Raw genomic sequence first — 130,598 nt, forward strand, 5'->3', positions numbered from 1 at the left:
TTTTAAAAAAAAAATATGAAAGAGCAATCTTTAAAAGAACAGATCTTTTTCATGCGTTGGGATACATGAGAAAGCCGTTGCTGGTCTGAGAACTTTATGTCCTCATTGGATCCATGTTCACAAAGGTATGTTCATTATTTGATGACATAGGAAGTGTGCTCAATAAGCATTTCATATGCCATCCATTATTGCGTATTTGTGTCAATAGATCTTCCCCTACTCTGCTAACTGATCCTTCTAAATGGAGATTGTAGAGCTGGAAAAGGTTCAAAAAAAGGGCAACAGAAATGACCACAGGTTCAAGCAATTTGCCTATGAGGAAAGGTTATAGTATTTGGAGCTTTTTAGTTTAGAAAAAAGGTGTGTAAGGGGGGATGTGATAGGTGTATAAAATTGTGCATGGTGTGGAGAAAGTGGATAGGGAGATATTTTCTCCCTTTTTCATATTGCTAGAAGTTGAGACCATTCAATGAGGTTGAATGTTGGAAAATTCAAGACAAACAAATGAAAGTACTTCTTCACAGTGCACATAGGTAAACTTATGGAATATGCTCCCACAAGAGGCAGTGATAACCACCAACGTGGATGGTTTTAAAACAGGATTACACAATTTCATGGGGAACGATAAGGCTACCAAAGGCTACTAGATACAGTGGCTACATTCTCCCTCCACTGTCAGAGGCAGATGCCTCTGAATACCTGCTGCCGGGAATCAGAAGTAGGGAGAATGCTCTTGCATTCTGGTTGGCCACTGTGAGAGCCAGGAGACAAGAGAACAGCCAGTAGACCCAACCAAAGAGTAAGTCAGAACAGCAAGGCCAAACCAGATGACAGGTGGGTTAAGCAGCATGCCAGACATTGGGATCAGGAATCAGTCAGGAGTGGACCAAAGAATAAACAAGAATTCATGAACACACTTAGAGCAGTGTTCTTCAACCTTGAATCCCCAGATGTTGTTTGGACTAATATTCCCATCATCCATGATTGGCTACGGATGATGGTAGTTGTAGTCCAACGACATTTGGGGATCCAAAGTTGAGGAACACTGCACTAGGAATTTGAAAACATTCCTGTTTACCCAAGCATTTGATGGCTGAAGATGCAAAAGAGAAATGTGAAAACTTTGCAAAGAGGCTTAGGCATGTCTCCTGCTTTGCAGGAAATAAAGACCAGAGATCTAGACATGTTCCCACAAATGGCCAATGTCAACACTTCCGAGTTCCTTTTAAAGCTAACCTATTTTTTCCCCATTCTCCTTCTTAAGGTTTTGTGGATGAGACATTAGCACAAACTAATTATTTTGACATTGCCTGTGTTTTCAGTGTCATGTGATCTTAATTTTTTTCTTTTCCTTTCTCATAAATTTCTCATTCTTTGTTTCTCATGTAATGAAATAAACAAAAAAACAAAAACACCACTGAAATGGCCTATGAGGAAATCAACTATGAAATTTTGTATCTTTATGATGTGAAACTGATTCTGGCAGCATAGCTAATGATTCTTTCATGTCATCAGCCTTGCTGGGGGCAGGGGGGGAATAACTATAGTTTGATATAGCCCTCTGATATGTCAAATTAAATCCCATTATTATTATTATTATTATTATATTACCTGTGATCTCCCAACTGAGCCTTGTTTTGCAAATCTGAGTCCCCTTTAGAGAAGGGGGAGAAATTTGATTCAGTTTGCATTTAAAGGCAAGCCAACCTAATTCACACTTTCTGAGACAATACACAGACTGAAGCACAGCCATCCTTCGAAATTCATACTTCTCCAACTTTTGCAAATTCCCAGGCAAATACTGCACAGAAGAATGCGTACACTAGGATAAAGCATGCATAAAAACAGATATATTTGTGAACATAACCCACAACACTGTGTTATATTAGGGGGAATTGCTTTGCAAAAATATGCATATTAGGGAAAATCGCATACAAAAATGTGCCTATGAGGAGAAATTCACACTAAAATACCGATGAATCTTCATGTGGACTTTTTTTTTTAATGCAAACTGATGTTGAAATGGGAAGAACTGAACATAAGAACGGAAAAATGAGAAACAGAGAGGAACCAAAATTGACAGATTCGTCCATTCTCAGCCTCCCTGAACCTTCATCTCTTCTCTTGCCATCCTGGGATGTTTCACCCTCAGCCTCCTCTCTCAATTTCCTCCTTCTCTTTTGCTTTCCCATAGAAAATAAAAGAGGGGGAGGGGAACCCAGGGATGGTTATCCAGACTGACCGCAATTTACAGTCTCCAGTAAGAGTCATATAAATTCCAGTGGCTCAAGAAAGCCTCTCGTACATTTTATTCAGAAGCAGATCATAGATCTGGGATAAATGCCATTTCTTGTTCCTCTAGAATGACTGCTTACATCTGTAGGAACTGTTTATGTCTATGGGAGTGCTTCATAGTTGAAACAAGTTTCTTCAAAGTCACTCAAGGAGACACACACACACCAGTTATAGAATCTGGATCAGCAACACCATCTAGGGTGGGCAAACAGAGCTAGGGACCTACCCATTCGTCCCTGGTGTTTCTGACTCAGGAACACCTATATTTTTGTCTGGTCCTATGCAATAATTACTGTTTCAGACTGAGTCAAAATGGCGAAAAGGACAATAAATCCCCCAAGAAATGCCCACCAGTTTTGGAAATTTGGCAAAGTGCAAATGGGCAAAAATGGCTGCATTATAGAGGGAATCAGAGGAAGAACAATGCTTTCTGCCCTCATTCTGAATTGGCTTTGTGACAATGTGATTCATACCATTAGATTTGGGTATGTAACTATGTAATAGTCACATAGCCAAACATAATTAGCTATATGGCATCATAACATTATCAGGTTTATTACATGATCCCTGATTCGTTACGGTTTCTCCAGGAAGGAGGGCAGCTATGGGGAGGAGGGAACCATTGCTATGAATTACTGGGATGGACCACCAAAAAAGCACAGTGAACCATTTTGGAGGAAATATTTTTACACAGACACACCTCAACCCCCTCTCTTTTGCCCTCAGAACTTAATGACCAAATATTCAGCACCATTCTGGTATTGGTATGAAGAATTAAAGGCACCTATGTTCTCAATATGCCTACCAAAGGTGCAAATCACTCCACTTTAAAATAAAAAGTGTCCTGTGTAGATAGCATTACCATGGTTATTACAAGGTATAAAAAAATTAATCAGAACAAATCTCCATGAAATGCACTACTTCTTTTCCAATTCAATTTTGAATATATTGTATCCTATCTTGAATATATCAGCAGGTCTAGCAAAAATATTTGCCTCTTCTCTAAATCCCTTTGCTTCCGCTGTTACTGAAACGGTACCTCTAGCAGCTACTTGCTTCAACCACCATGGAACTATAACATGATCCCTGATAGGCTAGGATCACTCAGGGGGGAAAGGAGAGTAACTCTTTTCTCATTAGGAGGCTGTCCTTACAAATCACTGCTGTGCCCAAAAATAAAATGTAACAAGAGAATGAGGATATCATGCCTGTAGTGCAAGGGGAACTCACATCTGTATTCCTCTATGTTGGTTCATTGTATTTGGTTCTCCTCCAAGACCATGTAAATGTGATGGCCTGCTACTAGAACTGCATCCTGTGCTTTCATGCAGTTCAGTTACCAAGCTGCCCAGCTCATACCCATCCACAACTTTTTTGTCCTCCTAGATCTTTTCTTTAAAAAAAAATCTAGCACAAACTGGATTCATTTGCCCAGATCAAGAGAAGGCAAACACATTAGAATCACCTAGAAAACTGTGGTGTATGCCTGTCTCTTGGATGTTTTACTTTTTATGGTTTTTGTGAGCGGTGGGGATGGTTACGGTGGCTGAATTTGGGTGACTGCAAAAATACTCACATAATACTAGAACCGAGAATCCTCCAATGAAGCTAAATGGTAGGAGTTCTGGGACAGACAAAAAGAAGTCCTTCACACAGCAATAAACAAAATATGGCATTTGCTGCCAGAGGATGTGGAGATGGCCACCGACTTGGATGGGTTTAAAAGGAGATTAGACAGATTCATGGAGGAGAAGGTTCTCAATGGCTGCTAATAGGATTGATGACAAGCGCTACCTTCAGGATCGCAGGGCTTCCCATAGTCATCTGGTTGGCCGCTGTGGGAAACAGGATGTTGGACTGATCCAGCAGGGATCTTCTGAAGTTCTTATTCTAATGTGGGGCAGGAAAAAAAAAAACCCAACATATATTCAAAGCAAAATGGGAAGGATTGAAGGAGGCAGTCAGCATGACTGATGTGTTATTAGTTTTGTTGTTATATGCCTTCAAGTCGATTACAACTTATGGCAACCCTATGAATCAGTGAGACATCTGGTATAGCACAGTGGGGAGGAGAGCCTGGCTGGGAGTCCAGAGACTGTGAGTTCAAATCCCCACTCGTGTCTCCTGGGTGTCAAGGGCCAGCTAAAAGATCACCCCCACAGGGAGTGGCTCAGGCATTACATGCCCTGCCACCTGTGCAACTATGGGCAAGCTGCATAGTCCCAAGGAGCCCAGTTGCCCCCCAGCTGGCAGTTGCGGACAAGGAAGGGGCTGGCTTCTAAACTGTGGCAAGCTGAGCAGGCCCTAGCCAGCTGGGGAGGACTAGCCTCAGAGGGAGGCAATGGTAAACCCCCTCTGGATACCGCTTACCATGAAATCCCTATTCATGGGGTCACCATAAGTCGGGATTGACTTGAAGGCAGTCCGTTTTTCATGTATCGGCAAAAGATTTGAGGCTTTAAACTTAGTTGACAGAGAACCAGAAGAACTATGGATTGAAGTCAGAGACATTATCGGGGAAGAATGCAAAAAGACAATACCTCTAGTTAAAAAGAGAGACAGACCTCAATGGATGACTGAAGAAACTTAAAATGCTTAAAGAAAGAAGGAAAGCAAAAGCAAAAGGAGATAAAAACCAGAGCTTGGAAAAGTTACTTTTTTGAACTACAACTCCCGTCAGCCCCAGCCAGCATGCGCTGGCTGGGGCTGATGGGAGTTGTAGTTCAAAAAAGTAACTTTTCCGAGCTCTGATAAAAACACGGTTAGAACCCTAAATGCATGCAACAATACAGCAACTAGTACATGGGGACAAAGTGAACTATTATTACTATGAATAGTAAAAGAGAGAGGGCTCCTTGTATATCACAAGGTCGTAATAAGGGACAGGGGTGGTGTGCAGTGCATTTTGATATGCTCTTCCCTCAGAGATCCACCACAACTTCCATGAAGGATTTCTGTGAGAACAGAGTCACCCTATACCAGGGCAGTGGACAGATTTCTTCTTACAACAATAGTCTTTAGTCATGAACATAAAAAGCTCACCTTGTACTGGGCCATATGAACATAGGAAGCTGCTTCCCTACTGAGTCAGGCCATTGATCCACCTGGCTCAGTACTGTCTACACCAGGAATAGCCAAATGTTCTTGCTCCACAGACCACCTGGAAATTGCTGAGGGTCTTGGCAGACCACTTAAGGATTTTTCTGCCTCTTAAGGACATAACGTAAGAGGCCTACTGGATCAGGCCGATGGCCCATCTAGTCCAGCATCCTCTTCTCACAGTGGCCAACCAGAGGCCTATGGGAAGGCCGCGAGCAGGATCTGAGGGCAAGAACAGTCTTCCCTCCTGCAGTTCCCAGCAACGGGAATTCAGAAACATACTGCCACCAATTGTGGAGGCAGAGCATAGCTGTTGTATCACTTGCGCTGCACTGTGCTAGGTGCTGTATAATTTTTAAACTGTATTTTTACAGATACTCTGTGGACCATCTGAATGAAACTCATGGACCACTGGTGCTCCACAGACCACAGTTAGGGAACGCAGGTCTGCTCACTGATTAGCAGGTTTCAGACAGGGCTCTCCAGCCCTACGCAGAGATACCAGGGATTGAACCTGGGACTTTTTGCACGCAACCCATGTTCATACCACCAAGCTACAGCCTTTCCCCATACCTCCATGTTGTAGATGGAAGGCTAAGAGAGAGTAGGTTGCCTATGGCCACACAACGCCACTGTCTTAGGATCAAGCAGCTGATAAATATACAAAATAAATAAAAAAATGGCAGAGGCAGCTCTTGATCAAGGACTGCCATATTCATCAGTGTCATAACCACTACAGTATGCCCATAGAAGAAATGTGTGATTTGGGGGGAGGTGTATGCATTGTCATGGTCACATATGTCAAACACTGAAGCCACCAGCCGGACTAAGCCAACATAGGCTGAGCTTTCAGGTCATGGGGAGCAGGGGAGTGGATATGAGCGCATCCCCAGGAGTTAGGTGGGGGACCATAGCGCAATGGTCACCTTGTGATGAGTCACAGAAATATAGAAAACTGCTTTATTTCAAATCAGACCATTGGTCTGTTTAGCTCAAGATTGACCTACAGCAGGTGTGGGGAACCTTTGGCTCTCCAGATGTTGCTGAATGGCGCCTCTCATTAGCCCCAGCAAGCGTGGCCGATGGCCAAGGTGATGGGAGTCGTCGTTCCACAACATCCGGAGGGCCACAGGTTCCCCAAACCTGCTTTGCACTGACCAGCAGTGGCTCTCCAGGCTTTCACACATGGGACATTCCCAGCACTACTTGGAGATGTCGGGGATTGAAACTGGGACTTTCTGCATGCAAGGCATTGACCCTGCCACAGACCTACAGCTCTTCCCATTACCCGTGAGCCCCCAAAATGCAGGGCTTTGCTGTTCCCCAATGCAGAAAGCATAAGAGTTCTGCAGGGATGCCATTTGGATCTGGACTAATCTTGCCCCTGGGGACACCCTGGCCCAGCACTCTCCAACCTGATGCACTCTGGGTGTTGTTGGACTACTCCTCCCATCAGTCCTGGCCAGCATGGCCAATGATAAAGCCTTATACAGCTCGGGACCACGATACCTGATGGAACGCCTCTCCCAATATGAACCTACCCGTACGCTACGCTCAGCATCGAAGGCCCTCCTCCGGGTGCCTACTCAGAGGGAGGCTCAGAGGGTGGCGACAAGAAAGAGGGCCTTCTCAGTGGTGGCCCCCAAATTATGGAATAGTCTTCCTGACGAGGTACTCCTGGCGCCGACATTACTATCTTTTCGGCGCCAGGTTAAAACTTTCCTCTTTTCCCAGGCATTTTAGTATGTGTAAAAATGTTTATGTTTTAAATTTAAATTTTAAGCTTTTAAAAAACTGTTTTAAATATGTGTTTCATTGTATTTTATGCTGATCGTTGTGAACCGCCCAGGGAGCTTCGGCTATGGGCGGTATATAAATTTAATAAAATGAAATGAAATGAAATGAAATGAAATGATCAGGCAATATGGCCAACAACGTCTGGGGGGGCATCAGGTTGGGGAAGGCTGCCCTAGCCATTGTTAACAGTGAATGAAGTGGCAGGGAATGCAAAGAATCCATAACCAGGGCAGAAGAGAGGAGAGATCTGTGAACAGCAAGTCTGTGCGGTCCTGAGGTCTTCTAACAGAACCTCTTGTCGTTTGTGCATTGTATGCCTTTAAGAGACGGGAGGGAGTTGCAAGAGCGTAACTGCATTTTTATAACAGAATGCAAGAAGCTGCATCCCCAACCATCCCCCATCCCTGGGACATTCTGCTCTTTGAAAAATGCAAAGCTTACAAAACCCCTGTGTTTCAGGGAGTAATTTGGCTGTGGCACAATTAAGCCTGACAAGGTCAATACATGTTCTTTTTGAAAGCTTACAAAGCACTTTTTGTGTTTGTTTTCTGTTTGGGGTTTTTTTTGGCCAAATAAACACAAGGGCTTGCCCCTCAATAAAGGATCAGCAATAGGGTGACCACGAAACTGAAGATCTTAAGAATGTAGGAAGGCACCTTTATACTGAGTCAAAACCACTGGTCCATCTAGCTGAGTGTGGCCTACGTTGACTGGCAGCGGCTCTCCAGAGTTTCAGGCAGGAGTTTCTCCCAACTCTGTCTGGAGATGCCGGAGATTGAACCTGGGACCTTCGGCATGCAAGGCAGATGTCCTCCCGCTGCGCTACAGCCCTTCCCCCCACAGCAAGTGGCTATCCAGATGTTGCTGAACTACAACCCCCGCCATCCCTGGCCCTTGGTGACATCTGGAGGGCCAAAGGTTCCTCACTCCTGCCCTACATCTTCCAGGGAAGGGACTCCTCCTTATTCCTCCTTTTTTTAAAAAATGCAAGGGCTATTGATGTGACGTGATTGATGTCACATCGGATTTGGCCCCAAACTGCCTTAATTGCACTTCCCATTCCAGCAGAGGAAAGGATCTTTGCTGAATGGGGTAACTTGCAAGCCAGGGTTTTTGTGAGAATAAAAGAGGCTCCTGCAACCTGTCCCTATGGGATCTACCCTGCCTGAGCTCCTTGGAAGAAAGATGTGGTATTTTCCATAAATGGCCCTTTGAACAATACTGTTGTGCGCACCCCAATCACTGAGTGGTGAGAGACTTACAGGGGTTCCAGCACTGAACCCAAGGTTCAGTTTCCTTGGAATGAAGGTCGGAAACTCATAATCAGCATCCCATTCCTGTGCAGCTTCTGGTTTACATATCCTTTCAAAAGAGCCTATGGATTATATTCGTACTACATTTGAACCACCCTGTCTTCGAAAATGGAAATGGAAATGGGCTGCCATCAAGTCGACCCCAACTTATGGCAACCCTATGAATAGGGTGTTCGTGGTATTCAGAGGGGGTTTACCATTGCCTCCCTCTGAGGCTAGTCCTCCCCAGCTGGCTAGGGCCTGCTCAGCTTGCCACAGTGGCACAAGCCAGCCCCTTCCTTGTCTGCAACTGCCAGCTGGAGGGCAACGGGCTCCTTGGGACTATGCAACTTGCCCACAGCTGCACAGGTGGCAGGGCACATAACCCCTGAGCCACTCCCTGTGGGGGTGATCTTTAGCTGGCTCTTGACACCCAGGAGACATGAAGGGGATTTGAACTCACAGACTGTGGACTCCCAGCCAGGCTCTCCTCCCCACTGTGCTATACCAGCTGTCCCTGTCTTTGAACCACCCTCTTATTTGATTTATCACCTGATCATGCTTCTGGGTATCACATTGTGATTGTTGTTGTTATGTACCTTCAAGTAGACTACAACTTATGACAACCCTATGAATCAGCTATCTCCAACAGCATCTGTCGTGAACCACCCTGTTCAGATCTTGTAATCTGTGATTGCTATGTCACTATAATTGTGATTGGCTATTTGATATTCCCAAAAACCAAACCTCTCTCTCTACGAATCTCTTCCTGCTTGCACTTGTCACAGCCACATCGTCAAAACATTAGGAAAGTGCTGATTGTTATCGTATTGTTATTGAAAGATGTTGCTGTTGCTTTTTTTAACAATGTTAATGTTTTGTTATTTAATTTTTTGTAAACGATATTATTCTTTTCTGATCTGTATTTTGTATTTGGGTTTATTTTTTGCAGAGCTTAGAAAAGTTACTTTTTTGAACTACAACTCCCATCAGCCCCATCCAGCATGGCCACTGGATTGAGCTGATGGCAGTTGTAGTTCAAAAAAAGTAACTTTTCCAAGCTCTGATTTTTTGTGAGCCGCCTGAGGGTCTTTTTGGCCAAAAGGCAGCATAGAAATAAACCGTAACATAACATAAAATAACAAAATACGTCTTTAGCCTTGCAAGCAATGGGCCCAGTCTGTAAATAATCTGGACCAACCAGGTTACGTTTCTTGATGTCTAGAAGCAATGGTAACCGTTTGCACAAGTAGGAAGGGCCGGTCCTAAAGGGCGTCCAGGTTGGGCACTGGCCCGACAGCTCCTGGAGCTACAGGGGGGCCCTCAGCCATCCCTCCACTCCCTTTCCGTGATCCATGCCCCCCCACATCTCCCCACTTACCTGTCTGCTGTCTTTTACCATTGCCCTTAACAAAGATGGCAGCCGTGGTTTCCCTAAGGTACTGAAGCCCCTGCCACCATCTTAGTTGATGGCAGAGATGCGCAAGTGTAGCACGCACACATACCATCAACAAAGATGGTGGCGGAGGCGTCATCCCCTTATGGAAACCGCGGCCGCCATCTTCATTAAGGGTAATGGTAAAAGACAGCAGATAGGTAGGGGGGGCGTGGGAGGGCCACGTGCGTGTGCACTCGCACACACACACACCACACACACCGGGGGCAGGGCAAGCTGATGCCCAAGGGCCCCAGCATTCCTGGAGCTGGCCCTGCAAGTAGGGCAGAAAGCAGGGAGCCCAACCATAGGTGAAGCCTGAGCCAATGACAGCCAGAGTCAAGTAGTTCTAATTTCATCCCCCATCTGCCTCCCTGCTGAGTTCTACAAGAGCAAGAGCAAGACTAAGGAAGAGGAAGCTGGTGCCCGGGGCCAGGCCATTGACTGGTTGTACTTAAGAAGATTGGCAGGCAGGGGTTGACTCAGTGAGGTTGATGGAGCAATGTCCTCCTGTTCACCCTAATGGGCTACCCTCCACTGGTAGATGCCTTTATACTTTGAATGCTACATCTAGTGGTCAAACGTGCTGCTCCCTCACATGACCATCTTCCTGCAATCGACAATGGCTGATACTAGGGATGAATGAGAATTTCGATTCAGTTCGCATTTCAAGCAGAATTTATCAAATTCTCACTTTCCGAAACAATATGAGAACCGAAACACAGCCATCCTTCGAAATTTGCACTTATTAGAACTTTGGGATGCAGTTTGCCAACTAAACAATATTTACAAAAATGCATATATTAGGGGAAAGTGTGCATAAAAATGAATATACGAGTGAAAACAACATGCAAAAAGGCATGATGTGATGAGAAGTGGCTTGCAAAAATGTGTACCTTTGTCAAAACTACCTACAAAAATGTGTTTATTTGGTGAAATTCGCACTAAAACGGTGGAGAATTTTCATGAGGATTTTAAAAAATAAATAAATTGCAGATTGCTGTAGAAATATAGAGGACTGAATGTAACATTAGAAAACTGAGAGAACTGAAATTGACAGATCAACCATATCTGCCTTCCTGCTGAGTTCTACAAGAGCAACAATAAGACTACGGAGGAGGGAGCTGGCACCCAGGGACACCCCCTGGGCTGGTTATAAGTAAGAAGCCAGGCAGATGGCAGGTGGGGGCTGACTGAGGGCAGACAGGTTGGTGGGTCAGCACCCCACTTGCCCTAATGGACCAGCCTCCACTGTAAAGAAATAATCGGTCTAGGTCAGGGGTAGTCAACATGATGCTCTAAAGATACCCAGCCAAATGGTGGACACTTTCCAGACCACTCTCAGATTCCACTGAGCCTCCCCAGATGTCCTCCCTCAGTTCAGTACCAAGTGATTTCCTACTGGTTCATGGCTTGCTTAGATTTGATCTCTAATCATTCAGCACTCCAAGCTTTGGCACAGGATGATCTATACATTTTTTTTTAAAATGGCAGTAAAATGTTTTATTTATTTATTTATTGGGCTTCTTAACCAGCTTTCATCGTAATGTCCCAGGGCAGATTACAACACAACAATGATATAATTTGGTTTTAATGCTTCTTGTGATTTCTATTTTTGTCCTGTATGTCACTTTGAGATACTTTGGTGTAAAAAGCAGCAGCAGCAGCAGCAGCAGCAGAAGTTGTTATGTGCCTTCAAGGCGATTACAACTTATGGCGACCCTATAAATCAGCAACCCCCAATAGCATCTGTCATGAACCACCCTGTTCAGATCTTGTAAGTTCAGGTCTGTGGCTTCCTTTATGGAATCAATCCATCTCTTGTTTGGCCTTCCTCTTTTTCTATTCACTTCTGTTTTTCCCAGCATTATTGTCTTTTCGAGTGAGTAGGAGGAGTAATTATTATTATTACTAATAATAATAATATAACACCAAAACTTAAGACAACACCAAAAACACAATTTAAAAAGAGTGTTTTAGAAATAACTTGTGTTCACCAATTAATCATCTCTTGTATTAATATACATCAGCAAGATCTGAACAGGGTGGTTTACAACAGATGCTATTGGAGGTTGTTGATTCATAGGGTTGCCATAAGTTGTAATCAACTTGAAGGCACATGACACACACACACAGATTCTGCATTGGTGCTGCCAGTATGTGACGCTTAAATCAAGACAACATTTTTGAGGACCCTTCTAATTATACATGGTTATCTCCTTCACATTCCCCTTGGCTTTCACTGAGGAAGTTAAAAGGTCAAGGTAACACACTGTAGCAAATCCCAATGACCTTACTGAGGCAGAATTATAGTAATGTGCTATATCATTCACTCAACGAGACATGGCTGTTTACTTTTTCACTCTACTCAGAGGTTCCTCCATAAATCTGGGCGCCTGGCAATTGCTGGTGGATCCCATGTAGGAGATGGTAGACATGGCTCCAGTGTCAGCTCGTCAATAAAGGGCCACTGGAATGTGATCATGTGGATAACTTACGCAGTTCTGGACTCTGGAACCGCCCAGTTTTAATTTCTTGGACACAGGGAGGATTTCTTTAGTTGTTGCTGTTAATGTCTTTAAACCATATTTTATATTTGGGAGTCAAAGGGATGATGTGCTTGTGTATGCTTAGAAGTCTCCATGGAACCAAAACAGAAACTCCTCAAATACCATGTAAATCCAAGAACCTGTCAACGAGGAAAGTGAGATGCTGGAAAGTGGAGTGAGGAATCTGGATCAGATGACAGGCAGCTTCCTATGGCTGTATCCACTAAAAGCCTTTGGTGCTACAGATCTGAGGTTTAGTATTTTATTTATTTATTTATTTATTTATTTTATTTTATTTCTATACCGCCCATAGCGAGGCTCTCTGGGCGGTGTACATCAAATATAAGTATATAAACAGTCAATTTTAAAATCACCTAATCATCAAGACAACAGTTTATACATACAACAAAGACAGAATTAACATAAAAACCCATTCAGAAAAGATAAAACATATAACTTTCTTTACAACATTAATACAAATACTAAAATACTAAAAGATAGAAATATTAAAATATTAAAATACCTGGGCAAAGAGGAAGGTTTTCATCTGGCGCCGAAAAGATAATAAAGTAGGTGCCAGGCCTACCTCGTCAGGAAGGGTGTTCCATAGTTCGGGGGCCACTATTGAGAAGGCCCTCTTTCTTGTAGTCGCCTTCCGGGCGTCTTTCTGAGTATGCACACGAAGGAGGGCCTTCGATGTTGAGCGTAGTGTACGGGTAGGTTCATATCGGGAGAGACGCTCCATCAGGTATTGTGGGCCCGTGCCGTGTATGCATGGAAAGGCTGTATTATCAGCTTGCTAAGCTGTATTTATAACCACCAAGACCCATAAGGACTTGTGTATAAGAATGTGCTGTATCAAGACATATCTGTGTGCAATTATGCTCCAAAGCAATGTTCACACGATCAGTGAACCTGCATGTCAGTGGATGTGTAGTGTATAGTGAATGTGCCCTGCTCCCAAGCTACATGCAATCAGCTGGTCACATGAACATACTCTATGCAAGTACAAACTATACAGCATAGGTTTGGGAATCCTGCAAAATGGCGGGTCCCCATCCACACAGAAGCATGATTTGCTTCCCTCACATGTGTGCATTCACTGTACACTAGTTGCATGAAGAGGGCTGCCAATTTAAAATCCCAGCACTAATACAGAAGCATGCACCAAGAATGCTGGGCTGCCATAATATTGCAACTGCATGCTGCCACCAAAGTCAATGCAACTGTGCTGCAATGGTCACTTTCTTCACTTATAATATACCAACAATGCAAACCATTATATGACACAGAACTGGGTGGTAAAAGGTATTTATATGGCCAAAATGGGAAGCAGCAACCTTCTAAAGTGGACATATCTTATTCCCATTTTACAGATGGAGAACTGAGGTTGAATGAGAGTGACTTGACAAAAGGGTACATATTGGCTGTGTTTGGACATTTGTTCCTGGCTTCACAAAATATTGTTAAAAGAGATGCTGTCCACATGGAATGCAATATGGGTAACACGAGCTAGAGAAATGCTTATGGAAGGAGGTGCTTCTAAAGATGGAAACAGGACAGGTCTAATTCAGCCCTACTGAATGGAGAGGCAGGATTTGATTTGTTAATGAGAAACTACCTAATTTACATTTCTCAGATCAATATGCAAACTGAGACATAATTATCCTTCAAAATTCACACTTCTCCCAATTTTGCATACAAAAATGTATATATTAGGGAAATTTGCATTAAAATGCCGGGAAATTTTCCTGAGGATTTAAAAAAAACTTTGCAAATTGCTGGGGAAATGTAGAGAAATGAAGTAAGATTAGATAAATTAGAAATTGACAGATTTGTCCATCCCTATCCAGTGCAATGATTCCTTGATGCTTGATGGAAGAAGAGAACTTGATCTCAACTGTAAGTTTAGCGCATGTTGCTGGCAGATCATAACAAATGTTTAACAAGATGGTTTTCTAGCAAGCTGTCAGTCGGAATGGCATCTGCTGTGGTAAGTCTGCTCTCTCTTACCATATTGACTGGGAAATAAATGGAACCGGCTACAGGCGAATGAATTCAGATTTTAACTTCTCGATTTTGCTATAAATCTCAGCTCAGTAAATTGATTTTCATAGCCATAAAAGCTGAACACTCATAACCCCCAAAGCGATAGACATTTTATTGCTGTTTAGAATTTATATTTTATTACAGATCTCTCTATTTTTTCTCCTCTCTTTTTCTCTTAGGTATACCCTGGGGGGGGTGAAGAAGGGTCTTTTTAATGTGCAGTTGTAGAAATGGACTTAGTGCAAATATTTTTATTATTTGCCACTTGGTATCAACATTTCCATGCATTCCCCCAGGACTAAGCATATTCTCTAAATTATTCAGCATGATCTTATGGTACTTAGGAGACTTCCTAGGCATCTGATCTGTAAGCTTCCATACAGACAGAAAAGCAGTGTGCATATCTACACGCAAACACAGATACAGAAATCTGGTCTTGTTCCAGTAAGGCTACTTTTTCTGCCATTCTCTTGCCCCACTGACCCCTTATGCATTTACAACATTTTAGAATGTTCAACGCTTTTTGCATTTGTAACCTCAGTAATCCTTACAACACCCCTATAAGGTTGGCCAGTATTATTAGGCCCATATTTCAGAATGGGAGCTGAAGCTGATTAAGATAAACACAGAGATGGAAGGAAGGGTCCTCAAAGGTCATTTGGTCCAATCTTTGACAAATGCAGGCAATCCCACCTAAAAGCAAAATATATTTGATGCTGAAATTCATGGAACACATTGGTTTTATTAAATGCCCACTGATCCCACAGCACTGGGGTTGGCTGTGAATACTTGGTGGAAAGGCTAATGCACTCAGCTCTGCAACTCTTCATTGCTTCTTTCTCTGTTCTAGGGATCAGCCCTGGCATGCCTTGGTTCAAATTAAGACTTATGCATGGTTTCCTGAGGGCCGGCATAGTCATTCCGCGTGGGAGCTGCGAACTGTTCAGATTTCCCAATCTCACTTTTAAGAGGAGCCTAACTGCATGATCAGGCCAAAGGCCCATCTAGTCCAGAATCGTCTTCTCCTAGTGGCCAACTAGATGCCCATGGGAAGCCTGCAAGCACAACCTGAGCACAGCAGGCCTCTCCTCACCTGTGATTCCCAGCAACTGGTACCCAGAGGCAAGTGAAAATCGACAGCAATGGAGCCATTAAACAGAGCCAAATGAGATGTAAAGTGAAAGATCTGGGAAACAGAGAACACTGGGACTATATAGGCCTTTAGTAGGAACATGGGAAGCTGTCTTATTCTGAGTCCGACCTTTGGTCCATCTAGCTCAGTATTGTCTACACTGACCAGCAGCAGCTCTCCAGGACTCCAGACTGGGTACAGTCCCAGCTCTACCTGGAGATGCCAAGGATTGAACCTGGGACCTTCTGCATGCACAGCAGATGCTCTACCGTTGAGGCAGGGCCCTTCCCCAGATTTGGTCTGATCCAGCAGGGCTCATTGTATGTTCTTTAGTTAAGTTTGTATGTGCTGAGTTGCTGCTGAAGTCACAGGTGCAGGGCTGGTAACAATTCCCAGAGCTGCGGAGAGGGGGGCTGGGATTGCTTTTCAAGATTTTGTACAGATGTTGTTGTTGTTGTTATTGTTATTTGATTTATATCCCGCCCTTCCTCCCAGCAGCAGCCCAGGGCGGCAAACAAAAGTGCTAAAAACACATCAGAACATCATAAAAACAGACCTTAAAATACATTAAAACAAAACAACTTTAAAAACATTTAAAAAAAAAAAAAAAAGCTTTAAAAACATATTTTAAAAGGGTTAAAAACATATTGTTTTATTTATTATTTTATTATTTTTATATGATTTTTTTTTAAAAAAATGTTTTTTAAGATGTTTTTATGTTTTGTTTTTTAGATGTTTTCAGATGTTTTTAGTGTTTTGTCCCTGGGCTCCTTCTGGGAGGAAGGCAGGACAGAAAAGTAATAATAATAATATGTCTCTAACAGTGGAGACTGGTGGCTCCGGTGTCAGTGGGAGAGTGAAGCCGCTCCGGGTTTTAGTCCAAACTTTCAAGGAGCGCCGTCAGCACATTGGACAGTTCTTTGAAAATTTGGTCTTAAAACCTTGAGCGTATTCCACTGCCCCACTGGCACTGGAGCCGCCGGTCTCCACTGCTGTCTATCCCTCCATGCCCCAGACGTGCAGATCATTTCCTGTACAGGAATTCTGCATGTTTAATTTGGATCAACAGAACTGTGGGCAAGAAACAGCCTGATCCCTGTGGAGCTACAAAGCACAAAGGGTGGGAAATGTTGGCTCCGAAACAGTGAATTCTAACCACATTCAGAAACCCATTAATAAGTAAACCATTCATCTGATACCAGCAACAAATACTGTTTGCAAGTATTCGGCTGCGCAGCAATTCAATAACACCACTCCACGTTATCTATGAATCAGGTAACACAAACATTTATGAAACTACATTTTTGAAGGCTTTTCAAGGTGTATTTAAAATGTGTTTGGCTTTGAAGCCTTATCTTTGCAAGTTCACATACGCTGATAAGGGCCACAGTTGAGCTGCCTCTCAGGGAGCCAGCTCAAATCCTGTCTGTGCCAAAGATGTTTCATTCTCTGAGGTCGAAATGACAGCAGCTCCAACGCAATGGAAAGAGGATTTTAAAAAGACTCTCCTGGAAGGGGCACGTGGTTCACCAATCCATGTATTATTCATGCGATGGATTCCTCTTACTACTTTGGAGTGAAGTCACTAGACTTATAATAACGGATGAAACCTTGATGGACTAGGCTAGCTTTTCCTAAAGCCTCGCTTATGGCATCTGTCTCCATTGGACCTGTTTATTGAGCATTCATCCTGATTTGCTTGCCCAAAGCTTACACAGAGATTAGATTAAAGCCTCTCTATATTGATCATTCTTTCTGATTTGTTTATGGGACAGTTGTATAACAATGATTTGCTTGTGGGGTTGTTACACATCTGCCTGTTTATCATTCATTCATCCCACACTTTTATTTATTTATTTATTACATTTATACCATGCCTTCCTTTTTATCATAGAAACCCAAGGCGGCTTGCATATGGTTCCCAGGCAGTCTCCCATCCAGGCACTGACCAGACCTGATCCTGCTTAGCTTCAGCAGGGTGCTGGCCTCATGTGCCTTCAGGCCATAGCCTGGGACCCACTTTTCAAAGCATTTCCTCATCACTTTCCAAACTGCAAAAAGTCCAGGGTTGTTGGTAGTTCTTTTTTAAAAGTAGATTTGTTGCACTACAGCAACAGAGCACTTTTATCCAAGTAATGGGCGGTTTTTAACTAATGCATCCTGCATGTTAACTAATGCATTTCCACTTGCATGATGGGACGCCCCCTCCTCCTTTGCGTGCCCTGCACCCTCCGCAAATCTGCATCAAAAGGTTGGGGGAGCCCCTAGAACAGATTTAGAGGGCACGCAGGAAGAGAAAAGGGTGAAGAAGTTCCATCGCACAAGCAGAAATCCTTGCACTGACAGAACGTTCATGTTGCAGTAAGTTGGATGCAACCCTAGGAGCACAAATCTAAAATCCCAGTATTTGCTTGCAAAGTATTTACAGTCTTGCAAAATACTGACCTCCTTGAAAATACCGTCTGGAGACACCCTCTTATTTATATTTATTCTCCTGCCAGATGGCTCTCAAAGAGACTTACAACAAAACAAAAGAAAAACAAAAGTCTCAAAAGCATGCAACTTAAAGACACTTACTGGGTAATTTTGCACATTCTCTTCAGACGCATGTCCTATTGAGTCCAATGGGGCTTACTCACAGGTAAATGTTCATAGGCTTACAACCTCAAGAACATTTTAAAACAGCAGCATTTTGTTACCAATAACATCTAGGTTCAGTGAAAAAAGCGGATAAGAGAAAAATCAACTCATTTGAAATGTGGTGCTGGAGGAGAGCTTTGCGCATACCATGGACTGCGAAAAAGACAAATAGTTGGGTGCTAGAACAAATTAAACCAGAACTATCACTAGAAGCTAGAATATGAAACTGAGGTTATCATACTTTGGACACATCAGGAGAAGACCTGATTCACTAGAAAAGACAATAATGCTGGGAAAAACAGCAGGGAGTAGAAAAAGAGGAAGGCCAAACAAGAGATGGATTGATTCCATAAAGGAAGCCACAGACCTGAGCTTACAAGATCTGAACAGGGTGGTTCATGACAGATGTTATTGGAGGTCGCTGATTCATAGGGTCGCCATAAGTCGTAACCGACTTGAAGGCACATAACAACAACATCTAGGTTCAGTTGACAATAGAACAGATCTCAGAGTTCAAAAAGTCTAGCGGACTGATACCATGGACAAGACAGACTAATGGTCTGACTCAATTAAGTCTCTTGACATAAGTCTCTCATTTTAACTGCTGTGTTGTTTTAATAGGATTGTTCTATTGTGTATTTTGCTGACGGCCATGCTACCCTGAACATGCCCGATCTAGTCTGATCTTGGAAGGTAAGCAGAGTCAAGCCTGGTTGGCACTTGGATGGGAGACTGTCTGGGAATACCGGGTGCTGTAGGCTTAGAGGAAGGCAATGGTAAACCACCTCTGAATACCTCTTACCATGAATACCCTATGAATACATACAAAAGATTCATAGGGTCGCCATAATAATCGACTTGAAGGCATATAACAACAACAATTGTGTATTTTATTTATGTTTATTTTTTAATGTTTATGTAACTGGTTCTTATACTGTGTAAATCTCTGAGAAGCCTATTTTGGTGTTAAGCAGTATTTGATATATTAAATTATTTCCTATGTCCTTCTACTATAGTAGTTTCCTATGTCCTTCTAATATTCTGAATTCAGAAAGCCTGGCAGAACAAATCACTATTTACTACCAAAAGGGATGAGTCTGTTGTGTTTCAGCAAAAAAGTCTTGTGGTACCTTCAAGAATATAGTCACATCAACACCAAGGGTTGTATTCAACTAAGTCCCTACTCAGAGTACACCCATTTAAATTAATGAACCAAAGTTAATCATGTCTATTAACTTCAGTGGGGTCAACTCTGAGTAGGACTAGCATGGAATACCACCCCATAAATTCAAAGTATTCTTATAGCACTTTAACAGTTATGGCTTCCCCCAAAGAATCTTGGGAACTGTAGTTTGTTAAGAGTACTGAGAGTGGTTAGGAGACTCCCCACCGAGCTACAGTTTCCAGCACATTAACAAACACATTTCCCAGGATTCTTTGGGGGAAGCCATGACTCTTAAAGTGGTTCTGAAACTGTTAAAATGAAGGATGTATGAGCAGGGAGGCTGGGCCACCTACTGACACACAGTTGGTCTGAGTGTCTGCATGCATTCATTTCTCCTCAAATCGTTGGACACAATTTGTCAGAACATATGCTCTTCCTGATAAGCCTTTGACAGGCCTCAGAATAAATTGGTTCATTCACAATGAAAGCTTTCTCTGTTAGTGTTTAAGAGGAGGAGAGGCTGGAAGAATCGATAGGCAAATAATAAAATAATGCATAGGCAATAGATCATGTGACCCTCCGGCAAAGTGCCTGTTAGACCCACCTAAGCAATCAAAATTGGTACCGGCCAAGCAGGCAGCAGTTTCAAAAGTTCACCTTGAGTTTCTGTTTACATATTCATTGATTTGCAGAATTACAGGCATCAGCTACATTTGCTGACAGATAAGAAAGGCTAAAACACGAACAGAAGGGGAAAATGAGGAGACCCCCACAAGGTTATCCTTTAGCTCATTCACGGCTGGGGGGGTAGACCCCAGCCTCCTGGGATAGAAGGAAGTGATTAGGCTCCGTTTACACAATCAATTTCCCCTTATTACACCTGGATTAACAACCACCAAGCAAGGTCAAGAGGAGGCCACCAGTTAACCTAAGACCTCTGTAGTAATGTGCCTTTATTTTTTTTTCCGGGAGTTTCCCAGGGTGGAAACTATGGGCTGATCCTGCTGCCAGCACCAGACTTTTTAAAAGAAATCTGCTGCTCCATGTGGAAAGCAGCAGTCCCCGTAGGATAGTGGGGAGAGGTCTTAATCAGCCCAAGGACCACACCTAGGGTTGCCAGGTTCAGGGCCTGAGACAGATCCTGTATCTTTAGGAGAAGAGAAAGTCAGCCAAGTGCAAGTGTTCTTGCAACACTGTAATGGGAAAAACCACAAGGTGGAATTCTCCCTTCCCCCTGCACAACTTTTAAAGATACAGAAGACCTCTTAGAGGCCGGGCCTGGCAACCAAGAGGTCTTCTGTATCTTTAAAAGTTGTGCAGGGGGAAGGGAGAATTCCACCTTGTGGTTCTTCCCATTACAGTGTTGCAAGAACACCTGCACTTGGCTGACTTTCTCTTCTCCTAAAGATACAGGATCAGTCTCAGGCCATGAACCTGGCAACCCTAGCCACACCACCTTCTAGGTAAAGTTCCAAGAACCACCTGCCGGTGGCGAGTGGGACCAGAGGCCAAAGTGGGCATAGCAACAAGTGTACAAATTTTGCCTCTCTTCAGTTGGCTAGTTTCTACCCACACTCACTCACACACTCCTTCCCTATCCTCCTTTCTGGCAAGCAAGAATTCAAGGACACAAGCGATGCAGTGCCAGTCAGGGGTGTGGCCTGTGGAGAGGGGGTGTGGCCTGAAGAGACTTCCGAGGGCCAGAGAAAGAGGCCTGAAGGGCCACATTCAGCCCGCCTCTACTGTAGGATCTTCTCCCGGCCCCAGGGTGGCACATGAAGGTCTAGAATGCAGTGATTCCTATGACTGTAGCAGCATTTTTTCACAGCACAGGGATTTCTGCAGGTGGTCGCCATCTCTGCCCAGTCAGCGCATTACACTAGCTTATGCAAGTGAGTGCACAGGGGTGTTATGAGTACCTCTGGCTTAAGGCCATGGTTTTGCATTTCTTCTCCTTCGTGCAAGGGTAAAACAAAAAGGCTGCATTTAAATCACTCCTATGCGTCCCATCCTTGCCTTTAAAATCCTCTTCCTTCATCCTCCCTTTCTGTCTTCCCTTATTTCGTGATTTATACTGGTTTTTGTTCCTATTGCTTCTAGATCTCTACCAGCCTCAGTCACCCAAAGGCTTCCTGTGCCCTTTAGCATCCCTGCCCAGTCTTCCTTGCTGCTTCCTTTGCCTAGAATTCCCTGGCACCTCTCTTAAAGTCCCTCTACAATATCCACACCTTCCGTGATCCCTTTTGGATTAACAGCTTGCTTAATTTCAGCTTCCTTGCTGGATTGGGCTGATGATGAACAGATAAGAACGTAAGAAGAGCCCTGCTGGATCAGGCCAATGGCCCATCTAGTCCAGCATCCTGTTCTCTTGGTGGCCAACCAGATGCTCACGGGAAGCCCACAAGCAGCACCTGAGCGCAAGAGCTGTCTCCCCTCCTGCAGTTTCCAGCAACTGGTATTCAGAAGTATGCTGCCTCTGACCATGGATGGTACAATAATATCAGAAGCAACTTGAGTGTTAGGGTAAACCGGCTATGACAGCTTCCCGGCAGGTGTTGCTTAGGAGAAGAGAAGGGGGAAGGTCTAGGCAGCAGGAAGGTGAGCATGGTACAAACACACCACGAATGCTGGATTGGCTCCACCAGTGCCTTTGCATTCCACAGACCTCCCCACCACCTTATCTATCTATCTATCTATCTATCTATCTATCTATCTATCTATCTATCTATCTATCTATCTATCTATCTATCTATCTATCTATCTATCTATCTATCTATCTATAGATATAGATAATTGGGTGTTAGAACAAATTAAACCAGAACTATTACTAGAAGCTACAATGATGAAACTGAGGTTATCATACACATAATGAGAAGACATGATTCACTAGCAAAGACAATAATGTTGGGAAAAACAGAAGGGAGCAGAAAAAGAGGAAGGTCAAACAAGAGATGGATTGATTGCATAAAGGAAGCCACAAACCTGAACTTACAAGATCTGAACTGGGTGGTTCACAACAGATGCTCTTGAAGATTGCTGATTCATAGGGTCACCATAAGTCATGATTGACTTGAAGGAACATACAACAAATAGATATATAGATTCACTAATAGGCAAAACCCCTTGCGGTTTAAGAATGTACCTATAGCAAACATATTTCTATCAAACTATAAAAAGCAGGGAAATTGGGCAGCTATAGTGAATGCACTAGGGGAGCAGGAGACCTCACCTCCTCGCTGAGATATTGGACTGCCCTATTAATTTGTCAAAATGCAAACACAATTTGGGTTGGTCTTTCACAGTCCAATCCACTTCCTGTGCAGCTTGGAAGAATTTGCTAACATGTGTCCCTGATCATATGGTGAGTGATGGCAACACCTGCCATCTCCAAAGATGGAGAATTACATTTTTGTATGTTTGTTGGTTTTCTTCTTAATTTGCTTCTTTTCTGTGTTACTACTGTTTCTACAGAGAATCTAACCTAGAAAATTATATTTCTCTCATTATTCATTCTAGAAATCTGTGTCAAATTTATTTTTATGAATTTCAAAGGCTTTTTATTGGTCAATGTCATATGATGGTGAAGACAGCCTTTTGTGTTTCAAACTGGACCTTATGCTCTATTTCTATTTTGGGTTGAATCTGAAACTGCAGTTTGATGTAAAATTAGACTGATTACAATATGTTACTACTTAAGCGATGACTGTAGCTATTGAAAAAAACATATTTGGCCTGCCCAAGATGCATGTTTCCAGCCTGCTATGCTTAAACTACTCCATTTAAGGGAAGGTGGGCATGGTCAATTAAAACCATAGAGCACACCTAGGATTTTGATAGAATATATTTCACCTCCCTCTGTTTTATCTTGTGCAAACTGAGACACTCCTCATGTCCATTGGAAATTATTCTGCAGAACAGTCAGTGCCATTATTCCACAATTGTTTTTGGAGCTTTTTTTTAGTGTTGCAACGTGTTGCTGTACTTCACATATTCACAGAAATACAAGCAAAAGAGAATGGTTTACTATAGGAAACTTCACTAAAATTGCAAAGTAAATCAAACATATTTAAAGTGACGATCATCTGAACTATATCAACTGTTTTAATATTTTTGCTTCTTCCCTGCTAAAACAAGATCAGCACAGCACATGTCTTGTTTCTGTTATTTGGATTGATTGCAGATGTTGCCACCACTCACCTTATGCTCAGAGGCAAATGTTACCAAATTCTTCCAAGTATTCAGAGGGGGTTTACCATTGCCTTCCTCTGAGGCTGAGAGGCAGTGACTGTCCCAAGGTCACCCAGTGAGCTTCATGGCTGTGTGGGGATTCAAACCCTGGTCTCCAAGGTCATAGCCCTAGAATAGGTAAAACTGACCATAGGGGAGGGGGAGGAGGGGGAAGGGGCAGGAGGGAAGGGGTAGGAAGGAGGAGGAGGGGAGGGCAGGTTTGATCATTTGCATGCTTTTTGAGTTCAGTGGGATTTACTCCTGTGCAAGCATGCTTAGCATAGGTGAAACTGACCTGGGGAGGGGTGGGGGAGAAGAGGAGGGCAGGAAGGGCAAGGGGAGGGGGGAGGGGAGGGGAGGGGAAAAGATTGGGTGGCCCTGGACAGAGGGAAAGCCCCTTTCCTTTCCAAAAGGAAAACATTGTTACCAGTGTTATTCTTTTTCAGGGTTTCCCCCACGTTTTTATTCTACAGCCGGCACATGTAGCCTCCCACCCAAATTGAAACCAGAGCTGTCCCTGGCCACATCCACACCAGACCTTGATTACACTTTAGACACTCATGGCTTCTCCCAAAGAATCCTGGGAAGTGTAGTTAGTGGTGCTGCGAGTTGCTAGGAGAGGCCCTGTTCCTCTCACAGAGCTTCAATCAAAGTGGCTGACTGTTCAACCACTCTGGCCACTGGAGCTGTGTCAGGGGAACCGGAGTCTCCTCTCAGCACCCTTCACAAACTACACTTTCCAGGATTCTTTTGAGGAAGCCATGAGTGTCTCAAGTGAAATCAAAGTCTGGTGTGGGTGTGGCCCCCTGATTAGGCAAGCCAAGCAGCTGTAAGTCTGGCTTTTAGAACACTGGCAGTTGGTTCTTACTGAGCATGCCCAACATTATAATTGAGTCCAATGCAAGATTTTTAAAATTAATTAAAAATCAGCCAGGCATTTTTTAAACTTTTAAATTGCAGAGATGAGGGTCAGAGTATGGGGCAAGGTCAGTAATAGGATTACAGGTACTCTGTGAACATGGCTGATTTTTAATTAATTTCAACTGCTTATGAAAACTCTGACAGAAAAAAATCCAAAAGGGGTCTGGTTGTTCTGTCTCTCTTTTAATTTATTTATTATTTATTTATTTATCTATTTATTTATGATATTTATTAGTCGCTTTTCCCCCAAAATGAAACTCAAAGCGACTTACAAAAAAATCTCAAAAACATATACAGAATAAAGATAACAGTACACTTTTTACACTTTGAACTGTTGATGCTCTCTGATTGTTTTGTGTATCACCATGAACATTTAGGGGGTTGTTAAGCAAGCGTTCTGAGTTCAGGACTATAAGTTTTGTAAGGTTTTGTTTTGAAATGAGCTTATGGGAAGCATCAGAATGGCATGGGGGGTATTTTCAATTTAACATTGCAAAATGTGGAAAATCCATGCTGGCTATAGTATACACTCTCATGGCTGTATATTATAGATATAGATATAGATATGCAGAATACAAGAGATCCCTGCCCTGAGGAGCTTCCAGTCTAAACCTCAGCACAGAGAAAATAACAGAGGAAGGAGAGGGATCCAGGGTCAGGGGTAAGCAGGGAAGGAATATGTGGTTCTTTCACTGGCATGGGCTTAGGTTTAGTTGCAAGTTGACAGACAAGTCGTGGGAACTGGGGGGATGTTCCCAAAGCATCATCAAAGAGGCACAAATATCCATGTAAAATGTTGCAGGAAAGCTCTCCAAGCAAGTTTGCTTTTGCCTTGCAGATCATCATTGGCTTTACAATTCACTTGTGCACCTTAGTGGAGAAAGGCAGAAAGGCTGGTCTTCCAAGGTCAGCCACACACACACACACACACACACACACACACACACACACACACACACACACACACACACACACACACACACACACACACACACACACACACACACACACACACACACACACACACACACACACACACACACACACACACACACACACACACACACACACACACACACACACACACACACACACACACACACACACACACACACACACACACAGAGCTTTTTTGGTTTTAAAAAAAAAGAGGTGCCAGTACTCATATCTTGATGGAAGTGTCATGGGTGTCAGCACAAAATGGCTGCCATGGGCAGCAAAAAAAAAGAAATGCTGGTACTCTGTACTGGTGAGTCCTGTCACCAAAAAAGGTAGAAGGGTGTGTGTGTGTGTGTGTGTGTGTGAGAGAGAGAGAGAGAGAGAGAGAGAGAGAGAGAGAGAGAGAGATTTCAAGTCATTTTATGGCAAGGACATGTCATTAAACTTCACAGGTCATCAAGGCACACATGCTGCCTCTCTTGGGAGTCTTGTCACTCTGAGCCTTGCCCGGGAGCTTTGTACATGGAGTTTGTGTTGAAGTGCACTGAACTAGTTTGTGCTTCCAGCATTATGTTTCTGTACTTGATAGCCTCTCGCTAATAAAATAGTTAATATTTTAACCAGCAGTGGATTTCCACATGAGGGCGCCAGGTTCATGGTACTGCAAGCTATAGCTTGGCTCTTCTGCCTTCCAAGATGCATCCCCAAAATTGTTCCATTCTACTGCTTCTACAGTCATCAGTGGATTACAGGTGTTCCGCTCCAGGACAGTCTGTTAAGCCAGTTTACATCTAAGAAAGCAAAACTTACAATCAGTAAGTGCCCAATAGCTGTGGGGAAGGCATGGATCAAATAACCTTTGATCAAGAGGTTCCATCTATGGCAGGAGTGAGAAACCTCTGGCCCATTGGCCAATTTTGGTCTGCCAGGCCTCCCCATTTGGCCTGGGAGAATGCTCCAAAAACCACACTCATCTGTCCCACAGCTGGCATCATTTGTGATGTAAGGTGTGAGGCAGGTAGAGATATGGCTAGATCAGCTGTTTGCACAGCCAAGCCCTACAGAAAGCAGGATTGAACTCACCAAGCATCAGCTAATATGCAATGAGTTCAATCATGCTTGTTTTGGGTGCATGAGAGAGCTCCCCACAGGGAACTCTCTCGTGCACTCAAACCCATCAGAAAGCAAGACTGAACTCCCTGCGGATCAGCTGCCACACCCTCTCCGCAGGGGTGATGGACCTATTAGAATGGTCCGCCCCAGGCGCCTGATGGATCCTGATGGATTCCTGACTGCGCTAGGGGAACTGGAACCTGCTGAAGGTTGCCCGGTTGAAACCCTGGTGATGGAGTGGAACGGAAAGATCACCGGGGCGTTAGACCGGGTGGCTCCGAAACGTCCTCTCCCCCTGAATAGAACTCAGTTAGCACCGTGGTATACACCACGGCTGCGTATTCTGAGACAGGAGGTGAGACGACTAGAACGCCGGTGGCGGAAATCCCGCTCCGAAGGTGTCCGGACACAAGTTAGAGCAGCAGTAACTGCCTACCAAGTTGCAATAAGGACAGAGAAGAAGGCTTTCTTTACTGCCTCTATTGCGTCTGCAGAGTGCTGTCCCAGGAGGTTGTTCCAAGTGGTCCGAAGCCTGGTCGGTCCAGTTGCTCAGGAACCCTTGGAACAGTCAAAAGCCTCCTGTGACACTTTGGCTAAGCACTTTGCTGATAAAATCGAACACATACGGAGCTCGATCCCGTGCGCCATGGATACAGTGAATGAATCGGAGTTGACCGGTTGCATGCCAGTATGCTGGGATCATTTTCAGCCTCTCTCTTCTGAGGATGTGGATGAGGTGCTCTCGACTGTAAGGCCTACCACCTGTCTAACTGACCCTTGCCCATCATGGCTCATCATGAGATGCAGAGAGAAGTTGGGTGAGGGGATCAAGGTGGTGGTAAACGCATCCTTGAAAGAGGGTGTGATGCCATCAGCCCTCAAGGAGGCAATTGTAAAGCCCATCTTAAAGAAGCCCTCCTTGGATCCCCAAGTTTTTAATAACTTTCGCCCAATTTCGAATTTACCATTCTTGGGCAAGGTCATTGAGCGAGTGGTGGCCAATCAGTTGTCGACACACTTGGATGAAACGGATTACTTAGATCCATACCAATCGGGCTTCAGGACTGGTCACGGAACTGAAACAGCCTTGGTCGCTCTGGTAGATGATATGAGGAGGGCATTAGATAGGGGAGAATTTACCTTCCTTGTCCTCCTCGATCTCTCAGCGGCTTTTGATACTGTCGACCACAGTATCCTTTTATATCGCCTAGAGGGATTGGGAATAGGAGGCACTGTATTACGGTGGTTCCGCTCCTTTCTCTCTGATAGGTACCAACAGGTGGCATTGGGGGAGGAGGTTTCAGACCCTTGGCCTCTCAATTGTGGTGTGCCACAGGGTTCTATCCTCTCTCCCATGCTATTTAACATCTATATGAAGCCGCTGGGGGCAATCATCAGGAGATTTGGGCTGCAGTGTCACCAATATGCGGATGACACTCAGCTCTATCTCTCATTTAAATCTTCACCAGAGTTGGCTGTGGAGACCATGTCCAAGTGCCTGGAGTCCGTGAGTGGATGGATGGGAAGGAATAGGCTGAAACTGAACCCCGACAAGACCGAGGTACTGCTCGTGGGGGACAAGAGAAGGTTGGGAACCGTTGACCTGAAGTTCAATGGGGTGAGTTTACCCCTAAAGGACCAGGTCCGCAGCCTCGGGGTTGTACTTGATTCCAAGCTGTCCATGGAGGCTCAGATTTCAGCTGTGAGCCGGGCAGCAACTACACCTTATACGTAGGCTGCAACCCTACCTTCCTGTTCATCAGCTCCCACTGGTAGTACATGCCCTGGTCACCTCTCGACTAGATTACTGTAATGCGCTCTACGTGGGGTTACCCTTGAAAACGGTCCGGAAACTACAACTTATTCAAAATGCGGCGGCTCGATTACTCACAAACAGTCGTCACCGGGACCACATCACGCCAGTGTTGTTCGATCTACACTGGCTTCCAGTTGTTTTCCGGGCCCAATTCAAGGTGTTGGTTTTAACCTTTAAATCCCTACACGGTCTCGGCCCAGTTTATCTAAAGGAGCGCCTACAACGCCACCAATCATGCCGCCTGACAAGATCGGCCACACAAGGCCTTCTCTCAGTCCCGCCAACCAAAGCAGCTAGGTTGGCGGGCACTAGAGAGAAGGCCTTTTCAGTGGCGGCCCCCACCCTCTGGAACTCCCTCCCACAAGATCTTCGGCACATCTCTTCCCTGAATATGTTCCGCAAGGCCTTAAAGACCTGGCTTTTTCAGCAGGCTTTCGGGACTTCTGAGGAGGCTTAATATTCTTCTGTTTTAAATGCCTCCTATTATGTATTGTTTGCTCTTATAATTTATATATTTCACTGTATTTTTATATTGTATTCTGCCATATTTATTGTATGTACGTCGCCTAGAGTGGCCATTGGCCAGATAGGCGACACATAAATTAAATTTATTATTATTATTTATTATCAAGTTCAGTTCTGCTCTCTATAGGGATCACCTGTGGGAGCAACTGATCCAGCCACATCCTTACCTTAGCATGGCCAGTGGTCAGGAATGATAGTCTGATCAGCTTCTGTTTACATTGGAGATTGGGGAAACACCATCTATCCTTCACCCCAGCAGGGCCAGCCCTATTAATCGTCATAGTGAGGCAATCACCTCAGATGGCAAATACTGTGAGGCAGCACCAGCGGCACCCTTGGCCACTCACCCTGAGGGCAGGGACAGGGAGGGAAATTCAATTCAGTTTTAATTTAAAGAAGAACTTCCGTAATTCACACTTTCCAAAAGAATTTTGCAGTTTCCCACCCACGTAATATGTACAAAAATGTATATACAACAGCAAAGTGTAAATAAAAATGCATATATTCGTGAAAATGACCTACAAACTGCATTATATTAGGGCATGCCATGCACCACCTAACCTAGCCTGCGATGGAGGATCCTGTCCTGAACCTCGAGCAGCAAAATGTCTTGGCCAGGCTCTGCCTTCTGTTGCATCAGTACAGATGTATAAAGGCCAAAATACGCATATTGTTGGGTACAGCACTGTTGCAAACTTTATACATTTGTGCTGACCCAACAGAAGGATATGACTTAGCTCTTTTTTTGCAGCGAATTCCTGGACTGTTTCTACAAATCAATAGTGTTTTGCATCAGAATCTGAAGCTCTATAATGATTGCTGGAGTTTGCAAGCTGGTGCTTCACCTTATTCTCCTGTGTGCCACTGTCGATCTGTCAAAACGGCAAAACTGGGAATAGGCTAACAGTAGCACTGCCATTTGAGAAGGGGCCGTAGCTCAGTAGCAGAGCATCTGCTTTGCATGCAGAAGGTCCCAGGTTCAATCCACAGCATTTCCAGATAGGGCTGGGAGAGATTGCTGCCTGAAACCTTGGAGAGCTGTTGCCAGTCAGTGTAGACAATACTGAGCTGTATGGACCAATGGTCTGAAGGCTTCCTATGTTCCTGAATTGATCGTTAAAATACTCTCTCTCTCTCCATAGCACTTAATAAGAATAATTTATCTGAACGCTGGACACAGCAAATGTTAAATTGGACGATATTCAAATGGGGGGTGGTGGTGGTAAAATTATTTGTTAATCTCAGTTTCATTTTCCCTCTTCCTGTAAAACTTCTTTCACTTTTTGCAGTGCTGGCAAAACAACCTGAACCTTTTAAAATAACAATTGCATGCAAATTCTGTGCTTCCATTTAGTGCACAAACTAACTTAAGAATCACCATGCTGGATCACTGCCTAATCCAGCATTTTCTTTCTGAAAGTGGTCGGCAAAATGTGTGTGAAAGCTTATAAGCAGGACAGGACATCAAAAAGAGAGAGCCTGTGTGGTGCAGTGGTTAGAGTGTTGGACTGGAACCTGGGAGACCAGGGTTCAAATTGCTGCTCAGCCATGAAGCTCACTGAGTGACCTTGGGCCAGTCACTGTCTCTCAGCTTAACCTACCTCACAGGATTATTGTGAGGATAAAATCAGGAGGGGGAGATGCCACCTTGAGTTCCTTGAAGGAAAGATGAGATATAAATGTAATGATAAGTAAATAAATGAATTGCATCCTCCCCTCCCCCCCAAAAAAAATGGAATCTGAAATTTGTTATACAGTAGGGCCCCACTCATACAGCAGGTTATGTTCTGGACCCCTGCTGAAAAGCGAAAACCGCTGAAAAGCAGAACTCACTGAACAGAATGGCGTGCAATGCACGAAAACTGCTATAAAAGCAGAACAAGCACCGTATGAGTGGGGCTTTAGTCTAATTGCATCTAATTGAGACTGCCGCATTAGCAAAGCACCGTAAAGCAGGGCCCTACTGTATTAATTGATTTAGAGGACTACAATGTAGGAAAGTGCATCAGATTCAGATGAAACCTGACCTGAAGCAGGCCATTTTGGACAAATTGGGGGATTGTCCAAGACAAATAAAGTTCTCTCCAAAGTGCCCCAAACTGAAGTCGAGACCTCCAAAGTGCTTCAGGACATTTTGGTGATTTGTATGTTTTCTAAACATGCTGCAAACAATGTGCCTGCTAAAAGTGAAAACTCGTCTCCAAACTTACCGTATAAGAAAAATACTGGGAGAGGGTAAGTGAGAGAATTCTTTTGTGACTGATACATGTAATTCTTATCAGAGGGAATCTTTTTACCAGGGCTCTCCAATTACGGTTATCACCTTGTTCTTGCCTGTTCTATGCTCTTCGGGCTCTTTTCCAAAGTGCCCAAACTGGGTCAAACCGAATCTTGTGGCCGACGCACACCCGTAAAACAAAGTTAAATCCAAGAGTCTTGTTGCGACAAACATATGAACAAATAGATGATAGAAATAGGTGAAGAAGTCATATGTATTAGCTGGAACTGTTAAAGAAATCTTAATCTATGAATTGTTTTAAGCCCTCTTTGGCATTACTAAATTGTAAACACATAGGGTGATGTGGCTGGGCAGGCACCCATCACCTCCATTCCTGACTGTAGTTCAGTGGGAGAGCACCTCCTTTGCATTCAGAAGACCCCAGGTTCAACCCCCGTCAACTCCAGTTAGTTGCGGAAGGGATCCCTGTCTGAAACCCTGGAGAGCCTCTGTCAGTTAATCTCCCTTCACCCTGCACAACTTTTAAAGATACAGAAGACCTCTTGGTTGCCAGGCCCAGCCTCCAAGAGGTCTTCTGTATCATTAAAGGTTGTGCAGGGGGAAGGGAGAATTCCACCTTGTGGTTTTTCCCATTACAGTGTTGCAAGAACACCTGCACTTGGCTGACTTTCTCTTCTCCTAAAGATACAGGATCAGTCTCAGGCCAGGAACCTGGCAACCCTAGTCAGCGTAGACAATACTGAGCTAAAGGAACAAATTGTTTGACTCGGTATAAGGCAGCTTCCTATGTTCGTATGAGATCGGAGTTTGAGCCTCATCAGGAGAAGGGGCAAATATGACTCCACTCACTATTTGCATGACTGCCCCCCCCAAACAAGAAATCATGCGGGGGGGAAAGAAGAAGCACTCAGGACTTGAACCTACACTGCAAGCTCCACTGAGCAGTTTTCTAGCCACTGAACTACAGCAATCGTTTTAATACTATAAAACATTACAATCTGTTCAAATACAATGTCCAAAAAGGGAGTTTTAAAAGGCATCTGCCTTAAAACCAACTTCTGACATGGACTCCTCATTTTACAGCAGCAATAACAGCCCACAAAAGCCCAGGCAAAAAAGTAGGTCTTCACCTGATTCTGGATTGACAAAAGCTTATGCGCCAGGCATACTTCCAGAGGGAGGGTATTCCACAGGTGGGGTGCCACCAAGAAGAAGGCCCTGCCCCCGAGTGATAGGGAAACTTTTTTTCAGCCCGAGGGCCATATTCCTTCATGGGCAACGTTTTGGGGGCCACATACCAGTGGTGGGCAGGGCCAAACGCAAAAGTTGGCAGAGCAATGGATGTAACCTTTGTACAGGGCATGACATTCCAGCCAGAGTCAGAAGCTGCTATACACCACACATCTCTCCATCATCTGGGCAAGTAGGAGGCATCATCAGAACTTGGCTCTATGGAGGACAAACATCAGGAGTGACTCTGTTCTAAAACAGACAATTTAAAATGTCAAATACGAATGTCTATAGGGTGGGTGGGGGTTGTCTATAAGGGCAGATCCATGCCATACATTTAAAGCTCATCCAATCCATGTTGTAAGCACATAGCTTTCTCCAAAGAATCCTGGGAATTGTGGTTTTCCCCTTGCAGACCTACAGCTTCCCAGCACTCCTGCTGTTCCCAGGAGCTTTTAATGTATGGTGCGGATCTGCCCTAATTGAAGAATGGCTCCCTTTCTTTTCCTTTCCCCTATCTCCATAACTGCAAAGCCTTGACTTCTCTTTTGTGAAATACTAACAGTCTCAGCCCTCCTCCCTTTGAAATGTGCAGCGACAGCCAAATATTTGCAATTCCAACCAGCTTTGAGGCTAACGAGCAACCTCTGGTGGACAGTAACGTATAGGCCACTGACAATGTTATCACTAGTCATTAATCTTTGCGTTCATTCCAGTAATATTCTCACGCTCAACGCAGGTCTACCAATGAGGGGAGTCGATGGGATCTGTATATATTCATACTCTCCCAAGCCAAATTTTATCAGGGAGTGGAGGAGGAGGGGCAAAGAGGAGGGAGCCTTAAGCAGTGCTGGGAAACAGCTTGTTGAAATATACCCCAGGTGCTAGGAGGCAGCACAAGAATGCACCATTTTATGCAAAAACCATAGAAAGAGGTCAGCCCCTAAAGAATTTTGCACCTGCAATACTGGTGCCAGCCCTTCTCCAAGTCTCTAGAAGTTAAGTCCCAAGCCCCTTAAATATTAGACAGGCACCACCTCTGTTATCTTTTCGGCGCCTACTGGACACCTTCCTCTTTCAACAAGCCTTTTAAGTAGAGACCTTATCCCAGTCTGCTTCTGTGTTGGAATTCCTTTTAATATGTTTTTTAAACTTTTTTTTAAAAAAAACCAATGTTTTTAACCTTTTTTAAAAAAAACTCTTGAAAGCTTTTTTAATAAACTTTCTTAAAGATGTTTTGTTTTAATGTATTTTAAAGTCTTTTATGTTTTAAAGTGTTTTTAGTGCTTTTGTTTGCCACCCTGGGCTCCTGCTGGGAGGAAAGGCAGGATATAAATCAAATAGTAAATAAATACGCACAGGGGAGGCTGGTCCTTTATGGCAAATGGGGCTCCCGCCCCACCAGGTTCATTGCCCTCAGCCAACCCCCACCTGCCCACCTCCTTGCTTGCAACCAACCTTGCATACTAGGTGGTGGCACTCCTTGCCATCTTCCCCCTGCTCCTTAGTCTCAGTGTTGCCCTGTAGAACTCAGCCAGAGAATTAGCTGGCTCTGCCTGTCATTGGCTCTGGCTCCACCTACTGGTGGGCTCCTTACCTTCCGCCCCACCAGTCCCAATGAGCACCAGACACTACTGTCCACGTGTAGATGTATGTGTTGCGGGGAGGAAGATGCATAGGAGCATAAGAAACTGACTTACACTGAGTCAGACCATTGGTCCATCTAGCTCAGTATTGTCGACCCTGCCTGGCAATGGCTCTCCAGAGTTTCATACTGGGGCCTCTCCCAGCCCTAGCTGGAGATGCGAGAGATTGAATCTGGGACCTTCTGCTTGCAAGTCAGATGCTCTACCACTGAGCTACGGCATCTGTGACTCTAATGCATATGGCATGTACATGACTGTGACCACTGAGGCAATCACTAAGGCTATAGATACTGGCTGTTGGCTTTGCCCTTTTCCACCCTTATATTTTCAGACACTGGTTGAACTTTTATTTCAGAGGTTGTTTCACTGGGATCAACCGAGTTTGTGAATATGAGTTCAACTGCTGGCTGGTTCTCTTGGACTTCTCCGTTTTGAGTGTTTTTCACTTGTTTCATTGTTGTGTTTTTATTTTTGGAAATCTTCTTTGTGGAAGTGTAATAAATAGGGATGATGATATGATGATGATGATGATGATGATGATAGCAACAATAATAAAAATGCTTACAGTGTATAGCCTATGGTTTTATTATTATTACTATTATTTATTTAATAATAATAATAATAATAATAATAATAATAATAATAATGGTTTTAGTGATGTAGATGGCAAAATATATTTTGTACTGTTGCTGACATATTGTAGGGCAGAGGTAGCCAACATGATACTCAAAAATGAGAAATTTGGTAGGATTCTTATTGATTTTACTAAACAGAAATCCAAAGCACAGCCAATAGTCAGGGATGATGGGAAATGTAGTCTAAAACATCTGGAGGGTATACCACATTGACCACATTTGTATTAGGATATTAGGGTATGTGGGTGTTTTAGTATATCCTTAACCAAAAGACCAAACACTTCCTTGGCTTTTAGATCTGTGTAGGAAGCTTCATCTATGGCCATACTACCCTGAACACGCCCGATCTCGTCTGATCTCAGAAGCTAAGCAGGGTCAGGCCTGGTTAGCACTTGGATGGGAGACCACCTGGGAATACTGGGTGCCATAGGCTTGGAGGAAGGTAATGGTAAACCACTTCTGAATACCTCGTACCATGAAAACCCTGTGAATATATCCAAAAAAGATTCATAGGGTCGCCATAAATCATAATCAACTTGAAGGCATTTAACAACAACAGGAAACTTCATAAACTTAATGAGGTGGAGGGATGGAATACGTTTGAGTGGTGATCCTTAAAGGTGTGACTGTTGCGCCCCAGACCCAAGGAGACTTGAAGCAGGGAGAGGAGTCAGATGGGGAAGAGGGACCCTGGGGCTTTGTAAGTAGAGAGGGCTTTGACAACCCACCGATTCCCAGAGCTGGCGCACCCACTGATGCAGTCATCACCCCACCCACGAGTTCTCCACCTGGGCCATTGGGAAGCGACTCTGCACCTGCCCCATCCATCCCTGATTCCCCACCAGGCACTTCAAACGATTCCCAGCCAATCAGCATCCCGCTGCCAGAGCCCATGATGACACCTAGCGAAACCCTGCTGTTGGATGGGGTGGCTGAGGCTTGCTCCCCCTCACCTCGTGTGAGGAGGCGAAGACCTTCCCTACTTAAGCGGGCACCCTCCGAGACTCTGGAGCTGAATCAACTCTCCTTTAATGCCATACAGACATCTTAGTTAGGATAGCTAGGGAGCGTAGTGAGTTAGGGTAGTCAGGTGCATGAGGCACAAGGCTTTGGATGTAACTATAAAGCTAATAAAACATGAAAACGACACTTCCTCGCTTCCGACTGGTTCTTTTGACGAAGGGGCATACAGTGACAGATATAGAAGCATGTTCCAATTTTTCATCTGTAAATCATGTTCTGATCTTTTATCTGGCAAGTTTGCATACTTTTCAAGGCTCCTCAGAAGCTGTACTTTCATCTGCAAGGCCAGAGGAAGGCACCAGTGGTTAAAATGTACTGTGAAGTTCTTCTCCACAAGCCCCACTAAAATGAATGGAAGGCACACAAAGGCATCACAATATATTGGGAGGTATTCCTGCGCCAGCTCCACTTCCCATGCTCGTAAGCAGTAGCTTCTATGCATTTCAGTGTTGGATAGGGATGGGGGAATTTATCCCTACAATATGTCATCAACAGTACAAAATATATTTTATCAGCTAGACCATAGAAACCACAGGCTGTACACAAATTTGATTCAGTTTAGATTTGAAGGCAAATCTATCAAATCTGAACTGAAACACAGCCATTCTTCAAAAATCACACATTTATCCAAATTTTTCAATACCGTTCTCCAACCACCTATGTTAACAAAAATGCATATATTAGGGGAAAGTGCCCATAAAATTGAATATATTCATGAAAAATGCACAAATGCATTAAATTAGGAAAAACTGCTTGCAAAAAATGTGTACTTTAGTCAAAACTGCATACAAAAATATGTTTGTTGGGAGAAATGTGCACTAACATTCTGATTTATTTCCACGAGCATTTTTTTTTAAAAAAATTGCAAATTGCTGGACAGATATGGAGAACTGAATTTAAGACTGGCAAAAAGAGAAATTGACAGACCCTTCCATTCCTAATGGTGGAAAGGGCCTTTGATCTTCTGTGGGAGTTGGGTTTCTCAAGGATCAGATACAAATGCAAGAACTGCATTGTACAAATTGTGGGTGAACCTTAAAAGGGATGGCATTTTGGAGTAATATTACACAAAGTAATATCAGGAAATGCTCCTGTATTCTCCAGATCTCTTTTGCTGTGTGCCTCTAGGTTGCAAAACTACACCAGGAGAAGGATTTTTCTGAAATTGGTGTTCCAGTCTGGACTTGTACACCTATTACTTTTGCCTCTTGGACATACATAAAACATAATTACAAAACATAATTACAAACAAATCCTAGAAATCTAGCACTCCAAACAGAACACTTAACATTCCCAGAATGTGACCTTCCTGATGTAGCTGAGCTCCAGTTCCCATCAGTTCCATCCAGCATAGCCAATGGCCATGGATTATGGGAGCTGTAGTTAAGCAGCGTCTGGAGGGCCACAGGTTAGCCATTCCTGATTTAGACATACACTGGTTGAGCCTAGGCAGAGCCCAGCTTCAACACTTCAACAGGCAGCCAAAGACCACTGCTGCACATCAAATGTCCAGGAAGCCAACTAGCACTCTAAGATGCTTATTGAGTCCAAAAAACAACTCAGTGTTTTTCTCAGTCTCAATCAAATTGTAGCCTTCCCTTTGTTTTCTTCACTGACACCTCAGTTATAGCATCTTTAGCTGGGGTGGGGAAGAGGTATCCCCCCCTTCAGGTATTTCCTAGCCATTTAGAAGGCCAGCTACTGAAAGCAATCAGCTACTCTCCCTAACGAAATCCATGCCTCCCATTCAAATTACTGTAATGCGCTCTATGTGGGGCTACCCTTGAAGACAGTTTGGAAGGTATAGCTAGTGCATCACATGGTCGCTAGAGTTCTGAACAGCGCCACATACTGGAGTCATTTAACACCATTTTTCGACAAGATCTGCACTGGTTGCCAATATGCCATCATGCCCAATTCAAGGTGTTAATGTTAACTTTTAAAGCTCTAAAACATTTTGGGCTTAATACTTGAAGGACCCTTTTCCCATATTAGCTTGCCCATATTTTCAGATCAAGTGCTGGGGGAAGCCCTTGGGGTTGTAGTGCAATATAAGGACTTCCCTGTGATGGCACCCAGCTATGGAACTCCCTTCCTTTAAGGGTACAATGGTCACCCTCATCATTAGGTTCAGGTACCTCTTCACCCAGGCCTTTGGGGGAGGTTGGTCTGACAAGGCCAACAGTGAACTGGTAGATATTGCCTGCTTAAATGGTTTTTTTTAAAAAAGTTAATTGTTCAGCTGAATTTTAGTATTTTGAATGTTTTAACCTTTGTGTTGTAAACTGCCCTGAGATTACAACTGAAGGGCAGTTTAGAAACTGAATGAATAAAAAACAAAAGGAAGGTTTGGGCAGGTTTATAGGAAAGGAAATTCAGTTTCATTAACTCTCTCCTATCCAACCCCCAATCTTCCAACAATGTGTTGTATCCAGTAGTCTTACTCAGAGTAAATCCACTGAAATTAATCCATCTAAGATAATCATGTCTATTAACTTCAGTGGGTGTACTCTGAGTAGGAATAGAATTGAATACCACTCAATGTTTTCAAACATGATATTCCTGTCTGATCATGTAAAAATATTCTCAGATATCTGGAGGGGGGGGGGAATCATTGTTCAGCCATGGCTTCATTAACTGATTAATATTCTCACCTCAATAGCCTCACCTGCAAAATGGGTATAACAGTGATGTGGCTCACTGTTTCCTTGCAGAAAATGTTAAAATATGTATATTGCAATGTACAACACCCACAAAAAGAAACTGCATGAATGAAAGAAGCCCATTTGTCCAATGGAAATAAATTGCTTTGTTGTTTTTTCTGAGTGGAGCAGCTAGACATTGCTCCATATACCAAAAGAATGTTGGCAATATTTTTCGACATGCCGCTAGGGCTGCCCAAAAGATTCCACAACACTTCAGAAAAGTCAAAACTTTACTTTCTGTCTCTGGCTAAGTAGTTTTCCTTTTCTAGAAGCTGTTTGTAGACAGGACCGCTAACCATTTGAACAGAACTACCAGAAGGACATTAGGAGTCAGGTGACCATTTCACTGTTTACCAACCTACTGCTTACATAAGGTTTTATGTACAATAAGACAGCGAGGAATAGTTGCTCCTCAATAGCCTGTATAACTGGCTGATGTGAGAAGAATGAAATGCAAAAGCCAAGAGACTTACATCAGAGTATTGCATAAGGATCAACCGAGGATTCCACTGCGGTGTTTCATAAAGCACATATAGAAGCACAGCCAATGGCTAGCTCTAAAATAGGTGTGCTTTTGATGTCAAATAGCCATCAAAGTTAAACCTATATTTATAATTCATGCAAACACTATAGAAGAACAGCATTTGGTACTGGGTACTAAATTTATCATCCAAGACTTCAGACTATTTTTTTAAAAACAAACAAACCATAAATGTAAATGTACTGCCTTCAAGTCGATTCTGACTTATGGCAACCCTATGAATAGGGTTTTCATGAGGCTGAGAGGCAGTGACTGGCCCAAGGTCACCCAGTGAGCTTCATGGCTATGTGGGGATTTGAACCCTGGTAGTCCAACACCTTAACCACTACACCACACTAAGTTTCTATCCCTTATGACAGGATTTAAAGGGTGCAGGCTATTCCTGATAAAATTTCAAAAGTCAGAGAAGCCAGGACTGAATAGGATTTACAGTGCCCTACAGAGCTCCTTGGCCATCTCTGTAGCCAGCAAAAGTAGAATAATCTCAAAACAAACAAGCACATAGTCAGCTTTTTTTAAAATGAGCACAATGTATATAGACTTCAGATTTCAGCTTCTCCAGGATAGAATTTTGTGAGGGGGGGGGTTAGTAGTAGTACAAAGCGTGCAGATCATTGAATCATAATCTTGCATGTGTAATTTGTGCTTCTAAGTGTTTCCCAACCTGAGTGGTGAGAGAATCACCAGAGGGCCTCAGCCTTTTTTCAGGTGGGCCTCACAACTGCATCCCATCCTCTGGCCATGCCAGAGCCCAGGAGTGGGCAAGGGTGTCCACTTCCTCCCAACCCCACCCCAAATTCTAAATGTAATGGTGGGTAGAGTGGGTTGCCAATGACCTATAGTAACAATTCACAGGCCTTGCCCCCACTGAAATATTTCTTTGAACATTCTTGGGGGTGGGAAACATTTTTTAACCTGAGGGCCACATTCCCTTCTAGGCAACCTTCCAAGGGCCACTACCAATGGTGGATTGCACCATAGGCAAAAGTGGTTGGAGCAATGAATATAAAATGCACCTTTGTGCAGTAGGCTACTTTCTACACACACAGGGCTTATCCACATGGGAGCATAACTTTGTGCTAAAGATGCTGTTTTTACCTCCATTTTCTGTTTGCACTAAGGGATCAATGCCAGCTGCAAACACGGTGTTTTCTAGTCACACTGGAGGGGAAGCATCAATCATGCAGTTTCCTAAAGACCACACCCTCTAATTTAACATTTCCACTCCCTCTGTTTACCTGGCAACCGAGCATGCTCAGTTTGTTCTACCAGTAAGTTTCATTTTTTAAAAAAACAACCAGGAAGTACAATTATTTGTATTTTCACTGATACAATACAGATGAAATACAAATCTTTGTTTGAGCAGTGTTATGCTTTTGTGCACTAGTTAGAGGGGGAAGAAAATAAAGGCACTGTTTGCAGCAACATAAAAGAAGCTTGCACAACAGGAGAGAGAAGCAGAACAGCCCACAGGAAATGAAATGAGTGAAGGGAGGAGAAGGGAGTGGGCATGGAGAGGGAAACGATTGACACACCCACCTAAAAGCATTGGAGCAAAGTGTCTGCAAGCCCTAGAGATATGGAGTGAAGACTTTTTTTCCTTCCCTTTCTGGATTATCAAAGGATTGGATCAGTACAGATTAACAGAGGGGAAACTGAGTGATAGCTTCTGCTTGCCAGTAATGTCATATGAACCATACAAATTAAAAGAGGATGCAAGTAGCACCAGACACACAGTAAAACCCTGTCTAGATGAGCCCATACTCACACACTCCTGTCTCTCCTCCATCCTGATAAATAAGAGGCTTTATCATAGTTCTGTACCTCCACACAGCTAAGGTTTGACATTACTTTGAGAAAAACAATGAAATTCCTTGCCACCGGGACATCAGTGTGGCAAAGAATTATGCCGTTTCCAAAGATGGATTAAGTAGCAATAGAAAATAATGTCAGTCAGGGCCAGCTTCTTCTGCCAAATTCCACTTCCATTTGCCACTACTCTGTGACTGGCTCTGCCCCTATGTTGCCATTTTGTGACTGGTGGACTTCAGTAATTTTCAGACCTCTCAAGTGGGGTCTAGGGTTAGCTAGTTTGAGAACCCCTGCCTTCAGCTGAGCGACTGCCTTCAGGTGCAGCAGACAGTGCTGTTCCCATCACTAGCATTCAAGTAAGAGTCAGTTGCCAGCCCAGTGACTGCTGGTGACTCCCTGTCAGTGGGGCAGTGGAATCTGCTCCGGGTTTTAGTCCAAACCTTCAAGGAGCTGTCCAAGTTTGTCCTAAAACCCAGAGCAGATTCCACTGCCCCACTGACATGGAGCCACCAGCCACCACTCTGCCAGCCTGGTTGGCTTCTGCTATGCTGTACGTAGAATGGGGCAGTGCCCAGAGCTTGGAAAAGTAACTTTTTTGAACTACAACTCCCATCAGCCCCAGCCAGCAAGGCTGGCTGGGGCTGATGGGAGTTGTAGTTTAAAAAAGTTACTTTTCCAAGCTCTGGCAGTGCCATCATATTCTTCAACTTAGGCAGCAAATATCTTGGGCTGGCCCTGGAGTTGCATTTAAAGTGCATAAGAAGCTACACTGAGAAAGCGCACTGCCAGTAAGCATAGACTGTGTGGGACTAGATCAGCTGTGCCTATCCTAGTGCTCTCCAGATATTTTGTACTCACATTTGATGGAATTGTTTTATTGTGTATTTTAATTATGTAGGGATTTCATCATTGACTTTATACCTGTAAACCACTTAGAAGACATTTTGGCATGTGAGCGATATACAGATTTCATCATCATCATCATCCTCAGCCAGCATGGATGCAGGTCAGGGATGATGGGAGTTGTTATCCAAAACATATGGAGGGCACCTGTTTAGGGGAAGGTGAAACCAGATAGTCTCAGTCTAAGCCAGCCTTTCCCAACCAGTGTGCCTCCAGATGTTGTTGGACCACAATTCCCATCTTTCCTGACCATTGGCAATGCTGGCTGAGGCTGATGGGAGTTGTGGTCCAACAACATCTGGAGGCACACTGGTTGGGAAAGGCTGGTCTAAGCATTGCAAAGACAGACTCTCAGAAGTGTCATATACTCCAGAGATTCATCTTATGTTCCCTTAGACCAGGGCCTTTTGTGTGTTGGCCTCTGCCGTTCGGAATGTGATCCCAATGAACATCAGACAGGCACTGACAGTGGGGCATTTAGACATCTGCTTAAAACTCATCTGTTCACCCAGGCTTTCCCTGAGGGGTGACCCAGCTATGCTGATGTATTAAGCTGATCTACTGGTTTGTATTTTGTATTTGTATTTTGTACTTCTTTTACAACTGTAATTTTATTTAAATTTTCTTGATTTTATGCTATTCACTGCCGTGATATTTGTATTGTATTTTTTCAGCCCATTTAAAAAAATATAAATAAATGAAATACATAAAAGGAGAACTGAGATAGAGAATGGGAATCATCAGTGTGCCTAAACTCAACCTTATTGAAAGCCACAAGCAGACAGCAAAGCTGCACCTTCACTTACCTTTCCAGGTTACATCAGTGAATTACACCAGCATTAACTCTTCCTCCCCCCTTCAATTCTGCTTTCACTCCCAGCTTCGCATATTTCTTGTGTACAAGAGATGGATTGATTCCATAAAGGAAGCCACAGACCTGAACTTACAAGATCTGAACAAGGTGGTTCACGACAAATGCTCTTGGAGGTCACTGATTCATACGGTCGCCATAAGTCCTAATCAACTTGAAGGCACATAACAACAACACCTGGACATCAAGCAGGCACAGAAGCAGGCAGGTAGACAGACACCAACTGCACATTTGAAGCAGTTTCGATCATATCACTTTAAAATGACATGGCTTGAGAATCCTGGAAACTGTCATTTGTTAAGGCTGCTGGAGTTGTTAGGAGACCCCTATTCCCCTCACAGAGCTACAGTTTCCAAAGTTCCCTGGTACCAGGATTTACTGTTAAACCAGTCTGGGAACAGTAGCTCAGAGAGAGGAATAGGGGTCTCCTAACAGCGGTCATATCCTTAACAAACTACAGTTCCCAGGATTCTTTTGGGGGAAACCATGGCTGTTTTAAGTGGTATGATACTGCTTTAAAGATATAGTGCACATAAGACCATGTACACATATCTCCTCCCCTTATGAACTGCATGTGGGCGCAGTACTGTTGATTCTGCCAACTTCTTCTGAAGGAAAGACACAAGTAGATTTTTTTAAAGCCAGATACATAGATTTTCACATGCCGCCACCGATTCAGCTCACATTTAAAGGTGAGCCTACCTAATTTGCACTTTCCGAAAACTATATACAAATTGGAACACCAGCCATCCTTCAAAATCCACACTTCTCCCAACTTTACAATGCTGTTCTCCAGCCAAGTAATGTGTATCAAAATGCATATATTAGGGTAAAGTGTGCATAAATGCATACATTTATTTTATTTTATTTATTTATTTATTTTATTACATTTTTAGACCGCCCTATAGCAATAAGCTCCCAGGGCGGTGTACAGCATAATAAAACAGGTTAAAATACAAGTGGATGTAAATACAATACACAATAAAACATAATTAAAAATTTCCAATTTTAAATTCAAATTTTAAAATTTTTAAAATGCCTGGGCGAAGAGGTAGGTCTTTACCTGGCGCCGAAAAGATAACAAAGAAGGCGCTAGGTGTATCTCATCAGGGAGGGCGTTCCATAGTTCGGGGGCCACCACTGAGAAGGCCCTAGCTCTAGTTATCGTTCTCCGTGCCTCCCTATGCGTTGGGACACGGAGAAGGGCCTTCGACGTCGAGCGCAGCGACCGGGTAGGTACATAGCGGGAGAGGCGTTCCGCCAGGTATTGCGGTCCGATGCCGTTAAGGGCTTTATAGGTAAGAACCAACACTTTGAATCTGGCCCGGAAACATATTGGTAGCCAGTGCAGCTGGGCCAGGACAGGTGTTATATGATCAAATTTTTTTGTCCCAGTAAGAACTCTGGCCGCAGCATTCTGCACCAGCTGAAGTTTCCGAACCGTCTTCAGAGGTAACCCTACGTAGAGTGCATTACAGTAGTCCAATCTAGAGGTTACCAGAGCATGGATAACTGTGGCAAGGTTCTCCTTATCCAGATAGGGTCGTAGTTGGGCTACCAGCCGAAGCTGATAGAACGCATTCTGTGCCACCGAGGCTACTTGAGCCTCCAGTGACAGGAGCGGATCTAATAAGACCCCCAAACTACAGACCTGCTCCTTTAGGGGGAGTGTAACCCCATCTAGGGCAGGTCGGACATCAACCATCTGGGCAGAGAGCCCCCCCACCAACAGCATCTCAGTCTTGTCAGGATTGAGTCTCAGTTTATTAGCTCTCATCCAGTCCATTATCGCGGCCAGGCAGTGGTTTAGTACATTAACAGCCTCACCTGAAGAAGATGAAAAGGAGAAGTAGAGCTGCGTATCATCAGCATATTGCTGGAAACGCACTCCAAATCTCCTAATGACCTCGCCCAGCGGCTTCATATAGATATTAAAGAGCATGGGGGACAGAACTGAACCCGGTGGGACCCCATATTGGAGTACCCAGGGACTCCAGTAATGCTCCCCAAGCACCACCTTCTGGAGACGATTCTCGAGGTAGGAGCACAGCCACTGCCAAGCAGTGCCTCCAATTCCCAAGTCCGCAAGTCGCCCCAGAAGGATACCATGGTCGATGGTATCAAAAGCCGCTGAGAGATCAAGGAGAACCAACAGAGTTACACTCCCTCTGTCTTTCTCCCGACAGAGGTCATCATACAGGGCGACCAAGGCTGTTTCTGTACCAAACCCCGGCCGAAAGCCCGATTGACATGGATCCAGATAATCAGTTTCATCCAAGAGAGCCTGGACCTGGTGAGCGACCACACGCTCTAAAACCTTGCCCAGGAACGGAACATTTGCTACCGGTCTATAGTTGTCAAGATTTTCAGGGTCCAAGGAGGGTTTCTTTAGGAGCGGTCTCACCACCACCTGTTTCAGGCAGGGTGGTACCACTCCCTCTCGTAAAGAGGCATTGATCACCTCCTTGGCCCATCCGGCTGTTCCGTTCCTGCTAGCTTTTATTAGCCATGAGGGGCAAGGATCCAGAGCAGAAGTGGTCGCCCGCACCTGTCCAAGCACCTTGTCCACGTCCTCGAGCTGAACCAACTGAAATTCATCCAATAAAACAGGACAGGACTGTGCTCCGGACACCTCATTAGGCTCAACTGCTACAATATTGGAGTCAAGGTCCCGGCGGATGTTTGTGATCTTATCTTGGAAGTGTCTTGCAAACTCATTACAGCGGGCTATTGATGGTATTATTGCGTTCTGAGGACCAGAGTGTAAAAGTCCCCGAACAACCTTATAAAGTTCCGCTGGGCGGTTAGAAGATGACTGAATGGAGGCAGCAAAGTACTGCTTCTTCGCTGCCCTCACCGCCTTCACATAGCGAAGATAACTTATAAAATGCCTTGCATGATGGGAAATCCTTACAAAAATGTGCATATTAGGCAAAACTGCATACAAAAATGTGTATATTTGAAGAAATTCACACCAAAATACTGATGAAGTTTCATGAGGACTTTAAAAAATTGCAAACTGACGTGGAAATGTGGAGAACTGAATTCAAGACTGGAAAAATTAGAAACAGAGAAACCAAAATTGACAGATTCACCCATCCTTACCGCCACAACTCAGTTATAACCATAACAACTTGTGGTGTCTCTGTAACTGTTATAGCTCTCAAGTTAGCATATAAAGGAGGAGGTTATTCCTAAAATACCCAGGGCCCAGGCTGTTTAAGGTGGGGGTGGGGAATATTTTGAGCCCAGCAGGCAGTATCTTGACATTCCCAACAGAGCTTGGAAAAGTTACTTTTTTGAACTACAACTCCCATCAGTCCCAGCCAGCATGGCCACTGGATTGGGCTGATGGGAGTTGTAGTTCAAAAAAGTAACTTTTCCAAGCTCTGGTTCCCAACCCCTAGTGAGCCAATTTGACAGGTGGACAGAGATACCCATCTGTCAACCAGCTGTCACTATTTTTCCTCTGCAGCATAGCTTGGGCACAATGGATGATCCCAGCCAGTCTTTAAACTTTAAGACTTGAACAGCCAAAGTCACCACATTGAGGGGAGCCACCAGAATCAAACTGGAAACCATCGAAGAAGATTTGGACAGTCTTGGACAAAAGGCCAGCCATTGGATGCTGAATGAACTGAATTCCAGACTATCTTCAAGGACAGCCCCATGTAGAATACATTCATTACCTTAGATATAATATATAATTAAATAAATAAAATGTATTTTATATTGTGACCTGCCCTGGGACCAACCAGTGAAGAGAAAGTGGTGGTAATCATCATCATCATCATCCAATCTGGAAATGATTAAGAACATAAGAAAAGTCTTGCTCGATCAGACCAAAGGCCCATCTAGTCCAGCATCCTGTTCTCACAGTGGTCAGCCAGATGCCTATTGGAAGCCCACAAGCAGGACTTGACCGCAAAGAACACTCTCCACACTTGTGATGCCCAGAAACTGGCATTCCTACTGACTCCAGCCTGAAGGTACCACTTTGCTGTTATGGTTAGAAGCCATTGATAGCCTTATCTATTCCTCCATGAATTTGTCTCATCCACTTTTTAAGCCATTCAAGTTGGTGGCCTTCACTACATCTTGTGAAGGACTTTCTTTCATCTGTCTTGAATATCCCAACATTCAGCTTCATGGGATGGCCCTGGGTTCTAGTATTATGAAAGAGGAAGAAAAATATGCACAATTTCATACTACATCTCTATATTGCCCCCCTCTCTTACTTGCCTTTTTTCTAGACTACAATGCCCCAAATGTTGTAGGCTTTCCTCATAGGAGAGTTGCTCCAGCCCTTTATGGGTTGCACCATAGATTTGTATAGGGCATGAATGACTGCGGCTAGATTTGATATCTCCAGGAAGGAGCACAGGAGGCTCTTTCAACATCTTTAATATCAATGGCTTGGCTCTTCAACAGTGGGAACAACAACAAATGAACAATAGTTTTGCTGGGCCATCCAATCCAGCATTCTGTTTCCAATGACAGTGAAGCAGACATCTCCAGAAATTCACATCAAGATGTAAAGCTACTGCCTGTAGCTTATTCCAAGCAGCAGACATGCTAAGGTCCACCACCTCATTCTGAGTCATGGGCATGCAGTCCTTTCCCTGTGTATGTAGAGAATAGCTCTCACCTCTTGCCCTCCATTTTGCCTGAGCAACCCAAGCAAACACTTCCTTCGAAGTTCCCAAGCACAGGAAGATCGGTTCTACTTGGCAGCAACACAGAGAAATCCTGGTGATAATGAACGCTAGAATATAGCCATTTCCTCAGCTCTCAAAAGGTGTGAACCAGCACCTGGGAAACTTGAGGGGGGATAAGAACATAAGAAGAGCCTGCTGGATCAGGCCAGTGGCCCATCTAGTCCAGCATCCTGTTCTCACAGTGGCCAACCAGGTGCCTGGGGGAAGCCTGCAAGCAGGACCCGAGTGCAAGAACACTCTCCCCTCCTGAGGCTTCCGGCAACTGGTTTTCAGAAGCATGCTGCCTCTGACTAGGGTGGCACAGCACAGCCATCCTGGCTAGTAGCCATTGATAGCCCTGTCCTCCATGAATTTGTCTAATCTTCTTTTAAAGCCATCCAAGCTGGTGGCCATTACTGCGTCTTGTTGGAGCAAATTCCATAGTTTAACTATGCGCTGAGTAAAGAAGTACTTCCTTTTGTCTGTCCTGAATCTTCCAACATTCAGCTTCTTTGAATGTCCACGAGTTCTAGTATTATGAGAGAGGAAGAACTTTTCTCTATCCACTTTCTCAATGCCATGCATAATTTTATACACTTCTATCGTGTCTCCTCTGACCCGTCTTTTCTCTAAACTAAAAAGCCCCAAATGCTGCAACCTTTCCTCGTAAGGGAGTTGCTCATTGGCATTGAGGTGACAGCTGCCAATCAAAGGCCACAATAGAAAGGGGCCCTTAAAAAGGGACTGAAAAGATGGTCTTTTGTCCCCCTTGAATCCCCAACTGGCAACTGATGCCTGAAGCGACCTGTGCCAGAGAAGGTGACCATCCAGAGTAAGTTTTACAATGTTAGTTTGGGAATAGTGAAGGATTAGTTAGACCAATATTCTGGGGTAGCGTTTTATTTCCATTTTGAGCTGCGTACTTGCTATTTCCACACACACACCCCTTCTACCTATGTTCCTTTTTAATAAATTGCTTAATTAGATTTCTGGGCTGGGCTGGTTTCTGAACACACTAAGGAGCTGGTTGAAAAATGGAATCCCTTCAAGTCGATTCAGACTTATGGGCAACCCTATGAACAGGGTTTTCATGGCAAGCGGTATTCAGAGGGGGGTTACCATTGCTTTCCTCTGAGGCTGAGAGGCAGTGACTGGCCCAAGGTTACCCAGTGAGCTTCATGGCTGTGTGGGGATTCGAACCCTGGTCTCCCAGGTCGTAGTCTAACACCTTAACCACTACACCACACTGGTTACCCCCCCCATTTGGCTGAGGCTGTTTGAGCCTGGGAGAGGGGAGGGGAGACAGGCTGAAGTTACCAAACAAGAGACTTGGAATGCAACTGGCTGTTTCCCTACTCTTGAGGAGACCTCCATAAGGCAGTGGGAATACTGCGCCCTTGCTCTTGGTGGCCCATAGGGAGGTAGTGGCAGCAGAGAGAAAGGACTAGGATGGATTCCCCAGGCCTACCCTACAGGGTTGGTGCTGAAGTGAGGGACTACCCTACTGTTACTGAGAGCATATCACTTCTTTGGATCCTTTCCTTAGAACCATCCATATACCAAAGAGCCACAATTTTCCAATGTGTCAGAAAAACCTAGCTCTCCCAAATGATAATTTTCAGAATTCCACATCTCAGTGAATCCTAGCAAAGTATGGTACCAAATCAAGAAAGCCAGTGATGAAAGAGGGCATGGACAGGCAAAGACAGAGTAACAGCCAATCATTATGGGAGTTAACATGCAATCCACTTTGATCACTGATTCTTCAAGTCAAACAGGTACCTTGGGAGACTGTGTAAATTAGGCACCCAGCTGCTGCTGATATGCATAGAAGAGCTTCAGTAGTGGTTAAGTAAGGACTGCGCTGAACATTTGCTGGTTTTGGTTTCCATGGCAAAAGTAATGCTTTCAGGCCCCCTGAAATGTTTGGAACTCCTCAAAAACCCTCCCACTGAGGAAGTTCACCTTTTTACAGGCCTGTTCACACTCATTGTTTCCCCAATTTGGTACTGCATCCATGCCACATGCCAATCCCCCCCCCGTTATATTGGGAGTAACGCACCATGGCATGTTACAAATGACCTGAACCAGTGTGTGTGGAGGGGGGAGGAGATAAACAAAAAGGTAATCTAGTCTTCCCTCTGCTGATTCCTCCTATAAAGTGTTTGTTGTTTTTGCAGGCTTTACACCTCCCCCTTCCGCCATTCTTTTCTTCTCAGTTAGTTAGTAATAGCTCCCTGAGCGTCAGCATATATGACTTTACCTCTTCGTCGTAATAATCCTTATATTTCTTTATTCTTTCAACTGCCAGTGTTAACAGACCAGTTATTTCTACACTCCACAGCTCTCTCTTTCTGTGTACACTCTAATATGTTATGGGTTCTTTCTCACAGAGAGCAAACAACCCTGATTTAGTGTGAGGGCAAAGCTTCCTGGAACAGTACTGTGGCAGTTCTTCCTGAATAGGTTAATACTTTTGTTCCTTGTGTAGCAATCCATGAAAGATCATTAAAACATGGGGAACCTTCCAATGTTGTGTTGCTGAATATCACCCTTTTCAGCTCAGCCCTAGTTTAAAGGCATGCACAGAGTGTTTCAGAATAAATCATCTAGTCGGTGACTAATTCTCTAAATCAGGAGTGTGAAACTTGTGGCTGGACTACAATTGCCATCATTACAGGCCATTGGCCATACTGGCTCGGGTGATGGGAGTTGGAGGGCCAAAGGTTCCCCACACCTGTTCTAAATCAATCACAACCACACACCACTTCCTGCTGGGACACGTGTAGCAGGATCAGCATGAGAGAGAGAGAGAGAGAGAGAGAGAAGGAGAAAAAGAAGAAGCACTGAGAAATGGAGGGAACCACATTTTGGATTAGTTCAGAACCTGGCAACGTTTCAGTATTCAGATTCAATTGCTTGAACTTTGAATATTTTGAGGTTGATTCATCTCTTCTTTTCTTTTTTTTAAGTGAAACCCTCCATCTTCTGAATGAGCATGATCAGTGTCAGCACTATGTTTTTTTTTCCCCAGATGAGGAAATGTTTCCTTCAGCATTTCACCTCCTCAAATTTGCGGCATCTCTCGGAATAATGGCATGGGATCTGTTCTTAACAATATGAGATCAACTGACAGATGTCAAGCTAAGTACACAATGAGCTTTCCTTGTAGGCAAACTGGCAAGACGTGAGGAATCAAGAGTTCACCCAAGTGGTTAGGCATGTTTCTGCCCCCTCCCCAGTTCCTACTTATACAAAGGTAAAATTCTGTAAAAGGAAACAAAATTTCCCATCTTAATGATGCCTTCTTGGGGGAGGGAGCTGCTTTGTCCATGTGATTGACTGGCTTTGACCAACTACACAGAGCTGTAATTATGGGAAAACAATCAAATCTCTATGTAGAGTTTGTGGCAAACTTGTCTGACCACTTCTTTGTATTATAGCAGAACCTGTTCTGCAGCCTCAGTACCAATGAACCTCCTTTCCGCTCCTGAGTTAAAGAAACGCAAACCAGTGCAGCAAGTTTGACCGAAATGCAAAAAAAAAAAAAAGTATGGCTTATTGTCTGTGCAAATTTACCCACATTACTCTTTCCTATCTCCGTTGCCTTCACAGTCTTTCTTTGTTTCTCTAGCATGACTAGATAGAGTGACAAAGTTGCAGAAATCAAGGTAGGAAGGAGGGGAGAGGGAGGAAGAGAGAGAAAAGACAAAGGAAGATCTGCACCGGCCTGATGTGAGTATTTGCTACTGCACTTGGAACAGATTTTACCTAGTGACTTCCCCTGTTAGCATAGCATAGCATATGGCTTTGCAGATCAGAACTGGTGTCGGCGCTATGTGCTCATGTGATGCAAATGGATCCAGGGCTTATGTGTATCCCACAAGGCATAGGCCCTTAAATCTAAATGCTGGCTTTATTATCTGCTCTGCTTGGATATTGATATATACATGGTTTTTCTGAGTGGTTCTATATTGCGAATTGTGCCACTATCAAATATTGCTCATTGGGTTTGTTTGTTTGGGGGGGTGGGGGTTGTCTTGTACAATTTGATCATCTATTGTCTGGCTGGCCACCGAATGAAACAGGATAGTAGACTAGATGGACCTTAGCCTGATTCTGCATGGTGATTCTTCTGTTTTTTATATATGTCCAGAGTGCAAACATTCCCTGATCGTGCCACTACCAATCTTCAAAAAAATCAAGGTAGCTGCATTTTAAAACAATCTTGCTCCTGTGTGCATTGAAGCACTTTTTAATTTTTCCCATTCTGCTGGGAAATTATTTCTGTGGGATACAAAAGTTTGTAGAAGGTGGTGTTGAAAACAACATTGCACTGCCTGCACCACGGGTCTGCAAACGATGCAAAGTATGAACACAGAAAGAGCCTTGGATGAGACTAAGAGTCCATTTGCCCTTGTATGCTCTTTCACAGAGTTGCCAGTCATCCAGATACTTCCAGGAACCCCATGAAAGGTATGAAGGCAGCTGCCCTCTGTCATTATTTGCCTGCCCCAGCAACTGGTATTCCAAAGTATACTGCCCCTGAACATGGAAGCTCCATTTAGCTGTTGTGATCAAAATAATCAAGTAGTAGCTAAGTAATTCCCTTTTCCTGCCAAGGAAGACAGTGTTCACGTATTAACATGAGCGATCTGCTTTAGCCAAAATAAGTTCTGACTTGGTTCACTGAATTTTTGAATTTTAGAGTTTAGTTAGGTCAGTTAAAATGGGGGGGGGAGCACTGAGCAAGGTGATTATGCGCTTATCAGACCAAAGCCACCTGCCTCTTTTAATGGAGAGGAGGGGAGTTTTAGCGGTGGCGGAATGCATGTTTTGCATGCGAACGGTCTCGGGTTCAGTCCCTAGCATCTTCAGGTAGAGCTGGGAAAGATGCCTGGAGAGCCTCTACCAGTCAGTGTAGACCATACTGAGCTAGATGGGCCAATAATCTGATATAAGGCAGCTTCCTAGAGAGAAAAGTTATAGCTCAGTGGTGGAGCATTAGCTTTGCATCCAAAAGGTCCCAGGTTCAATGCCTGCCATCTCCAGGCAGGGTTGCGAAACTCTCCTCTCTCAAATCCTGGACAGCTGCTGCCAGTGGTCTGACTTAACAAGGCAGCTAATCTGTGTTCCTGGAATGAGAATTTGAAACTATGGTGAATGTGATTGTTGGAAATTTGTATTGAAAAAGACTGTGCCCTTGACACCTATTTCGTTCTGTGCCGAAGTGGCAGGACCCCTGCCCAGTTTAAGCTTCACAGATGGGCAGGAATCTTCTGCAAATCTGGATAGGCCAGGCATGTGAAGCTGCCTTATGTCATGTCAGAGAGCCAGTGTGGTGTAGTAGTTAGAGTGTTGGACTACAACCTGGGAGACCAGGGTTCGAATCCCCACACAGCCCTGAAGCTCACTGGGTGACCTTGGGCCAGTCACTGCCTCTCAGTCTCAGAGGAAGGCAATGGTAAACCCCCTCTGAATACTGCTTACCATGAAAACCCTATTCACGGGGGTGCCATTAGTCGAAATTGACTTGAAGGCAGTCCATTTTCTTTACATATCATGTCAGATCAGTGTTCCATCTAGCCCAGTCTTGTCTGCACTGACTGCCAGCAGCTCTCCAAGAATTCACACCAGGTAACCCAGGCACATCCATACACAAAGCACAGGCTCTGTTTCTGTACTAAAGGACCCTCCCTCGTAGCCAGACAGAAGCTTCCAGGTAGCCCACAAGCGAAGCATGAAGCCAACAGCCTTCTACCATTATTTGCTCTCAGCAACTCATATTCAGATGGCCACAACTGCAAAACCATCCCCTTTATTTTGAGGAAGGTGGTGCAGTGGTTCCTCGAGTGTTGGCCTAGGACCTGGGAGACTAGAGTTCAAATCCCCTCTCAGCCATCAAACTGACTGGGTGACTCTGTCTCTCTCTTTCTCAGCCTAAATGACCTCGCAGGGTTGTTGTGAGAATGGTTCCCCCTACCTTATGAGGACAGGGGACCCACTTACACCGCCTTGGAGCAGATGTGGGGAGCCTTTGGTCCTCCAGATGTTGCTGAACTATAACTCCCAGCAAGCATGGCCAATGGCCAGGGATGGCAGGAATTGTGATTCAGCAACTTCTGGAGGGCCAAAGGTTCACCACACCTGCCTTGGATGGTATAAATGTAATAAATAAATTTAAAAATTAACATGAGCTGCCCACCAAGATGGGATCTTTGGCCACCTTCTTCATTCTGCCCCTTTCCGCTCATCTTCACCAATATCTGTAACAGATTGCCGAGTTTGAGCTGCACTGTCCATCTCTTTGGCTTGACCAGGGCTTGGTTTCAGAAGCAACCTGTCCTTCCACATTGTGAGTTAACATGAGATGAGTTTTGGGAGGAGGAGGAGGAGAAGGCTCTCATTGCTTACTCTGGATTTAAGACTGGCCATGCAACTTTTCTCTGTCTTGCCTGCTCAGATATCGTTAAAGCAAAAAGATGGCTCTAACCCTACAGGCAGTGCCAGGCAATAGCAACTGCACTGGGTGGGGACCCATGAAACAAGGCAGGTTGTCTCTGTTCTACCTGCTGGGTGGCTTGGTGCAAGGTGCCTTTATCACCTGCTTTGGTGACCGACGGCTGTGTGCAGCTAGCTAGCTACATGCAAGATATTGAGCTGAACACCATTTACCTAATTTGCACCTCTTCTTCATAAATATAGTGAGTGCCAAGCAAAAGCAGGTTGCAGGCACCACCCTCCATAGCTCCACAGCATGCTGATCCCAGAATTGTGATCCATCCCATCCATTGAAGGAGTTTTCCCCTAAATATCAGAAGGTGTCAGGCTGCTCTCATATCCCTGATTTGTCTTGAAACTCACTGGAGGGCCTTGAACAAAGTCACTTTTCTCTGTCGGAGTTCCCCAGCCATAAAATGGGGAGGCATGAGCAGTGGCATCTCCCAAGCAGCGTTCCTGCAAGGGGGGAATGTAAAAAGTATGTACATTTTTTGCACGCTGATTGTGCAACAGAATTGACTGTGCACCAAGATTCTAAAAACACCCAGCTGATTTGCCTTTAGAAAGTTTAGCTTGCAAAGCCCTGAACGCAGTTAACAGCTGGTGCCCATTGGGACTGTTATCGTGGAAGGCAGAGGGGTCAACGGTAGGTGGAGGCAGAGCCAATTAATTCTAGTTTTGTCTCCCATCCTCCCTGTTGAGTTCTACAACGGCAACATTTTCTACCACTGGTTTAGGGGAAAGTCCATAACTCAAGAGAAAGAACCATAGCTCAGTGGCAGAGCATGCACCTTGCATGTTATATGTTATGGTTTATTTCTAGGCCGCCTTTTGGCCAAAAAGACCCCCAAGGCGGCTTACACCCAAATGGAAAAACACAAATACAAAATACAAATAAAAACAACACACTTTACAAAAATCCAAGCCAACAAAATCCTAGCATTTCTAAAAAGCAACAATATGCTTCTAAAAAGCAAAATATGCAGTCTATCTCAAATATTTTGGGGAAAAAAATATTTTTTTAAAATCAATAGTTCTGCAGACTCAGAGTAAAACTACAAAGTGGAAGGCCCAGTTACACCACTGCAATGCTGCTCCTGTCTGCTGCATGGCTCCAGCTGTACTCAGTGTTAACAGGTCTTCTCCAAGCCCAGACACTCAAGCCACTTGTAGGAGGGTTGTGATGCTATGCAAAACTGCAGCTTGTGTTCTAAAAAGTGCATGATTCTGGCATCTGATATCTAACAGAGCTCTGTTCTATAAACATACAAACAAGCTTCTTGTGTGTGTGTGTTTTAAAGAAACAACTAAAGAAAGCCACATGAGTGCTGACTGCATGCAGGAGGTTCTAATTTCAGTCCCTGGCATTTCCAGGTAGGGCTGGGAGAGAACCCTGCCTGAAACCCTGGGGAGCTGCTGCCAGTCAGTGTAGAAAGTACTGAGCTAGATGGACCAATAGTCCGACTCGGGATGTGGCAGCGTCCTGTGTTTCTAAGTTCCACGACCAGAGGCAGCATGGCTCTGAATGTCAGTTGCTGGGAATCACAGGTAGGAAAAGTGCTGCTGCACTCGGTTTCTGCTTGCGGGCTTCCCATCTGGACATCTGGTAGGCCACTGTGAGAACAGGATGGTGGACTAGATGAGCCACTGGCCTGATCCAGAAGGCCTTTCTTATGTTCTTAACACTGAGGCTACAGAGGAGGAAGCAGACATCCAGTGCTGCCACCCCTTGGATTGAATGTAAGCAAGAAGGCAGACGAGGGAGGGCTGGCTGCGGGTCGACTGAGGTTGGTGGGGCAGTGCCCCATTTGTCCTAATGGACTAGCCTCCACTGCCTAAACAGGCTTGGAACACGACGACCTGGGTTGGGTTGCCTCGTTCATTCTGGTCAACATCGTAGACCTTGCTCTTTATGCTTCCACTGAATGAGGCTTAGCAGAAACCACTAAGCGCAGGACCTTTTTGGTTGTGATGCCTTCCTGTACATTAGATTAGATTAGATTAGATTAGATTAGATTAGATTAGATTAGATTAGATTAGATTAGATTAGATTAGATTAGATTAGATCAGGATTCAAATGCCAGGATAAATCCTGGCTCTTCTGCATAGTTAAACAATGGAGTTGACTCCCACAAGAGGCAGTGATGGCCACCGACTTGGATGGCTTTAGAAAAGGATTAGACAAATTCATGGAGAGGGAGGCTATCAGTGGCTACTAGCCACAATGGCTGTGCTCTGCCACCATAGTCAGATGCAGCATGCTTCTGAAAACCAGAAGCCACAGGAGGGAACAGTGCTCTTGCATTCAGACCTGGCTAATGGGCTTCCTATGGGCATCTGATTGGCCACTGTGAGAACAGGATGCTGGACTAGATGGGCCACTGGCCTGAACCAGCAGGCTCTTCTTATGTTCCCATGTTCTTAGCCTTTGGGTTAATTTGAAGTTTGGATTTTTATTTTGGGCTGTCTCTGTATGTTGATACTCATGAATTATTCTATGTCTGATAAACTGTTAAGATCTGTGTCGGCTGGGGGTCTTTTTACATGTATTTTAGTATTGATTTATTGTTGTGCTGTTGGTTTTAATGACGTGTTGTTAGCTGTTGTCAATTCTTTTATAAGAAAGGCAGAACGTATGTATGAATGTATATTAAGATACAGACATAAGATGTCATTTAAAAACCCAGAACTTATTTATCAAAAGTTGTGGGCTAGACTAATTATGGCTGCTTCCAGTTTTAGTGCTGCAGCGCAAAACTTGAAGCAGGCAGTGGTGGTTCTTGTGAAGAACCACAAGGTAAGATGTACCAACTAGCACAGCGTCTGAGTTGTGTGGTTTTGAGAAACAGTATCTCTTTTAAATTGTGTAACTTGCACTGAAGTTACTAGCCCTCAGTGTGTCAAACAGTGCTGAATCAGGGCCAGTTAGTGCTGAGTGTTGAATTGGGGCACCTATACACTTGGGAAGCTTCCATCTCAAAGCAGCGAATGATTCCCACTGTACTGCTGTAAATACAGAATTTGCACCAAAGGTATTGCAGACTGGTCCAAACCAAAGTAAAGCAGTTGAGAAGGAGGGCTCTGTCTACATTTCTGCAAGTCTTTGAGTTAACTACACATTGGACACGCACTGCAGGCCTCTTCCTAAAAACAACTGCAGCAGTGCAGGAGCTGGCTCTCTACATTGCTGTGGTACTTGTTTTATTTATTCTTACATTTATATTCCACCTTTCCTCCGAAGAGCTCAAGGTGGCATACACAACTATCCCCTCCCATCCTCACAACAACCCTATGAGGTAGGTTAGGGTGAGAGACAGTGAGAGGCCCAAGGTCACACAGTGAGCTTTGTGGCCCAGTACAGAGTTGAACCCTGGCCTCCCAGATTTTAGTACAACACTCTAACCGCTAAACCACACCAGTGAGGTCAGTTGTGTTTGTCTCTGTCACTCAGTTCTCATCTGCCTGGGAGCGAGGGGAACAATTGGGCAGATAAGAAGCTGACCCTGTCCATGTGATTCTGGTACTTGCACTTGAAGCACACTGGCACTAAGACTGCATGATGTGGAAGCTGTTCACATACCCCTGTGGATGGAACCTTGATATGTATTCAGCCTCAGCCCTGGATCCTGCTAAACCAGAAACAGAAGTACTTGTGGTTGTAGCAGAGTCTTTATTTGCATAGTCACGGAGAACCAGATTGATTTGGGAGGGCTGCATCTCTCTTGGTAAATAAACTAAATGCCACACATCCAAGCTGGATTTAGAAAGGGAAGAGGCACCAGAGATCGTACTGCAAACATACGTTGGATAATGGAACGGAGCAAGGAATTTCAGAAGAAAATCACCCTGTGCTTTATAGACTACAGCAAAGCCTTTGACTGTGTAGATCATGAAAAACTATGGAATGCTTTAAAAGAAATGGGGGTGCCACAGCATCCGATTGTCCTGATATGCAACCTATACTCTGGACAACAGGCTGTACTGTAAGGACAGAATATGGAGAAACCAATTGGTTCCCCATCGGAAAGGGTGTGAGACAGGGGTGTATTTTATCACCCTATTTGTTTAATCTATATGCAGAACATATCATACGGAAAGCAGGATTGGACCAAGATGGAGGTGTGAAAACTGGAGGGAGACATATCAATAATTTAAGATATGCAGATGATACCATACTGCTAGCAGGAACCAGTAATGATTTGAAACGAATGCTGATGAAAGTTAAAGAGGAAAGCACAAAAGCAGGACTACAGCTGAATGTCAAAAAGACTAAAGTAATGAGAACAGAAGATTTATGTAACTTTAAAGTTGACAATGAGGACATTGAACTTGTCAAGGATTATCAATACCTCGGCACAGTCATTAACCAAAATGGAGACAATAGTCAAGAAATCAGAAGAAGGCTAGGACTGGGGAGGGCAGCTATGAGAGAACTAGGAAAGGTCCTCAAATGTAAAGATGTATCACTGAACACTAAAGTCAGGATCATTTAGACCATGGTATTCCCCATCTCTATGTATGGATGTGAAAGCTGGACAGTGAAAAAAGTGGATAAGAGAAAAATCAACTCATTTGAAATGTGGTATTGGAGGAGAGCTTTGTGCATACCATGGACTGCAAAAAATACAAATAATTGAGTGTTAGAACAAATTAAACCAGAACTGTCCCTAGACGATAAAATGATGAAACTGAGGTTATCATACTTTGGACACATAATGAGAAGACCTGATTCACTAGAAAAGATAATAATGCTGGGAAAAACAGAAGAGAGTAGAAAAAGAGGAAGGCCAAACAAGAGATGGATTGATTCCATAACGGAAGCCACAGACCTGACCTTACAAGATCTGAACAGGGTGGTTCATGACAGGTGCTATTGGAGGTCACTGATTCATAGGGTCGCCATAAGTCATAACTGACTTGAAGGCACATAATAACAACAACAGCAAAACAGAGCAACTGGGTGCAATACTGCCTGTCCATTCCCCCCCCCTTGTATCTTTGTAAGTAAAACAGCCAAAAACATGAGGAAGAGTCTAGAATATGCCTGACAGATTGGGCTATGCACTTTGGCCCTGTTTAAAAATGATGTACCAGTGGGGCACTGTGGACTATGCATAAGGACAGGGGTAATTTCAGTGGTGGTGCCTGTTGTAAGCCCACGGTTGCCAACTTTAAAACTAGCCCCCACTAGCCATCCCACTAAAGCAACTTCATATGCCAACATTAGCAGCTGCTAAAGTTTATCTCAGTGGTGTGAAGGGAAAACAGATTAGTTCACCTGCATAAGCACGTTTCTCGTAAAAGCAAAAGAGCTAGCCAGGCTGTTATTCTGCTTTGGTTTTTTTCTGGTCAGTTGGCAAGCCTAACCAGCTTGTAAATTAAAAATGCACCCTTAATTTGTCCAGGGCAGTAATAGGATCCTGTGTCAAAATTGGAACGTGCAGTTCTGTGTTCACTCGATTAAACCACACCTCGGCCACCTAAGCCCTCCAGGCAACCTGCGGTGATGCACAGATGGTGGCATAGTTGGGAACCGTTTCTTTGCTCCTCTTGTCCTGAGTTGTCGCTGCCTGCAAGACATGCCACGACGCATGTGCACACATTTTGATACACCTCACTTGGCATACAGAGGCTTGCACAGCAATTCCTGAGCAGGCAGGCAGGCAAGGCTTAATCTGCGCATGAGCTCATTGTTAGGGTTTAGCCTTGGAGCCCGTTTTGCATGCCACGACTCAGCGCTGGGGAGAGGATGAAGGAAGACGAACGGAGAGAGTGCCTTTCAGCCTATGCAAAGAAACCCTCTGAGTGTAGGGTAACTATGCCTCCTGATTGACAGAGGACAGTCCTCTGTTTGAAGGGCTGTCAGAGGGTGGCCCTCTATTTGAAGGCATCCTCTGTTTGAAGAACTGTCTGGTCCAATGCCTTTTAAAAATAAAGAACCCCAAGAAGTCCTTGACATTGCTCATCCACAATTAGCACATGGACAGAGGGCTGAGCAGGTACACAGGACAACTGGTCCCTGTCTTCCCCACTATAATGAGATATGCCGTGTTTCTATTTAAATGAGAGCAATTGTTTCTAAACTGGTTATCTACCAGTGGAGGATGATCCACAAGGGCAAAGAGAGCTCTTCCCCACCAACCTCAGTCTGTTTGTTCTCAGCCAGCCCTCACCTTCCTGCTTTCTTTCTTACAACTGCCTGCCAGCTTCCTCCTCTTCCCTTGGCTTAGGGTTGCCCTTGTAGTACTCGGCAGGGAAGAGGAGAGGGACTAAATTAGAATGAGCTGATTCCGCCTGTCATTCGCTTTGGCTCCGCCTGCTGTTGGTCTCCTGGCCTTCCACCCTACCAGTCCCAACGGGCATCAGCCACCAGCGGTATCTATACATGTAAAGTAGCATATGCATTTTTATACAGATCTGTATCCTCCGTCGTCTTCTTTTGGTGATGCATTTCCTGGTTTTGGGAGATGTGAAACCGGCCACCCTGTCTGAGTGGGAACTTAAAATCAGGCATGTCTTTAGGGATTTTTCCAAATCCCAGCTGCATAGTGCTGTTCTCTCCCCAATGAATAATCATAGCCAGCCTCAACTTGGCTAGGATTGAAATGGAAATGGACTGCCTTCAAGTCGATTCCGAGTTATGGTGACCCTATGAATAGGGCTTGTCTGGTAAGCGGTATTCAGAGGTGGTTTGCCATTGCCTTCCTCTGAGGCTGAAAGACAGTGACTGGCCCAAAGTCACCCGGTGAGCTTCATGGCTATGTGGGGATTTGAACCCCGTTCTCCCAGGTTGTAGTCTGACACTCTGACCTCTACGCCACAGGATTAAGAACAAACAATTAAAGGCTAGAGGGCTTGAATCTTCTGATTGCTCTTATTTTATGAATTAGAATGAGACAGTTCCAAAGCAGCCAAGAGTACACGTCGCTCAAGGTCCACTGCAGGGGTGCCACCAGTTGTCCTGTTTATTGAGCATTCATACTGATTTGATTGCAGGGAGGTTAGATGATGTTGTGTCAAACATCACATGAAGCTATGGCCAGTTCTGATTTGAGAGGCAGGCAAGTTACTTTCAGGATATCCCTCTCCTCTTCCCTGCAATCAGCCACTTGGTCTCCCTCTTGGCAAACTCCCCACTGCTGTGCAGAGAGAAGGGGTAAATGTAAGAGGAGCTGCAACAGGTCCAGAGGGCTTTGGTGGTCAGTAGTGGGGACCATTTTGAAGCACAAGCTTCATTGGATGCCCAACAATTCTGACACCTGATGTTAGCCATGGGGCATGGGGTTCGAAGGGGAAGCAGGAAAAGGGGGTGGCAGAATGAGAGAGAAAACGTGGTGGCAGAGAGAGAGGTGATAGAGAAAAGAGGTGACCCCACCCACTGCTAGCATGTGGTCTCCGACAAATTAACCTGGAGGAATGCAACATTTGACCAAAAAAAAAAAAAGTTTCCCTCTCTGGCTTGACAATGATGCTTTGCCCTCCCCATCACCCCAAGCTGTGAGAAATTCCAGAGCAGTCTTTGCCAAGCAGGTGCCCTCTAGATGGCTTGGACTACACCTCGGCTGTGCTGGCTGGGGTTGATGGGAGTTGTAGTCCAAATCATCTGGAAGGCACCAGGTTGGTAAAGGTGTTCTAGAGGAAGCACTATTGAGTCTCATCTCCTTTTGGATGAAAGATCAGTGGAGATGTATGGTGCTTTCTGCCCTATCTGTTAATTTACAAATATTATTAATGACCTGAAACAAACATTGCAGTGTGGAGTGCTCTCCCTGATCAAAATTTCAGCCACTCCATTCCCTTCCCTTTCCTCCCCCCCGCCCCAGTTTTTTTGAAAAAGTAGCATTCTGTGGCCACCTTGCACACTCAGGGTTGTATCCAGTGCTGAATGCGCAGAGTTCCCCTCACGCAATGGGACTTCCCTTCCCTCTCCTTGTGCACACCCAAAATCTGCTCTGGAGCAGATTTCGAGGGTGCATGAAGGGCTGCAAGAGAAATGAGAGAAGGGGGAATTTCTGTTGCACAAGCGGAACAACAGCACAGGATACCACCTCATCTGGCTGTACTGGGGGTTTCTCTCCCCACCTGCCCCTTTGGGTTCTTTCCTAATTATTTTCTGTATTTCTGGAAGTCTTGGGATTCCATCAGGCTTGCTGATGCCTCCCTCTCGAGCCTGGGGAGTGCTGTTTTGGCTATGCAAGTGATGGCAGCACTCTCCCCCTGAACTTTGGAGCTAGTGGTATATGCAAGTAGCACATTGGATTGTGGAGTACTCCGGTCCAGTATGCCAGCCAGCTATAATGACCTTTTTCCCGATATTCCATTCCATTTCCCCTCTCCCTGTTTTCTGTCTAAGACACCTTCCCATGTTCCTGTCGTTTCCCCAGCAGAGAAGTTGACCTACCGCACACCCAGGCAAAAGCGGGCCAGCCAGACCCCATCAAAGCCCCTTGCTCCTGCAGGGACCAGCCCTCCCCTCCCCTTCCATCATAATTTACATCATCCCTCCATTCATCTTGTCCCCTGGACTTGCTTGCCCTACTACTTGCTGCAAGGCAATTTTGCCTCCCCTCCCCTGTTTTCACACATGACACACCCTGCTCTGCCCCCCAGGACCATTTTAGCTTTTTCCCATTTCTCTACCCCCGTTGTCGCTCTGTGGTCATCTTGATGGTTTAACTCAGGGGTTCCCAAACTGGGGCCCGTGGACCACCAGTGCTCTGCAAACTTCATTCAGGTGGTTCCATCATCCCTGACCATTGGCTGTGATATGCTGGCTGGGGCTGTTAGAAATTGCACTCCAACATCATCTGGAGATGCTACAGGTTAACCACCCCTGCTCAACAGCATACCTAGTATAACGATTAATCCAGCCCTGCACACTCAGTCTAGATGAAGATGAAATTATCAGTAGTGCCAGCAGTCTGGTGACTCAGAGGAACAGATGCCACATTAGAAAGGCTAATCCTCCAGCATCTGAGCATTCCTGAGGCATTTCCCAGCCCAAGGCTGGCCTGGCCTGATTCATGTGAGATCTTACCAGAATTGTAGAGCAAGGAGGTAAATGTGGGCAGAGAGCTGAAGAGGAAGAATCAGCTTTGTGGTGCCTTGAAAATGCCATCTCCAGTCAAGGATCTTGGGTTTTTGCATTGACGATACTTCATTAGTCATCCGTTTCAGATTTATTTCTTCCGCTTGCTGCATGTGGGCCTTTGCACGAAAGGCTGGCAGAGAGAGGCAGGCTTGACAGAAGTGGTCAGTTATGTATCTCACTCAGACAGCTATTATTAGAGCTGCAATGAGCTGGCCTCATTGCACTGACAGGCGAAGTTCAGCGATGTGGGCACTCCGGTAAAACTCCAAAAATGCACGACCAAGGTAATATCTCCTGAATTAAGTCCTTCAAGGACTGAGCTCTTGGCTTCTCTGTGACATAATCCTTTCATGTCGTTTCGGTGGTGGTTGGTCCCTATTGGGACTGGTAGAGTGGAAGGCTGGGAGCCCAACGGTAGGAAGAGCCAATGACAAGTGGAGTCAGTTATTTCTAGGTTTGTCCCCATCCTCCTTCCTGCTGAGTTCGACAAGGGCAAACGTGAGACTGGAATGGAAATCTGACAGCCAGGGCCACCCCTTGACTGTTTGTAAGACAGCAGGCAGGCAAGTGGGGGCTGGCTGAGGGCAGACTGAAGTTGGGAGGGCAGTGCTCTGCTTGCCCTCATGGACCAGACCTCGATGTCTCATTTCACACTGTATTTTTAGAGCACTGTTCAATTTTATAGTTGATCTTAATTGCTGTTAGTTGCCCTGACTCGTGCGTTAACACTAGAAAGTGGGATATAAATGTATCATATAAATAAATAAAATCAGCAAGCAGCTCAGTTATTTGGCGCACTGACCTTTTGTGAATAGAGAGGCACAGATCAATGGAGTAGCAACTCCCAACATTTCCATTTTTATTTACTGCATATATAGGCTGCCCAATAAGAAAATTTTCTCTGAGCAGCTTACGTTAAGATTTTTAAGTGATCAAACACGCAAACAAAGCCGTCACGCTATAAAATCTAACATAGCATGCAGCCAGCAGTACATATTCAGATGTAGTGTATATATGGGCTGTTAGGGAGCAACAGTAGGAGAGGGCTGTTGCCTTTACGCCCTGCCTCTCGGCTTTCCAGAAGCATCTGATTGGCTGCTATGGGAAGCAGGATACTGGACTAGTTGGACTTTTGATCTGACCCAGCAGGGCTGTTCTTATATCCCTACAAGTGAGACCTGCAACAAAATGTTGCAATGTGGAGTCCTCTTGCTCAGGGTTCCAGTCAGTCACCCGTGCCCCCCTCCACTCTACCTCCCACCCAGTTTTAGGCCCATCCCACCACCCAACAGTCATTCAGCATTTGATGCCCAGTCCTCACTGGTCCATGTGAGGGTTACTCCCCTCCTTTTTAGGGTTTTTATTTATTTCATGTATTTATTATTTAATTTGTATCCCGCCCTTCCTCCCAGCAGGAGCCCAGGGCGGCAAACAAAAGCACTAAAAACACTTTAAAACATCATAAAAACAGACCTTAAAATACATTAAAACAAAACATTTTGTACAAAAGCTTTAAAAACATCTTCAATAAAAAGGGTTTCTCCCCTCCTAAATATTTTTTTGCACTTCTTCAAAACTTAGGCTATCCCTAAGACTGCTGATATCTCCCTCTTGTGTGTGGATGGTGTTGTTTTGGCTACATAGTGATCCATACTCACATTTGAACTCTGGAAGTAGAGGGAATGTTAATATAATGAAATGATGATGATGGACTGTCTCCATTCTAAGAACACATACTCACATAGCCATACCCCTTTATCTGCACTGGGTTCCTATTTCTTGGTGTGGCAAAACACTAAAAGAAAAGGGCCACAGCTCAGTGGCAGAGCATCTGCCTTGCATGCAGAAGGTGACAGGTTCAATCCCCAGCATCTCCAGATAGGGCTAAGAGACGCTCCCTGTCTGAAACCCTGGAGAGCTGCTGCCAGTCAGTGTAGACAATACTGAGCTAGATGGGTCAGTGAATCTGACTCTATATAAGGCAGCTCCCTGTATTTCTTCTAGGATCCAGCAGTTATCCTGTTTGTACAAGGACTTTCGTTTGCACAATGGAACTTCCCCTCCTTCTTTTCCTGCATGTTGCCCACCCCCCCAAATATTATGTTTTTGTTAATTACCCACCCGTTACCCTAAGATCCCGGGGGGGGGGGTTACAACAATTTAAAATACATTAAAAACAGTTTAAAACAAATTACAATCACAAATGTAGGTTGGATCCTAAAATATATCTCTCTCAGGTGTCCTGCATTGAGCAGGGGTTGGACCGGATGGCCTTATGGGCCCCTTCCAACTCTACTATTCTTTGATTTTATGGAAGGCCAGGGTAAAGAGGTGACTCTTCAGCTCTGGTGAAATATGGTCCGGTGGGTTGGGGGAAAACCCGGATCAGATGTGGGAGGTGTGGGCGAAGGATAGGGAGGGGAAGTTCTGTTGCACAAGTGGAAGTCCTTGTGCGAATGGGATGACTTAATTGGCCACAATCCTAGGATCTGGCTTTGATTATATAGAAAACAGCTACAACTTTCATTATGTGTTGTTTCCTGCAGGCATCAGGATCAGCTTTTTATTTTTACATTCTCCATTAGGAAACGTCCAATTGGGCTCACATAGTTAGCAAGATAAAACAGGCTTTTCCCCCCTTCAAATAACATACAGCACCGATCTTGACACCATTCCTATAAATAATGTTTAAGACAAAGGGCAACTCAATTAAGGACCCTCATTGTTTGCCTCATGCCCAGAACTCATAAATAAATTCTTTATTTGCATGATCATTATATAAAATGGAGGAACATTGACCCATCATCACTCAGGAGTGTTTGCAAGTTTATGGGGATATCATTGCAATTCATTTCCACAGATAATTTGTTTCCCTTCCATTGATTATACAATCCTGTTATCTCAGTTTATAGAATCGAATATGCATCAGGCAAAATAAGAAGCAATGAATAAACATAATTGTGTTTTGCAATTTCTTGACTTTCTAAAGGAAACACTTCTCTGTTAGTTTGCTGACATGTTCTAAAACAAGAATTCATATCCATTATTTGCAGGCTTACCAGATATTTGTCCTTTCTTGCACCCTGCAACCTATCTGTGTGCTGCCTTTAGATGCCTTGGAAGAGGTTTATCTACCCTCCCCTGTATCTCTCTGCCCAGAGTTCCCTGGGAAGAGGGATTGACTGTTAAACATTGGAATTACTTTTATAGATGTTTTTAAGGCTTTTTTAAAGATGGTTTTAAAGATGATTGTTTTAATATGTGTTTAAAGATTTTTAAAAAAATATGTTTTAAGTCTTTTGTTTTTAAGATGTTTTAGAGTGTTTTTGTTTGTCGCCCTGGCTCCTTCTAGGAGGAAGGGCAAGTTATAAATTTAATAAGTAATAAATAAAATAAAATAAACCACTCTGAGACTTGCAGCCCTTAGAGGGGAATAGGGGTCTCCTAACAACTCTCAGCACCCTTCACAAACTATACTTCCCACAATTCTTTGGAGGAAGCCATGTCTATTGAAAGTGGCATACAGAGGAATAATAGTGGAATACTTTACTGGCGATTACTCATGGCCGAGTAAGATTGTCTTCCAAGGTAAGGTGCTTGGAAGACGCCTGTGCATGAATATGTTTTATGTGGGGAGATCAGTGCACAGAGATCAACACACAATCTTGACAGAAAAAGGCTTTGATCCAATGGCATGGGATACCACGACAATTGGAAGTCTTTTATCTGCTGCAGCCTTCATCCGCCTTCACAGCCGTTGTAACGTACACATTGTTATCCTCCGCCTGTTCTGCCATTGAGGACTTTCTTGGATCATTCTTTGTCTGGTTCCTCTCCCTTGACCTTACCGCCGTGGGTGACCCTGCTGGGAGTACATGACTCCCAACAGCATCACTCACAGGGTTCATTGGAACACTCAAGCCCACTCACCACTATAAGGTGACGATCCAGCGAGGGGAATAGTGGAATAAATGTATGGTGTGAAGTGACCTTAGTGATCCCAGAGTTAAGACAGAAACTACTGCCGTGGGTGCACTAGTTGCTTCAAAAGCAGCAAGAATGGTTTTTCTGGCTGTGCTTTGAAGCGACTCTGCCCTCGGCTGGCCACACCTCCCTTCCCTACTGCTGACTTCAGATCTTTCAGGACTGCCCACAGCAAAGTGTTGGGCCAATCACTGTCTCTGCCTGAGCCTACAGCAGAGCGTTTCCGTTGGCCACTCTACCAATCGGTTGCAACATTGATCTGAAGCTGATTTTTTTTTTAAAAAAATTCTCTTGAGCTGATCCAACCAGGTTTTAGAATGAAAAGGGGCAGGATTTGACTAGTCTTTTTTGCCCGTTTTCAGAAAAGAATGGAGACACACTGGAACCGGCACAACAGTAAGCGTGTCTCTACCCTGCAAGTTGTCACAACAGTATCTCTAGCACAACTGGCATCGCTTTATAGTGTGGGCTAGGTAATCAAGATGGAGCTCCCCGCCCTGCCCCCCAAGTGTTGCACCTGGCCACTTTAAGGACCAGTATCTTTTCCTGCAACAGTTTACTTTTTCTAGCCAGTGAGATCTCGCAATGTTTTGGGGAAAGCATCTCATGACCCTCCTGATCCTCTGAGGAGTCTGTGGTCCAGTCATCAGGGTCCAGTAGCAGAGATGCCTCCTTGGGGTTCAGGGGATGAGATGGAGGCTCCTGTGCCGGTGGATTCACATGGGGAAAGGACCGGAGAGTGGATCCATCTCCTCCCCAGGGCTCCTGTATCCAAGAATTCCTAGTCCAGGGCCATGCTATTCCTCAGGGCAGTGATGTGTCCCTATGTGTATCACGTTAAAGCAAACAGAAGTGGTTAACATAGAGTGCCATGTACATTGACGGTACTGTATAAGTCATCTTAATATTTCCTTATTTAAACTATTTCTATATATATATATATCACAAGGTGGTTTGCAGACTAAAAACACACTATTATAATAAAAACAGTAAAAACATCAAACACATCAGTGAGAGCTGACTGGAAAAGAATCTCTGATTTGCAAAGCTTGTCTCGATGATACAGGTTTTAGAAGACATCTAAAAATGAGCAGGGATGGCTCCTGCCAAACCTCTATTGGCAAGGAGTTCCACAGGGCAGGGCCAGCCTCACCAAAGCCCCAGGCCCTGGTACAGGCCCACCAAACCTCAGGGGCATGTGGGACCAGCAACAGTGCCCCATTAGAGGACCTCAGTGCTCAAGACAGAGCATAAGGAATCAGGTGGAAACATTTTGTATTATATGCAGCGGAGGTTGGGAACTACCAGACCATGGGCCAGATGAGGCCCGCAGCATGTCTAGATCCAGCCCACAGCCTCTCCTCCTCAGCCTTCCCCATGCAGCAATAAGTCCACATACATGCCATACATTTAAAGCACATGGCTTTCCCCAAGAATCCTGGGAACTGTAGTTTAGCTCTCATGGAGCTACCATTCCCAGCAGCCTTAACAAACTACAGTTCCCAGGATTCTTTCGGGGAACATCTTTCTAAGCCTAATTGCCAAACAGGGAGGGGTGATTTTCAGATGGGTGGGAGGTGGGGAGGGAAGGATTAACCATCTCTTCTCCAGGCACTGCGATTCCCCCCACCCCAGTGTGGTATAACATACAGGTTAAATAGGTAGAATGTGCTCAGATTAAATGAGTGCAGAATGCTTGCCTAAAATCTGTCTCTCCACCTTAGACTCAATCTCTTTTTCTTTGCAAGAGCACTGCTTGGCTGATGAGAGTCATTATTCCTGTTTAGCAACCAGCTATCAAATTACTTCTCCGCGTAATATTCCACAGCAATTTCATTCAGAAGTCAGGAAACTCCACTATGGCAGATTAGGAACGACTTTAGGAAAATGCCACCAAGGCAAAGTAGTCCCTCCGAAATGATTAACGGGTCTCTGAAATGTTGGGGTGTTGTTGGTTGCAAAACTTAAAGGTGCTCTTTTAAAAGGAAAAAAAACTCTTTGTTTTCGACTTATTGAACCCACAGATGCATGTGCTGCCTTTAGAGAGCCAGGGTGGAGTTCTAGCCACAGGTATTAATGCAATTTGAGCTTCCTGGAAAGATTTGTCTTTATAAAAGCCTTTCCCATCAAACTCTGCCAATGGCCCTGAATGGGATTGGCAAAGCCTTTGAAACTAATAATGACACCTTTTGAATATCACCAGGGAAATAAAATACCACTTAAGGGTCATGATTAAGGCAAGTGTCTAAAAGACATCCGTGCAAACTTAATACTTGTCCATGACAAGCCGGTAGTTTAGAATGTAATTCCTCTTCCCCTACCAACCACACAGAGTTTACTTAAGACTTGTAATGAGCTGCTTTCCTATTCACCTAGGGTGAGTTAAAATCTTTCTCCAGGGAACTAGTCAACTATGAGTTTTAATAGATATAAATAAATATAATCTGGACACAAGTGGCTTGTTCTCTTTAAAACTGTTAATATGGTACACAGAACTGGCATCAGTATGAGCAGGCAGCTAGGCCAGTAAACTTTGACGGGAGGCATTGTTGGTAGCTGTTGTGAGCTTATTTACAAGACTGGCTTCCTTGGGTGTTTCTGGACTTCAAACATGTGTAAACTACCCAGTGTCACTCTTTGTAAATTGCCATGCACAAAGATGGCACTGTATGAATATAATCATAATTACTATAGTTTTTAGGGCAACTTTAGTCAGAGCTTGGAAAAGTTACTTTTTTAAACTACAGCTCCCATCAGCCCCAGCCAGCATGGCCACTGGATTGGGCTGATGGGAGTTGTAGTTCAAAAAAAGTAACTTTTCCAAGCTCTGACTTTAGTACAGACCTCTGCCTGTACAGAAAATGCAAGACATAGCAGGTGCAATTCCTATTACATAGATACATTTGGAGGCAAATACATGGAAGCTTAATCCAGACAAGATAGAAATGCTTCTGGACATAGGATTGTTAATCAGGGAATAGGAGCCCGGTTTGTTTTGGATGGAATTGCACTTCCCCGGGGGGGGGGGAATCAGGTTCACAGTTCGGGGGTGGAACTTGACCTTGCTTTGCTCCTGAATTATCTGTGGCAGCTGTGGCTAATGCGACAGAGCCAGCCTCCTCCCTCCTATAAGGGCCAACACTGAGACGAAGGAGGAGGAAACTGACAAGCAGTTCCAACCATGGGACTAGTTGCGAAGTAAGAAGGCAGGCAGGTGGGGCAGGCTGAGGTCAGACTGAGGTTGGTGGGGCACTGCCCTATTTGCCCTAACGGGCCAGCCTCCACTGCTTAAGGCTGGACTGCTGTCTACACGAGGTGGTCTTTGGAAGGTGTTTGGAAACTTCAGCTCATACAAAATGCTGAAGCAATTGGAGAAAGTAGATGGACAAAAGTTTCTTCCCCCCCCCCTTTTCATAACACTAGAACTCGTGGACATCCAATGAAACTGAATGTTGGAAGATTCAGGACAGACAAAAGAAAGAACTTCTTCACATCGCAGATGGAATTCAATCCCACAAGCGATGGATGGTCACCAACTTGGATGGCTTTAAAAGAGGATTAGACAAATTCATGGAGAAGAAGGCTATCAGTGGTCACTAGTCATGATGGCTATGTTCTCCCTTCACGTCAGAGGCAGCATGCTTTCAAAAACCAGTTGCTGGAAACTGCAGGAGGACAGAGTGTTCTTGCGCTCAGGTCCTGCTTGTGGGCTTCCAATAGGCCTCTGGTTGGCCACTGTGAGAACAGGATGCTGGATTAGATGGGCCATTGGCCTGATCCAGCAGGCTCTTCTTATGTTATTTCAACTTTGCTGGCTACGCTACTAGTCTGTTTCTAGGCTCCGCTTAAAGTCCTGTTTACTGGCAAAATGTTACTCTTTTGCTGAGAGTGCTGCACGAATTGCCAGTTTGCTTCCAGTCCATGTTGAAAGTTCTTGTGTAAATTTGCAAAGTCTAAAACAAGTTGAGCCCAATTCACTTTAAGAACCACCTGATTCAGGTCTTCTGATGAGGCACTTTTGGTGTTTCCCCATGTCCCTGAGATTCGGTCGGCCTTCACTAGAGACTGAGCCTTTAGTACAGCAGGTCCTGCCCTGTGGAACTCTTTGCCAATAAAAATTTAGCGCAGTCATCTCTGCTTTCTTTTAGACTTTATAGTTCAGACAGGCCTTTGGAACATGTTTTATTCTCTTTTTTTTACCAACCAGATTTCATTGAGATGTTGTTTTTTACTGATGTTATTTTAGTATTGTTTTTAAGTTCTGCAATGTCTTGTTATATTTTCTATGAAAGTATGGTTTATGAATATTTAAATACATAAATAAAAACTTGATCAAGATCCTAAAAGAACTCTCCCCCCCCCCGTGATAGTTTCTGGCTACTGATACCAAGCAGGAAAAATCCTTTTGTACATCTTTCCTCTGTTAGAGGTCTGGCCCCCCTGTTAGCACTCAAGTTATGGAACTCCTTGTTCAAAGAACTCCATCTGGTCCCCTTCCCCACTGTCTTTCAAAAGATATTTCTGTTAGGAGCATTAATGGCCTTATAGGCCCCTTCAAGTCTACTATTCTATGCCCTTATACTAGGTCAGACCATTTGTCATTCTCTAGACCCCAGTTCTGTCTACTCCAGGGCTCATCAATCTTCTTACGTCTGTAGGCACATTTTGATTTTTTAGTGGGAGCAATGGGCACCACCTCCTCTGTTTTTTTCTCTCCCCAGATCAACCTCCACACAAAGAAAGAAAGAAAGAACATGCATGCACACGCTTAGCCTTTCTAAGGGTTTGGGGTATTATTATTGTTGTTGCTATTGTTGCTATTGTTGTTATTAAATTTGTATCACACTATTGCAAAGGAGCCCAGGGTGGCAAGCGTAAGAAAACAATTAACAGCAACAAAAAGAAAAGCTTTCTAAAAACAGTTAAAGCATTCTAAAACCCCGTTACAGTTCAAAAACCTTCTTCCATCCATTGATTCCCAGGTTGCCAGGAGTGGTCCCCATCAGCCATCAAATCCTTGGGTAAACTGGAATGTTTTCAACTTCCTCCTGAAAGTCAATAGCGATGGAGACAGACACACCTCACTGGGGAAGGTGTTAGAAATGAAACAGATACTGGGAAAGTGTGTCACTCTTTCAGCTTCCCTCTTCAGCTCTGTAACTTTTCATGGAAGAAAAGGTAACCATTCTCACCATCTCATGACCAAAGGGGCCATGAGCGGAGAGCCTAAGGTGCTTTGTGAGCAACAGGAAAAGACCTTAAGGGCTCAACTGCACTCATGGGCATCAGTTGGCGACCCCAGTCTACTCCGACTGAGAGTGGATTTTTAGGGTCTTAGGCAGGGGTCTTTCACATCAGGTGTCTCCTGGTCCTTTCAACTGAAGATACCAGGGATTGAATCTGACTCTTTTGCATGTAAAGCCACTGAGCTGTGATTCCCAATACCAAATTATTCCAGCTGACATTTATCCTGAGGCTGAATTATCCCTGGCTTTTCTCTGCGGATAACTGTTAGTTTTATTTGCGGCTCTTGTCTGTTTTTAAATTATTTGTCTGTGTATTAGTTTGGAGGTTTTGGGATGTTTTCGATCATTTTTAATCTGATTCTGAGCTGCCTTGGATTTTTTGGTTAAAACAGAGACATGGATCTGAATGGCCCCAAATGTTAAAAAAACAAATTATCATAAAGGAAGGGCACCCACAATATGCCTGCAAAACAGCATCTGCACTGATATGGAGAGCAGTACAAAAGATTGTGTTGTAAGGATTGCTAAGCACATAGGAAAAATGAAACAGTCCAGCTATTATTTTGATTTGAGACAACTGCCAGATTGTTTTGTATGGAAGTCAGAATTTTAGCAACACATTCTGAAAGACTACTCACGACACAATGTAGATGGGGAAAGGTTATATTTATTTAAGTATAACAAATGGAAGATCTGCAACAAGCAGCCAATAAGATAAGAGCGGGCAGGTGGAATTAAATGAATGTCGATGAGGAAGGCATCCAGCGAGACCCTGGGAACGTCAACAACTGCATTGCTGACTCCCCAGCCAAGGACTGGGAGAAACTTCTCTTTCCTTGCTAAGTCAGCCTTGGATATCTGAACCTTATATGGGCATCCAGGCCCCTCTGTCCAGAGTTCACTACGGTGCACACACCAAGCCCCAAGGGCACCCCCAAGCAACCCCCAAGGCTCAGACTGTGGGAGATCACTTGAGTGCCTCCTACTAACCCACAAATGTTTCAGAGTGGCTGTCAAATGATGCCTTACTTTCCCTTACCTGCCTGCACTGAATGCCACATAGACCAAATCAAAACAATGCCTTTCAGTGTGAGGTAAGTGAAAAATGGAGCCCCAAATGCCAGTCAGGGGCTCCCCCCTAAATTCCTTCTCAACCCCAGAGATGGTGATTTATCAAAGCCCACAATGTAGGGAGGGGGGCATGTCAGCTGCAGATAAGAGGGAGAAGAGGGAGTGGAGGAGCCCCCTAAATATTAGGCTGGTTCTTCCCCTCCTATTGGGCACCCCTGCGCACGTGGTCTACCAGCTCTCTCCCCCTGGAAGACACCAACTGAAGACTTTTCCAAGGAAGAAGGTGTGAGGCAGGAACGCCCTTGAGCTGGTTGCCTGAATTTTCATTAGCAAAGCAAGAATTTGTTTTATTTTAAGTGACAGTCCAGAGCATCGTTTCCACTTGGTGCAAATGCGTGAGCTGTGAAGCCCGTATCTGCACTAAAAATCTGGGTAGGTGAGCTCACCATCATCAGCACACCAGTGCACCTGCTGCTGTGTGAGAAACTGTGGTGTCTTTGCACGCATGTATCTCTTCCACATCCCCCCTGCTGCCACCAAAGACTCTCTCTGTTGAACTGAAGAAGTGAGATGGGCGGTGGCCAAGCACCGTTGTGGCTTGGTAGCTCATTCAACATGCCTTAGCATGGAAGACGTTCCACCTACCATATCTGCCAGCACCAATCACAAACCACACAAAAAGGTTTTGCTATTCAGTCTGTTTCTTCCAGTACATAGGTCACTAGTGTGCCACCCACAGACACCAATGTTCTTGTCACTACCTCCTATGGCATTGGCGAAAGGTCTCAATAAATATCCCCTCAAAAATCCACAGTGCATGAGACACTGCTTGTTCTTCCTGTTGAGTTCCTGTTTCAACTGGCTTGGCCTCTCCTACATTAAAAACCACCCCTTAAACATGCCCGCATTTCATTGGGTTGCCAGGATTGGACAGCCACCCTTCTTTACACTCTGAATAGAGAAGTGCAAAATTCTTATCTGTAAGTGGCTGATATGGCTCCCTTTCCCCCCATTGATAGTGCACCTGATGAAGAGACATGCCTGTCATCATTTTGTAGTCCTGCCAATTTTTCTGCTCTTTTAGATGTGGCAGCCATTGGGGCTATGCCATGGCCCTACCACCGCCATTTTGTACTATGCAATGCTCCACAACAGCCATTTTGTGCTGTGCACACGCCCTATGGCAGCCATTTTGTGATATGCCAGGCTGCTAAGGCAGCTATTCTGTGTCTGGTGTCCATGGCACTTACTCAGAATCCCATATCTGCTCACTAGCCCAGGAACATTGGTGAAAGGTCTGCCTCCTGACTTCCAGGGCTCCAATTCCTGGCTCCATTCGGGTATCAGTTGGCAATTACATATGCTGTTACTGAAGAAAAATTAATGTGAAAAGTCTCTAAGATGGCACTTCTAAGAGAGGCACCCATAAGGATCATCATTTGTGAACCAAGTGAATAGAAATGATTTTTTAGCACTGAAAGAAGAGCTGCGTACCTGTTTATTGCAGAGGGAGGTCTACAGTGCTAAAAATACCCATTGACTGGTTTGATGTTCATTACATTTATTCATTCTTCTGTTTTCTACTATAGACTGGGAGATGGAGAAAAACTAAAGTGGATGTATCTGGTTTTATTTCTGTCCTACAAAATTGGACATACCCATGTGACAACACACAGATCATCATGGCTACAGAAAACTTTACTGACTTCTTGAACAAACTCAAGGAAATACATGAGAAGGAGGTCCAGGGTAAGAAGGAGTTTGGGAAGCCTTAACTCAAAGTAGGGCTGCAATGTTTAACCGATTGATTAGATTAAGATGCCTTGCCCAGACATAGTCACTGCCATCTATCTTAAATTTTATGTGCCAGGTGAAAGCAGTTCTATGTTACTTACAGACAATTTGTTTATTGTGCATGCATCCTTATTTGTTTGCAGGGAGGTTAGACAATGTTGGCTGATATCAAGCATTCATTCTGATTTGTTTGAGGGAAGATTATATGATGTTCCATCAAGCATTGTCCCACACTTTTCAGTGCATTTTCCTCTCACTTGCCTTATTGCAAAAAGTCCGATATTTGGGTGAATCAGACCTTGTTGTGCAAGACCTCGCAATTGACTTTAATTGCACAACCTTAATTTGCCGTCATGTGATTGAATCACACTCAGAAATAGTGCCGTTATTCTCCCAGGCTTTGGGCAGGGTATAGTGAATGAACTGTTGGGGGAGGTGTTTGGTTTTTATTTGTTCCTAATGCTACTGTTCCAATGTTGCTCTTAGTCATCTTTATTTTGGAAATTATGCTTGTGTTTTGAGTTTCTGTATGGTAAGACTCTGTGGCAACCATACATTGGCTGCATGCACATGACACCATACATTTAAAACATATTGAAAGCACATGACTTCCCCCAAAGAATCCTGGGTTCTGTAGTTTGTTAAGGGTGCTGGGAACTGTGGGTCTATGAGAAGTAAACTACAATTCCCAGGATTCTTTGGGGGAAATCGTGTGCTGTAAATGTATGGTATGTACTCAGTCATACAAATTCAGGATTAAAATGTTTTAAATAAATCAATATCTATCTATTCATTTATTTCATTTTCATTCATCCCTTTCCCCCCCCCCCAAGAGCTCCAGGTAACATACGTGAGCCCTCCTCCCCTTTTATCCCTATCACAACCTTGTGAGGCAGATTTAAGCTCTGGAACTGAACAAGCCAGCCTGCTCTAAGTCTAGCCCTCTTCTGTGATTCTTTACTATCAGAAGACTTTTTAAGAAGTGGGGAGCGTGTTAGTCCAACAAGCCAAAGGGAAAGCCTTGCCTCCCTTTCTCCCTTCCAACTGCAGGATGAACTGCAGCCACAGATGGAATCCCCTGGGTATTTGTACTTTGGCAAAGTGATCTACTTTAGTAAGTGAATTTGCTGTGAATAAAATTTTCAGGTGAGGGTGTCAGCCGGTAGTGGCTGGTATCCATTATGACTGGTGGGGCGGAAGGCAGGGAGCCCAACAGTAGGTGGAGCCAGAGCCAATGGCAGGGAGCAGTCAACTAATTCTAGGTTTGTCTCCATCTTCCTCCCTGCTGAGTTCCACATAAGCAAAACTCAGACTAAGGAGGAATCATAGAATAGTAGAGTTGGAGGAAGCTGCCAGCCAGAGTCGCCCCCTGGACTTCTTGTAAGCAGCAAGGCAGATTGGTGAGGGATGGCTGAGGCCAGGCTGTGGTTGATGGGGCAGTGTCCTATTCGCCCTGATGGACCAGCCTTCAGTGGTGTCAGCTAGCCGATTCCCATGAAAGCCACCTTAACTCCTATGCATGGAAGTATCATGTAACATTTGCAGTGCCATGTGACATGCAGCAAGAATCTTAGGTGAACCTTCTTTATCTCTTTCAGGCCTGCAAACAAAACTGAATGAGCTAACCAATGAGAGATGCCGGTGAGTGAAGCAGATGTTCTTCTCTTTTTGCTCTACTGTGATGGTTGGGCTCAGATGGCCTTAGCCAAGGGCTCACAGATGTTTGTGAATTCCAACTCCCATCAGCTCCAAAGAGCAAGGCCAATGGTCAGGTATGATGGGAATTGTAGTCCAGTGTGCCACGTTAGCTATGTCCTGGGCCAGTTCACACATAAGGCACAGCCAGGTCATGGTCTCCCTTGGAGGTGTAGGTTTGAATCCCACTGCTGACAACAAATTGCTTGGGGAAGGGCATAGCTCCATGGTAGACCATCTGCTATGCTCACAAAATGTCCCAGGTTTAGTCCTTGGCATCTGCAGATAAGGCTGAGATGGCTGAGAATGTCTCCTGCCTGAAATCCTGGAGAGCTGCTGCCAGTCTGTGTAGACAAGGGAGTGGGGAATCACCATCCTTCAGGCCAAATTTGGCCTAGCATGGGCCCCAATTTGGCCCACAAAGCCGTTTTCTCCAAACCATCCCACCTGCCCCACACTCTACATCTTATCTTTGGGAACTCATCACGCAGCCAATCCCTTCGGAAAGCAGGGTTTACATCACCTCCCATGACTTAATTCCCCATCAGTTGCACAGCCAATCCTTGCAGAAAGCAGCTTTGCCAGCCCTGCACTCAGTGCTTTGCTAAGCATAGAGATGGCAAAGCCCGTTCAGCTGCGGTTCACGACAATAAGCTGTCAGACTCTTAGGAAGGACCACGCAAGGAACTTTGACAAGCGGGTGGAACAAGTCATCTGTCAGTAATCTGATTTCATAGTGACATCAGGTGATTGACAGGTGACTTGTTCCACTCACCTGTCAGATTTTATCTGTAGGGATGGGGACAGATAACAATCTGGCCCACCAGGCCAAAAAGATTCCCCACCCCTAGTGTAGGTAGTACTGAGCTGGATTGGCTCAGTATGAGGCACCAGCAGTGGTAGCTGGTGGTTCCATGTCATTGGGGCAGTGAAATCCACTCTGGGTTTTAGTCCAAACTTTCAAGGAGCTGTCCAAGATGCTGAAGCCACCACTGTTCCTATGTTGTTTAAGGATGTGGGAATCTACCTTCCTTCTCATTCTGTCCCTTGTTTCTCATCCTGAATTAGTGATACCCAGAGAATCGAAGAGCTGTTTGCTAAAAACCACCAGCTACGAGAACAGCAGAAAGCCCTTAAAGAAAATGTGAAAGTGCTGGAAAACAGGTAAAACAGCTGGTGCTGCCCACCAGGCTTTTTCTGCTTCCATCAACTCCACTCCCCCTGCCCCAATTTCCATGGGAGAGCTTGAGGAATAAGATCTTTGTGAATCCCAGTACAAACAAAATTGATATGCATCTCCCAAACAAATACATTTCAAGGGCATTATTCCCCCCCCCAAGAATTCTGGTAGATGACTTTTTTTAAGGGTGCTGGAAATTGTAGCTCTGTGAGGTGTAAACTACAGTTCCCAGGATTGTTTGGGGGAAAATAATGTGCTTTGAATGTGCTTTAAATGTGGGGTGTGTACACAGTTATCCACTGGGTTTTACACTCCCTGGATGGTTCGATGCTGTCCTCGTGTCAAAAAGGAATGTGAAAATGCATTTTAAAGGTATATTTTGAGAGCAAAATATATTTAGAAATGTGTTTGAATGCAATTTTCATGCAGATTTTTTTTTAAAAAAAATGTACTCCCTCTAAAGGAGCAGATGCATTGTTTAGAGTTCTCCTAGATCCATCTAAAGGCCCAAGTGACCTCAGTGGCCACTCCTCCCCCCCTGTTTTCCATTTTCCCCTTTAATATACAACCAGCATTCAGTGACCACTGAGCAAATTCAGTCCTCACTTGTTTTTCTTTTGAGGATCCTCACCACCCCCACCCCCACTGCACTTGAATTTAGAGGGTATTTTTCGCCCCCTTAAGATTTTTTGATGCTGGAGGTGCAATGCTAGAAATGCTTCATTGAGGCATATGATATGGGCAAGTCCAGTGATATTTTCTTTTTGGTCTGAAGTTGTTGTCTGTATTAACTTTGTGTTGGTGGAATCCTTGAATTTTGTGGATGTCCGTGTGCTTTCCTGTTATATGGTATTAACAGCAGGGCAACAAGAATGACCTTTGCGTGCCCTAATGGTCGCTAAGAGGCTGTGATACTTTGAGCCTGGAAGGACAAATACCCGCCAGCTATCATACAATGATTTGATGACCTAACCCCCCTGCTACATTTGAGTGTAATTTCTCTAAACACCAACTTTGATATTTGGATGGCATATATTCATCTATATGTGTGAACTGAAATGAACAAATAGATGGTTACATGTTTTGTTAATGGGAACTGACAGGGTTTTTTTCTCTTTTTTCACTTTTCTTTCTTTCTTGTGGATGAAATTGCAATTTAAAAATCAATTAAAAGCATTTTTTGTACCACTGAAAACATCAGGGTTGTCCCAAGCCTGCTGGTGCCTCCCACTTGTGCACGGGTGGTGCCATTTTTGGCTTCATAAACGATGATACTCGCCACCCAAACGTTAGAAATAGAAGGAATGATGCAAGGGGGGAGATCTCTTCTAGGTCATCCTTCCGGAACAGCCTCACTGCTCTAAAAATGTGACATCTGCCTTCTCTTTGAATGACTTGTTAAGGTTGCGAGCTGGTCTCTGTGACAGGTGCCAAGTGACCCAAGAACTTGCAAAGAAGAAGCAACATGAGTTTGGGAAGGCCCATTTCCAGAGTCTTCAACACATCTTCATCCTCAGTAAGCACAGAGGAAATCTGGAGTCTCCTCCCATAGTCAGAGAGTGGCCATACCTTTTTTATTTTTTAAGAATGGGTGGGAGATCATCCTTGAGCCCCAGGATCGTGTTCAGGGCAGCAATGGAGAGGAGCAACACCTTAACAAGGTTGCCAAATGCCTCATGCTATTTCCATTTGGGCAAGTGTGTTTGCTACCCCATCCCCATCCCAAGCATTAGAAAGTTCTTCTTCACATACAGGTGCTACAACAAGGTTTGTGAGATCTCTATAAAGCTCATGTTTCACTAGGTGGAGCTAGAATAAAGTGTTTCTGGATAGGCAATGTTGTGTTTTCTGCACTGCTTAAGTCAGACTTCCACAACACGGTGTCCTCCAGACATTTTTGACTACAACTCCCATTAGCCTCAGCCAGCATGGCTCATGTTAAGGAATAACGGGAGTTATAGTCCAAAAACATCTGGAAGGCACTAAGTGGCTTAAGTGGAATAGCCATAGAATAATAGAATTGGAAAGGGCCTAAAAGGCCACTGAGTCCAACCCTCTTCCAATGCAGGAATCCAAGTTAAAGCATCCCCAACATGACAAATGTATTTCAAGGGGTGATCCCAGCATGATTTATTTTGAGGACCAAATGGACAGCAAAGAGGAAAGGGTGGAAGAATCTGTAGCAAATGTGAAAATATAGTACAGTAATACCTCAGTTAACAAAATACATACATTCCTGAACATTACTTCTTTAACAGAAACTTTGGCACCAGGGGTAGGAATATAACATGGAAAGAACAGGGATGGGTTCCTACACCACAGAAAAAGAAGCGCAGTTCCACATATTTCAGCAAACCTTTTATTAAAAACTTACAATACGCATGGCTGAAATGACAGATCATCTGATGGTTTCTTCCAAAATGCATCTAGGGATGCCTGCCTTGCCTTTTTTTTCTTTTATCATGTAGCATCTTGCTATAGCAGTCTAAAGCATTGAGCATGGTTCTCCTTTCTGTACACTCGAGCAGGCAGGCAAGGGGCAGCCGCTGCCGCCACCCCCCTGTGCTTGGTCTCTCTCGCTCTCTGCCATCCTCCCCTACACTTGAGCAGGTGCATCTGCAGTAAACAGTGCTTCCAGGACACCCGAAGCACTGTTTACTGCAGAGGTGTTGCACCACCCAGCAAGGAGCGCCATTCCAACCACATGTAAGATAGCTGCCTGCAGCAGGTGAAATCCAGGAGAGAAGGAACCACATTCTGACTATGTCAGAGTGTGCTTCCAAGCCCCCTTAAAAAGACTTCGTTAAAAGGAGCTTCCTTCTTGGAGGATTTGTTAAAGTAATGACAACAGAAGATTTATGTAACTTCAAAGTTGACAATGAGGACAGTGAACTTGTCAAGGATTACCAATACCTCGGCACAGTCATTAACAAAAATGGAGACAGTATCAAGAACTCAGATGAAGGCTAGGACTGGGGAGAAAAAAAAGGAGGGCAAAAACCAAGATGCTAGAAAAATAAATACTTATTGTGTAGTCAAACCTGACGCGTTTCAGCCTGTTGATTTTCAGGCCTTCATCAGGGGAATGCAGGCTGGCAGGAAGTATCATCAAATGAGCAAACTGCTTTCAACAATATAGACGCGTCGGGTTTGACTACACAATAAATATTTATTTTTCTAGCATCTTGGTTTTTGCCCTCCTTTTTTTCCTTGTTTGGATGCCAGCCACTTCTTGTTGTTGCTTAGGACTGGGGAGGGCAGCTATGAGAGAACTAGAAAAGGTCCTCAAATGCAAAGATGTATCACTGAACATTAAAGTCAGGATCATTCAGACCATGGTATTCCCAATCTCTATGTATGGATGTGAAGTTGGACAGTGAAAAAAGCGGATAAAAGAAAAGACAGAACAAAATCTGACTATTCAGTACACCTCAAATACATTATCTCAGTAATCCTCATATCAGCCCTGTAAAGTAGGCCAGTAGTATTATCCCCATATTAGCGGGGGGGGGGGAGGGCTGAAGCTGAATGAATAGTGGCTCATTGAAGACTACCTAGAAAGTTCATGGCAGAGGCAAAGATTCACCACTCCAGTCATTTAAGTACACTAGCGCAAATAAAATTGCAATGACCTCCATAAGGGAAATGTTTATATCAGTGCAAGACATAATACTAGTTAAATTCTTAAATTATTATTTATTTATTTATTTAGTTGCATTTCTAAACCGCCCTATAGCTAGCAGCTCCCAGGGCGGTGTACAACATGATAAAACCACAATATTTAAAATACAACAAGTGTGTATTGCGCAGACAATATAAACATTATATAAACAAAGTGAAAGAAAACTAAAAAAAATAAGATTAAAAGCTTAAATACTTTAAAATGCCTGGGTGTAGAGGTGGGTTTTTACCTGGCGCCGAAAAGATGACAGAGAAGGTGCCAGGCGTATCTCATCTGGGAGGGCATTCCATAATTCAGGGGCCACCACCGAAAAGGCCCTAGATCTTGTTACTGTTCTCCGGGCCTCTGTATGGGTTGGGACCCAGAGAAGGGCCTTAGACGTCGAGCGGAGTGAACGGGTAGGAGCATAGCGGGAGAGGCGTTCCATCAGATATTGCGGTCCAGTGCCGTTAAGGGCTTTATAGGTAAGGACCAACACTTTGAATCTGGCCCGGAAACATATTGGAAGCCAGTGCAGTTGGGCCAGAATAGGTGTTATGTGGTCGAATTTCTTCGTCCCAGTAAGAACTCTGGCCGCAGCATTCTGCACTAGCTGAAGTTTCCGAATCGTTTTCAAAGGTAACCCTACGTAGAGAGCATTACAGTAATCCAATCTAGAGGTTACCAGAGCATGAATAACTGAGGCTAGGTTCTCCCTGTCCAGATAGGGTCGTAGTTGGGCTACCAGCCGAAGCTGGTAGAACGCATTTCGTGCCACCTAGGCTACCTGGACCTCAAGTGACAGAAGCGGATCTAATAAGATCCCCAAACTACGGACCTGTTCCTTTAGGGGGAGTGTAACCCCATCTAGGACAGGTCTGACATCAACCATCTGAGCAGAGGGCCCCCCAACTAGCAGCATCTCAGTCTTGTCAGGATTGAGCTTCAGTTTGTTTGCTCTCATCCAGTCCATTATCGCGGCCAGGCAGCGGTTCAGTACAGCAACAGCCTCACCTGAAGAAGATGAAAAGGAGAAATAGAGCTGCGTATCATCAGCATATTGCTGGAAACGCACTCCATAACTCCTGATGACCTCACCCATTTAAATTAAATGTTATTTTGAACTGTGACTTTAATTGACCAGTTTAAGTGTGTGACATAGTAAAAGGAGAAGCAACCACTTGCCCCGCAGCATAATGCCTGGTGCTAGGGCCTCACTTTCTTGTAGAGGGAGAAATATTTGGTACATGCCTAGGAATTCCCTAACCTCTCCCACCCAACAACCCCCCCCCCAGATCTGGACATTATTAGATAACAGGGCTACGTGTATTGCAGGGATTGCCAAGGTGGTGCCTTCCAAAAGTTGTTGCGCTCTAAAAACCCCCCCCATCAGCCCTGCCCAACATGGCCAAGGCTAAGGGATGGGGGGGCACAGTCTAAGAATGCCTGGAAGGCACCACCTGGGGGCTGTGAAAGTGAGCCACAATGCAGACTGGAAAGCACTGGGCAAAGCTAGAAGATGCTGTGTAAATTGCCAGGAGGAATCCAGAAGGGCAACGTGAAATTCTTTTGAGCTGCTTTTATCAAGGGAGTGCCTGGTTCTGCTCTGGTCTGTGCCACACACCTTCCCTCTTGTCGGTATGCATGGGAGAGCACCAGCCTTCTTTTTCCTCTCTCCATTCCAGGTAACGAAATGAATAAGCTGAGAGAGGAGAACAAGAGCCTGAAAGAAGAACTGAAGAGGCTGTCCAGCTCAGAGTAAGTTTTCCTGGCTTCGGTTTATGTCAGAGCTGGCCCCAGGAGCAGCCAGTGTGGTGGAGCGGTGCCATGCCACCACCCTCCCGACAGCAGCATCTCTACCGTATGCAGGCAGTGGGGGCTGGTGGCTCCGTATCAGTGGGGCAGTGAAGCCACTCTGGGTTTCAGTCTGAACTTTCAAGAAGCTGTCCAAGGTGCTTCTTCATACTTCAGCTCCTTGAAAGTTTGGACTGAAACCCAGAGAAGATTCACTGCCACACTGACATTGGAGCCACCAGTCTCTGCACACAGGAATGGGCCAGGAGCAGGGAGGTGACGAGGTCAGGGCTGCACAGGAGCACCAGCGTGAACACTAGATTGGCTCCACCAGTGCACCCACACATCCAGATCTCGCCGCTGCCCTCACTGTCATACCATCCCTGTAGGCAGCAGTGATGCTGCAATCAGGAGGGCAGCAGCATGCCACTGCGCCAGCCACTCCTAGCCAGTGCATATAGCACTGAGTGAGGAGGTGGGAGTCAGGACCAGAACCAGGACCCATGAGGCAGGCCAGTGGTCACAACCGACAAAGAAAGCAGGACTAAAGAAACAACCGGGAGGTCGAATTGAGGAACATGTTAACAGTCTGGATCACAGAGCAATGACGATAGGCGTATAGGAAGGTGCCTTGCTCTGAGTGACACCATCGATCCATCTAGCTCAGTAGTGTCTACCACTGGCAGCTGGTGGCTCCACATCAGTGGGCAGTGGAATCTACTCCAAGTTTTAGTCCAAACTTTCAAGGAGCTGCCCAAGGTGCTGAATATCCTTGAAAGTTTGCACTAAACCCCAGAACAGATTCCACTGCCCCACTATCATGGAGCCACCACTGGTGTCTACATTCCCAGTCCTACCTCAAAAGGCCGGGCATTTAACCTGGGCCCTTCTGCATACAAAGCAGATGGTCCACCACTGAACCACAGTCCTTCCCAAAGAATGAAGATGAATAGACAAATCAGGACTGGAGAACCAGCCAGGAGGCAGAATTGAGAAACATGCCAGGAGTCTGGGACACACAGCAACAAGGGCGAGAAGGCAAACCGTAGAGCAGGACTGGAAAACCAGCCAGGGCCTAGATACTGTACAAGGAACCCTAGAACTCAGGTAGACCTTCCTCACATCCACCCCATACATTTAAAGCACACTTACACCACTTTAACACTCATGGCTTCCCCCCAAATAATCCTGGGAACTGATGTTTATCCCATCACAGAGCTGCAATTCCCAGTACGCTTAACAAACTACAGTTCCCAGGATTTTTGCGGAGAAAGCATGTGCTTTAAATGTATGGTGTGATTATGACCCTCGTTGCTTAAGCAAGGGTCAGCTGGAACTGGAAGCTCTGTTATATCCTTCCTGTCCAGAAGAATCCAATGGTCAGCCTGAGTGGGTGGAGTCAGTCCATAAAGCTGTTCCCTTTGAAAGCTGAAAGCTGCAGTTTGGTGGTTCACCACAGGGGGCAGCTGCATACAGATCCAGCAGTTCCTGACAAGTTATCACTGGGTTTTTCTGACTCCCATTGATCAGACCAATATGGCCGACCACCTAAAAAGGGGGGGTTGGGGATTGTAGAGATCCTCCTTCCTAAGGACCTCAGTGCTTCTTACAAGAGGCTGGGTGATTCTCTCACCATAGGGCTTCTTACATGGAATCATATCTTTAGGTAACAGCCGCCCAAGCCTTGGAGTTGCTTCATGTTTCAGTTCAAGAGAAGAGACCTTACTAATTATATTGGGAAAGATACCCAAGTTCTTGCAGAGGTAGCAACCCCCTGTCTGGACTATGCCAGTTCAGGTGGGAGCTCATATAATTGAATGCTCTTCCTAAATACATACAGAAAAGTATCGGGTCTGAGAGAAAGCTACTTCTTCCTGACTTCTAGTTTTCTGCTGGAAGGATTTCCTTTTAACACATGAGCATCCAATCATGCGAACACACATCTCTAATCTGATGTGATATAGCCCAAGCATATTTTTCTCAGCGCAACATGTACATTTATTTTAAAAATTAAAAAAAATTACATACAGCATGTAATTCATAAATAAAGTAAAAGCTCATCCCCTTGAGCCATAAACCTATCACCAGGCAGTCAATACATAAAGACTTGGCTCAAAGTGCGTTCGAATTAATTGAACAGCACTACAGAGCACTGAAGTGCATTTTTGTGGTGAACCTCTGTGATAGTAAGGTAACCTTAGCTGCCAGCAGGTGGAACTATTGCTTTACTTACATCTAGAATAAGGAATTCCTGTGAACTGCAACCCTGGAATCAGAAGAAAGGTTGGCTGGCTGCCCAGATTTGCTCCATGGTTAATCTGCTCACAGTTCTCTTTCTCTCTGCTCCATATGATTGAGTGAGGGATGCCAAACTGTGTTCCATGGACCACCAATGGCCCATGAGCTTCATTCAGATGATCTGCAGCATGTCTGTGAATTTGTGGCTAAAGTCAGCATATCCATTGTATTGAATATTCATACTGATTTTAACTGTATTTTAATGGCTTCTTTTATTTCCTATATTTTATTGTAGTACAGTTTGAACTCTATGGAATACAATAAATATGATATATAAGAAATAAAAGAAGCAATAAAAAATACAGTTGAAATATCCTACAGCATCTAGCATGCAGTGCGTTACAAGGGCTACAAGAGGCAGAAAAATCATGAAGTGGTCTGCCAAGACCATCAGTTTTCCAGTGGGGAAATGTTTGGGAACCATTGTGCTAGAGGGTAAAAGAGCAAACCTTTCTAAATACATTCTAGGGGGAAAATATAAAGTCACAATCCAATTGGGAATTGGTACTGTGTTGACCCCTTTGAAATGAACAGGGGAACTGCAAAATCTGCCAATTTGAGAGCTGTCCTTGCACAGTTCCTGTTCAGTTTAGTGCAACTTGCGCAAAAGATGCACGCTGTCTCTAAGAAATGTCCTAGACTTATGACCTCTGACATTTCCCAGAAAACGGGAGGGGCATCCCTCTCATGCCCTTATCTTCATACCACAGATCACTGTCCTACCTGTCCGCCTCTTCACATACACTAATTATGACACTAATTGCTGAAGACCTTGCTCAACCACCTTAAAGCTACACTCACTCTGCGATTTCTTGTCTTCCACCAATTTCAGCAAAGGACGGTGTTTTTGTTAAAGATATGCTAGAAAAACACAGTTTTCTTCCAACAATATTATTGTGGGCACCCCAATCTCCAAGCAGTGGTGGGCTAGACGAGGGCCAGTAGATGGAAGCTGAATCCTGCTAAGACAGAGACACTGTATGTCTGAGAATTGGGGGTTTCCCCTCTTCTAGATGGGGCTGTGAAGGAAGAGGTATGCAGTATAGGGGTGCTCTTGGAGCCTCCTACTTTAATTGTTTTAATTGCAGGCTTAACTCTTGTAATTGCTCTGCCATTTTAATGGGCTTGTTTTAGTGTATATTTTCATTGTGGGTGCTTATTTTGATGTTCTGATTATATTGTTTTAATGTGTATTTTAATTATATGTGGTTTTTATATTTTTTGTAATTGGTTTTATATTGTAAACCACTTAGAAGCCACCTTGGCAATTAAGTGATTACAGTCATCGGAGACGGTGGTGTTTTTGTGATATATACCTTTATTTGGACATATATATAGGCTCGCCATAAGATGGAAGGTTCATAGCATTAACCCCCCCACAGGTCTTGCTTTCCCATTATGTTTTCAGGGAGACCTCAAAGCCGTAGCTTTGGAATCGGCAGCAGTGGTGGCTGGTGGCTCCATGTCAGTGGGACAGTGGAATCCTCACCAGGTTTTAGTCTGAACTTCCAAGGAGCTGTCCAAGGTGCTGAAGCTCCTTAGACAGGCCCTTGGAAGTTCAGACTACTACCCAGAGCGGATTCCACTGCCCCACCAACATGCAGCCTCTACCCACCATTGCTTGGCAGAAAGAGCAAGTCAAGCCTTGGTGGTTGCTTCCAGATGACCTCTTTATTGAACATTCATTCTGATTTGTTTGCAGGGAGGTTAGATGACTGTGTCAACGCAAGTGTTATCCTGCACTTTCAATGGATGCTGGTCCATCAGGGCTAATGGGGCACTGCCCCACTAATTCCAGCCAGCCCCCACCTGCCTGCCTTCTTATATACAGCTAGTACAGGGGGTGGCACTGCCTGCCAGCTTCCTCCACCTCTTAGTCTCAGTGTTGCCCCTTGTAGAACTCATCGGGGACGAGGAGGAAGACAAAACCTGAATGAATAGGCTCCGCCTGTCATTGGCTCTGCCTCCCCCCACTCTTTGGGCTCCCTGCCTTCCGCCCCACCAGTACTAATGGGCACCAGCCACCACTGTGCACTTTCCAGCACGTTTCCCCATCCCTTTCCTCATTGCAAAAAGTCTGATATTTTGGGAGGGCGTGTTGTCAAATTTAATTGAATTTGCTGGTATGTACTTGAGTCCCGACCCAAAAATAGTGACAGCCGGCCCTGGAAATGCCCCATGTCTCTTCCTAGCCCAGTTCAAGACAAGACAGGCTGATCTTCTTTCACACTTATCTGCAGCCAGAGCAAGGTGGGTGAGGAGTTGAACCCCCAGTTCCAAATGCCTCCCTCCTTTCAGAATGGCCAGTCCATTGAGAGACATCTCCTTTGACCAGTCTGCCAGGGCCATCAAGGTAACATCCAGCAATTCCCATTGTTCCATTAACCCTCTCCTGACCTAATCTCAATCTTACAACCAAGAATCACAGGATGGTGAGGGATCCTTCAGATGACATCTAGACTAACCCCCCCCCAAAGTATAACAGTATGTTATGAACAGCCAATATAATACCATTACAGATTATGGTGCAGCTGCATTTGGAATATCATGTACAGTTCTGGTCGCCTCATCTCAAAAAGGATATTGTAGAACTAGAAAAGGTTCAGAAAAGGGCAACCAAAGTGATCAAGGGGATGGAGCGACTCCCCTATGAGGAAAAGTTGGGTGCTTTTTAGTTTGGAGAAAAGGCAAGTCAGAAGCAACATGATAAAAGTGCATAAAAGTATGCATGGCGTGGAGAAAGTGGATAGAGAAAAGGTTTTCCTCCCTGTCCCCTAACACTAGAAGTCGTAGACATGAAGCTGAATGTTGGAAGATTCAGGACAGACACACACAAAAAGTACTTCTTCACGCACCACATAGTTAAACTATGGAATTCGCTCCCACGAGAGGCAGTGATGGCCACCTATTTGGATGGCTTTAAAATAATATTAGACAAATTCATGGAGGAGGAGACTGATGGCTACTAGCCATGATGGCTATGTTTGGCCTCCATAGTCGGAGGTGGTATGGTTCCAAGCACCAGTTTCTGGAAACTGCAAGAAGGGAGAGTGCTCTTTGCACTCAGGTCCTGCTTGTCAGCTTTCCATAGGCATCTAATTGGCAATTGTGAGAACAGGATGCTTAACTAGATGGGCCTTTGGCCTGACCTGGCAGGCTCGGCTTTTGTTCTTCCCTCAACAATTGCAGAGCATGATGTGCATTGTCTGTTTGCAATGCACAGTGCCTTGGTGCTCCTGCACATGCATTTACATAGATGTGCCTCAGACAAGACAGACATCAATTGCCCTCTCAGACAGAGACCTTGGGGCGAGAGCTTTACCCTGAAGAAATGTGACATAGAAAGCTGCCTTATGTTGAGTCATTCCATTGGTGTGTCTAGTTCAGTATTGCCTACACTGATTGGCAGAGGTTTTCCCAGTTTTCAGGCAAAGAAGTCTTTTCGTCCCTGAAAATGATAGGCATTTAATCTGGGACCCCCATAATTCCTTCCATAAATAAAATGTACAAAACAGGTACATTTTTTGGTCTGATAAATGCGTGCATCCCTAGAGCTGAGAACTAAAACATTTTTTAAAATCTGACCTAACTAAAATGCAGAAACCAAGACAGGATTGGCTTAGGCTGAAGTAGATTGTGCACATTAACACCTTCACATTGTTTTCCAATGTTCTGATGCAGCATAAGGCCATTTCCAGTGTTGCTGTGCTCAGCAGAAGAGAGCATAGGAAAACTGCCTTATCCCAAATCAAACATTGGTCCATCTAGCTCATTGTGATGTACTACACTGACTGGCAATTGCTCTCCAGGGTTCAGTCAGTCGTTTGCAGGTCATAGGGATACTTAAAATATAGGTGACGTGCTCTCTGAGTAGTTACAATGATACAGGAAAGCTCTGGGAAAGTCCCATGTTTCAATTCAGGTAGCAAAATTGTGCTGCATGCTGCCTTGCTGGGCGTGGGAAACTCTTTAGCCTCCAAACACGTCTTGCAAGAAATCATACGCCCGGGCAGCTTTGAAGGTTTTTCCCACCTACCCTTCAGGGCCTTTTATTTATTTTTTCTTCCACTTGAGCCTTTTCAGTGTTCCACGTGCACCATTGCCGGGGGCCTTTCATGACAAGTACGCAGGCAACCCAAAACAATGCACCCAGAACATATGTGATGCAAATAAAAGTATCTTTGCTTGTATTTATTTGGCAAAATGGATTCTGCTTCCAAGATTCAGGGCTGTTGGTCTTTTTTAAAATTTATATATATATATATATATATACAACACAAACATAAAACAAAACAAAAAGGTAAAAACAGTACAACTGAAGGCAGGGACTGGAGAGATTGGGACCCTGGAAGCAAAAGGGCAGCAGGAGATGGAATACTGGACAAATATGGTGCCTGTTAAGGAGAACATGGGTCAGTGGTGGCTGGTGGCTCCATGTCAGCGGGGCAATAGAATCCGCTCCAGATTTTAGTCCGAGGAGCTGTTCTGAAACCACCTTGAACAGCTCCTTTTAATTTCAGACTAAGACCCAGAGTGGATTCCACTGCCCCACTGTCACCCAAAGCCCTGAGGCCAAATGTGGTTCTCCAGGCCCACACCCTCTCTTTAGCCACACCCCCTCTCCCCAGGCCATGCCCATCACCAGTCCCATTTCATGCTCTCCTTGAGCACTTTTGCGTAGCTAGAATGTGTCCTTGAACTCTGCCTCTTGGATGCCCAGATGGAGGATGGGGGCAGGGGGTGAGTGTGGATAGAAACTACCCTACTGTGCAAAGGCAAAATTTACATTCGTTGCTTTGCTCACTTGCCGCATTCCCTTCTAGACAACCTTCTGGGGGCCTCATGCCACTGGTGGATGGGGCCAGAGGCAAAACACTGGTGGAGCAATATATGTAAATTTCATCTTTGGACAGTGGACTAGTTTCTGCACCTCCTCACACAGCGCTCTCTGTCCTCCACCCAGGGAGGTAAGAACCATGATCAGAGGACAAGGGCACAGTTCAGCAGGCCGAAAACACTCAGTATGGCAGGAACCTGGGTCAGTAGGGGTTGTGGCCTGGGGAGAATGCCAAAAGCCAGATAGAAACAAACAATAAGAGGATTTTAGCCTTCTCTCTTGGCTCAAAGGTGCCCTTCAGACAGATGCCTTCATCCTCCCTCCAATTTCTTCCCTCCATTCACTCATTTCCTTTATGTTTCAACAGGGACAGACCAAAGTCTCTAAGGGGGCTGCCCAGAGAAGGGGGCGCTGCCCCTGACTCACCGTTGCCCTTGATCCCCACTCGGAGCAGGAAATCCAGTGCCGAGAAAACCACAAGCCAAGAAGCAGAAGACGAGGGTGATGAGCTGTCCACCCGTCCCCTGGCAGGAGGCAAGTTCTCCTGGGGCTGGCCCCAGTGTGCTCTGGGGCCGGGGTGGGGAACCTTTTTCAGACCAAGGGCAACCTTCTGTTGTGCTCAAGTTTGCTAACAGACCACTTCTCACAGCAGCCAAGCACATGCCCGTGGGGACAGAGTGTTGGACTAGATGGGCCTTTGGCCTGATCTAACTAGGGCCTTATTTTGTTTTGAGGGTGGCATGCCCAGAGGTGGTTGGGGCCAATGCATTCACACACAATCATACACACATACACACATCATTCATACTCACCCATCCATTCAACCAACCCTTGAGTCACACTTATCCATCTATCCAACCTTGCCCCCACACACACAGTTCATTCATGCTCATCCATCCCTGCGCATCCACACATTTTCACAGGCCTCCGTTGGCTGTGTTACTGTGCTGGGTTTCCTTTTCTCAGCTCCCAGAACAGAACTGCCGGTGGTGGAAGTAAGTGACGACCTTTCTCTGCGCACCTCACAGCGAGACTCTTCAGCTATACCTCCTTTTCCCCTCCACTCAGCTGTCTACTGCCAATCAGCTGAGCAGTGCATGGAAGAGAGATTGCAGGCAGGGGAGGTTAAACCTCACTTCTTCCACAATCCTGCCCCCATGCCGATCAGTGGGAAGTAACTTTGCTGAGGGGGGGGGAAGGGTCAGTAGGGCCTGTGTGGAGAGGATGGTGGGTCATATGGGCAGAGCCTGAAGGTAGCATCCTGCCCACAGGCCAGAGGTTTCCCACTCCTGGTCTATAGTCGGTTCCATATCAGGATAGTTCAGCTTATCAGAACCTCCAGCACCTCAGGAAAATTCTCCTTTCCCTAGAACTGTCCAAGTCGGAATCTTCTTTATGCTGAGAACAGGGTGTTTCCTGCAAGGGCTGATCTGGATTTCATAACGGCAGCTCGCTTTCTTGTAGGGACCTAACCTATAGCTTAAAACAATAGCCCTCCATAGGAGCAATACATGCCTCGGACATGTATGGAGAAAATGTATCCCAAGATGTTTTGGTACAACCGAGAAAATGGTCCCCTATGTGGCTTTCTTGGAATTTAATGCAAAGGGAATGGTTCAGTTGTTGTGCTGCAACTGTCCTAAATGGAGCTAGGGTGTCCTTGTGCACTGTGCAAAGGAAAAAGATGTTTCTGCAAAAATGAAAAGCAAAGTTACCCTCCATCAACTTTATACCTAAAGAGATGGACTCTTTTCTGTTCCACAGCGATAGGACACTCTGGCCCTCAAGATGTTACTGGACTCCAACCCTCATCAGCTTCAGCCAGCATTACCAATGGTCATGGATGGATCAAACGTTGTCCAAAAACATCTGGAGGAGGGCCACAAGTTCCCCATCCCCCGCCTTACTTAAAGGCTCCAGGAGGCCACTGCTGGAAATTGAATGCTAGACCAGACAGACATTTTGATCTGATCCTGCAAAGATCTTTTTATGTTCTAACTCAGGTGTCCGGGGTCTCACGAAGTCTTAGACCCCTTACTTTTTGGGGAGCAGGGTCTCTATGTCTCCAGCATCCTATGAGCCAATCAGCATGAAAGGGAAGTGTGTTAGCCACTGAGAAGTGTCTTCTAACATGCTTCCTTGTCCTTTCCTGCCGATTGCAACCAATCAGTGTCAAAGACAGTGAGTCAGCCACTGAGAAGACTCTTCTCAGTAGCTAACACTCTCCCCTTTAATGCTTATTGGCTCTTAGGGATGTCTGTTGTTGTGGGAGAAGGCATTAACAAAGAACTCATTATCAACCCAGCAGCAAGAAAAGGGGGGTGGTGGAAGCCGGCATGGCCATGATGATCATGGAGGGACCCTGCACTTCTGAGTTGGCTACTATCCTACTGTGTCTCAATCTAAATAGCTGGAATGTCAATGCAGCCTTCCTCAACTCTGTGCCCTCCAGATGTGGTTGGACTTCAACTCCAATCATCCCCAACCATTAGCCACTCTGGCTGGGAGCCAGAGTGCAACAGTGGGAGGACAAAAGGTCGGAGAAGACTGATCTAAGGCAACTTTTTGTTTTTAAAAAATGTGAATATAGCTGTTGTGGCACCTGAAGCTCTGAAGAGCCACGTGTGACGCTCCCTACAAGTGTGATCTCAGCCTTAATGTTATGATTTATTAATTTATTTATTTATTGTATTTGTATACCGCCCCATAGCCGAAGCTCTCTGGGCGGTTTACAGTAACATTCATTTTAACATTTACAGTTAAGATGAGCTAAATAAGATTAGCTAATAATGATAAGTTTCTTTTTCTTGCTCCGAGGAAAAGAAACAGTCTTAGGGCCAAACACTGTGTAGTGCACAACATCCATAAGCAGACCTCTCAAAGTATTTGGGTTTTTTAAAACTTAAATACACCTTCCCTCCGTGGCTGTTTTTAATTCTTTGCCTCCCCCCCACCCAATGCTATTTCTCTTCGTGAAAATCTCCCCTCTCCCAAAGCCTTACTGCAGGAGAAAAAGAAGGAGTTGCAATAGCGATACCTGCCGTGGGAAGTATATTAGCTTGGGGGTGGGCAGTTAAAACCATTCCATATCTTCTTATATAATTTTTTTTAAGTGTCACTCTGCCCATGAACACTTAGAGGTGAGGTGGGGTGGTGTTGGAGACCATGCAGGGGGAGGCGGAGGCCATGCTGGCTGAGACGTCTGTGGCCTGGGCCTGGGTGTGTGTGTGGGAGACCTGGGAGGGGGAGCACTGCCGACCCATGGGGGGAGGGGGAGCACTGGTGACCTGTGGGGGGAAGGGGGAGTACTGGTGATCCATGGGGAAGGGGGCAGTGCTGACAACCCATTGGGGGAAAGGGGAGCACTGGCAACAATAGGCTGGATTGGTGAGTGAAGCGAGCAGGGGTGGAGACCCTAGTATAATTTTTTAAAAGAGATTATAGTTTAAAACATCAACAGCACATGCATAAAATCAATTCAAATCCAACCAGTGGAGACTGGTGGCTCCAATGTCCGTGGGGCAATGAATCCACTCTGGATTTTAGTCTGGATTTTCAAGGAGCTGTCCAAGGTGCTGAAAGCGCTCTCTGTCTCTTTTTTTTTTAGTTCAGACTTAAACGCAGAGGTTGTTGGGATCCAGATCTCATCAGTTCCATTCAGCAAGGCCAGAGGTCAAAGTTTATAGGAGGTTAAGTCCAAAATATCTAGAGGGTACCATAATGCTCGTGGCTGGCTTAAGCATGGACTTTGAAACATCTGACCATGCATTACTTTAAATTAGTGACAGTGCCTATCTTTCTTTCTTCTAGATCAGTCTCCAAGACAGAGAATTTCTCCAGGTACCAGAATCTCTCCTAACATCGTTCTTCAGGGAGAACATGCTCTGGAGATGGTAAGCATTTCCCTGGCTAATCTTTCCAAATCTATCTTCCAAAACCGAAAAAAGGAGGAAGGCACTGGATTCAGGGGAAAATAGCAGAGAGAACAAGTTGTCAAAGTACTTACATGTTTTAATATATGCGCAGCGCATTTTGGAATTAAGAAATTCCTTCATCAAGGGACACTTCTTATCAACAACCTGCAAAGATACAACTTCTCTAGCTTTTTCTTTTACTGAATCCTACACAGAATTCAGCAAAGGAGAAAAACCATTGCTGGTTACTGATAAGTATTAAATTGGTCCTAATGAATAATTCCTCCTCTATCTTTCCCCCATCAAATCTGATTCCTGCATTTATGCTGAGAAGTCTTCTGATCCTGGACAAGAGATGAATAGAGAGATATTAGCAAGAAGCATGCAACACAAAGTAGCATTATTTATTTATGGCAAAGGCGGCCAATGTGGCATCCTCCAGATGTTGTTAGACTCCAACTCCCATCAACCCCAATAGTCAGGGACGACGGGAGTTCTAGCCCAGCAACCTCTGGAGGGTACCACATTGGCTACCATGGTTTAGGTGAAACATTCCAGTCCACTTTGGATTTTTCTGACTGGAAAGCAAATAACCAGAAACAATGTGGTACAGTAGCTAGAGGGGTGGAGCTGGGTTCAAATCCCACCTCTGCCATGAACGTTAGCCCTTTCTGGAGTTACACACACACACATACATGGCAAACACATGCAAATATATTTACTTTCTATGCTTCATACTGGTTGGAGAATTCTGCTTTTTGCTACAAATTTTGAATGCGATGTAAATGATGTAAAATACATATTAATGCATGACCTTTGAACTCTAGGCCCTGTCTTTGGAAAATGTTAAGTGAGACTTCACCACTTCCCTTGGTCTCCTCTTGACTTCTCTCCATCTGGACAATACATAAGCATGAAATAATGAAATGAAGCATTTCCCCTCTTCCTATCTCTCCCCTACTGCCCGCCATTATTAGAACTCTTCTCAGAGAATAGCAAACCAGTTGCATGGAACCATAGCGTTGATGAGGCCTGGCTCGAGGACCTGCTCTCAGGAAAGAGATTGCCTAGGAAATGCCACGCCACCCTCTGCCAGTGAAACTCCGCCATCCCCGCCACTTGATCGAAGCCCCACCTTTGAAGGGTAAGTAAGACCCTAAGATCAGCCTTGCTAGCTTACCCAAAGGGCACAGCTGGATTTTGAGTCACCGGGGGTGAGTGGGCTACAAGATCCTGGTCTTTCCAGGAATAACTCAGGCTTCTCCCCTGTATTTTCAGCTTGCATTTAAACCATCTAGTTTGCTTCTTATGGTGATATACACAAAAAAGTGGCACCCCTGTTCTCTACCCAGAGCATAAACCATCATGCGGTCCTCTGGTCAAGAAATATAAGGGTGCTGTAATGATTGGCAAGCACTTGATACTTCATTTTGGATTGTACTGAAACACAAAATGCAACAAACAAATGGTAAACTATGGAATTCAAACTATAATACAGTAAATGGTAAATCACCTCTGAATACCTCTTGCCATGAAAACCCTATGAATATATCCAAAAAAAGATGCATAGGATCGCCGTAAGTCATAATCGACTTGAAGGCATACAACAACAAAAAAATATAATAAATGAAGCAATAAAATACCACAAATCAATATGAATATTAAATACTATGCATGTGCCACCTCCCATCTTCAACCACAAACCCACACACACACACACACACACACACTGCAGATCATCTGAAGAGAGTTCATGGACCAAGGGTGATCTGCAGGCCACAGTTTAGGAACCCCTGATCTTTTGTATAGATTGAAAGCAAGGACCCAGAAAGGAATACACTGTGAATCTGAGCTATTTGCAGTTGTGACTTTTGGTGGATTTTTGAGTGGTGTTGACAGTGATGTTTTATCTTAGTTATTTAAGAGTCAGCAAATCAGACTGCCATGAACTTTCTTCATCTTACGAAGCTCTGAAGCTTGCCACAAGGAAGGCACAGCTCAGCTTCTCCAGCCAACCTTTTGCCCTGCGCCATCTTGGACTCCGGAATAACTCCGGCAGTGGTTTCCCTCACCACTTACTAATGGCCAGAGAGGCAGGAGGGAGACCGAGGTCACAAGACGAGTGGGAGGACCAAGCTGCCATCTTGGAGCTCCCTGGCGCTGTGGCGTACATGAAGGACCGCCATTTGGAGAATAGGCTCCAGATCCTTAATCACCAAGAGAAACTCCGCTATTTACTGATGCAACAGCAGGAATGCAAAGCCAGAGTGGAAGACGATCGCACCCAGCGTCAGTCACCTTCCCCACCACTGAGGGCAGGCAAGGAATGCAAAAAAGAAAGGTCCTGTTCAGAAGACTCTACTGAGGGGACACTAGGGAGATTGCTCTTGATCAATAGGGAAGAGCTGGAACAAGAAGAGAAGGCAGAAATCATGAGGGAGTATTTCATAGATGCACCCCTGGACCTTTCAGATTATGGAAGAGGGAGAGAGAGCTTGAAGCCAACCAACTGGCAACAGTCCTCTGCAGAGCAGAAGACTGAAAGTCCAGGTAACAGCACAAATGCAGACCCTGTTCTCCAGAAAAGTGATTTTTCCACCTGTCTTCATGCAGCTAAACATTTCTCCAGGAACAAAGAGTCAGAGCAACACCCTGACAAAGCCAAGGAGAATATTACAGCACCTCTGGTAAGAAAAAAGTGATCCTGGAGTTCTTGCATTAGGCTGTTTCGAACTGCCACTTCCCTTTGTAAATAAAGCAGTGTCTCATTTGTCGTTTTTTATGGCACTTTTATTATGCTCTGCAATATTTTTGCCATCCTACGAACCCTACGAGGTAGGTCTCAGTCAGGTGAGAGTCACTTCAATTTGCCCAGCAGCAAACCCTTATTCGCCAGTGAGGACACATGCTTTATTTTTATTGTTGCTGCTGCTGCTGCTGCTATTTCAACTAGCTCATCCAATCACGGCAAGGATAACTGCTAGTGCAATGGGACTTTCCCCCTCCTCCCCCCAAACCACCATGCCCTCTCCAAATCTGCTCCAGAGGGTTGGAGGAACCCCTAGAGCAGATTTAGGGGGAGTGAGGGGGGAGGAGGGGGGAATTCCATTGCATTAACAATAATCCTTGCACTGACGCACCGTAACGCTATGTTGGATACAGTCTGTTTAGTAGTAGTAGTAGTAGTAGTAGTAGTAGTAGTAGTAGTAGTAGTAGTTACTGCTTAATGCCAAAATAGGCTTTCAAGTGTTTACAAGTAAAGAAACCAGTTACACAAACATTGAAATATACACGCCCATAATTAAAGTACACAATAAAACACTTGCCAGCCAACCCCGCTTCTGTATTTTACATGTGTTTCCATACACTTGTACAGGCATAGGCTCGCTTTTGACATTGAAACAAATATGTATAGATCTGGTGCAGAGTCTGCTGGCTGCAGTTCTCCCACACTTAGTGAGGGGTCTTTCTAGGCCTCCTGCTTTAAGTGGAAACTTAATCCAAAACCTGCTACATGCAAAACTGGTGTTCTGCCATTCAGTTACAGCCCTTCCCCATCTCATCAATAAGGCAGGACTGTGCTAGTCCTGTGAGATGTCCAACCAAGGCTGTCCTGGTCTAAGGAAATGTCCACCACCAAGGATAGGTGATGACTCGAGCAAGGGGGTAGGATCAGTAGGGCAAGATCAGTACCTTAGAGAGGGACGTAAAGTTAATGATCCTGCAGCTCACACATACCATGCAAGTTGTTTCGGCAGTGTCCTGGAGCAACTAACTGATCTTTATAGGCTGGCCGCTGGGCTAGGTATTCATTGACTAGAGACCCCAATCCTTGAATCGTCAGTCGACCAGTTAAAAGGCTGTTGGCTTCTTCTGCAGCTGTTGGCTTCTTCTAGGTCCTGGAGTTTCAAGCTGTGGGGATATTTTGAAAGGACTCTCCTGATCCTCCGAGGTCTCTGTGGACCAATCATCAGAGTCTGGCAGAGGTGTCTGCTTGGGGTTCAGGGGAAACGATATGAGCTCTGGTGCCTGCAGCTCCACATGGTCCATACCAGAAAATAGTTCCATCTTCTTTTCAGGGCTGCAGATGTTGGAGGGATCTGCCTCTGAGCATTCCTGGTCTGGGACCCTGATAGACTGGGTATTACTGGGCATGTGTGGTAACCTGCAATGTTTCGGGCCACCAAAATCAGTTTGTGTCTTCTGCAGATCTCTTCGCTTCAAGAACTTCCTATTTACAAACCAGCTTCTTGCGATTCCATCACCGATTCAGAGACGAAGATGCCTTTTGGAGCACAGAAGCAAGAAATGGACCAGCCAGGTAAAACAGAATAATAGCTAGCCTGAATTGTCAGACAGACAGTGATAGGGAATGGCATCTCGCTTGGTGGGCTGTAGGGTTAGCAATTCCCAGATGGACTGAACACTGTGGAGCCCACATCCTTAATCACAACCCAGGCCAACCCAGACATGAAGCAAGAGATCCACAATAAGGATCTTTTGTGGATTTTGGATAGCAGTCCTAGGAGAGGGGGTTGGATCTGGATTATGACTCAGGAGAGGGAAATTTAATCCTTTCCCAAATGCCATTTTTTCCAATTTGCTTGCAACCTCCCCTGACCAAAGCTGTTATTTGCTCCGGGGGGGGTGGGGGGTGGGAAACTTACAGGTATCTTTCAGGTCACTGTAAGTTTTCCTCTATTGAACAAATAACAGCTTGGGGGAAAGGGAGTTTTTTTTTTTATTGGGAAAATAAGAAACGCTTTTTAAAAGCTTCCCCCAGCACCACAATTTCAATCCACTTCCTCCAGCTCCGTATTAAACGTTCATACTGGAGCTTCCAAGAAACAATCCATTAACATAGAGGTCAATGTTTAGCAAATAAGCCTAATTGATTCACACCTGTGCCCCCATAAATACCAACAGACTTAACTAGGCCCTACTTCACAAAAGCTTTTATCACAATAAATCTGTGAGGGTGCTTCCAGATGCCCTGTTGTTAATGCGCATTTGTGCTGATGCGATTGTGGGGAGGTTAAGTGATACTGTGTCAAAGCAAATGCTATCCCACACTTTCCAGTGTGTTTTCCCATCACTTTCCTTCTTGCAAAAAAAAAAGTCCAGCCTTTTGAGGAAACGGGTTTGTACACAAAATCTCCTGATCAACTTCAATTGCACAACCTGAATTTGCTAGTAGGTCATTGAATTCCACCTGAAAATAGCATCAGTCCGGCAACGCTGTTAATCTTCAAGGTGCCACAAGATTCTGTTTCTGTGTTTGCTGTAACAGATTAACACAGGTACCTGACCAAGCCACTTCCACATCAAACCAAGGTTCGAAACTTGAGAAGGATTTTCCCTAATGGTCCTAATTAATCCTCTTGTTAGCCAGGGCTGGATTAAGCTGAGGAAGGTCCCTAGGCTGATTCTGAGCTGCCCACCGTCCCATCCCGTCCCCCCACTTCACCTACCTTTCCACTTTTTTTGCGGCTGCGCACACTGCGCGCATAGGCTTGCCATCAATCAAGATGGCGGCAGAGGTTTCCCTAAGGGGCTGAAGCCTCTGCCACCATCTTGGTTGATGGCAGCAATGCGCACATGTAGCACGTATGCGTGCCATCAACCAAGATAGCGGCAGAGCTTCAGTCCCTTAGGGAAACCTCGGCTGCCATTTTGGTTGATGGCAAATCGCAAAAAACAGTGGAGAAAAAGGTAAGTGAAGTGGAGGGATGGCGGGTGGTTCGGAAGCTCTTTTTTTTTAGCTTATGCACGGGCCCCCAAGAGCTCTGGGCCCCTAGGCTTCAGCCTACTAAGCTGTTGTTAGTAACATCTAAGTTCAGGAGCTTCCCAGGAAATGTCAATTGCTCAACCGGTAGTTTCACTCCTTATATTCAGGACAACTGTGTTCCATAATCTCTTCGAGCAAACGGTGTCTCCAATTTAAGTAAGCCTTGATTATAAGAGACAGTAGATCTTTTGTGCTTGACTGAAACTTCCAGACTACTGTTAAGTTTTTTGGCTGGTAAGGCTAGAAACTTCTCGCAGTAGCCTGTGGCCATATCAGCCTGAGCAAGCCCCACCTTGACAGATTATTTATTCACCTAGCCCAGTATTGTCTACTTTGGCTGGCAGCAGCTCTCCAGGACCTCAGGCAGAAATCTTTCCTATCACTGGTCCTGGAGATGCCAGATATTTAACCTGGGACTCTCTGCATGCAAACTGTGCACTTTACCACTGAGCTATGGACATATAATGGAACGTCACAACATAAATGGCCCATGACAACAAGAAAATCATACGCTTCTCTGATTTTTGTGACCTTTTAAGAAAATCCCCATGTTTTCATATTTTATCTACTTCTGTGAAGACTAGAAACTTGATCCTTCCCCTCCTTCTCAGTGCTTTAGCAAAATGGCCGATTATCCCTCTCCTTGTATAAGAAAAAACATCCTATGTAAACAGAAAAGTCACTTCATTAATGCCAACTCTACTGGCTGAGCTGGAAAGCAGAGCTGGCCTGGATGGCTTGGTTTTTTGATGCGTTGATTTTGAGAACACCTAGTCCAGACCAGAGAATCAGGATTTTGCACTAGTGGAAAAGTTTTTTGTTTTTGTTTTTAAAAGTAGCTGTGTGCTGATTTACATATCAGAAGATTTAATTGAGGCAGAAGGATCTCTCAAGTGGTTGACTTCTGGGCATGGGGGAAAACACACACACTCACACGTTTTCTTTGGTTGTTGTCTGAATATTGACACAAAGCTCAGACAGCAACCTCGTGCTTCCTGTTGCACCCTGGCCCGCTAGATGCTTTCTGACTTCCAGGTAGCTCCACGTGTGGAAACTGAGTAATCATTATGCTTTCGTTCTGCTTTTATTTGGTTCAGAGGAGGACAAGTGTATGTAGACGCACATACATACAAACCTGCTTTATGATGAATCGGACCATTGGTCCATGTAGCTCAGTGTCAGACACAGACTGGCAGTGATTCTCCAGAGTTTAAGGCATGAAGTCTTTTCCCAGCTCTACCCAGAGACCAGTAGTGGCTGATGCCCATTGGGTCTGGTGGGGCAGAAGGCAGAATAACCAAAGGAAGGTGCAGCCAGAGCCAATGATAGTACCATGCTACGGTCCTGGAGCGATGAGGACAAAGAGAAGAAGACAGACTGGTACTCGGGGGAAGGCCATAGTGACTTGCATTCAGAGGGGGTTCAGGACGAAGGTTCCAGTGCCCTTGGCAGTGACAGCACCACCCCGTAGCTCCAATTCTAGCTGATGAGGTACAGCGCAATCAGGAGGCTGCCTCTTCACTGTCCCTTCAACCACCCCTTCCTTGCTCACCCTGCTGTCACTGCCGTGCAGAGCTTGGACAAGTTACTTTTTTGAACTACATCTCCCATCAGCCCCAGCCAGCGCCATGCTGGCTGGGGCTGATGGGAGTTGTAGTTCAAAAAAAGTAACTTGTCCAAGCTCTGCCCCTCCTTGCTGAAGTGTCTTCCCAGCCAACATGTAGGCTACTGCGCAGGCAGGCTCAAAGGGTTCCCACTATCCCGTTGAGGAGGAGCACTCGCGTGCGCCCGTGCTCTCATGACCCTTTTCACACGCAAGTAGAAGCAGCCCGCCCACACTGACTCAAGGGTTGTAAGGGGGTGTGTCTAACTGTTGCGACAAAGTCTTAGCGCCGTGTGCCGTGCCTAGTTAAACCCTGTCGAGAGGCTAATCCCTGTGTAACCTGTAAGGCGATTCATGAAGCGCTCTGAACTGAAATTTTCCATTAAACCTGTTAAAGAAAAGCACACCTTTATGTCGACATCTGACTTCAGCAGGTTTGGGCGGGACAGATAGGGCCAACGAATTCTAGTTATGTCCCCATCCTCCACTGTGTTCTGCAAAGGCAACACTGAGATTTTAAGGAGAAGACACCTGACACCCAGGGCCCTGGGCTGGTTGTAAGTAAGAACAGAACTTGGAAATGTTACTTTTTTGAACTACAACTCCCACCAGCCGAATCCAGTGGCCATGCTGTCTGGGCTGATGGGAGTTGTAGTTCAAAAAAGTAACTTTTCCAAGCTCTGAGTAAGGTGGGCAGGTGGGGGCTGGCTGAGGGCACCCTGCTGAGGTTGGTGGGACAGTGCCCCATGAGCCCTTATTGACCAGCCTCTACTGCCGGAGGTGCCAGGGATGGAAGCCAGACCCAGGGATCCCTGGCATGATCTGTTGTGAGCAGCCCAAATCCTTCCCATTCATGGCACCTTTTCAGGACTTCCTCTTCCAGGAACTGTTGGAATATATGGGGTTCAACTCCAACTTGGGTTGAGGCTGCATGGGGTTAAAAAGGGTAGCTAGAGAGGAGACCTCTTGGTTGCTAGGCTGTACCTGTCCTTTGATCTCCTGCTGTCTCTTGTTCCTGCTAGACTGATATGCAGAGGATGTTGATCCCAGTTCCTTCCCTCCTTCCCAGTCTTCTTCTTTCTCTTGAGAGAGGAGCAGATATATTCCTTTGTCTCTCCCTCTCCTGCAAAGCATGAGGGCAAGCACTGGGCTCAGTGTTTGCTGCTCCAACTTAGCTAGTGAGCTAGATATAGGACTCTTTCCTATCAAACGTACTTCCAGAATAAAGTAGTTAGTCCTTATTTTAAAGCTTAAAGTCTCTGTCTGACTAATTTGCAGGGAAGGTATAATCTTTAGCAAAGATTCAAACACACACACATAGGCTCGCTCAGAACTCTCCGTTCCCAGCATCGCGACTCTCCAATGGAACTTCTCTGCTTCAGGAATTCAGTCTTTGCCTCAGGCTGAGCCCGTCCCTCCCTGGTGCTGAGAACTTCCAAGATCCATGCCATCCCTCCTGTCAGCTGCGATCTCTCTTCAAATGTTCATTAAAAAATAAAAACAGATTTTAAAATGATCAAAATATAGATAAAATCAACAGCTTTTAAAGCAAAAGTACATAATGAAATGGCATGTCTGGGTAGGTTTATCTAAACAAAAAAGATTTTAGCAAGCATTGGAAACAGTATAGCAAACAGTATAGCATAATATCAATGGCAAGAATAAGGTGTTTTCCATAGCTTCCTATCGTGTCTAGCCCAGGTCCCCAGCCACTCTTGCCTAAGCCAGGAGACCAGCACTTAACCTGTAAAAGCTGCTTTCTCTTGCTCTCTCTTTAATTGTCTGCATTTAGTACACCCACAAGTTCCACCACTCTAAAGGGCTCAGGCCTGTGTCTCTTGTGCACTTGTTTATCTGGTTCCCATGCCTAGCCTGGATACACCAGTTGGTTTAGTTAAATTCGAGAGATCTCAGGCTTGCTACACACCTGCTTCAGCTAGACAGCAAAGGCCTTTCTAGATGATAAGGAAGAAATAGCTCTATTGTTTTTGCTTAGGATCATAGATGCAATAGACCCCAAACCATTGCACAGCAGACTTGGAGCCATTAGACTTTCTGGGTCAGCAAAGTCTGGGTCATTATCTGAGGTAGTCATTGTCACATGAAACGAAGGGGGAATTCCCTGAAGACTCAGTTTGTGGTGGATCCAGCAACTGTGAGGTCCACCGGACAAACGGTTGTAAATGAAAGTAATCAAGAAGATAGCAATTTTGGTCTATAGCAAATTGGCCCTCACTGCAAGTTGCTTGAAAAGATCTGCACCCCGCAAGATCAAACTAGGCTTGCAGACCTGCGTTGGGATACATGTCTTGTGCTCACTCAGCAACATCCTATAAAATGCAGACCTAAGGGATGCCGATTACTGGTCTCATGACCTCTTTTTCAATCAATGAACAAGTGACTTATATGAAAAGAGAAATCCAGATAAATTTGGAAGGGCTTCCTCAAACTCTTTGGGGATTGAGAAAGGGTTGTCTCCTTCACCAGTTCAGGGAGCTTGGAGTTTCAGCTATGAAGCAGCTCTGTCTAGGAGCTCAGAGAGGAGCTGGAAGCTCCACTCCTTCCTGGCTGTCAGCCAGGCCATGATTCAGGCCATTACTTCCATGAACTCCCCCTTCTCCCAGTAACCTCATGTGCATCTAACTGGGCACTTTGGGTGCAGCCCTGAAGCTGCTGCCTACCATCTCCTCTGCTCCTGTGGCCCTATCTATTTATTAATTTTGTTAAGTATGTCATAAGTGACTTGAGCCCCTGGAGGTGGGGGCTCTGGAAGGGTGGAAAACATTTGGAGAGGCACAGCTTTAGGAGAAAGAATCAGATGGCTGAGGAAAGGGAAGGACACATAACGAGGAGACCTGATTCACTAGAAAAGACCATAATGCTGAGAAAAACAGAAGGGAGTAGAAAAAGAGGAAGGCCAAACAAGAGATGGATTGATTCCATACAGGAAGCCACAGACCTGAACTTACTAGATCTGAACAGGGTGGTTCATGACAGATGCTCTTGGAGGTCGCTGATTCACAGGGTCGCCATAAGTCGTAATCGACTTGAAAGCACATAACAACAACAAAAAGCTTTGGAAAACTCATTCTTTTCTTTCAGCCTTCCCCAACCTGGGACTGGCTTTGGCTGATGGGAAATGTAGTCCAAAAGCATCTGGAGGGCAATGGGTTGGAGAAGGCGGTTTTATTGTATTGTTATGTTTCAAATAAAACTCTGATATTTTTTTTTTTAAAAATGGACCTTCTAACATGGCTGGCATTCAATTTTCGCATATGTCTTGCTTTGGCTGATTCATGGTCAACTGACCACTTACTTCCCAAGGGGAGTGGCTGCAATGGTGACTGGTGTTTTATCCACAGCTGATCTTTCACCTGCCTTTTGTTTCCTTTAGGTAATGGAGATGGCGAGTCAGTCAAAGAAGAATCTGATGAGCTGAATACATCCGATAGCGAGGTCTGTTCCCTTCCCTGTGCCCACCTTTCAAGCGCACGTCCGCTCCCTTCTTAGTGCCTGCCTCCCAACTAGCCACAACTCATTCTTGGCGTGGGACTCATTTAGGATGCAAACGGACAACACCTCTCATGAACAGGGCCAGCACCAGGCATGACTGGGCCCTAAGGCACCAGCCTGCCCCAGGCACGCGGCTCCAGCCTGTTCCACCTACCTCTCTCCTGTGTTCTGCTGCATGCGCTGCACATGCTGCGTGCACAGATCTACCATCAACCAAGATGGCAGCGGAGCCTTCTCTAAGGAGCTGATGCCCCCGCCGCCATCTTGGTTGATGGCAGGCATGCGTGGTTCCTTATGTGGACACACATGCCTGCCGCGGTGGGGGCATCAGGCCCTTAAAAAAGCCTCTGCTGCCATCTTGGTTGATGGCAGCCCTGTGTGCACAGTGCGCGCAGCAGCAGAACGCGAGAGAGAGGTGGGTGGAGCAAGCAAACAGGCGGGCAGCCTGGATGCTTCGTCCCTGTGATCTGCAGCAGGGACCTTGCCGCGGATCATGGAAGGGGAGCACTACTCTCCCATTCTAGCAAGGGACACTTCAAGGGCCCCTCTGGGCCACAGGGGCCTTCAGCCAGGGCCCAGTCTGGCCGCCCTTTGGCTCATGAACTGGATTTGCATGGCCCACAGTGGACCCGAACTCTAGAATTCACGGTCATCTGGTTAAATGGGTGGACAGCAAGTTCAAGGCATGCAAAAGGATGTACTTCTTCATCTCTCTCTCTCACACACACACACACACACACATCATATCACTTTGCTATAAGATGTGGTGATAGGCCATTAGTTTAAGTGACCACAAAAAAGAATGAACTATTCATAGAATCACAGTTGGAAGGTACCTTGGAGGTCATCCAGTCCAACCCCTGCTCGATGCAGGATCTGCAGTATAGAATGCCGCTACAGCATCCCAGATGAATAGCCATCTAGTCACTAAATGAAAGCCTTGCAGCAGACATGTCCAAAAATGAAGTGGTGTTAAAATATAGGAGATGAAATTTGGGGACAGGCATGGAAATACTCTTTTCAGTGATGAGTTTCTAAAGAAAGATCTCCATTTCCAATCCCAGTATGCCAAGGGTAGCCAGTGTGGTGCCTTCCAGATGATGCTAGACACCCAGCTCCCATCAACCTCAACCAGCATGGCCAGTGGCAAGGGATGATGAGACCTGGTGTCCATCAGTATCTGGAGGAGCCCAATTTGGCTACCCGTACACCATTCAAAGACTACTAACCTATGAAAGGACTGGACTTTAATCCCAAACGACCTATGTTTGATTTTTGGAAAGGGCTTCCAAAGACTACCTGCTTTAGTTTCCAGAATACAGAAAGAGGAAAAGAATGTACTCTGATCAGACCTGATCTTTGAGTGTAAAACCTGAGGGGAGAGATGAGTCCCAAATATTACAGGATGTTTAGCTTGCATGCATCCAAAACTCTGTCTGAGCCTTTCCCCCCTATTTTGCACAGGTGATTGGTGCTTGTGATGCCGAAAGCCTCCAAGCAGCTTCCATGGAAGAAAAATATTGCTGTGCAACTGAGACCATCCAGCGATTCCAAAAGAAGCGGAAAAGGGAACAGGATTCATTGGCAAAAGGTACCAACAGGAGGTGTGGAATTTTATATTGCAAGGTTTTGCCTCGGATTTTTATGTCTGAAATGGATTCTGCATTGCACCTGTTTACTTAATTTGGATTCCTGATAAACCAGTTTTAAACCAATGCAAGATAACACCGTATTTTCAGCTTAATATTTATTTAGTAGGTCTACAGCACACACTGTCCCTGAGCCTCGCTACACACCCAGGGTGTTAGAAACAAGGAGGAGCCAAAACTGACTTTGGGCAGGGAGCTCAATCTGGGAAACTGGGTCTCAGCCAGACAACTGAAAAGCAACAGGAGGATGTTACAGTTTGGAGGGGAGAAGCAGTAAGGGAGAGGAGGAATTAACCCTTCTGTTCACCCACCCACACCCAGCCCATATTTTCTGTATATTTTTCTCCCCCAGTTACTTTTCCTCATTCAGTTTCCCTCATGCAGCAGGGGGTTGGAATTGGAGTGGGGGACAGACCATGCCCTGTTCCTTCCTGTTCTTTAGATTTGGGTCTCTGCCAGGTGCCTAATTTGGCCCTATGGCAGACAGAAGATTTCGGCTGCCAGGCCAAAGATGAATGCCCCTGACGATTCATATCCATGCTCTTAAACTCAGTTCCATGGTATTCTATTGCCCGCCCACCCTCCATGGACCAAGTTTGACAGGTGGGTGGGGCCGCTCACCTGTCAGTCACCTGACATCACAACATGCCCTGGTTTTGCCTAGCACTATGCATGGTGCTTTGCAAACCCCGATGAACTCAACAGACAATTGTTGGCCATTTTGGCCCAGCTGGGGCCTTTACCTGCTCCACAGGCTCGGCCAAAACAGCCTCCGGGGCCAAACGGGGAGGCCAGGCAGGCCTCATTGGGCCCGAGGGCTGGAGGTTCCCCACCACTCCTTTAAGGTGCCTTTTTGTTTTATTCCTGCCTGTCTCCCTCCCATCTCCATCCTGCACATATAGACTGATTTGGGGGCAGTATTAAGAAAGGTAGAGGTGCAAAGTTGGCAAATGGGGGAACACCCTTTGCCAGTCTATATGTCTTGGATTTTTTTTTAACCTTAGTAAGCTTATAATGGGCACAACTCCTAACTTCTGCAGAATAAATTCAGTTCCTCCCAGCAAGCTCCCTCTCCTTTGTAGACGACCATCATCCCTTGGCAGCAACTGATCAGCAAAGTAGCTTTGAATGTTTCTCTGTTTGGCTCCTCTGGAAGGTTTAAAAAAAAAAAAAAAAAAAACCCTGTTACTGTCTGCTGAACTTTGACAAATTTGTTGGCTCATGTGAAAAAAAAGAGAAAGAAAGAAACAAGGAGTGGAATCAGGCCATCTTTTTCTACACACAAACCAGACACGCTCACTTCTGCTAACCAAATTCCACACTACGTAAATGTTTGTCCAAAGCGATATAGTCGGAGTGTGATAAGACATGCAACCAGGAAGGACTCCAGCATCTTGGGGGCCAGTGGGGCCTTCTGGCAAACAGTTACTCAAAGCGGGGGGGGGACGTCGAGAGGGAGGAGGACTTTGCAGACACCTAACACAGAAATTAGGTGTGCTAGGTACACAATTCAGTGTTTGCTCAGCCTTTCCTGAGAAATGTTGATTGACTGAAGTCAAGGTATTGACTTGCAGGGAATGCATTTTCACACAAATGGTGTGTTTATTTTTAAGCCAGGCCCTGTAAAGTTGGCAACTTGCTAACAATGGAACGTGTTGTGCTGGTGTTTCCTACAGGTGACTAAGTAGGAAACTGATAAGGTAGGGCATTTGTTTAAAAAAAAAAAAACCTGCCTCTTAACAGTTTAAGCATTTCTCCCCATCCCGAAAGTGCTCCTCTGGCTCTGTTTGTGCAGTCAAAAAGTGTGTGTGTGTACGTGTATTAGAAAGAGAGAGAGAGGTGTTGCCCAAATGTAGGAAGGAGATACTGTTGTTGCCAAGGCTAAAAAAGTGGCTTGTTTGACAAGCTTCTCTTCCCATCACTTTGCCTTTCTGACACATCTGATGAACCTGAACGTGGGAAGCTCCGTTTTCTTGTTCTGTTAGCAGCCTCAGCCCTTCCCTGCAAAGGGCTGGCCTTTGAAGGGGTTAAAGCTAACATTGCAAAGGGCAAGACAATGGCAGGTATTGGGAAAGGCACGCTGGTCTTTTGGGATTGGATGGCGTCAAAGGGCTCACTTGGGACAAAGAGCAATTTCAGGCCAGGCCTGCAAGCAGCAGACTACACCTACGCCTCTATCTTTAGGCTGCTGTTCTCAGTGTTGCAGAGCCCTCCTCTCTCCCCCACCCCAAAGCAGGATGCAGAAACCAGTGCAGGCTGGCACAGCATTCCGGCTGGGATAGCCCTTCATGGTTTTTCCAACCAGAAAGAAAAAGTGCAGAAATTAAGGCGATGGGGGAGGGGGGACCTGGGATCCAGGTACGGCGCCAGACATTAACCATATTAGGCACTGGCTAAGGACCCCAGGGGCTTGGAAGGACCCCTCTATGTGGAAGGGAGGGAGGGAGAGTGCCACCTTCTCTGGAAAATGGACCGATCCTAATTTGTTCTATATTGTTTTCTAAAAGTCACGAGTAAACCTCATGACTTCCCTTTACTGTGCTTTTTCCATTCATTTGGAACAAACATGGTGCATGGCAGGGCTCTAAGCTTGTGGGATCTCCTTTGAGTTTTTCCTAGAACTCAGTGGCCTGAGCTGGAGCCAAGTATGAAAGAGTAGCATAGAGAGAAGGATAGACATATACTTAGAACTAAGGAGGAGCGCACCTCTGAGTTTATTGCAGCCCAGGAATTTCTTTTCAGTACCAGAACTGAACTCACAGCCCTTTCACACAGAAATCCATTCCTGGTTTCCCCCCCAAGTTTTCTTCATTTCAGCAAACTAATTTGGAAGGGGGTGTGAAAGTTGTTGCTATTGTGAAACAAAGGGGAGTCAAAAATCCTTGGTGATCTACTGCAAATCAGTCAGAGATCTGCCAGTAGATCCTGATCTACCTTCTGCCCACCACTGGTGCACGAGGTGCCAGAGATCGAAATGCCACATGCGCAAAATCGTTATCCCAGAATGCACAGCAGTCTGGCTAATGCCTTTGTTTGCTTTCCTCTTCACAGAGTTTAAGAAGTCAGCACAAGGCAGATGTAGTGGCAAAGCAGCCCAGGGTTCAGCCGACCTAGAAGAAGCTCCAGACGAAACAACAAACCACAGCCCTGTTTTCAGCCACAAGGACAATGAGGAGACATAGCTCAAATTGTGCTTTCTCGCTAAGACAGATCCTACAGCTTGAACTGGTGTCAAATATTTCTGGCTTTGATACGAAGCCCGTCAGTGACTAATTAATCTCATTGACATTAACAAGGATCAACAACCTCCTGTATCTCCCAAGTTCGTGTTTGCAAGTTCCATTGGTTCAAACCCTGGCCTACAAGTGAATTCATGAGGACCAGTAACTCTTTGATAGTCGAGGAGACCTTTAGGAAATTCTTGAGTTAATTCCCTCAAGATATCGGCAATGAGACTAGAATAGCCCGCTGGTGTGTTCCACTCTGCTATTGTATGATTCCTTTTGTTCAGGTCCTGCCAGTTCACTGGCATTTGATCAGATAGGAGTGGAGCCCCTATACCTTCATCATGATGTGAGCGTTACTTGAAGAGACCACTATGGCTTAGTGGCAGAGGACATGCTTTGCATACAGAATGTCAATCCCTGGCAATACCAGTTAAAAGGATCAGGTAGCAGGTACAAGCAGAGACCCCTGAAGAGCTGTTGGCAGTCAGAGTGCACAATAGTGGGCTATGACAATAGACCTGGTATCTCTCAGCTTCCAGCGACTTGCAAATGGCTGCATTTCATTGGCTCTGTGGCCAACACAACACATCGCTATGAGACAGGTGCTTTTTCTTCTTTTTTAAAACAGCGACACCAGTGGGGTGGACGCCTTAACAGCTGATTCCCTATAGCATGTGTATGCACAGGGAAATGGTGAAACCGAGGTTATCATACTATGGACACCTAATGAGAAGACATGATTCATTAGAAAAGATAATAACGCTGGGAAAAACAGAGGTAAAGGTAAAGGTGTCCCCACACTTACAGTGCGAGTCATTTCCGACTCTTAGGGTGACGTCTTGTGACGTTTACTAGGCAGACCATATATATGGGGTGGGATTGCCAGTTCCTTCCCCGGCCTTTCTTTACCCCCCAGCATATGCCGGGTACTCAGGGAAAAACAGAAGAGAGTAGAAAAAGAGGAAGGCCAAACAAGAGATGGATTGATTCCATAAAGGAAGCCACAGACCTGAACGTACGAAATCTGAACAGGGTGGTTCAGGAGAGATGCTGTTGGAGGTTGCTGATTCATAGGGTCGCCATAAGTCATAGTCGACTTGAAGGCACATAACAACAACAACAAATGCACAGGGAAATGCCATAGCTCCATGGCAGAGCACCTACTTTGCACGTAGAAGATCCCAGCGTCAACCTCCGGCATCTCCAAGCAGGGCTGGGAAAGATGACCTCTCTGATAGTCTTGGAGAGCTGCTGCCAGTCAGTGAGTGCAGATGGACCACAGGCAGCTTCCTATGTCCCCATGTAACCATCAGGTGTCGCTGGTGAATTTCTTGCTCATTATGCCACAGATCCCCTAAAACAGGCTGGAGAATTGCAAAAGGAGAGCCCTGCCAGATGCACACCAAGAATAAATGGACTATCCATAATTGCTAACAGCTTTCCTTGCTTGTGTTGAGCTGGGATGGCAAACGTACAGTTGGATTGCTCCCGAGATGTCCCAACAGTGTGTCTTTAATGTATTTCAGATATTGTTGTGACTGTGTATCTCTAATCCCCAACGGTGGTTCCACTTCTGCTGGAAAATTCACCAGGGAAGGACCCTAAGTATTCCACACGGCTGAATACCTGCAGGACCAGTGTCAGAAACAGTATATCCTAGCCACACCCCAGTTACCAGAAATGTCCCAGTGATCTCCCTGGCAGCTTCTCTACATAGTCCTTGTGGTTCTGGAGGTGATGGGTCCTGGTGATAGGACAGCAATCAAGAGTTCCCAGGTGCGTTCCAGGTGGGGATGGCTGAGAATTTTGATTCAGTTTGCATTTCAAGCAGAATTTATCAAATTTGCAATTTCCGAAACAATATGAGAACCGAAACACAGCCGTCCTTCGAAATTTGCACTTATTAGAATTTTGGGATGCAGTTCACTAACTAAACAACATTTACAAAAATGCATATATTAGGGGAAAGTGCATAAAAATGAATACATGGGTGAAAATAACATGCAAAAAGGCATGAGAAACGGCTTGCAAAAATGTGTACCTTTGTCAAAGCTGCCTACAAAAATGTGTTTATTTGGAGAAATTCACACTAAAATGGTGGAGAATTTTCATGAGGATTCTTTTAAAAAACAACAACCTGCAGATCCCTGTAGAAATGTAGAGAACTGAATTTAACATTGGAAAAATGAGAAACTGAGAGGACCGAAACAGACAGATCTTTCCATCCCTAGTCCCAGGTGACCTGTCCTACACACACACACAACCTTGAAGGTCATGAAGGGAAAGGCTTTGTGCATTAAAAATAAAATACTGTATTTTGACATGTTCAGCACCATGGTGCAAAGAAAACACCTAAGTATTGCCAAGCACCCAGTTTGATTGTACATAAATGCTGCATTGATTAAACCTCGGCATCGTTTACCCTGAATTGCCATGTATAATCATTTTTTAAAAATCTGTTAGGAATTCAGTGTTCGGTAAAGGATGTTTTGGCTGCTCTCCATACGCCAGGAGTGGAAACCTCGTGCCTGGGAGGTGAATGCAGCCTTCCTGGCCTGTCTCTCTGGCCCTCAGCGCTTTCCCCAGGCCACCCCCCTCACAGGACCTGCTTCACACCCCAAGTATTTTCTCCTGGCTGCAATGTGTCCTTGAACTCTGATCATGCCTCTTCCTGCTCTGAATGGAGGATGGAGAGGGGTGTGCAAGTGTGTTCGAATCCCCACACAGCCATGAAGCTCACTGGGTGAGCTTGGGCCAGTCACTGCCTCTCAGCCTCAGAGGAAGGCAATGTTAAACCCCCTCTGGATACCACTTACCAGGAAAACCCTATTCGTAGGGTCGCCATAAGGCGGAATCTACTTGAAGGCAGTCCAGTTCAGTTCATATAGGTACAATTTACATTTCTGCCTCTGGCCCTACCCACTATTGACATGTGGCCCTCGGAGAGTTGCCCAGAAGAGACTGTGGCTCTTTGGCTGAAAAAAAGGTCCTCCTCCCGCCCCTTAATGTGAAGGCAATCTCTAGATTTCGACATGTAACAATGGCATGCACAGGTTTCTCAGTCAACATGTGGTTTGAGGAACCATTGCTGACCACAGCTTCTGTATGTGCGTGGGTATTGTTAGAGATGGGAGGGTCCATGGGGCATGGGCCCCAAATGTGATCCTGAGTGCCCTGAGTGTTACTGAGTGGGGAGCAAATGTGAGGAAATTGAATCGGAAGGGGGTGATCTCAGTTACTAGGTAGTATTTTAATTTAGGGAAATAAATTCAGATGACTTTATCTAGAGGTGATTTAGGGGGTAATGAATAAGGGTAAGAGAAGGGGAACTGAATTTATATGGACCCTGATCTGGAAATCAATTGGGGAGGTAAATGAATTGAAGAGGAACTGATCTGGGGTGGGTTGCAAATTGCCTGAAGAATTTTCCTGGGGGTGACTTGGATGGAAAAGTAGTTGGCTTCCCTTCTGTCTTGTTTACATTCTACATGCATATAAATTAGCATATGCTAATGTTACGTAAATATGTGTTTATGGGCCCATGGCTTGAATCTTTAAGAACCTGGCAAATGACCCTGGTGCCCAGAGAACACAAGACTCACATGCATGGATGGTGCGTGCCTTCAGTGAAGGAATTTTGGAACACATGAAACGCTCCTTAAATGGCAAGGAGAGAGAGCAAAGGAAAATAAAGTGGCATACAAGGAAATATTCTCTGGCACACACCAGCCTGTTTGCCAGGCTGTAAGCAGAGTTCACACTAACCTTGGGAAGGTCATTTATATGTTGATTGGTATAAACACACTGTCTATTAGTATCAGCATTAGTATTAGTAGTACTAGTATTACCAGTATTAGTATTAGCATTTGGTAATGCACTTTTGGAAAGGGCCATGATGGTAGAGCACATTATTTGCATGCAGAATGGCCCCAGTTTAATCCCATGAATCTCTAGGTAGGGCTGAGAATGCCCCCTGCCTAAAACTCTGAAGAGTCGCTACCAGTCAGATAGACTAACTGTTGGTCTGACTCAGTAAAAGGCAAATTTCTATGTTCTATGTCTCCTCCCCAGCCAGTTTCACAGTTATTGGCAGTACCTTTTTCCCCATACACAAAATGACCCTTTTGTTTGTTGTTGTTATATGCCTTCAAGTCAATTACGACTTATGGTGACCCTATGAATCTTTTCTGGATATATTCATAGGGTTTTCATGGTAAGAGGCATTCGGAGGTGGTTTACCATTGCCTTCCTCTAAGCCTATGCCCAGGCAGTCTCCCATCCAAGTACTAACCAGGCCTGACCCTGCTTAGCTTCCGAGATCAGACAAGATCGGGCAAGTTCAGGGCAGTATTGCCGTAGTATTCCATGCTAATTAATCCAGGGTACTATGGTGTGAGAATAGTAGTGGGTACAATATCCATTGTCATTAGTCAGAAGAACCCTTTCCTCTTTTTGGTCTGTGCCTGCCACCTAGTGGACATTGTGTGGTACTTCTATGATATGTTTGAACCTTTGCATAGCAAGTCACTTGGATCACTTATGAAACGCATGCACATGCACACACCAGACTTGCAAAATTGGGTTGCTAAACACAGATTCATAAGTAACATCCAGGCCTGGTTTCTCCCAGTTTCCCAACTCCTACCAGAGAGGATGCATTTTTGCTGCCTTTCTTTAATTTTATGTTCTCTAGCAGTAACACCACCAGAATAAAAAAATGTGGCATTAGAATGTCCACTGCTCTGAAGAATTTGCTTTCTAAATGGGCTCTGCAGAGTGTGGCTCTGTAACAGGTTCCCTGGAACAGTAGTCAGGGCACAATAACATTACTACTTTTAAAACTGGGCAATGATTAAGCAGGGTACAGTCTTTTTGTCTGTTCCTTTACACTTGCCTGTAAAGGACAGGAAAGTTGTTGTTTATTTCCCTGAGCTCAACAGTCTTTGTAAAAGGCATCTTGCACCCCTCACCAACCCTGCTTCACCCACCCTCCCCCAGAATGTTTTTGCCTGGCTGGCACATGTTCTTGCACTCTGATAATGCCTCTTGCTTGTCTGGATGGGAAAAGGTGAGTGTGTGTAGAAACTAGGGGAAATTTGCATTTGTTGCTCTACCTACTTTTGTCCCTAGCCCCACCCACCACTTGGATGTGGCCCTCAGAATGTTATCCAGAAGGGAATGTGGTCCTCAGGCTGAAAAAGGTTTCCTACTCCTGCATTAGTAAATAATCCAAGTCCTTTGTCCCAAGGTAGAATCATCACCACATCTGCTCCTCCACGTTACATAAATCAGAATGCAAGGTAGACAGTTGCCAGCCTCAGGAAAACAGCTGCTGCTTCTGGAATCACCCAATGGTTGTATCAATTTCCAGAGAGGAAGCCATGTTAGGCTATCACAGCAAAAACACTGTCTGGTGTCACCTTAAAACAAACATTTTTTACTATGGCAGAAGTTTTTGAGAAGAAGTAACTGGGGTAATTTGCTCCCTGCCTCCACAAAGCAAAGCCCCCCGTGCCTCAATTCCTGTGTGGTTGGATTATTGTGAAAACCCAATTATCAATCATTCATACCTGTGCACTTTTTTTGGTCTAAATTGCTTTAGTATTGGCCACTCCCCTAAGTCCACCCCTTTTCAGTGATTGGTCCATAACGGTCATTTGCTTTTTGCGCACTTTTTCAGAAGAGCGCAGGAATGTATAACTTTTTTTAAAATTCCCATTCATGCGTAGATTTGTGGATGTGCTGTTGGGTGGGAAGGAGAGAAGAGGCTTAGCATATGACGGAGGAATGCCCATGGACTGCCTATTGCAGGAAAGTCCAGGGCATTGCATCCGAGCACATGGACGTTAATGTAATTGACTATCGGTTTAGGAAAGCATTTCGGGATTTCGGTGGTATTTCTAATGTGGATATGTGAACTCAAAAATCCATACTAGCTTGCAATGTCATAATGACAACAGTAAATTAATGAGGACACAAAAGTTATAACACTGCAGATTATACAGTCGTATGGACGAGCCCTGAGTAGGCAGGATATAAATTCTGTTTCCTGACTCCTAACAGAGCAGAGCAGAGAGAGCTGTCTCAGTTGGTCTACAGGTGAGGAGATATAATCAAGCCAGCTTTCAGAGAGCAAGCGAACAGAGCGAGCGAACAGGCAGGGGAGTTCAAGGGGGAGGTCCATAAAAAAACCCCAAATAAATTACTAAGTCTGCTTGTACAGTCCACTGCATACTAGTGGGACTCTCAAGTTTACCCTGAAGTAGGACAGGACAAAGCACAGGCCACTCCAAAACAAGTAGTTAGAAAGAAACAAAAGGTAGAAGACAGTATGAACGGGAAGGATTCTCCAGTGGTTGTGACCTGCAAGGTGTGTGCCATGTTTGTTTTCTTGCCTGAGAACAACATGGGGTACACCTGCAAGAAGTGCAAGCTCGTGGCACTGTTGGAAGAAAAGGTGAGAGGCCTGGAATGGCGGGTGGCCACACTGAGGACTATAAGAGAAGATGAAGAGTTCTTAGACAGAACGCTGGAACAACAGCAGCAAAGAGATGTGGAGGTGGAGGAGCAACAGCATGTGGTAGCAGAAGAGAAGACTGCTTTGGAAAGGAATAACGAAGTGGAGGAAACTCATGGGAAAGGGTGACAGGAGCAGAAGAGCTAGAAGACACCCTTCACCAGAGGAGCTATGGAACCGCTTTCAACCACTCGAGGATGAGACTGGAGGACAGCCTGTGGAGGAAGAATTGCAGGAGACCCCGTGCAACAACGAGCAAGAGGCTGAAGCTCAATCAAGCAGGAACAATGAAACCACACCCAACAACAAGAAGAGAAGAGTACTAGTAGTGGGAGACTCCCTACTGCATGGGATCGAAACCCAAGTATACCAAGAAGATCCATGGACTTGCCAGGTATGCTGTCTACCAGGAGGACGGATTAGAGATGCGACCGAACAGTTGCCATCACTCATCAAGCCCCCTGACAGGTATCCCTTTCTCCTCATCCATGTGGGAACAAATGACACTGCCAAATGGAGCTATGAAGAATCACATCAGACTTTGAAGCTCTGGGAAGGAAACTCAAGGACTTTGGGGCCCAGATAGTTTTTTCATCCATCCTTCCAGTACTTAGAAGAGTAGAAAGGGAAAGAAAAATACTCCGTGTGAATGAATGGCTACGAAGGTGGTGCAGATGTGAGAGATTTCGATTCTGGGACCACGGGCTAAGCGTCCTGGAAGATGGACTGCTGGCAAGTGATGAGTTGCATCTCACGAGGACTGGGAAGAATGTGTTTGGCCACAGCATGGAGAAGTTCATCAGGAGGGCTTTAAACTGATTCCTAAAGGGGAGGGAAATGTAAACTTGGTGGTAACGACTGATGAAGGCTTATGCACAGTAGCAGGACCAAAGAGATTGGCTCTAATAGGGCCCAGTAACAGCCCTCAGAAAAATATAGTAAGGAAGCCAAGCTATAAATCACATGGTCTTCGATGTCTGTATACTAATGCGCAGAGCATGGGAAACAAGCAGGATGAACTTGAACTCTCAATACAGGAGGGCAATTACGACTTGATAGGTATAACTGAAACTTGGTGGGATGACTCCCATGACTGGAATACAGCAATTGAAGGATACAACTTGTTCAAGAAGAACAGAAGGAATAAAAAGGGAGGTGGAGTTGCGCTATACAGTAGGGCCCCGCTTCCTGGCGCTTCGCTTCCCGCCATTCCACTAATGCGGCGGCTTTCATTTCCCGTTTTAAAGCCGATATTGCGCTTTTGCGGCATTTTGCGGCATTTTTGCATCATTTTCGCGCAACGCGCCCAATTATACTTGGTGGTTTCCGCTTTACAGTGATTTCCGCTTTACGGCAGGGGTCCAGAACGGAACCTGCCGTATAAGTGGGGCCCGCCTGTATGTTAAAAAAATATATCCCTGCACAGAAATACAGAAAGATGAGCTTGGTGGTTCCACCGAGAGTATCTGGATTAAAATTAATGGGGCAAGTAACAAAAGGAATGTGGTGCTTGGAGTCTGCTACCAACCACCAATCAAGGAGAAGATGAGAATGTAACTTTTGAAAACCAAATTCCCAATATTTCGAGGAGGCATGATGTAGTAGTAACGGGGGATTTCAATTATCCCGATATCTGTTGGGAGACAAATTCTGCCAAACACGGCCCCTCCAAGAAATTTCTGACTTGTGTTGGAAAAAACTTCCTCCTACAGAAAGTGGAGGAAGCAACCAGAGGATCAGCTATCCTGGATTTGATTCTAACCGATAGAGACGATTTGATGGATGAAGTGACAGTTACGGGAACCCTGGGGGAAAGTGACCACACCATACTTGAATTCTTGATTTTAACAGAAGCGAAAGCTGAGAGTAGCCATACGCGCACCCTGGACTTCAGGAAAGCTGATTTTAATAAACTCAGAACAATTGTAAGTACAGTTCCATAGCAAGCCACCCTAATGAGAAAGGGAGTCGAAGATGGGTGGGAGTTTCTAAAAAAGGAAATTCTAAAAGCGCAATGGCAAGCAATTCCAACAAGTAAAAAAGGGGGGAAACAGCAGAAGAAGCCAATGTGGCTTCACAAAAAGCTTAGAGATGACCTGAAAACAAAAAAGGACACATACAGGAAGTGGAAAGAAGGCCAGGCCACAAAGGAAGAGTACAGGCAGGTATCACGGAATTGCCGGGATGGTGTCAGGAAGGCTAAAGCTGAGAATGAGCTGAGGCTAGCGAGAGATGCTAAAAGCAACAAAAAAGTTTTCTTCAGGTATGTCCATAGTAGAAGACAGAGAACAGAAATGGTGGCATAGCTAATCAATGAGGATGGCAAAATGATAACAGATGACAAAGAAAAGGCAGAAGTGCTCAATTCCTAATTTGGCTTAGTCTTCTCCCAAAAAAGGGTCTATGACCCTCCCGGGAAACATGAAGTAGAAGGGTCAGGATTGGACCTTGAAATTGATAGACAAAGGGTCAAGGAATACCTAATCACTTTGAATGAGTTCAAATCGGCAGGCCCGATAAACTGCATCCTAGAATATTGAAGGAACTGGTTGAAGAACTCTCAGAACCGCTCTCTATTACAGTATCTTTGCAAAATCATGGAGGACCAGTGAAGTGCCGGATGACTGGAGGAGAGCTAATGTTGTCCCTATCTTCAAAAAGGGCAAGAAGGAGGAACTGGGGAACTACAGACCAGTCAGCCTAACATCAATCCCTGGAAAAATTCTGGAGCAGATTATAAAGCAGTCAATCTGTAAGCACCTTGAAAGCAATGGAGTGATTACTAGAAGCCAACATGGATTTATGAAGAACAAATCCTGCCAAACTAATTCATCTCATTTTTTCATCGGATAACCTCCCTTGTAGACTGTGGGAATGCTGTAGACATAATATATCTCGACTTGAGCAAAGTTTTTGACAAAGTGCCCCATGATATTCTGATTAGCAAGCTAGCTAAATGTGGGCTGGATGGAACTATTAGATGGATCCACAGTTGGCTCCAGAATTGTACTCAAAGAGTGCTTATCAATGGTTCCTTCTCAAACTGGTCGGAAGTAACGAATGGGGTATCACAGGGCTCGGTCCTGGGCCCAGTGCTCTTTAACATTTTTATTAATGACTTGGATGAGGACATACAAAGCATGATTATCAAATTTGCAGATGATACAAAATTGGGGGGCATAGCTAATACCATGGAAGACAGAAAGAAAATTCAAAGGGACCTTGATAGGCTGGAGCATTGGGCTGAAAACAACAGAATGAAATTCAACAGGGATAAATGCAAAGTTCTACACTTAGGAAAAATAAACCAAATGCACAGTTATAAGATGGGGGATACCTGGCTCAGCAATACGACATGTGAGAAGGATATTGGAATTGTCGTTGATCACAAGCTGAATATGAGCCAACAGTGTGATGTGGCTGCAAAAAAGGCAAATGCTATATTAGGCTGCATTAACAGAAGTATAGTTTCCAAATCGCGTGAAGTACTAGTTCCCCTCTATTCACCACTGGTTAGGCCTCATCTTGAATACTGTGTCTGGTCTCCGCACTTCAAGAAGGATGCAGACAAACTGGAACGGGTTCAGAGGAGAGCAACAAAGATGATCAGGTGACTGGAAACAAAGCCCTATGAGGAGAGACTGAAAGAACTGGGCATGTTTAGCCTGGAGAAGAGAAGACAGAGGGGAGAACACTCTTCAAATACATGAAAGGTTGTCACACAGAGGAGGGCCGGGATCTCTTCTCGATCGTCCCAGAGTGCAGGACACGGAATAATAGGCTCAAGTTGCAGGAAGCCAGATTTCGACTGGACATCAGGAAAAACTTCCTAACTGTTAGAGCCATACGACAATGGAACCAATTACCTAGTGAGGTAGTGGGCTCTCCGACACTGGAGGCATTCAAGAGGCAGCTGGACAGCCATCTGTCGGGAATGCTTTGATTTAGATTCCTGCATTGAGCAGGGGGTTGGACTCAATGGCCTTGTAGGCCCCTTCCAACTCTACTATTCTATGGTTCTATGAAATGTTGTTACATAAAAAATAAATAAATAGCAACAAAACATTGTCTACCTCCACGGTCAGAAGCATTCACTCCCACAGGTGGCAGTGATGGTTACCAATTTGGATGGCTTTAAAAGAGGATCAGACAAATACATGGAGGACAAGGCTATCAGTGGCTACTAGCCAAGATGGCTATGCTCTGCCTCCACAGTCAGAAGCAGTATGCTTTTGGATACCAGTTGCTGCAAACAGCAGGAAAGGAGAGTGCTCTTGCACCCAGGTCCTGCTTGCAAGCTTCCCATAGGCGGCCGGTTGGCCAGTGTGAGAACAGGATGCTGGACTAGATGGCCTGATCCAGCAGGCTCTTCTTACCTCCTTAAGTTCTTCACCATGCCTGAGGACAGCAGGATAGTTAATAGGTGTAGGGTGAACCACTTGGTATGGTCAGGGATCCCAGGAGCAGCAGTCTTTCTCCTGCTTCATTTCTATCTTCTAAGCCCCATTTTCCCACAATTTCTAGTTCTTCTCTGTTCCCTACTTTTGCATTCCAGTCACCCATGATTATCTGCACATCTTATTTTGGTGTGTGATCAATTTCTTCCTGTACTTCTGCTTAAAATCTCTCCAATTCCTCTTCTTCTGTGTTTGCCGTTGGCACGTAGACTTGGATGATGGTTATATTAATAGGTTTCCCATTTAATCTCATTAATATCACTCTCTCAGACCTTGCGTTATTGCTCCTAGATGCTTTTGCTGCATCACTTCTCATTATTAAAGCAACCCCATTTCTTCTTAATTTCTCATTTCCTGCATAAAATATTTTGTAGTTGCCTGATTGAAAATGTCCCATTCCCATCCATTGTAATGCACTCACACCAAGTATTGTAATACTGATGCATTCCATTTCTTTCTTGACAATTTCTAACTTTCCCTGGTTCATGCTTCTCACATTCCATGTTCCTGCTGTATGTGTTGTACAACTCCGGACTCTCCTTTCGCATCTGTGCACATCAGCCTCTGGGCTTCCTTTCGGCTTTGACCCAGGTGCGTCATTAGTCACAGAGCTACTTGTATTTGTCCTTTCTCCTTCCCCAGTAGCTCGGTGAGTGCCTTCTGACCTGGGGGTCTCATCTTCCAGCACTATCTCATGTTGCATTTTGGATACTCTGTTCATAGGGTTTTCATGGTAAGAGGTATTCAGAGGTGGTTTGTCATTGCCTTCCTCTGAGTATGGATGCATCTTAGTCTGGTGTCTCAGCTTTGACCATTCCGCCTTGGGTGCCCCTGCTAGGAGTCTAGCCTCTTGGTCTAGACTCCTGACGGCATTGCTCTCAGCTTCTTCAACACTCTCAAGTTCTAGCTTTTACATACAAAGGGTGCTTCCAGACTATTGCTCTTTTTGGGTGGGATTCAATCACATACTAGCAAATTCAGATTGCGTAATTATAGTTGATTGGGAGATCTTGCATAACAAATCCGCATTCCTGAAAGATTGGACTTTTTGCAATAAGTGATGGGGTAATACACTAGAACGTGTGAAGTAACATTTGTTTTGTTGCAACATCATCTAACCAATCTGCAAACAAATCAGAATGAATATGCATTAAATACCTAATGTCATTTAATCTGCCAGCAAACAAATCAGGATGAATGTTCAATAAAGAGGTCATCTGGAAGCACCCATACACACGTGTGCACACACACAAAAACACACTAGGCCCAAAGACTAAACAAAAACAAAAACAGTGGGACCATTTTTATTTTCCTGAATACTAGGCACAGATGAATGAAATCTCCTGTAACGAAGGTAGAATGGCTGGGCAGAATTTTAAAAAAGAAAGATCAGTGTGTGCATAGGAGCCAGGCTGTTCAGTCATCATTAATGCCTTCATTCACAATGTGATCATCAGGCTTCCACCTGAAGATCAGGAGTGGAGAAGACGAGAGGTGCTTGGAAGGAAAGAGAGAGGCACTAGTGTCTGAGTCAATCCTTCTTCAACCACTAAACTATGGCTCCTCCCCTTGGCAATGCCCACTTTTCACCAATGGTCTGTGCCCCACAATTCAGCAAACAAAACAGACTGCATTTCTGAACACTGGCTTCTGTACTAATTCAGAAAATGTATCTTCGTCCCTCCCTTCTTGTTTTCTTCCTCCTCTTCCCTCTACCTGCCCTCCAAAAATACTGCAACTCATTTGATGATGAATCACACAAAACAGCTTCTGTAGCACAAGACAAAGGAAAATGTTTTTGATTCATTCATATCAGTGCCGCATGCCTGTTTCATTAAGAGGACACATAACCCTCCGCCATCTGGAGCTGCATGATTAAATCAATCAGCTCAGCCTCTCTTAAACATTTAATGTCAAAATAAAACTCTGAGTCATTTCCCAAGGCATATAAGCTACTGGGTGCCACATGCACTGCCTTGTTCACTGGCATTTCCGTTCTCTGAAGCCAGGTGTGAAGCCTGTTGTGCTTTCAAATGAAGGCTTGCACTTATGTTCATTGAGATATCTGTCTTTATCATCTCCTCCTGATACAACAGTAGGGAACCTCTAGCCCACAGACCTAATGAGGGCTGCCAGGCAGTGACAGCTGGCGGCTCCATGTCAGTGGGGAAGTGGAATCCACTCCAGGTTTCCATCCAAACTTTCAAGGAGCTGTCCAAGGTGCTTCAACTCCATCAGCCCCAGACAGGATGGCCATTGGTCAGGGATGATGGGAGTTATAGCCCAGCAACAATTGAAGGGCCATAGGTTCTCCATCTTTGCTGCAACAGAACCACAGTGGAAGGATTTATCCCTAATTGCTTATCCCCCACACTCTGGACTGGCGGCTCCAATGTCAGTGGGGCAATGAATCCACTCTGGGTTTTGGTATGTACTTTCAAGGAGCTGTCCAAGGTGCTTTCAGACGCCTCATCTAGCCCATCACTGCCTCTAGGTGAAGGTCCAGCACCTGTATAGCCTCACCTGATTCAGGTGGAACAGAGAGATGGCCTGTCATCAGTGTATTGATGGCACTAAGCTCCAAACACCTGGATGGTCATGTGCAGCAGCTTCACAAAGAGGTTAAATAACATTGGAGGCAAGATGCAACCCTGGGAGATCCCACAACACAACTGCAATGTGGCCTAGCAGACATTCTCCAATACCACTCTCCAGCAGCGGCCCTGTGGGTAAGAGCAGGACTACTTGTGCCTCCACCTGCCAAGGAGAATCAAAACAGTCACCTTACCCTGACCCTTTCCCTTTCGCAATACAGGCCATCCATCATGGTGACCAAGGTTGTTTCAGTAGCAAATCAAGGCTTGAAGCCAGATTGAAATAGATCCAGACAATTTGTTTCCTCCAAGCACACCCTTCTGGGTGAGAGCCATAGCTTAGCGGTAGAGCAACTGCATTGCCTGCAGAAGGTCCCAGGTTCAATCCCTGGCATCTCCAGGTGGACAGAGAGAGAGAAAGAGAGAGCCCTGCCTGAAACCCTGGAAAGCTGCTGCCAGCCAGTGTACTGGGCTAGATGGCCTCATGGTCTGAAATGGAAATGCGCTGTCTTCAAGTTGATCCCGATTTATGGCGACCCTATGAATAGGGATTTCAGGGTAAGCGGTATCCGGGGGGGGTGTACCATTGCCTCCCTCTGAGGCTAGTCCTCCCTAGCTGGCTAGGGCCTGCTCAGATTGCCACAGCGGTACAAGTCAGCTCCTTCCTTGTCCACAACTGCCCGCTGGGGAGCAACTGGGCTCCTTGGGACTGTGCAGCTTGCCCACGGCTGCACAGGTGGCAGGGCACATAACCCCTGAGCCACTCTCTGTGGGGGTGATCTTGAGCTGGCCCTTGACACCCAGGAGACACGAGCGGGGATTTGAACTTACAGACTCTGGACTCCCAGCCAGGCTCTCCACCCCACTGTACTAGACCAGCTCCCCTAGTGGTCTAGCCCAGTATAATGCAGCTTCCTATCTTCCTATGAAACTCTCCAGAACCTATACCCTAATAGAGGATATTAGCCACTGGGTGGTAGTTATCCAAAACCTGAGGGTCCAGGATGGGAGGGGCCACACCAACACCTCCTTCAAAGTGACCATCACTACCCCAGCGCTTGGACTCACCCAATCATCTCTTACTAGCCAGGAACCTCAGGGGTCAAGAGAACAAGTGGCCGGTAGGACAGCTTCAAGAGTCTTGTCCACATCTTCAGGCTGTGGCAACTGAGCTGGTCCTACAAAATTTGACTAGACAGCACACTGGGAACCTCCACCGGACCTGCCACAACTCTGACCTCGTGCTCCAAATGGATATGAGCCAACTTTGCCCTCAAAGAGCTCAACAAATTTGTCACAGATGGCTTCTGATGGCTGAGATGAATCACCAGACGGTATTCTAGACACCTATGCTTGAAGAAGCGTTCTATGAAATTCAAAGGCTTCCTTCCAGTATCCGACAAACCATCAGATTCAATAAAAAGCATCATTTCTCTTGCTCCATTAATTTATGGCTTACAGATTTATGGGACATAGGCTTCTCTGGACTAGAAGTCACTTCAACTGATGCATGAAATGTTGCCTTCAAAAACAAATGCAGTCAGTGGAGCTAAAGGGTGATGAACTGCAAGTGATACCCATAGGTCTGTGACATTTGCAAAGCCCAAATAACATAAGAGCAGTGAACCATTTACAACAGCTGCAGACACAATGACAATGCTTGTCTGAATGCAAAATGGTCAGCCTATTCATGCAAGGACTTCCGCTTGTGCAACAGAACATCCCCTCCCTCTTTGCTCCCTGTGTGTCCCCATGCCCCCCTGAATCTGCTGTGGAGGTTTGGGGGAACCCCCAAAACAGATCTGGGAAGTGCACATGGGGAGGAGAGGAAGGGGAAGCTCTGTGTGCAAGTGAAAGTCCTTGCACAAACCGAACAACTTTTTTGGATACAACCAGAGGGTTTTTTTGTGATAGTGCTCGCTAATAGGGAGCACCTGCACCTCTTTTTTTGCTGCCAACACCAGCCATTTTGTGTCAGCACCCACAGCACTTTTATCATGATGTGAGTACTGGCACCTCATTTTTGTTTTAATCAAAAAATTAAAACTCAGAATACAGCCCGTAGTCTTTCAAGCTATACCCCTTTCTCCTCATCCATGTGGGCACAAACGACATGGCCAGAAACACCTTGGAACAGATCAGCTCAGACTATGAGGCTCTGGGTAGGAAGGTCAAGGATTTGGGGGCGCAGGTGGTCTTCTCGTCAATTCTTCCCATGAAGGATAGAGGACTACAAAGGGAAAGGAAGATACTGCAGGTCAATGACTGGTTACACAGATCGTGTCGACGGGAGAGGTTTGGATTCTGGGACTATTGTCTAAGCTTCTTGGAGGGGGGACTGTTGGCAAGAGATGGGCTGCACCTCACAAGGACTGGGAAGAATCTCTTTGGCAGAAGTAGGGCAAAACTCGTCAAGAGGGCTTTAAACTAAAGCCTCTGGGGGATGGAGATGATAGCTTAAATACCGATCCAAAGACAGCAAGCTGTAAACGCAAGGATTTGAAGGGTACAGGAGACACTGGGAGAAAGGGATGCACGGCAAAGCTCACGGTATATTAACGGACAAATCCAATCAGGACAAAAGAGACTTCTGGTGTCTATATACCAACGCGCGGAGCTTGGAAAACAAGCAAGGGGAGCTTGAAGTCTTAGTGCATCAAGGCAAATATGACTTCATAGGGATAACAGAGACTTGGTGGGATGACTCCCATGATTGGAATATAGCCATTCAAGGATATAAACTCTACAGAAAGAATAGAAGCAACAGAAAAGGAGGGGGAGTAGCGTTATACGTCAAAGACAAATACACCTCTATGGAAATCCAACAGAGCAAACAAAGGGGTCCGGTAGAGACCATTTGGGTAAAAGTAAATGGAGAAACAAATAAAACCAACATGGTAGTAGGTGTCTACTACAGATCCCCTGGCCAAGAAGAGGTGGTAGACGAGGCCTTTCTCAAACAAATCTCTGAAATCTCAAGGAGGAAAGAAGTAGTAGTGATGGGGGACTTCAACTACCCGGATATCTGCTGGGAGACAAACTCTGTGGAGCACAAAGCCTCCAACAAATTCCTGATGGGCCTTGCTGATAATTTCCTCTTTCAAAAAGTAGAAGAAGGAACAAGGGGATCGGCAATCTTGGATCTGATCTTAACTAACAGGGACGAATTGGTCATGGGAATTAAAGCAGTCGGTACCTTGGGGGAAAGTGACCACGTAATGCTGGAATTCGTGATTCTGGGGAAAGCCAAAGAAGAATATAGTCAAATATGGACCTTGGATTTCAGGAAATCCGATTTTAGCAAGCTCAGGGAAAAGATGGGTAGGATCCCGTGGCTAGATAGACTAAAGAAAAAAGGAGCCCAAGAAGCGTGAGAGTTCATGAAGAACGTATCACAAAAAGCGCAATCGCAAACAATTCCAAAGAGGAAGAAAAACGGAAGACATCAGAAAAAGCCAATGTGGCTACACGGAAGACTGTTGGAGGAGGTAAAAATAAAAAAGAGCATGTATAAAGAATGGAAGGAAGGACGCATCACCAAGGAAGAGTACCGACGAGTGGCTCAGGCTTGCAGGAATAGCGTAAGGAAAGCTAAAACCCAGAATGAGCTGAGGCTGGCGAGGGACGCGAGGAATAACAAAAAGGGGTTTTTCAGATATGTTCGAAGCAAGAGAAAGGCCAAGGAAACGGTGGGACTGCTGCTCAATGAGGATGGCAAAATGTTGACAGATAACGAGGAAAAAGCAGAACTGCTCAACACCTATTTTGCCTCTGTTTTCTCCCAAAAAGGGAACAGTGTGCAACCTTGCATCGGTAGCAATCTCAGTAAGGGGTCAGGACTGCAGTTTGAGATTGATAAGGAGATAGTCAGGAAATACCTAGTTAACCTAAATGAGTTCAAATCTCCAGGGCCTGATGAACTGCATCCCAGAGTATTGAAGGAACTTGCGGATGTACTCTCGGAACCTCTGGCCATCATCTTTGAGAAATCCTGGAGAACGGGAGAGGTGCCGGAGGATTGGAGACGGACAAACGTCGTCCCGCTCTTTAAAAAGGGTAAAAAAGAAGATCCGGGGAATTACAGGCCGGTCAGTCTGACTTCAATACCGGGAAAGATATTAGAACAGATAATAAAAGAGTCCATTGGCAACTATCTAGATGACAATGCTGTGATTAGTAGGAGCCAGCATGGGTTTGTCAAGAAAAAATCCTGTCAAACTAATCTCATCTCTTTTTTTGATCGGGTCACTAGCTTAGTAGATGGTGGAAATGCTGTAGATGTCATCTATCTAGATTTCAGCAAAGCGTTTGACAAAGTCCCCCACGACCTTTTGATTAGCAAACTGGTCAAATGCGGACTACATGGAAATACTGTCAGGTGGATTCACAACTGGTTGGAAAACCGTACTCAAAGAGTGGTCGTCGGTGGCTCTGCTTCGGACTGGAAGGAGGTTTTGAGTGGAATGCCACAGGGTTCTGTCCTGGGGCCGATACTCTTCAACATTTTTATCAATGACTTAGATGATGGGGTGGAGGGAAGCCTTATGAAGTTTGCAGATGATACAAAACTGGGTGAGATAGCTAACACAATGGAAGACAGGAATAAAATCCAAAGGGACCTGGATAGACTAGGAAATTGGGCTGAAATTAATAAAATGACATTCAATAAAGACAAATGCAGGATTCTGCATTTAGGCCACAAAAACAAAATGCACGGGTACAGGATGGGAAATACCCGGCTTAGCAGTAGTGCGTGTGAGAAGGACCTTGGAATTGTACTGGATCGCAAGTTGAACATGACCCAGCAGTGTGATTGTGTGGCAAAAAAGGCAAACACGGTTTTGGGCTGCATAAACAGAGCTATAGTTTCCAGGTCGAGGGAAGTAATAGTCCCACTATATTTCTGCATTAGTCAGGCCTCATCTGGAATACTGCGTTCAGTTCTGGGTGCCTCATTTTAAGAAAGATATAGACAAGTTGGAGCGGGTTCAGAGGAGGGCGACAAGGATGATAGCCGGTATGGAGAACAAGTCTTATGAGGAAAGGTTGAAGGAACTTGGCATGTTCAGTCTGGTGAAGAGAAGGCTGAGGGGTGACATGATTGCACTCTTTAAGTACCTGAAGGGCTGTCACACAGAGGAGGGTACAGATTTGTTCTCTGCTGCCCCAGAGGGTAGGACTAGGTCTAATGGTTTTAAGTTGCAGGAGCGTAGATTCAGATTGGACATTAGAAGGAACTTCTTGACAGTAAGAGCAGTTCGGCAATGGAACCGACTGCCTAGGGAGGTGGTGGGATCCCCTTCGCTGGATGTCTTCAAGCAGAGGCTGGACAGCTATCTGCGGGAGATGCTCTAGCTGTGGATTCCTGCTGTGAGCAGGGGGTTGGACTCGATGGCCTACAAGGCCCCTTCCAACTCTATGATTCTATGATTCTATACTATACTAATTAAGTGTCTGCAGTGGGAAGGAAAGCCAGAGTCCTGATTCAGTCCACAGTTTGTCATTCTCTGGGACCGACAAAGTTACTAAAACTATGATAAAGTTGACCAGCTGAGAAAAAGAAGGAAACAAAAATACAAAGCATAGTTTTGTTTAATGAGCACTAAATCAGCAGCAGGAAACCTGTGGTCCATGGGCCGAATTAGACCCTCCAGGCTTCCCTATTTGCCATGAGGCTCTTTCAGCCAAGCCAAACTTCAGCACCTGCCGTACAGCTGTGGGTCAGGTCGAGATGTGGCTCTGTGCTCAAAGCAAGAACCTGCAGAGCCCTGCGCCTTTGCAAGCGCTGCTGGTTGGCAGTGCTTGCAAAAGCTGTGTGTTTGTCCATGCAGTTTGATTTCAAACCGCATGAGCAAACAGGTCACCTGATGACACTGTGACACGTGACGGACAGGTGGGTGACCCTGCCCACCTGACAGGATGCTGGAGGGGAGGCAAGCATCCACTAAATGCATCATGAATATAATACCCAGCCAAATGGAAGAGAATGAAATGTTTGCAGTGTAAGCATAATCCTTAAACTTCATTTGAGCCACAAAGAAAAGGAATTAACTATTTGTAAATGACATTTTTATTGGACGAAGTCTCCAGTAACATTAGCAAATGCGACAACAGTGTCCTGGGACATTGGTATTCTCCACTGTACTGTTGAAATGGACCCATAGTGAAAATCTGACAGCTTGGATTACAACTGCAGAGAAGCCTCCATGGTTGAAGAACTCTGTTTGTTAGGTTGAGTGTCTGCTTAATATCACATGTAATCTGAGCCTAAACTTGTCATCCTGTGAACACATACTTGGGAATAAGTCCCAAACAGTTGTATAATGGGATTTCCTAGTAAGCACATTTAGGATGCCAGGATTGATGTGCAATTATATACTTGACAGCCCAATACTACGCATCCTTGGTCTTGCAGAGTTCAGTGCAGCCTACACTTAATGTGCATAGGAAGAGCCCTGCTAGGTTAAATTAAAGCCATATTTAGTCTAGTATCCAGTTTCCCACAGCAGCCAATTAGATGCAGGGCAAGAGGGCAATAGTCAACTCTCATTGTTGTCCCCATTGCACTGCACAGCTCTTTGCTTTACTCACAGCTAGTAAGGTTAAAGAGCAGTAAAGGTGTGGCCTTTCTCCATTAGGGCTATCACATTTTTTTCCTTTGGCAGGGCAGGACTTCTTTAAGAGCATTAACAGTTGCAAAAGGCAAGAATTCAACAGGTATTGCTTTCCCCCAAACACGGTGATGAAGTAACAAGGAAGGCCACACATAGGAAACCTGCCAGAAAATGGTGGCTAGCCAATGTGTGTGCATAAAACTGGAGAATCTAATCCGCATTAGTGACCATGTGCCTCAGAATGGGTTATATTTTGGATTATGTAGTGTGGAGC

General features: G+C 45.0%; 1 protein-coding gene and 1 pseudogene across 5 annotated transcripts; both read left to right on the plus strand.

Moving 5' to 3' along the window:
* Positions 1-35,058: 35,058 nt before the first annotated feature.
* LOC133388246 (5S ribosomal RNA) lies at positions 35,059-35,177 on the plus strand (annotated as a pseudogene).
* A 15,637-nt stretch (positions 35,178-50,814) lies between these two features.
* On the plus strand, positions 50,815-112,533 carry RBBP8NL (RBBP8 N-terminal like). Of its 5 annotated transcripts, none has more exons than XM_061631068.1 (15): positions 50,815-51,031; positions 71,855-72,050; positions 74,779-74,938; positions 76,582-76,624; positions 77,747-77,842; positions 79,262-79,374; positions 83,205-83,277; positions 90,816-90,982; positions 94,259-94,341; positions 95,340-95,506; positions 96,278-97,049; positions 98,572-98,683; positions 105,148-105,209; positions 106,731-106,857; positions 109,967-112,533. In XM_061631068.1, exons 2-15 carry the CDS (start codon positions 72,039-72,041, stop codon positions 110,095-110,097), a joined length of 2,118 nt encoding a protein of 705 aa, XP_061487052.1. In that variant the 5' UTR covers positions 50,815-51,031; positions 71,855-72,038; the 3' UTR covers positions 110,098-112,533. The 5 variants fall into 5 exon arrangements, with proteins under 5 accessions (XP_061487052.1, XP_061487055.1, XP_061487056.1 ...); XM_061631071.1 differs by having other exon boundaries at positions 71,855-71,893; XM_061631072.1 differs by having other exon boundaries at positions 106,731-106,870; positions 109,967-109,992.
* Positions 112,534-130,598: the final 18,065 nt, after the last annotated feature.

The sequence above is a fragment of the Rhineura floridana genome, chromosome 6 (genome assembly GCF_030035675.1).
Source record: "Rhineura floridana isolate rRhiFlo1 chromosome 6, rRhiFlo1.hap2, whole genome shotgun sequence".
NCBI classification, from domain to species: domain Eukaryota; kingdom Metazoa; phylum Chordata; class Lepidosauria; order Squamata; family Rhineuridae; genus Rhineura; species Rhineura floridana.

What these genes read in the sequence shown, in the direction of transcription:
- RBBP8NL (XM_061631068.1), top strand. An exon ending in AAGAGGCTGTCCAGCTCAGA is followed by an intron (nt 83,278 to 90,815) that starts GTAAGTTTTCCT and finishes ATGTTTCAACAG; the next exon opens with GGACAGACCAAAGTCTCTAA. An exon ending in GAGAACATGCTCTGGAGATG is followed by an intron (nt 94,342 to 95,339) that starts GTAAGCATTTCC and finishes CGCCATTATTAG; the next exon opens with AACTCTTCTCAGAGAATAGC.